The 128,754-nt window shown below is 33.1% G+C and overlaps 10 protein-coding genes across 24 annotated transcripts; 6 read left to right on the top strand and 4 right to left on the bottom strand.

Moving 5' to 3' along the window:
* Window positions 1-17,838: 17,838 nt before the first annotated feature.
* LOC122536607 (neuronal acetylcholine receptor subunit alpha-2-like) lies at window positions 17,839-18,801 on the bottom strand. Its single transcript, XM_043669091.1, has 3 exons — window positions 18,509-18,801; window positions 18,044-18,088; window positions 17,839-17,952 (listed from the first exon to the last, which is right to left on the bottom strand). Exons 1-3 carry the CDS (start codon window positions 18,764-18,766, stop codon window positions 17,839-17,841), a joined length of 417 nt encoding a protein of 138 aa, XP_043525026.1. The 5' UTR covers window positions 18,767-18,801.
* Window positions 18,802-19,381: 580 nt separating this feature from the next.
* On the bottom strand, window positions 19,382-25,279 carry LOC122536595 (neuronal acetylcholine receptor subunit alpha-3-like). Of its 2 annotated transcripts, none has more exons than XM_043669073.1 (7): window positions 25,168-25,279; window positions 24,590-24,801; window positions 24,112-24,156; window positions 23,918-24,027; window positions 23,224-23,437; window positions 22,093-22,423; window positions 19,382-19,819 (listed from the first exon to the last, which is right to left on the bottom strand). In XM_043669073.1, exons 1-7 carry the CDS (start codon window positions 25,217-25,219, stop codon window positions 19,464-19,466), a joined length of 1,320 nt encoding a protein of 439 aa, XP_043525008.1. In that variant the 5' UTR covers window positions 25,220-25,279; the 3' UTR covers window positions 19,382-19,463. The 2 variants fall into 2 exon arrangements, with proteins under 2 accessions (XP_043525008.1, XP_043525015.1); XM_043669080.1 differs by having other exon boundaries at window positions 24,590-24,768; window positions 25,168-25,275.
* Window positions 25,280-31,929: 6,650 nt separating this feature from the next.
* On the top strand, window positions 31,930-43,001 carry LOC122536587 (putative glycerol kinase 5). The gene is made up of 12 exons (XM_043669062.1): window positions 31,930-32,136; window positions 36,453-36,546; window positions 36,623-36,722; window positions 37,578-37,737; window positions 38,963-39,077; window positions 39,606-39,799; window positions 39,908-40,034; window positions 40,694-40,798; window positions 40,949-41,043; window positions 41,147-41,310; window positions 41,741-41,874; window positions 42,803-43,001. The coding sequence occupies exons 1-12, from the start codon at window positions 32,032-32,034 to the stop codon at window positions 42,955-42,957; spliced, it is 1,548 nt and encodes a 515-aa protein (XP_043524997.1). The 5' UTR covers window positions 31,930-32,031; the 3' UTR covers window positions 42,958-43,001.
* Window positions 43,002-45,663: 2,662 nt separating this feature from the next.
* On the top strand, window positions 45,664-61,516 carry LOC122536627 (aldehyde dehydrogenase, dimeric NADP-preferring). Of its 8 annotated transcripts, none has more exons than XM_043669129.1 (13): window positions 45,664-45,869; window positions 50,357-50,477; window positions 57,174-57,208; window positions 57,272-57,415; window positions 57,486-57,581; window positions 57,665-57,886; window positions 57,977-58,140; window positions 58,223-58,453; window positions 58,533-58,730; window positions 59,632-59,747; window positions 60,268-60,403; window positions 60,494-60,647; window positions 61,130-61,516. In XM_043669129.1, exons 1-13 carry the CDS (start codon window positions 45,840-45,842, stop codon window positions 61,148-61,150), a joined length of 1,668 nt encoding a protein of 555 aa, XP_043525064.1. In that variant the 5' UTR covers window positions 45,664-45,839; the 3' UTR covers window positions 61,151-61,516. The 8 variants fall into 8 exon arrangements, 7 of the variants coding, with proteins under 7 accessions (XP_043525064.1, XP_043525057.1, XP_043525068.1 ...); XM_043669122.1 differs by lacking the exon at window positions 59,632-59,747 and adding an exon at window positions 58,934-59,049 and having other exon boundaries at window positions 45,665-45,869; XM_043669133.1 differs by lacking the exons at window positions 45,664-45,869; window positions 59,632-59,747 and adding exons at window positions 49,508-49,920; window positions 58,934-59,049.
* Window positions 59,740-65,390, bottom strand: LOC122536665 (COP9 signalosome complex subunit 1). 3 transcript variants are annotated; one of them, XM_043669191.1, is made up of 6 exons: window positions 64,234-64,296; window positions 63,895-63,987; window positions 62,680-63,801; window positions 62,471-62,605; window positions 62,341-62,404; window positions 59,740-61,347 (listed from the first exon to the last, which is right to left on the bottom strand). In XM_043669191.1, the coding sequence occupies exons 1-5, from the start codon at window positions 64,258-64,260 to the stop codon at window positions 62,348-62,350; spliced, it is 1,434 nt and encodes a 477-aa protein (XP_043525126.1). In that variant the 5' UTR covers window positions 64,261-64,296; the 3' UTR covers window positions 59,740-61,347; window positions 62,341-62,347. The 3 variants fall into 3 exon arrangements, with proteins under 3 accessions (XP_043525126.1, XP_043525115.1, XP_043525135.1); XM_043669180.1 differs by lacking the exon at window positions 59,740-61,347 and adding an exon at window positions 64,363-64,465 and having other exon boundaries at window positions 62,030-62,404; XM_043669200.1 differs by lacking the exons at window positions 59,740-61,347; window positions 64,234-64,296 and adding an exon at window positions 65,317-65,390 and having other exon boundaries at window positions 62,030-62,404.
* Window positions 65,285-79,911, top strand: LOC122536614 (uncharacterized protein PF11_0213-like). 2 transcript variants are annotated; one of them, XM_043669110.1, is made up of 5 exons: window positions 65,285-65,398; window positions 66,348-71,198; window positions 71,232-76,290; window positions 76,348-76,587; window positions 76,677-79,911. In XM_043669110.1, exons 2-5 carry the CDS (start codon window positions 66,430-66,432, stop codon window positions 76,728-76,730), a joined length of 10,122 nt encoding a protein of 3,373 aa, XP_043525045.1. In that variant the 5' UTR covers window positions 65,285-65,398; window positions 66,348-66,429; the 3' UTR covers window positions 76,731-79,911. The 2 variants fall into 2 exon arrangements, with proteins under 2 accessions (XP_043525045.1, XP_043525038.1); XM_043669103.1 differs by having other exon boundaries at window positions 66,348-76,290.
* Window positions 79,912-80,473: 562 nt separating this feature from the next.
* LOC122536687 lies at window positions 80,474-83,481 on the top strand. Of its 3 annotated transcripts, none has more exons than XM_043669245.1 (9): window positions 80,474-80,819; window positions 80,938-81,113; window positions 81,180-81,292; window positions 81,360-81,776; window positions 81,857-81,920; window positions 82,020-82,197; window positions 82,259-82,427; window positions 82,498-82,760; window positions 83,288-83,481. In XM_043669245.1, the coding sequence occupies exons 1-8, from the start codon at window positions 80,502-80,504 to the stop codon at window positions 82,758-82,760; spliced, it is 1,698 nt and encodes a 565-aa protein (XP_043525180.1). In that variant the 5' UTR covers window positions 80,474-80,501; the 3' UTR covers window positions 83,288-83,481. The 3 variants fall into 3 exon arrangements, with proteins under 3 accessions (XP_043525180.1, XP_043525170.1, XP_043525191.1); XM_043669235.1 differs by having other exon boundaries at window positions 83,234-83,481; XM_043669256.1 differs by having other exon boundaries at window positions 81,860-81,920; window positions 82,498-83,481.
* On the bottom strand, window positions 83,307-85,474 carry LOC122536702 (multiple coagulation factor deficiency protein 2 homolog). Its single transcript, XM_043669281.1, has 6 exons — window positions 85,456-85,474; window positions 85,277-85,395; window positions 85,061-85,099; window positions 84,714-84,880; window positions 84,491-84,639; window positions 83,307-84,415 (listed from the first exon to the last, which is right to left on the bottom strand). The coding sequence occupies exons 2-6, from the start codon at window positions 85,382-85,384 to the stop codon at window positions 84,234-84,236; spliced, it is 645 nt and encodes a 214-aa protein (XP_043525216.1). The 5' UTR covers window positions 85,385-85,395; window positions 85,456-85,474; the 3' UTR covers window positions 83,307-84,233.
* Window positions 85,475-85,572: 98 nt separating this feature from the next.
* Window positions 85,573-90,236, top strand: LOC122536676 (GATA zinc finger domain-containing protein 15-like). 2 transcript variants are annotated; one of them, XM_043669213.1, is made up of 11 exons: window positions 85,573-85,653; window positions 86,097-86,209; window positions 86,957-87,087; window positions 87,178-87,320; window positions 87,387-87,537; window positions 87,613-87,845; window positions 87,943-88,003; window positions 88,091-88,323; window positions 88,398-89,521; window positions 89,590-89,721; window positions 89,810-90,236. In XM_043669213.1, the coding sequence occupies exons 2-11, from the start codon at window positions 86,181-86,183 to the stop codon at window positions 89,829-89,831; spliced, it is 2,259 nt and encodes a 752-aa protein (XP_043525148.1). In that variant the 5' UTR covers window positions 85,573-85,653; window positions 86,097-86,180; the 3' UTR covers window positions 89,832-90,236. The 2 variants fall into 2 exon arrangements, with proteins under 2 accessions (XP_043525148.1, XP_043525157.1); XM_043669222.1 differs by lacking the exons at window positions 85,573-85,653; window positions 86,097-86,209 and adding an exon at window positions 86,231-86,549.
* Window positions 90,237-101,282: 11,046 nt separating this feature from the next.
* On the top strand, window positions 101,283-103,009 carry LOC122536692 (transcription factor AP-1). The gene has a single exon (XM_043669268.1). It carries the CDS (start codon window positions 101,919-101,921, stop codon window positions 102,732-102,734), a length of 816 nt encoding a protein of 271 aa, XP_043525203.1. The 5' UTR covers window positions 101,283-101,918; the 3' UTR covers window positions 102,735-103,009.
* Window positions 103,010-128,754: the final 25,745 nt, after the last annotated feature.

Raw genomic sequence — 128,754 nt, 5'->3', positions numbered from 1 at the left:
TAAACGTCTCGTTCTTTTTGCCGCGCATACGCTTAAAAGGGGAAACTGTTGGCAACGTTCGGCGAAGTTTAATGAAGAACGCGGGCTATAAATTGCCCGATAAAACGATGCTTTATTGTTAATGCCGGTCTGTTGCAACAAAGTTTGACCAGGGAACGAGCTGAATAAATTATCCGGTCTTCGGGAGCGCCCGGGGAACGGGAGAGTTTAATCCTGAATATTCCACGAGCTTCTTACACGCGGTATTTCATTTTACAAAAGATACAGCCCACCGGCTCTCGGTGTTGTCCCGTTCTCTTCCCAACGCCGAAGCGCGAAGCTTTTTCGCAGCTTTCGTTTTCCCATCGAGCCTGGACAGCAAAGCGCGCAACATGTTGAAATATAATTGCCATACATTGGATACATCTATCAGCGTACGACCTGGCATCATCGCACTGTATTTATCCTTTCAGGAAAAATTATCTTTGTATAATCAACGAATAATCTACAATTAGATATCAAACATTTGAGTCATTTTTCTTTCTTTGAAAGTGGTATAAGTCCACTTTTAGAAAAAAAAAAAAAAAAATGAGTTGATGATAGTTTTAATGAGGCATAGATGTCCTCTTTTTATATTTATAATAACAAAGTCAACGGTGTACAATATCCTTGTAAATTAATCAAAAGAAATTTAACTGTAAAATGTTATCGCAAGAAAAATTCGCCTTCCATTCGCACACGAAAGATCGCAGTTACTTTCTGGCCAATATCAAATCCAGAATCGTATAAATCGTACAATTCTTTATGTATTTGGTACAAGTGTTCGATCCACAATCTATTAACACAATAATATTTACTAGATCCGTAAATTATCAATGAAACCTTATATATTTACTAGATTTGTCTTAAACTAACCATTCGTTTCAACAACAAATACCTTGCAAACATCCGCGCACATTCTCAAACAGGTTTCGAATTTTATCAATAAAAAATTTTACAGTATTCGTGTCTTTGGAAATATTTACAATTCTCGAGCCATAACACATCAGCGTATTGACAAAAAGAAAAAAAAAAGAAAATCAAATTATAACCTATTTTCCTAATTAGACAGCCGTTTGAACAGTGCGTCGCCGCGTTGCTAAAGAGCATGCAGTTCGTTTAAAACATCGTTCAGGCCGTAGCAGGCTCCGAGTGTCGGAATTTCGAGCGGATAAAAATTCAGCGACTTCGTTTAATATCCAGCGACGTTTCAACCATCTTTGGGAGGACAGTCTCTTTCCTCGTGGACCGTGAAACGGCGAGCAAGTCCCTGCGGGATTGGTAGTTTATCGCTTCGGCATGGCAAAAGTGGAAACGTGGTTCTCGAAAAATTTCCACCGGCCGAGAAGATGGCCGTCACGTACTGGAATTTCTTTCGCCGGCCTTCGAACCGCCACCGCCGTTTGAAATTCACGAGATCCGGCTAACTTCTTCGCGATTTTTATCCCGCCGTCGCGCAACTTCTTCCCTCTCGAAAGTTTCCCGCGCAGTTTCTTCTTCTTTCCTCGCGGGAAACCATAACAAAAGTGAAGAAACACCATCGCTCTCGGCGAACGTGGCAGCGAAGGTCTTTCTCTCTTTCGATTTTTAAAACCGTTATTTGCAAAAAAGGAAAGAGTGGTTTGTGATCCCGGAGCATGTGAAATTTGCTTGCTGTCTGGAATACAATGGAGAGTACAATACAATACATTTTGTGTTGTAGAAAATTGCGTTACGTTAGGTATCGCAGTCACTCGCGTATTTTCTAAAATTCGATTTTTGTTAGATCACAGGGAACAATTTTTCCTTGTATCAACTGTAAATGATAGAAATATGCTGTTGCGAACATAACGAATGGATATCTGGGATCAGTTTTACAAAGAACAGATATTTTGTCAATCATTAGCTTATTAAAGTGTACTGTACGAATTCCTTCTTACCGCGTTCTTCATAACGTATGAATTTAATTTACAATATTAACAATTTACAACAATGAAGATATTTAATACAACCTTCTAAACGTACGAAAATCGATGATTGAAACAATCGACTGATAGGTCGCGTATCCAATCAAATCCACTCGTCTCTCTCTTTCTCAATATACGTATACATTAATTTTACATGTATACTCATGCAGTCGACAAAGTAAGTGTTACTGATCCGAAATTTCTGTAATTGTAACTGTTCTGCGGACCATAACGAGTGACCAAAGACCGTATACAATAAATCGTCGCTTTCTTTTTCATTTGAATCTCGTCGGTATGATATCACTGGATAGAAATTATTAAGAGGTAATAAACTTATCGTTTGTTTCGTCTGGGTTACATTTAAGTATACTTAAAACTGAGAAAATGTTGCAATGTAGGACAAAAAAAAAATTGTCGACGTGCATGGTTAGAGGTTAACGCGTCGTTGTTTAATTTTTCGTCGCGTTGTTGCAAAATCTTATGCGAGGCTGCATCAATTATGAACGACACTGTACGCCGTGGAAATATAGCATCGACAAGGTTAATCCGAGCGAGAGCACGCTTTCCTGCCGACAGCGGCCACCGTGAACGCAATCAGGACAATTGACCCGAGCTAGTCACTCGACTGAATAATTGCCCCGCTTCCGGTTCCGCTTTTATCCGCTGCTATCGTATTGGCCGACCCTCGACATTAGCCGACATGAGGCGATACCTCGAGACTCGAGATCGTGATGCCCCATCGCCTGGGAAGATGTTCTCGAGAAAAGGATCCCCATCGTCGTCGTCGTTCGAACGAAACGAAGAGAAAAACCGAGGAAGGCGGCCAATGGAAACGAACTTGTCTCGATCGAGGAGAAACGGGTCCTGAGACGAGATTGTTACAAAGAACATGCGTCGAAGGGAAGATCGGTGGATCTGGTTCGTTCGTTAAGTGAAAGTTTCGACGAATATTTTAAAAGTTTCCAAAAGCTTATGACACACGGTCGACGTAAACGTTGATTCCTTCTTTCTCTCTTTTCTCGTCGTTTCGCTGAGCAACGATTCACCTTGCTGACTAATACGTCGAGGACCGAGCAGGTTAAACGACGTGTAAAACGAGCAAATGCAAATAAGATGAGTTAATACGAGAAATGTGTTGGAACAATGGAAGAATTGCTGCAGTTCGTGGAGGAAAACGTTCGTTTCTCACGTGCGTTATAAATGTGATTCGTAAAATTTTACAAGTTCAAATTACGTTGAACAACCTAGGAAACTAATTATGATATTATTAGCAGATATAATTGTAAAAGTATAACGTTGATTGTGATTACGGTAGATGAAATTTAATTATTTACGAAATAAAAAAATTATTGATATTTATTATCAATAATTTCTACAAAAAGAGCACAATTTTTTGTATTATCTATAGCAATAATAGCTCCTACTCCAGTTTCATCTTTAGTTCATTCATCTACATTAGTCACTGCAGGAATTTATTTAATAATTTGATATGAAAATTTATTTGATATAAAATATAAAAATTTTATTAATTTCTAGTATAACTGTATCCAAGATCGTGATAAACACTCGACAATATTCGAAGTACATTTATATCAAGAACAGATTCAATTTGCAGCTTGCAATGAAAGAAAATTGTATCATCTTGAGAAACGTGGCAGAAACTCAACCGTGAAATTTTTAAATATAGTATTTAAAAATAACCTAGTTCAATTTGGATGTCGTGCAGAGAAAAAAATAGATCGAGAGATCACTTCAACAATTGATTAATTGATTGACGATCGCGATTACATTTAATCAATAACAAACTGACTGATCACTGGGCAAACTTTGCCAAGAATGCCTTCTCTCTCTGTCTAACCTTGGAGACTCTAACGTTCGAGTTCTTCCGGACTTCAACTGCAAGTCTCTCCGAACGAGTCGATCGATCGGAAAGTAAACGCAGCTACCGCTACTCTAATAGCCGGACCTCGGGCAACTCGCAGAAAAAGAGAAATCAAGGTCGGCCTCTATGATCGACCGGCTGCCATCATTACGTCACGTGTACCATGGAAGCGGGCGCAACGTGTTACGCTGCACGAGGCACCGGAATTCACCGAGAATCCCGCAAACTGGTTCCCACGGCCAGGTCTAATCCCGAAGGATGAACGATCGAACAACGCGTATCGCGTCAAGGACAAAGAACCGTAGTGACATCGTCGCATTAACATGCACGAGAGCTGCAGGCCGACCCAGGCCGGGAATAAAGTACCGTTTCCAATCTTGATAATCCGTTACATCCCCGCGCTCGCTGGAATCCCGTCCATCGAGGACTTTCTTCTCGCGGGTGAGAGGACGTTTCAAATGAACGTCTTCGTTAAACTTCGTTTCCGGAACCCGAGCGACCATCTAGGAACTCGAACTCCGCTACCTTGCCGCAGACGTAATCCTGGGATTAATCTTTCATTATTTGGGGGACAGGGCTACGAGGTAGCTTAACTGTTCCGACCAACTTGGAAATATTTTAGGAAAATTGGGTTTTATTGCCTTCTTTCTGGAATTGGTTGCCTATTGTTTTTTGTTTTCTTTTTTTTTTTTTTGGTTGTTCGTTAAATTTTTATTCTCTTGCTCAGCCAACACGCTCAAACATTTTCTTGTTCTATTTATTTTCATCGCTATGTAAACTGTAGTACAGTACGATTATTTTCATCTTTATATTCTAGTTTTTTTTTGGGGGGTGATATTCAGTTGATTAATTTCAAGTTTAGTCGATCGATTTCTAAAAATTAATTCAAAAATGGGTGTAGTGGAAATAATACAATTATTTTTATCGTTACATTCTTTAGTGATTATTAGAGGATATTTAGCTGATTAATTTCAAGTCAGTCAATTTCTGAAAATTAATTACAATGATATAATGAAAATAGTACAATATTTTTAAAATAGTACATTGATTTTTATCATTATATCCTAATAATTGTTAGACGATATTTAGTGTCTAAAAATTAATTTCAAGACAGATATAATTTTTATAATTCATATTTTTTGTATGTAAAGACTTTTTATAAAACGAAGGTTAGACTGTTTTATAACAAGGCTGTATTTATCAATTGCCTGGACATAGGGGCAGAAAATATGTTATTAATGTGAATTAATTCAAGAAAGTAACACATGACACTGATGCGGGATACGGGTGAAATTTAACTCTCACTTTTCAGTGTATAATTCATAATTAAATGCGGCTAAAAATGTTAAAATTTCAAATGTTAACTTAGGAATATTCAACATCGTCGAATGACACGCAGGATGCTAACATAAACTAGTGAACTCTGAATATCGTTTAAGACAAATAAATTAAACTTCCCACGTTCTTAGAAAGAGACGTAACGACGTTACAAGTTTCTCCGAAATTCCAAAATATTCCAAAGCATCTCGAGAGATGAAAGAAAATATTTTAAGAAGAGAACTTTATTCTAGAAAAAAATAAAATTCGCACGAATAGAATTGAAAGAAAAAAAAAAAAAGAAAAAGCACGAAACGTAAAATATTTCCACAACCAATCAAACTGGATGCAGTCTAAAGAAATCTCAAGAAAAAAATTTCACTTCGAGAGGAAAAAGTCGGAGACAGAAGGTTCCATCGTCTAAAACGACCGATGTATCATAATCTGAAGGCGAGTTTCCATTCCGAAAGAAAGAACACCGACTGATTTATACGACAGTGTCCGTGAAATATTTCAAGATCGTCCGGATCCTAAGCTGGTTTTTTCATCGACGACGATAAACTTCAACGCAGAATGCAAAGAAAGACCGAAGATTTAACAAGCTTGAAATCGTAACACTCACTCGCTCGATCAATTTCAAGGAAATTTTTGCTCCATTTCTTTGCTCGTGGGTGCTGCATCTGCCACGATGCCTCGAAGAAAAATTAAGGATGACGGGAACAGGGAACGCGATCAGAATTATCCTCTCGCTGAACCGATCGACTAGAACAGTTCCGTTGCCACGAAGCAACGCCTGTCAGTTGCAACGAATTAATGACGCATGCACGAGCCTGTTCCTCTCAAGATCACGTTCAAGATCGAGACGTGTTCCGCCGACGCGACACCACGCTCCTTGGATCCTGTCTGGATATAATCCGGCCGCTTGAACCGCTTGAACAACGATGGCGCAACTCGCTTTTTCTGCTTGGCGAAATGACACGAAGTCTAATGACGTCCTGATTGACCAACTGATTGACCTCTCGTCGAAGATAATTCTGCGGATAATTGAGGATAATTTGCTTGAGGGAATGAAATCATACAACCACGTTTGAGAAAGAATAAAGTCAATTTGAAAATCTTACGATCTTGCTTTAGCCGCCGATGGAGGAAAAGACTATTTAAGAAAATGGGAAACGAGGGACTCGTGCGCGGATCAGGAATTTTTTCGTCGGTTTTTTTTCTCGCAAAAGTATTTTAATAATGTAAGAATTTTAATAACACGATAATCAATGATGGAATAATATATAAAGGATCATGATGATTTACTACAGTTTAGATATCTAATTTAATTGACTGTGGAATTGAGTAAATTTAAAATTTGAAGAATTTTAATAATTTTAATAATAAAGTAATGAGAAATTTTAATAATAACATGATAATCAATGATGGAATAATATATGGAGGATCATGATGATTTACTACAGTTTACATGATGATCTTACTATAGTTTAGATATCTAATTTAATTGACTGTGGAACTGATTAAATTTAAATTTGAAGAATTTTAATAATTTTAATAATAACATGATAATCAGTGATGCAATAATATATAAAGGATCATGATGATTTACTACAGTTTACATGACGATCTTACTACAATTTAGATATCTAATTTTTAGATTAATTTTTAATTAGATATTTAATTAACTGTGAAACTGAAAAAATTAATACTTGCAAAAACTGGAATACGTGGCGAATCAATTAATTCTTAATTAAGGAATCTTGCTTTCTTGAATTTCTTCAAAATTCAACAAATTCATTGTTACTTTGTACCTCAAGAAATTGGTATTTAAATTGCATTATGCCGACGATTAAAAGAATTTGTGTCACAAGTTGCGATCAATATCCGACCGAGAAATCAGGGCTGATAAAACCGTAGAAGATATAGTGTTGTCGAACTACCACGTAGTAAATAGTCTCTTAGATTCCTCATGAAGGAAAAGGAACAAGAGGTCGAAATGGAAACTGGTAGAGACAACAATGACAAATAAGAGAGTATAACGTCGGACTTTTTGGAACGTTGGAATCCAGAGGAACTCTTTCGCGGTGCCCCGTGTAACGAGGCCTCTCACGGCGTGGCCCGTAAACAGGTTCGTGAATCGATCTCTTCACGGGCTCTATCCTCGCCGGGTTGAACCGGTCGTCGACCTTCCCGAGCCAAAATCATTTCAAATTCTTGGCGAGCTACTTGCGCCACGCGATGAGCCACGTTCATTGCCACGCCGCCAACTATAGAACGAAATGCCGAAGCGGGGACGAAGCTCGAATTTGCAAACAAAAACCGCTATCGTCATCCTCGTGTCTATCTATTATGCATGAAGAAAGGCGAATTCTTTCGATCAGGTGCGCGATTCGTCGTCTCTCGCATGCTCCTCGCTCCTTGCGCTCGATTCGGTGCTGATCCGATTATGCGAAAGTATCCTGCTGAATCTCGCGATGATTCTATTCATACGTATCATGGCGTAGCGAAATCGAAAGAGGATTCAAGTTGCTGATTGTTAGTGGAAACACAATCAAGGGACATTCGGGATTTAAAAAGAATAACATCGGCTATGACGCGATAACTTTTCATAAATTTTCAATAGAATACTGATAAATTCCATAGGTGTTTTTTTTTTTTTTTTTTTTTTTTTTTTCAATGCAGCTCAAAAGTCACAGCACAAAATTCACATGTGCCGGTAATTATGAAAGTCAAGAATTTAAAAAAAAAAAATAAGCTTGTCAGTTATTTCGTGTCAATTTTTCGTCCCAATTTTTTTGAAATATTGTTTTTTTATTGTTGTAAATCAGTTTTGAGATGCTCAGTTAATTTTGAAAATATGTATGAGTCATTTCAAGCTTGAAAAAAATCATATCTCCTTACAAGCTGCACACGAAATTTCGCAGTCATAATAAATTTTGATCTCGGTACAAAGACCAGAAATATTTTGTTTCGTAGTGTAAAAATATTTTTTTAATTCATTCAAACGCAAACCTTTGAATATCTCGAAACAAGAAATACACGACACAATCACCGGCATGTGTAATTCCTCTGTGTTTAATAAAATCCTAAACATTTCACTATTATTCCAATTCCTCGAATTACAATTCCAAACGCGAAGATCGTCGATGTAGATTCAAAGAAACCACGAATCAGACGAAATTTCATCAAGATCTTATCTTTATCTGTAACGGTTTCCTCGAACGGTTTCGAGGCTGCTTAAACCTCGGAGATTCGTAAACTCCCAACTTTGACAAAATGAAGCGCACGTCGAACATCGCCAGCGCGTCACATTCAAACGGCGTAAACATGGGAAAAACTTCAATAAAAGATAGAAAATGTAAAAAAAAAAAAATATTCGCGTGCAGCGGGTCCCGTATCTCGATGCTATTCAGGGAAATCGCGGAAAGAAGCGACTCGCAACGAGGCCAGAATGGTAAACACTACGGGTGGATCGCGTCGGATGCACGTGAATACGCAGATACAGCTATCTCTCGTTTGTAAAACTTCACGCTTCCGTACTTTGACCAGGGCATGATTTACGAAGCCAGAGCCCCTCTTCACTACTTTGATGTCTGCAGACGATGCTCTTCGTTCGTTTCACGAGCGTTCCAACTCCGTCTCTTCGTCGTGGGCACAAAGTCGGAAAGGGGGACCTTGCCGAGAGACATTCCACAAAGGTGACGCGGCCTCAACAGCAGCCATGAAAACGAAGCCGATCGACGTCGTCGATTGTTATATTGTTTCGAGCCATCTCCGACGAAAATTGTCAATTGTACGATCAACGTCACTGGCGCACTGTCATTTCTCTAACTTTCCAAAAATTTCCATTGCAAATTTATGTCGGCTCATTAAAGTACAATGCTGCGTTTAACTATGCACTCGTAATTTTTCTCGCTCAATTTTCGTCATTGATTTCTCTTATATGTACATGTATGTACAATCTGTGACGTGTGTGTACGATCTTTCTAAATCCTTGAAAATAGAATTCCTAGATCCTTGAAAAATTTCGATTCGAAATTTATGTCGGCTCATTGTGGCACAATGTTGCGTTCAATATTTTACTTACAATTCGTTTTTTTTGTTTTTTCGCTCAATTTTCATCGTTGAATCTTGTTGTATGTTATAAAATCTGTGCAACACATGTGCAATCCTTTTAACTTTCGATTCACAAAGCACGAATTTATATCGATTCATCAAGGCACGATATTGGGTTCAATATTTTGCTTGCAATTTTTTTTTTTTTTTTTTTTTGCTCAATTTTTATCATGGGAATTCTATTATATGTGCACAATTTTTCCAACTTTCAAAACTTTCGATTCCAAATTTATATCGACTCATTAAAGTACAATGTTGCGCTTAATATTTCACTTATAATATTTTTTCGCTCAATTTTTATTTTCATTGGATTTCGTTATATGTGCAAAATCTGCGACAATCTTTTTTTCTAACCTTCAAAAATTTCGATTTCAAATATATACCGACTCATTAAGGCGCAATGTGTCGCCTTAAAATTCAATATTTCGTTCACAATCTTCTTCGGTCAGTATTCATCGTTAAATTCTGTCTTCTAACAGTGTAATTGCAAAAGGAAGAATTTTTAAATATTTTTTCGTCGTCGTTGTTTCTTCTTTAATCCAGACAGAATTTTACGAAATTTAGAGAAATTGGAATTCGTTCTGCCAGTGAAAGTTTCGTTTGCATCTCTGACACGTGTGATACGGGCTTCTGTGTACTATCATTTTTAATAGACTTTTTGTGCCTTGACAAAGAAACATCTTCATCATTTACGCTTGCTTTTGTGCATCACTTCTTCTGTTTAGTCATCACTGAGCTGATAGAATTATTGAATGGCTCGTTAGATTCAAGCATTAGGCTCGAGTGAAACACTTAACTTTTGACTAAAGGGTAGTTTATTCCTGTGAGCGCGCTGTATAATTATATCTTTCGTATATGCGAACGCGTATGCAAATGCATATAGTGCTCGATTATCGTCGTCGAATATTAAGGCACGACGAAATTATCTTTAAAAACGTGACAGTAGATGGAATAAAATAAAAAAGATTCCTTTGAAAAGTTGCTCAAGCGACAAAGCTTAGACTTTTGAAAAGCCGGATAATCAGGGAACAGAGTACGAGATATTTAATCAACAACCAAGAGTTGCTAAGTTGGCATCCAGCTTGGTAATCTCGCTAGAACAGAAACCGTAGAATCGTCGTCGATTTCGTTGTTTCGGGATTAATTGGATTATTCGTGAGAAACGTGGCGTGACTCACGCGAACGTTCGTGAAATTCGAGCGAAAGAAAAAGCGTACGTGGAAAGCAGCTAGGCGATCAATTTTGCGGAACGACGGAACGGAGTGGTGGCGAGTGTTATCGCGGTTTCATGGGAGTCACGCCCAAACAGTGCTTCCCTTCTCACGACAATAAGGGTCCGCATGGCGGCGCGTCGAGACAAAACAAATTATTGTTCGCGCCATCGGCTAACAGCTCTCCCGTTCGTTCGTTCGTTCGTTCGTTCGTTCGTTCGTTCGTTCGTTCCTTTTCGTGACAATGGAGAATAGGCTCGACGTTGCGTACCGTTTTTAAAAAGATCGTTTGCGAAAACTCATCTTGAACAATTGTGACTTCATGTCATCGTGAAACAGCAAGGTGTTAATTTCCAAGCGTTAATTTCCAAGGTGTTGGATCGTGCGTCGTGTCAGAATCGGAACATTGTTATACAGAGAAACTGCTCATGCCCATTTTTCATTCATTTCTTAATTTCATTATGCAAGCAACGTGATTAATATTGAATTTTCGTGAAGCAACGGACATAACTTTAGAAATTTGTACGTCGGCCGGTTCCAAGACAAATTTAAAAAAGATGTCACTGTGTTCGATATCACATTCTGATATTTAATTAAAAATTGGATAAATGTTATTAAATTTCAACGGTTTAAAAGGGGAAAGTAATATTGTCAAGTAAAACTGAACGAAGTCTGAAATTTCTTATTGAAAGGATCGATCCTATATGGAATTTGTTTAAAAAGACGTACGAAGAAATGAGAAACGTATACAAAGTGTCACCACATGTGACAAAGCGAATAAAACTCGTTTTAATGATAATTACGATAATAAATAGCACGATCACGATTTTTTATGAAACGTTTCACTTTTCCATTTACTTTTATTTCTACAGCAAACGAAGCATAAGTGACGTCGTCGTTCTTTCTGCGCCGTTAGCCAATAAATAAACGTGTTCCTTCAAGTGTTTGAAATTTGACGGATGCACGTAGACCTCTCGGCGATTAATCGAGAAAAAGCGCGCGTATTTGTTAAACGCTCGAGCATGCGCGAGAGGAATAAGCCGCAGGTACAGTTACCAGCGTGTCATCATTAGCAACACGCCACGAAGGGGATCAAGTGTTAACGTTCCATTAATTACGAGGCGCGTCGGAAAGAAACTTTCGAGTTTAATACGAGCCTGGAAATCCCGCTGTAATAATCTTCGCTGTAATTATTATGAGCCTGCCTCACCGGTTAATATCATTAGGCTCGCCCGTAGCTTAGCTCGCACATTCATTCTCTTCGCCACTTTGCGAATCGTCGAGCAAACGGTAACGAGACGTTTCCGATATCCATCGAGCTAAGCTAAAAATCCTTAGAACGTTGCAGGTATCGATTCTTTCCATAGAATTCTACGCTGTCCATTGTTTTCTGATCGCGTGATTAAATGTTCATGCTTAGACAAAGTGGACCGTGAATTTTTATGCATTTGTAAGAAATTTGAGGATACAGAGCATGCACGCGATGTGCAAATGAATATAAAACACATACAAAGTGCAATACTTTGTATGATAGAGAAAATAATATTCTATCTGGTTTCTCTTTTCTAAATTTTATTTATAAAAGTCCGCAGTCTACCGATGATTGATGTTGAATTTTATACAAATAAATATATAGAGTTCTACTGAACCTATGATTTCTTTTCTAAAGTTTGTTTAGAAAAATCTACAGTCTACTGACGATGGAATTTTAAAACCAATAAATATATAGGTTCTACTGAATCTATGATCTCTTTTCTAAATTTTATAAAAATCTACAGTCCACCGATGATTGATGTTGAATTTTATACAAATAAATATATAGAGTTCTACTGAACCTATGATCTCTTTTCTAAATTTTATTTATAAAAATCTATAGTCCACCGATGATTGATGTTGAATTTTATACAAATAAATATATAGAGTTCTACTGAACTTATAATTTCTTTTCTAAATTTTGTTTAGAAAAATCTACAGTCTATTGACGATGGAATTTTATANCAATAAATATATAGGTTCTACTGAACTTATGATTTTTCTAAATTTTATTTATAAAAATCTACAGTCTATCGATGATTGATGTTGAATTTTATACAAATAAATATATAGAATTCTACTGAACCTATGAATCAAACTTATGATATCAGTTGAAGAGCTCTCTGAGAGAAAGAAGCTCGTAAATTTACGCATGACAGATATATGAGCATCAAATGTATTTTCCGTGATATTTTCTTTAGATATTCTGTAACTTTCTTTACATATTTTATCATCGATTTATTGCAAACTTTTTTCATATATTTTGTAAAAATGAGGAAAGAAACAGATAAAAATAAAAGCAGATAAAATTAAAATCAGATGACACCCTTTTTCCGAGAAAACTCGTCAAATTGACGCTCTCGCGACCAAACTTGGAAAATTACCTCGCTCCGGTCGATCATTCAGCGATTTTCTAGAGTCACCAGAGGCACCGACGTCTCCGAATCTACGCACGACGCGAAATATATTGCCGGCTCGTCGCGCCAGCGTCCCAATTAAAGAATCCTCGAGACGACGGGAACTCGACGAACGCCTAAATCGATTTACCCGTCGGTTTCCTCGATTGCGGACGTTAATACCGTCCCGGCCGTGACGTCGTAAGAACGTTTGGGAATTGGCGAGCAACAACGACACAAGAGAAAACACACACACACACACACACGCACACAGACATACGTAGGTGTAGAAGAGAGATTCTTGGGCGCGAAAGCGGCGAGACTGGCGTCTGGTGGCGCGTTGGCTGATTTAAAGTGCACGATACGGTGATTCCATACGAGCGAACGAGTCCCCGGCTGCAAACTTATTAGCCATTTCGGATTCGCCGCGGTTCCACGAGATCGGCCGGTGATCTCGAACGCTCGGACGGATTTATCGCGCGACCGTGGCGCCGCTCCTGCGGGAGCAAGAAGCGACGAAGATTTATTCCGGCCCCGGGTCGAGGAGACGAGGAAAAAAAAAAAAAAGAAGAATCCCAGTCTCGGGCGTGTTCCTCGAATCGAGACGGGCCAAAGAGTTCCCTTGTGAAACGTCGAACGGTTACCTGTTTAGAATAGGATATTCTGGAGTCTGTGATATCGACGAGGATTCGAGTTCGTTCGTTCGTATTTTTCTTTTCTTTCTTTTCTTTTTTTTTTTTTTTTTTTTTTTTTTTTTTTTTTTTTTTTTTTCTTCTGGACCTCGATGTTTTATTTTATCTCGGGGACATGAATTTTCGACCGATCCATTTTCTGCTCGTTAGCAGTAATCTCGTTTTACGGATTGAGGATTAAACGCGACTCGGACAGCAGCACAAAGGATGCTTGGACTTTGATTCTGGTTTGGTGTTATTGGATATCGAAGACCATGACAGTTTGGAGTTTTCAATTTCTCAGTTCTAAAAGTTTTAGGTTAATTGCATTTTATTGCCGACCTCTGTCACGGAGAATGTAAAACGCAAACGCTCAGATGAAGTAATTTTAAGCGTGTACAATTTTTACAATTTTAATGTATCGGTAACTTGAAAATTAACTATCTACGCGCTACGTGATTTATGAAATGCGAGTGTTGATACTTCCTTTCCACCTATTTTTTTTTTCTTTTTTTAATAAACCGTCTAATTAATTTATTAATTAATTCTATTAATTTTAAATTAAATTTAAGTTCAAACATGATTTTTCCATTATGCTTTAAAAATTATTTCTTTCGAACGTCGACCGCCAGAGTGTTCGCAAATTGATAAAAAAAGTAATTAAAAAATTACAAATTTATATTTTAGTTGAAAGTAATTTTTGGCCCACTCAGCAGAACAGTACGCTCGCGAAGAGTCGAATATTGGATGAACGTTTCTCGCAAGTTTTTAAGAACTTCGTAGAAATTAGACGAAACACTTAATTGCAACGCTGCTGCAAAAAAGACTCTGAAGACTTGAGAAAACGCGATGGAATCTGTAAAGATGGCAAGAATTTTAAACGATTCTCGAATCCTTGAACCGAGCGCGCGGACTTTTAGATCTTTGGTATTTCGAATTTTGTACTTTAAAACTTCATATTTATGCTCGTTCACTTTCTCGCGAAAATTCAGAAATTCTCCAACACGAATGTACGAATATTCGCGAATATTCGTTGGGCAAGAGAGAAATTTAATTTAAATTTCCACGTTTATTTTAATTCCAGTGTTTTAAAAGAGAGGTGCAAACCATCGTCGCTACAACCATTTCTCTTGTTCGAGGGGACGATCGAATGAAAAATTGCTCACGACAATTACAGTCTTGTCCCTAGAGTAATTAGCGTTAATTAGTCAGTCGCGAATAAATAAATTCTCGTTCGTTCGTTATGAACAGCCCGAGGCCTGTTGTGAACCGCGTGGCGAGCCTTAACATTGCTTATTCTACTCGATCAAGGACACTCTCGGGCCGAGTGGCGATTCGCCGAGCGGTGAATGGAAACCGCGAAACCTTGGCACACTCGAATGGTCAATTCAGCGCGAAATTAAAACGTCGTTGTTTCGACGGAGTTCAAATTCAATGGGAGAGCGAAAGGAGAAAGAGAAAGAAAAAGAAAAAGAAAGGGAAACAGCATGGAGGAATAATTGTGTCTCGAGTGGAAACGAAAAAAGTTCGCTCGTTTCTCTCACACTGCCGGCTTTCAATCAGAAATCGGCAAAAAATTCGATAGAAACCAAAAATTTGTTTGCAGAATCAATCGAATGGTATCCGGCGAAAACGCTTGGCGAACGCTGCGGGGGAAATTATATGGACGACCAATCGGTTTCCACATCCGTTTTCGAACTCGTTGCCGATAAAATTAAAATACAAAACGCGCGCGCGGAACTTTCGCCGCGTCCCGATTGATTACGCCCGATTAATTACCGATACGTGCCGCACCGGGTCCGGGAGTTTTTAGTTAAAAAATACCACGGCCGCGGCCGGACGAGAACGGAAAAGCGGATCGACGCGGAACACAGAGAGAATTATCTCTTCCATCCTATGCAATTAACGAGACCATTTCCCTTATCGAGCTGTCAAACGCGGCCGCTCTTCAACGCGCGGACAAAGAGCCTCGCGATAGAGCCACGTTGTTTCATTTCTGTATTTACGATTGCGACACGTTTGCTTAGAAACCGCTGGATTCCACCAACGTATCGTCGTGCGGATAATTCACGCCTAATCCGCGGATTATTTACCCGTCCGTAAGTAAAGTTTACAGGTAGAAGTTAAGGATCAAACTTGGGAACTTTGACATTGTTATTTCGTTGATAGTCTGGAATTTTTAGTTTCGCGTTAATTTGAAAATTTCCAAGTCCAAAGTCGTTCGAAGGTCATGTCACGAACATATCTGAATGTATTTTTTCACTTTTTTTTTTTTTTTTTTACATAGAAAATGTCAATGATCTTGAAAGAAACCTTAAAGAATCATAGTTTTAAGAAACTAGTTCTTCTTCGTTCAATTCTTCGCTTCATCCAGTTTAAGCTACGTCAGGAACAATTTTTGTACTATCGCTAGATAGAGAAGGTGGAATATATTCAGATGGCCTGGTTTTTGTGAACACTCTGTACATTGTGATGAAAGATCATGTCAGTTACGAGAGATCGTCTTCTCTTGTCGTTGATAAATTTTAGAATTTTATATTATTGAATTTTCTTTGAGCAGATTTGATCTTTTTCGTTGAATTAATCTGTCTCATCAACCTCAATGAGATTTGAATTAAAACGAACGTTAGTTAATATTTAATATTTAATATTTAATATTTTCTGTTAATATTTAATATTTTCTGTGACCCTTGCAAATAATTTTGACAAGTATTTTTTTTAATATTCAGAATCTCATAGACACCATTTTGAGCATCATATATAGATAAACTAAGGTCACTTATGTTTTATAAATTATTGCAGTTTTCATCCTCGAGATAAATTATCTTCTTCTAAAATATTTTCTTAATTATTATGTGTCTTTGATACTTTTTCACTTGAAGTTTAATATTTAAAAAAATAAAAGATAACCTTGAAAATTTCGAAATACCTCAATACCGAAAAAAGAGTGATACACCATATTTTGCATCCCTTAAAATCATGCAACTTTTCTATTAAACAATTTTTCAGTAGACGTGTAATTTAAAAGTTATTTCAGGTGTGCAAGTTACGTGAATCGCCCTGTATAAGCAATTAATTGTTTTCTGATAATCTGTGTCAAACACGTCACATTTTCACGAGAGTATCAAGCGTTCTGGAATGTGTTCGTAGGTGTGATAGAATTCGCGTGGATGGCAACAATTTCGTCAACAGCAGATTTTCATCATTCATTGGATATTCATAAAGAATAATGCGAAGAATGCGCGATATTTGAAATGCGTGTATGAGATCTGTAAACTTTGAGACGATTCACACGATATTCGATGCACTTCTTCGCAGTGCAATTCCTTGAAATCAAAAGTTCCATTTTGAAAGTAAAAAAAAAAAAAAAAAAAAAAAAAAGAAAGAAAGAAAACTGTAAACGTTTATAAATTTATTTATAAAACAGCTTTGACAGTTATAATTATTATAACGAAATGCTAACGAGTTGAACGTGCAATAAGTCACGAAGGAATTATAATTATATACGCTATCTCTCTCTATTTATAGAATAATATTAAATTTTCATATATTTAATATATAAATTTATATTATACAAATAATTTAAATTAATTTTATATAAAATTTTTAAATTATTTATATAATATAAATTTATATATTAAATATATGAAAATTTAACATTATTCTATAAATAGAAAGAAATAGCGTATTATAATAAATATTATTAAAATAATAATTTAATATTATATTATATATATTATTATAAATATAAATATTATTATTTATTGCAAAAGATAATATCATTAAAAAACTGTGGATGCTTACAGAAAATTAAAATTAAATTGCATGGAATATACGCACAATACGCGATAAAAATGTACGGGATATGGACACGTTAAGATGAAATATGGTAAAATATGAGGAGTAATATTGAACTATAGCATGTAAAATGTCCGATTTCATTGTTTCAATTTGACAAGCATTTTATTTCAACAAATATTTTTTTTCATCCCCCTGCACATCATTTTACATGCCGTTTCAAAGCCAACAATTTATACGCGATTTTAATTGTGTTCGCGAAAACATGAATTTACATGAACATCAGCAATCTATCCATTACAATTCGCTGTGAAACACACCGGTATATCGACAAAGTGCGACCCATTAAAGACAAAGACAATTCCTTTGACGCGCAAATGAACAATTCAGCCCGTTAACACGTTCGACGTGTCACACTTTTTTTTTTTTTTTTTTTTTTTAATTAATTGCTCACGTGCTATGCATCACGATATCCGGAACCCAGATCTGATAGCTTTTCACTCGAAGAGAGGTGATAGAGTCAAACTGCGACTTGTCCCAAGTGAAATGAGGCTCCGTCCAAACCTGTTATTTGTCAGAAGAAAATACGAAAAATTTCAATCCTTTCCGAATCACTCGATAAGAATCGAGGATACGCCAAAGTGATTTTACTCACCATTTGTACCCAAACGCTGAATTCAACGGTGTTCGTCAACTCATCCTGACAAAGGTGAAAGGAATAAAGTGCAAAGGAATCAAAGATTTAAGAATTACGTTTCTATTAATCTATCGATCTTGCCTTTAAATATATTATATTTTGATATTTTATTCAATTATTTATAGAGACGTTCAATCAATTCATAATAAAGGTACGAGTCTAAATCATTTACGCAACGATAATATATTTTACTATTTCACTTACTACGAACATTCGTTATTTAAGTATCACTGGCTATCACATCTATCACTTTGAATGATTCTTCTTTATCCGATTTAATAACTAAAAAATTATACAATCTAAAGATACTCTTATGATATTCGACAATTGCAACTATCGATCTTGTCGTAATATATAATTTTTGAAAATCGGTCCCCTGAACCACCGAGAAACAGAAAGCCTCGCTTCACAAACGTTACTTACAACTTGGAACTGGTGTAGATTTAACCCGAAATTAACAACGATGGCGTTGTTTTTCGCGAGCACGCGATCCTTAGGATTATAGTCGCAGAACAAATACTCCTTCAGCCGCGAAAGCGCGGAATTATCCACGATGTCTTTGCAGCGTAGCTTTATGCATGCCGCCTGTTTGTTTAGCAGGATATTGACGATCACGAGCAAAGCAGGAAATAAATTCTTCATGTTTGAACGATGAGAGCACGGAACAAAGTGACTGTACATGGATAGATCGAGAAGAGCAGCACACCCAATGAAACACTAAACCGAGACCGTGGAAAACCGCCCCCTTTTCCACGTTATCATCTCCACTTTTATCAATTTCGACTATGACTGCGACTATCGGGTACAAATGAAAATAGACGACTTTCTATTTATTCCGAGTTGAAGAAGTTGCTTCGGAGCGATAGTTGAGATTGCCTTCGTGTTCAATAATTGTTGACAGAAGGTAATGTCGCGATGTTTTTCCAACAGTTTCGTTTAAGAAGAGAAGAAATTTTGGTTTGGAATTATATTCTCTGCAGCCAGAGACGATATTCAACTAAATTTTATATTTAGCACATTATCCTAACTGCGTAGAATGGAACAGTATATAAATAATCAGTTTCGTTTTGCAATTGTATAGTGACATATTCATCGACTTTACTTTTACATGTCAAATCTGTCCACTATCAAAATGTCTATTAATAAAACCTATCGAACCAATCAAAGTACTGAAAAACATTCGCATAATTTATTTGAGACGCTGTATAAAATCGTCGATCGTTTGTCTACAATTTAACACACTCAAGCAGAAAGGAACAATCTGAATCTTTTGTCAATATAATAAGAAAGAAGAGGTATGGTCATAAATGATCGTTTATTGTATAAATGAGAATCTACAGTTGATATCTGAATGAAAGATAAGACGGGGTACGACTTTTCACGTGGATGGTACAAGAGTGATTAAAATGATGACGTAGGTGAAAATAACGACGAAGAAGGAGAGCCATTCGATGATGGCCGCAAAATGTCTCCACGACGATTCCCTCGGCTCGGTCGCTGACTTTGGCAAGTCCGAATTATCCTCGCCCTCTCCGCCCAATATTCCCCTGCTGGACGATTTGGAATCGTCGTCGGTCAGAATGAGAAAACGTCCAGCCCTGTTACTTAAGATGAACGACGTGGTCGTCGAGATCCAATATGGCACTTCGATACTCATCTCTTGCATCTTGCGTAGGACAGCGGTGAGAACCAAGGCGAACACGGCTATAGCCAGCGAATCTCGGTAGTAGAGTACTGGAAGAACAAGTATCTCGACTGTAAAGAGCATGTTTTTTTATTGTACATACAACGCGTTTGCAGTGCACTCGCGATAGTGATGAAAAATGAAGTGTAGTATTTGCACATCGAATAAAATATTCTACTTGACATTCGTATCGGTTATGTTCGTGAATAATAGAACTGGAAAATTTTGCTTGGTAATGTTACTAATCGTTCGAAGTTTAATAATTTAACATTTAATTATAAAAGTATTTTTATATTAATATTATAATATCTCTCTCTCTCTCTCTCTCTCTAGTTATAGTTTAATATTAAATTTTCATATATTTAATATATAAATTTATATTATACAAATAATTTAAATTTCATTTTATTAATTTTTATATAAAATTATTTTATCTTAATAAAGCTTAATTAACTCATAATTTAAGTTTAACCGCTGCTGCTGGCACTTTAATTTATATTATTAATTTTAATTTCCCTTATTTAATTTTCATTAATTAATAATGAAGAATTTTTTATTAATTTTATTTTACTAATAAATTTAATATTTTTAATAATTTTTGTATATTTAAATATAAATTTGTTTTATGTAGATTATATGAAATTTTATTTAATTATTTTTAAAATAATAAATAATATAATGTAATAATAAAATATAATTATGGTTGAATTGTTAGTTAAATTAATATTTTATATATAATTTATTAAAATTAAATATTAAATTGTACGACCACTAACTATTGAAAATGATACGTCACTGTTGCGTCACTGTGGCGTTATGGTATAATAGTTGGATAAATTTATACTTGTATAGAATAATATAGACATAAAGTAGAATTAGATTTTATTACTAGATATATTCAAATTTGGAAAGTTCATAGCGTTTTCGACGAGATGAACAAAAATATTTATGCTCTTCCAACTGCTGACTTCGAACGACTGATATTGTTTAACAAAATAAATCACCAGATTTCTATCAATGACGGTGCATTTCAGTAGGAATTAATTAATTAATTAGTTTTAAAACTTTTAACTTAAAAACAAATACGAACAATTGAAGGATCGTGATAAGAATACCTCTCGCGACACACTATTCTGTTCTGTTCTATTTTTACTCTACATCATAAGGCACGTGTATAATTTCAATTTTCATAATAATGTGTTTGTACCAAATCATGCTTCTACGATACTACGTTCATATGTGATTACGTTTCTACAGTACTGCATAGAGTTACGTTGGTACTATTTATATCTTCGCATGGAAATTATAGTTCCATGATACAACGTTTAATTACGCACGTATTATTGTTCATTAACATAACTCATTAATACTTCGAACGAAACTCGTTAATCTATCTTATTCTCTCATCTTATTTTACAAGGAAAGTTTAGCAATTTAGTAGTAGAAACAATTTCTTTCTCCTGATGAAAAATGATCTTAGAAATAATAATAATAGGACTTTTCCTAAAAGAAATTTCGAATTTTGAAACGATTTGGACAACTGGACGAATATGCTTCGTTCTAATTTGTAATACCAAAAATCATTCGTCTGTAACATTTGAAGATTCTCTGAAATGAAGAAAATGTACTGTCAATCGCTCTTCACTCTCGTCATCTTTATTAATTGTCAGATTAAACTCTGGGACATGTTTGAAACGATTTTAGAAAACTAGAAATTAGAGAAAAGCAATAATAAACAGAAAATTGTAATATTTCATTCTAATCAGAAAAAACAAAGATAGTAAGTAAAAGTCTTTCTTCAGAGAGGTGCCCCTTTCAGTAGAAAGAAAAGATTGTTCCATTATTAGAATCACGTGAATTATGTACTTATATACTATATAAATTTATAGTATTTATGATATAGTATTATAGATTGTTCCATTATTAGAATCACGTGAACTATGTACTTATATACTATATAAATTTATAGTATTTATGCACATTTTTATATATATACTATTATAGTATTTATAATTATATAATTGTAATTAAATTATACAATTTATAGTATTTATATAAATTTTTGTTTTGAATTTTCTGATTATAAGTACTATATTATACTATTTTATACTTACATAATATATAAATTTATAGTATTTATACACATTTTTATATATATACAATTATAGTATTTATAATTATATAATTGTAAATAAATTATGCAATTTATAATATTTATATACATACGTATTTGTATAAATTTTTTCTTTTTTTAATTTTCTACTTGCCAAATTTTCCTTGTCAAGCTTGTTTATAATACTTGGTGTATTTAAAATATACTTACGTATATTAGGAGGATTGATACCATTGTGAGGTAATTGCCAGTGTAAATCGAATATGCATATCATATGGCAGATCAAGTTCACACCGGCGATGGCCATTCTCTCAGTCGATCTCGAGTCCAACCAAAGTACAATTAGCGTGAGCAACATCATTGCTATTGCAGGTGTTATGTACGTAGTGTGCATTATACCATAATGTCGACTTATAGTGAACTCGTACACGATCATCGGGTAAGTATCGTTCGGGCAGCATTTGTACTTCTTTAGCACTTTGTACACGTTCACCACTTTGAAATCCCATTCGGTGTTGTTCGTGAATCCGTCCATTTGGAACTATCCAATCACGCAAAATTACATATTACACGTTATAATTAGGATTAGCGTAAATTCATATTTTTGTAAATGCATAATTGTATGATTATAAATATATAAGTGATATATAATTATACGTGATATATAATTATACAAATACAAGTACAATATAATATGATTATGCGTTTAAATAAGTATAGATATAATTATATGATTATAAAAATGAAACGCAAGTAAAGAATTGTTGTAGCTATTAGGTATACTAATAAATACTGTGTTGTATATTTTTACATGCATTTCATGTATCTTCAAATTTTTTATAAATATTACAACACATCAAATAGCTATTAAATATACTAATGATATAATTATAATCATACTATAAATATACTAATGATATAATTATAATCATACTATAAATATACTAATGATATAATTATAATTATACTATAAATATTATACTATAAATATATACTAATGATATAATTATAATTATAATTATAAATATACTAAAAATAGTAGCTAATAAATACTGCGTTGTATATTTTTATATGCATTTCATGTATCTTCAAATTTTTCATAAATATTACAACACATCAAATATCCTTCACATTCAAAATCTTCTCTGTGAAAATTCTGAAATATTTATTAAAGTCTCCACTATGTTGTACGATCAGCTTTCAAGTGGAATAACTAAGAGATTAAGAACTCACAAATTAATATCAATTATAAAGATGTTGTATCCTCGATCTATCAATTTGCTGAGATTGTTGATGAATATTTATGAAAATTAAGATTCACTTCGGCTCACTGCCAATTACCCCTTTCTTGTCCAGATGAAAATTCACTTCCTCCCCGGAATGTGACCACGAACCAAAAATAATCCGACACCGATGCGTGTCATAGGGCCACGAAGAAAAGTCTGTGGAGCATTTAGCAACGTGTTTCACCGATGGCACGCAGCTAACCGATCCTGTGCTGAAGATCAAACACGTTGTCGGCGGTATGCCGGTCTGATCGAACGTCATATCGCCGCTATTTAAAAAGAAAAAAAAAAAAAAAAATGACAATTATGTCAGCAATTTGTAGACGACACTTAGCTTTTCATTCATTCAATATAACACTTGTCTCTTGTTATTGTCAACGAGAGAAAAGAAAAGGGGTCAAGCTGAAACAAAATTAATATTCTAGCACGTCTGATGTGAAACAAAAATTAAAACTCTGAAATTAACACCTGACAAAAATTGATTGAAAAAAGGATCTGTTTCTTGGAAGGAGTAATAACTAGACCTCAAGTTTTTATGTGTTTATAGTTCCTTAAGATCAGATTCAAACATAAAATCGTGGAAAATACTGATAAAATTTTTTCTCCACACACCATTTGTTTCCAACAAAATATTTTTAGATGCTACATTGTTGATTTTCAATAAGCTCATCAATTCGATTTCTATAATCACGTTCATGAAAGTATGAACGTGCAGCCGAATAATAACAATCGTGTGGTCGTCTGCTTACGAATTATAAACGGAGAGATCAGGAACCCAAATCTCGTCGCTTCTTATATGAATGAAATTGACTCCGTCGTAGTCGCTGGGTTTCCAAGTTAAATGGGCGTCGTTCCATACCTACAAAATCGGGAGATGCTCGAATTTCTCGGTGAAGAGACACGATCAAACAAAGAGATAAAGCAGAGAATCATGTTCACTCACGAGTGTCATCCAACTGTGCAACGTCATTCTGCCGTTCCAATCATCCTAGAGGCAGATTCCAACAAATAAAGGCAGAGAAATGAAATCGTGATCTTTAGATTGGTGCCTCCCGCGAATTTTAGGACAATTGCTCGTATTAGCAATATTGATATGAAAATGAATTATTAAAATTAACTTCTTCTTTTTATAGTTTACAGGTTTCTTTCATATAAATCGTTTCGATTTCAGCACGAGAATGAAGACGCTAATATCGTCCGAATACGTTCACTAAATTCTGTTTATTACTTCGACTAAGTTTAAATTGAAATTATTTTAATTAAATTAATTACTTTAACTAAGTTCTGTTATTCGAAAGCCTCAATTGTGAAATATACATATTGAAGGAAGAAAGTACGAGTGTAAGAATGCGGTGCGACTTAAATGACACGAAAATCGATTATTGTCTCGTTAGTCGAAAGTAATCTGAACGAAAGCTTACGAATTCCAATAATTTCGGCAGCAATTGCATGGTGACGTTGTTGGCGATTTGATGAGAGAGAGTCGGTCGAACGGTGTGATCGTACTCGCAGAAAAGGAACCTCTTCAACCTCAGCATCGGCGACGTGGTGTAAGTTTTGCAGTTGAACGCAAGATCGACTTCCTCCATGAAAGTAGTTGCTGAGAGAGCATTATGAATTTGCAGCGTACTTTCTAAGTGGGGATTAGCGGAGAAAAAAAAAAAAAAGAAATTCAACCAATGACACACTGCAAGGCTTAATTATCGAGGAAATTTATTTCAAATATAAAACAGAATCGAGCTTCGGTAAGCTTGAAACAACATTTCTATCTTCGAATAAGACGCGAATTTTCTATGCATTTGTGAGAAAAGAAGGATTTAAAAAACAGAGAAAGCAAAAATGTGTAAAATACTCGAAAAGTAATTGTTACAATACGGGAAAGATTTTTCTTTCTCTTCTTCTTTAATCGTGAATTACAAAAGTATGAAATAAAATAACTCTGTTTATTAATCACTCTCGATTGTGTATGTGAATGAAATGACACACGATGACACTTTACCCGAATCATGGCCAAAAAGAAGGAAACATCCGAGCACCGTTAGTATCCTCATTTTGATTGAAATGAGCCAACAGCCACTAGTCGACTGAACAACTTCTCGTTCGCGGCGAAACGATTATCAGACGCCCCGTGAAATTCGAAACGACAGATGGACGAGACGCCCCCAGGGTGGTTCAATGCTTTTTAAATATTTTTCCGATAGAGCAATAATAACTAAACGATTCATCGTGCATAAACAGTCTGAACAACAGATTGACTAGCAGAATTTTTGACGGGTTTGTTCAACCGTGGTTACCGCAAACCTATTTACGGTTTTCACTGCGAAATTATCTGAAGAAAGACCAAAAAAAGAAAGAAAAAAAAAATTTTCTTAAATATTCTCGCGATACACTTTCTAGGCCGAAATTTCGGAATAAAATTCACCTTTCCTTCTTGTCTCTTACTAAAGTGAATCTTCGAAAATCGTGTCGCACTTTAGATAATCATTAATTACGATTAATAAACGATATAACAATACAAAGATAGTATTCCTTCATTTTTGAAAATAAGTCGACATATTATATCAAGTTTTTCGATAATGTCAATTATCAATTATATTAAAGAGAAAGAAATCTGCTCTAAATCATAAATATTCAGTATCAAGAATTACATTATGAACCAGCATTCAATATTTCTCACATGAAATCAAAATGAAAAGTGATTACTTCGAATGAGACGAGAAAGAAGTTCATTTTAAAATAAGAGTAAATGCAAATAAATTGCATTAATACCTTTGACATACAAAACGATTATTTCAAATAATAATACAACATAAAATTTCATTCGAGTAAAAACATTCATTTTACTTTTGTTACTTGTTCCGTTGCTTTATCATCAATGATTTTATTTAAATAATAATACATCTGAAAAATAAATTCCTCCAACATTATGTAATAAAGTTCCAACTCCATATACCTGAATAAAAAATATTTATTTTTTATTCTGCAAGGATTAATTGTTCCAATCGCGAAATCTAGCGAAACAACAAGCTCCCTCGATCTATTCGAACGAGCTCATTGCTTCAGTACCTTTTCGATGTAGTATCATTGTCTAACTAGCATAGACTTAATATCCAATGCATTTTAACGTCTACGTTACAGTCGAGGTATACGAAAAGACCTAGCATATAATATATTTTCTCAGCCAACGAAAAGTCTCATGACCATTTCCCAGTCACATTCTATAATATACAATTCAATTTACGAAGGCTTTGCACAATAGCGCCACAAGCATCGACAAGATATATAAATAGACCGTGCAACTTACGGGGTTTCGTGACAGGGACTCTGAAATACCGACATAGTACAAGAATCACAGGTTCTTTAGCGCACTCTACATATAAAGACGGTGAACTGGAAAATTGCATCAGGTAAAACGATCAAGATAGGACAAGTAGTCTGTGATGTCTCATACGCCAAGCACCCGCGCATTGAAACCAGTGTTTTTTCACAATCCAAAATCCGCGGGTATCGGGGTGTGATTTTCCATACCAAAGTCATCAAAAATAAATGGAATAAATTTTCAATTGCAAAGGAATCTAAATGAAATATTCATCATATCATTGCCTTACTTAGATTCACAGCTTTTCTAGTAACCCAATTGAACGGAACAATACACGAATCAATATTTTCAGAAATAGTCAGCATTAACATAGACAAAGAATACCCTGTGGATAAGAAGAAATTTCTGGCGGTAAATTCGAATTTTGTATCAGGAGAACATGAGACTCGAGAAGGTGGCACATCATGGCACGCCATTGAGCTGATCTCCTGATAAAGAGATTTCACGAAGAGTTTTCAAGATAGAAAATGTGAACGAGATGGAATATTTGGGTAAGTATTCGAAATTTGTATCAGGAGAACATGATACTCGAGGAAGTGGCACGAAATTGGCCGCCGACGAGCGCTACTCCTGATACAAATGACTATTCGAAAAATATTCTAGATAGAACATCTAGCGAACGAGGTGGAAATCCTGGGTAAGTATTCGAAATTTGTATCAGGAGAACATGATACTCGAGGAAGTGGCACGAAATTAGCCGCCGACGAGCGCTACTCCTGACACAAGTGGCAATCCGAAAAATATTCCAGCTAGAACAATTCGAGAACGAGGGGTAAATCCCGGGTGAGTATTCAAAATCTGTATCAGGAGAACATGATACTCGAGGAAGTGGCACGAAATTAGCCGCCGACGAGCGCTACTCCTGACACAAGTGGCAATCCGAAAAATATTCCAGCTAGAACAATTCGAGAACGAGGGGTAAATCCCGGGTGAGTATTCAAAATCTGTATCAGGAGAACATGATACTCGAGGAAGTGGCACGAAATTAGCCGCCGACGAGCGCTACTCCTGACACAAGTGGCAATCCGAAAAATATTCCAGCTAGAACAATTCGAGAACGAGGGGGATATCCTGGGTGAGTATTCGAAATTTGTATCAGGAGAACATGATACTCGAGGAAGTGGCACGAAATTGGCCACCGACGAGCTCTACTCCTGATACAAATGGCAATCCGAAAAATATTCTAGCNTAGAACATCTCGAGAACGAGGTGGAAATCCTGGGTAAGTATTCGAAATTTGTATCAGGAGAACATGATACTCGAGGAAGTGGCACGAAATTGGCCGCCGACGAGCGTTACTCCTAATACAAATGGCTATTCGAAAAATACATTAGCTAGAACATCTCGAGAACATGGTTGATATTCTGAGTGAGTATTCCAAATTTGTATCAGGAGAACATGATACTCGAGGAAGTGACACGAAATTGGCCACCGACGAGCGCAACTCCTGATACAAATGGCAATTCGAAAAATACTCTAGTTGGAACAACTCGAGAACGAGATGAATATTCTGGGTGAGTACTCGAAATTTGTATCAGGAGAACATGATACTCGAGGAGGTGGTGCGAAATCGTCCGCCGACAGGCAGCTCTCCTGATACAGAAGTTTTTCGAAAAATTTTGAAACTGGAATATCTCGCGAAAGGGAAGGGACGAATGGCTGAAATATCGTTCTTTGTATCAGGAGAGCATTACAATCGAGGAGGTAGCACTGCGTCTCCCGCCGACAAGCGATTCTCCTGATACGGAGGTTTTTTCGAAAAACTATTGATGCTGGAATATCTCGTGAAGGAGAAGGAGCAGCTCGCTGAAAATTAGTTCCTAGTATCAGGAGGACATGGCAATCGAGAAGGTGGCACGAAATCGCCGGCCGACAAGCAGATCTCCTGATACAAAAATTACTGAAAAAATTTTAAATCTGTAATATCTCGTGAAAGAGGAAGTACAGATTGCTGAAACTCAGTTCTTTGTATCAGGAGAACATGGCAATCGAGGAGGTGGCACGAAATTGCCCGCCGAGAAGCGGTTCTCCTGATACGGAGGTGTTTCGAAAAATTATTGAAGCTGTAATATCTCGTGAAAGACAAGGAGCAGCTCGCTGAAAATCAGTTCTTTGTATCAGCAGAGCATTACAATCGAGGATTTAGCACTACATCTCCCGCCGCCAAGCGATTCTCCTGATACGGAGATTTTTGGAAGAATTATTGGTGCTGGAATATCTCGTGAAAGAGAAGGAGCAGCTCGCTGAAAATTAGTTCTTTGTATCAGGAGGACATGGCAATCGAGAAGGTGGCACAAAATAGCCCGCCGACAAGCGGTTCTCCAGAAAACGAAGTTTTTTGAAAAATTTTGAACTGGAATATCTCGTGAAAAAGAAAGAGCAGATGGCTGAAAATTCGTTCATTGTATCAGGAGAACATGGTAATCGAGGAGGTTGCACAAAATCGCCCGCCGACAAGCGGTTCTCTTGATACGGAGGTTTTTCCAAAAATTATTAATGCTGGAATATCTCGTGAAAGAGAAGGAGCAGCTCGCTGAAAATTAGTTCTTTGTATCAGGAGAAACATGGCAATCGAGGAGGTGGCACGAAATCGACCGCCGAAAAGCGGTTCTCCTGATGCAGAACTTTTTTGAAAATTCTTGAAACTGGAATATCTCGCGAAAGGGAAGGAACAGATGACTGAAAATTCGTTCTTTGTATCAGGAGAGCATGCCAATCGAGGAGGTAGCACGACATCTCCCGCCGACAAGCGATTCTCCTGATACGGAGGTTTTTCGAAAAATTATTAAACCTGGAATATCTCGTGAAAGACAAGGAGCAGCTCGCGGAAAATCAGTTCTTTGTATCAGGAGAACATGGCAATCGAGGCACGAAATCGCCCGCCGACAAGCGGTTCTCCTGAATCAAAAATTATTGAAAAAATTTTAAATCTGGAATATCTCGTGAAAGAGTAGGAACAGATGACTGAAAATTCGTTCTTTGTATCAGGAGAGCATGACAATCGGGGAGGTAGCACTACGACTCCCGCAGACAAGAGATTTTCCTGATACGGAGGTTTCTTGAAAAATTATTAATGCTGGAATATCTCGTGAAAGGGAAGGAACAGATGGCTGAAAATTCGTTCTTTGTATCAGGAGAGAATGACAATTGAGGAGGTGGCACGACATCGCCTGCCGACTAGCAGTTCTCCTGATACAGACGTTTTTTGAAAAATTTTGAACCTGGAATATCTCGTGAAAGAGAAGTAGTAGTTAGCTGAAAATTCATATTTTGTATCAGGAGAGCATAGCAATCGAGAAGGTTGCACGACGTCGTCCTCCAATAAACGGTTCTCCTGATACGGAGGTTTTTCGAAAAATTATTGAAGCTGGAATATCTCGTGAAAGAGAATGAGCAGTTCGCTGAAAATTAGTTCTTTGTATCAGGAGAGCATGGCAATCGAGGAGGTAGCACGAGATCTTCCGCCGACAGGCGATTCTCCTTTTACGGAGGTTTTTTCAAAAAATTATTGACGCTGGAATATCTCGTGAAAGAGATGGAGCAGCTAGCTGAAAATTAGTTCTTTGTATTAGAAGAACACCGCAATCGAGGAGGTGGCACGAAATCGCCCGGCGACAAGCGGTTCTTCTGATACGGAGGTTTTTCGAAAAATTATTGAAGCTGGAATATCTCGTGAAAGAGAAGGAACAGATGGCTGAAAATTCGTTCTTTGTATCAGGAGAGCATGATAATCGAGGTGGTAGCACGAAATCGCCCGGCGACAAGTGGTTCTCCTGATACAGAAGTTTTTTGAAAAATTTTGAAACTGGAATATCTCGTGAAGGAGAAGGAACAGATGGCTGAAAATTCGTTCTTTGTATCAGGAGAGAATGACAATTGAGGAGGTGGCACGACATCGCCCGCCGACTAGCAGTTCTCCTGATACAGACGTTTTTTGAAAAATTTTGAACCTGGAATATCTCGTGAAAGAGAAGTAGTAGTTAGCTGAAAATTCATATTTTGTATCAGGAGAGCATAGCAATCGAGAAGGTTGCACGACGTCGTCCTCCAATAAACGGTTCTCCTGATACGGAGGTTTTTCGAAAAATTATTGAAGCTGGAATATCTCGTGAAAGAGAATGAGCAGTTCGCTGAAAATTAGTTCTTTGTATCAGGAGAGCATGGCAATCGAGGAGGTAGCACGAGATCTTCCGCCGACAGGCGATTCTCCTTTTACGGAGGTTTTTTCAAAAAATTATTGACGCTGGAATATCTCGTGAAAGAGATGGAGCAGCTAGCTGAAAATTAGTTCTTTGTATTAGAAGAACACCGCAATCGAGGAGGTGGCACGAAATCGCCCGGCGACAAGCGGTTCTTCTGATACGGAGGTTTTTCGAAAAATTATTGAAGCTGGAATATCTCGTGAAAGAGAAGGAACAGATGGCTGAAAATTCGTTCTTTGTATCAGGAGAGCATGATAATCGAGGTGGTAGCACGAAATCGCCCGGCGACAAGTGGTTCTCCTGATACAGAAGTTTTTTGAAAAATTTTGAAACTGGAATATCTCGTGAAGGAGAAGGAACAGATGGCTGAAAATTCGTTCTTTGTATCAGGAGAGAATGACAATTGAGGAGGTGGCACGACATCGCCCGCCGACTAGCAGTTCTCCTGATACAGACGTTTTTTGAAAAATTTTGAACCTGGAATATCTCGTGAAAGAGAAGGAGTAGTTAGCTGAAAATTCATATTTTGTATCAGGAGAGCATAACAATCGAGAAGGTTGCACGACGTCGCCCGCCAATAAACGGTTCTCCTAATACACTGGTTTTTCGAAAAATTTTGAACCTGGATTATCTCGTGAACGAGAAGGATCAAATGACTGAAAATATGTATTTTGTATCAGGAGAACATGACACTCGATGTGGTGGCACGTCATAGCCAGCCGGTCAGTGGTTCTCCTGACACAGAGATTTTTTCAGAATTTTAAAGCTGGCATATCTCGTTAACGAGATGAAATTTCTCGTAGAAAAGTCGGATTTTATATCAGGAGGACATGATATGCTGGGGTGTTGCACATAATATCATATAATATGCAGGTAGAACAATCTTTCTTTTAAATCATTATATTCATTATTGACAAAGTGCTATCACGTTCAGTAAATAGTTTTCGAAATAGATCTGGTAACACTGTCCATATTTTGTAATTTCGATTTTCATCACGTGTAGTTCTGCATTGTAAACCTTGCTTGTATCGGTACAACAGGATGTGTCATGAAAATGGTAAGTGGCCCTGAGATCCACCCATTCGTTGGGCGAAAATGATACATTGTATGCGTGATCTATACATATACCTCGTCTGTGGTTAAGCATGCGTACTACGTTCGTTCTTTACGCTGCAATCAAGTTACGATAAGCGTCAGTCTGCCGCGCGCCTTCGCGTGGTAATGAATCGTTCGTAAGTTGTGTAATCATTTTCTTTCACTGGACATTAAAGTACTTGATATAATGAGCAATATGAAATACATTGGGGCCCTTGACGTGGGAACTACTACCGTGCGTTTTCACATAATCGACCAACAAGGGTATACCGTTGCCTATTCCGCTGAAAAGGTTCGATATTTACGAATTTATCATTTGCAGTTTTTTAATTCTTAGGAGATCTTTAAAACTCAATAAAATAGTGAATACAAATATGAATGTTTACAGAACGTTTAGAAATTTAAGCCTGCTAGTATTTTGTTTTTATATTTTTTTATTTTTTTAAGAATTTTATAGTTTTTAATGAGCAAATAAAATTCTATAATGTTTTGTGGTATTTTTCCTACGAGAATTCATTAGCAGATCTAACCTTGCTACCTTCTTTGTGTTTTTTTCGTACTTGTTTTAAAAAATTCGTAGCTCGAAAAGAGCAGAAAATCAGTTTTTGAACTTAGAAGTTTACAGTTCACAATGTTTGCAGCATTGTGCGAACGAAACTTGAAGGTTTAGAATATTTTTATTTTAGGCGAACTCTTTTGGAGTACTTAGAGTGTAACTTAATATTCTCCAAAGAACGTATGTCTTCAAATTATTATGAATATACTTATTTACTTCTAACTCCTTAATATGCATGGTATTGATACTCTTTGCAGAAACAAAAAATTCTTAAAGAAATAAAAACAAGAGAGATACTCCAAGTATATAGCAAGTATTATAAACTAAGTATTATAGACAGTTACTGAGAAAGTGGGGACGGACAGGCATAATTTTAAGAATCCGTTTAAATATTTTATATTGCCAGAATTAGTATAGATCAAATTTTTGAAAGTTTAAATATTATAAATTATAATTTTTTAATTTCTAAAGTTTAAATTATTATATAATTTTCCTAGAGGAACTCTTTTGAACATTTATGCCAAGTATAACAAATAATTAATTATTTATAAAATTGGGGAAGAACGAAGAGAATTGTAAGAATTAGTTTGGAAGATTTTAGATAGGATTTTCTTTAACGTTTTCAAGGTCCGTGCGACCTTACTGAAGTGCTTGAATGAATCATTTCTCTTTCTCTTTTGATTAAAATCTGCATCTTCTAATAAATTAGAAATTACAATTAGAATCGGAAATTAATATTGCAGAAAATTTCCTATAAGTTTGCGTCTACGAATGTAAAGAATGATATCTGCATGCTGTTGAAATAACAGCAGTCTACATTTAATATTCGCTTTCGTATAAAACTATGAACGAATCGATAACAGTAAAGTTGTGGGAAAGTACTTAAGAAACTCGTAAGAATTTACAATTTAATCGATACGACGTATTGATACTGCATGACTTTCTTTTTTATATTGTGATATTTTTGCGATTTGAATTATAGTCACCGCCGGAATGCTAGAAAATGTAGTGCCAAACAAATTGCTTGGCTTTTTCAAACTGATATCACTCTAGATATTTTTATCAAAAAGGAAATACAGATTAAGATTGAATTACGCAAGATAGGATACTGATTGAATTAAATATTTTCAGAATACGCAATACTATTTACAGTTAATGGCAATAATATCTCAATCGTACATACAGTAATATTACATAATTATATAAAACATTATAGTTCAACAACCAATAAATCTATTCATATTCAATTTATATTCACTTCTATGAATAATTCGATCACGAGTTTGTCATAAATTATTATCGAATTTTGTAAAAGAAAATGTTCGATTGAAATGAATCTATCAAACACGATTCTACGATCGTTAAATGTTATCGTTAATGTGCTTCTCGGAATATATAAATGATGAAAATCAATTATTAGACTGCGATTAGATTTTGTGCTAATGGATACAATTTAAATTTGTTTTGCCGGTATAGTATATTACAAAAAGCATCGCAATTTGAATATTTGACACATTTTTACATTTTATGTGCATTTTGTTGGTTTTTTATATTTTTACGTAACGTAACATAAGCGTAACAATCAATATTAATTATCGAAGAGCTGCATGTATAATTATAAAACTACAGAAGTAATTATCTATCTATACTTGCAGAATGTAGACGATAATTGTAGGTTGTAACATCTATTATTTATGTAAAAATAAGGAACGTATTTATATGGAACGTACGTAATTGTAAAATTAAAAATAATTGTGAGATTTTGATATTTCGTTTGTTTATAAATGACAGAGAAACTTATGAACTGTAAACTATTAATTTAACAGTCTCTCATCTAGTCCCAACATATCAGTTTACTGACAAAATACGACACTATATACAAGTAATAAACAATATATAAAATAAATATAATAATATATAATAATATATAATAAATATAATATAATAATAAATAATAATAAAAAATAAATATAATAATAAATAATATATAAATATATATTAAAATAAATATATAAATATATAATAAATAACATATGTAAATAATAAAATGAAATGCAAGAAAAAAAGGATTCAAAATTCCGAGAACTAAAAGAATTAAAAATTACGATCTTTAGAGATAAAAGTTTTATCAATTCCTTTTAAGTTGATCTACATTTTAACTAGTCACGCAACGAGGACAACTGCAGAGGCTATACAATCAATAATAAATTTATCGTCGATCCTCTTAACTCGATCTTACACGTGTCTACGTAGCAACATACGATCGTGGAAAAAATGTTTTCCTAAATCACCTTCCCGATCTATCAAAGCAGCATTCACTTTCGCGGTGACATTGTCGTTTCAACGTTCAAAAGTCCAAACTGGTTTCGATGGTATTACCTTCTGCCTATGTTCGTTCTGTTGTCATATGTAGGTCGAGGCAAAACGTTATCAATAACAACTAAACGGCCTAACGATTTAAACGGTCTTTCATCGACGTTTATTCATCCCTGACTAGATATCAGGACGCGCAAAAGTTTCAATTCCACATTAATTTTATTTCAAAATTTAAATATTTTGTTTATTAAAATTTCTAACTTTATTTCATTGTTCAATTGTACATTTAATTTAATTCTATTTACAGCAATTATCTCTATCAGAGAGAATATAAAATACAAAAAAGATCAAATTAAATTAAATCTTAAGCATTTGTAATGTAACACAAATTTCGTCGAAACTAATATGGAGACAAAAGTTAATGGAATAAAATTTTTTGATAATAGAACAACCACGTTTCTGATATTAAATTGCTCATATCGAAGAAAATTGACAGCTCACTTTTATACTTTGAACCATTTTTTTTTTTTTAACGATAAACGTTTCAGGATAAAAAAATACATTCCCGTTATTTTCATTCGCTGAATTATGTATGTTCACGATCTTTATCACTCATAAACGAAAGGTTAATTTTTCACGGAATGACGTGACAAATATAATCTCTTACGCAATTATTCGTTGTGAACTCTTATCTCGGACTGATTTTTTAGTAATACCTTGTATCTTGTGTTTTAGTAAGTGATTATGGAAAATAGGAGCAATAATTTGATACAAATAATACGTAGAAAATACTCTCTTGAGATAATCTTCAAACAATAAACGATTCGAATATTGGAGTTCATTAATATTATGATCTATTTATAACAAACATTTGCTTTCAATAATAATTTTCATCGCGAGTTCTATTAAGAAATTACAGAATTCTTGCTAATGTATAAAATAACAATCAGTAAGGAAATAGAAGTACTGAATAAATAAATAAGTGTATATATATATATATCCAAACTCGTAATACATTTTTCAATGGTCAATGACCGGAGAGAATCACGCGATGCATGCTACAGTACGTTGACCATTATATTATAGTGTTAAGCTAATTATTGTCTGAATTTGTAACGATAATATACCAACAGAGAGAAAGATGCGAGGAAACGTAGAAAATGTTTGACATGTTCAAGTTGAAAGGCAAGTTTATTAGTTGGTGAAGAGAAGAAGAGGGAAAGAGAACGAGGAGAAGGGAGAGAGCTGTTCTACTGAGCTAGTAATCTAGATTCTGGATTAACACGGAACGAAGATCTAGAGGAATAATTTCATTATTATCAAGAGGTTTCTAGATCGCATAGATTATACGTAGAATGTATGTATGTAGTTCATTGTCAATTACGCTCTTCTCTCTACGCAGGCACGTGTGACAACACTGTCCACAGCAAAAATATTTTTCCCTCGGTGAATAATAATTATTTTATATCACTGTGCACTGATTATAAATCTGAAATCCTTTCTCCTCCAATAACCTAATAATTTTCGTGAAATTCAATTTTCAGTAAAAATTTTTACACATTATAGAATATACATTATAGAATTTACACTTGCATTTGTTACAAACGAATTTATTGTACGTGTGATCGTATGTAATTTATTATACGTATAAAAGCATAAAATTGTGCAGTATCCTGTTTACTGTACAATCTAATTTGAATTAAAACTAACCCTTTCGATCCTTCGAATGAATTCAGCTCCAGCTTTTGTACCCACAACCAGGCTACGTAGAAATAGATCCAGACTATCTATGGGAACTAATCATAAAGATGATGAAGAACACCTTCAGAGGTAGGTTCCAATAATTAAATAAAATTGTCATATGAAAAAAAGTTCAAATCACTTCCTTTTTTTTTTATTATTGCAGAAAGCCAATTGAGTCCAGACATGATCACTGGCCTCGGTATTTCCACGCAACGATGCAGTTTCACGACGTGGAACCCGTATGATGGAACATATTATCACAAGTCAGTATAATCACGTTTCTTATTCGCTTCGTATAAATTTCAATGACAAAAGTCGATGTGTCAATGTTTTAAATATCTGAAAGGAAAACAGTTTGGACATTTTTACAAATCTTAATTAATTTATTAGTTAAAATTAAATGAAACATCGATTCTTAAATTTATATTTAGAATGATATATAAATAAGCCGAAAGCACGATCTTACGAAAATTTATATACAATCACCGTGTGTATAGTAGAGTGAATAAAACTTATTCTGATTACAATCACTACACTACGGATATATATATATATTTTTTTTATACTTTTGTAATTATTAGACTATGGATTTTTATGTATTTTAAAATTTTTGTATTATATATATATATACAATTTTGTATTATATATATATATTATAAGACCTGAGACATGAAATTTTTTTTTAGATTTCATTTCTTTAGATATATTTACAAAAATTTTAAAATACATAAAAATCCATAGTTTCATAATTACAAAAGTATAAAAATACATTTTGCACACCTTGCCACGTGTGCAAATATAATAACGTGACTATGACAAAACAATTCTTAACAAATTCTTAACAAAAATCAACTCTTTATAAAAGTCTAGTTCCTAAAAGTAACTCGATCGTTATTGCGTTGATGTAATTGTATGCTTCGTGATTTTCTGTTTCAATTTATTTCTGTCTTCTTATCTATGATAAACGAATAGAAAACATGGCATTTCTCTCAGAATTTATACGTAACTTCAATTAACAGATAAATTAACGTTTATAAAACGATTAAAATCCTTTGCTTTCATTTTAAATATTTGAGACTCTACAATTGTTTTGTGACTGGCTTTATCTTGCGTTTCAGCTTCATCACGTGGAAAGATCTACGAGCTAACAGCATGGTGAAGGAATGGAATTCGTCAATGACAACAAAAGGATTACGCGTGGGATCGCGGATTATGTACACGTTCCTCAGGGAGAGCCGATATTTGTTGATGAGTGCTTTTAAATTCATGAACACGCAGGTTCTTGTCTCCTTTCTTTCTTTTTTCGAATTTTCATAACGTGTGTTTTTTATCTTTTTTTTTTTTTTTAATCTTTGTATCCTTCTTATGACAGCTTGATTAGCTAAGAACGAGAGATGAAAAATGAAAATTGTAATGTTCTACTTTTAGACAATCGATTTTCATTTTCAATCGATCTTGAATCCTACTGATTTTTTTAAAATTCGAATTAATCCTCTATAATTAAATTTTGCTTGATTACGAATATATATAAATATTATATATATATATGGTAGGACCTCCGTACCCACGAATTTGTTATTCATATATTCGGTTTCACATGTCCGCGATTGACCGTGACTTACAAAGGATTTATTCCTATAATATTTATTCATTACAGGAGGCAATAGATAGTCGTGAATTTGAAAGTAAATAACGATTTTATAATTCCGAATTTTTTCAGTTTATGAAGTTGATTACCATGGCTTCCCGGTGATATACATATGGAGGCTAATCTGAATAATATTATAAATTATTTTCTATAAAAAAAATGACACGTCATCATACAAACGTACTTTCCTGGTCGAAACCTTCAGTTGATGGAACAGTTTACTTATGACTATTGTAATAATTGACTAAGTGCGGATATTTATCAATTTATGGGAAACTTAAATATGCAAAACGCAACAATATATAAAATATTCAAAACAGAGAATTTATTACGATATATATATATATATATATATATATATATATATATATAATATATATTTATATAAATATATATATTTTATAATAGATAAAATTTCTACTTAAATTCCATTTCTTTAGCTGTGGTCATAAATATTTGAAAATGCATTAAAAAACACAATCTAATAATATCCAAACTATTCTGTCAACCGATAATTTTAATTGTCTTCTGAACACATATACCCTCCATGTAAAACATAACATTTTCGATTGAGAATATTATAATTGAGAACTTTAAAGCATATTCGTGCAATTCGATAATGTCCTCAATTAATATTGAAATGATATTGTAACAAGACAGATATAAACGTATATGTCAGAGTTGGAAAGATACGGAGGTTCTACAATATTTAGTAATTGTAGAGTGATATACAGTGATAAATAAAATAATAACAATGAATGAAAATGAAATAATATTTGAAGTATATGGAGGATTATGAAGTTTTGATTTAAATATTGTTTATTTTTTCCTACTTGTTTTTACGACGCAACTTAGATAACACTAAGGTTATTGTGGGCTCTGCAAAACGTGCCAGGTTTGCTGGACGAGGCGAAGAAAGGAAATGCCTTATTCGGATGCATTGATAGTTGGCTTTTGTATAAATTTACTGGTATTCATTTCAATATTTATACTTTAACAATACGTATTTATTTCAAACGAGTAAAAGAGACAAAGACTTTGTTATTTCAACTGTTTCGATATATATCAAGTTCATTTCGAATCCGGATGACAGTTCAGTTCGTGGATATATTTCATTATCTCGGTTCAATAATTAGTAATCCAATTATTACCAAGACAGTAGTGAAGTAAAAAGATTGATCAGAACGAATATACTCTCTTATACAGAATGTCCAGAAGTTTGATGCGCAAATTTAGCCAGTGTATTCAATAAATAAAGACGTGATTAGAATGTTCACGTAACAAGAGGTCCGTAAATGCTTCATTAAAAGGTTGAAACAAATATATGAGATGCTCCAATCACGTTAATGCTCTTCCTCTTAGTTTGACAAAAGATAAGACAATTATATAAGATTTCGGTCTTCAGCTACGGGACTGGCAAACTTTGAACACACTGAACTTCCGGAATTCCGTATACTCACAGTCGGATCCCCCGAAATAATGTATTCTCTTTCCACAGGAAGGCACGTGACAGACGTTTCAAACGCGGCAGCGACTGGAATGTTCGACCCGTTTCTTATGAATTGGTCCACTATAATGATGAACATGCTGAAAATTCCGCGCGCCATATTCCCGGAAGTAGTGGACACCAGCGGTGATTTCGGTGTCACGCACAAAGAAATATTCGGCGTTGAGATTCCCATATATTGCTCAGTAAGTCTTGCAATTCCCCTTGAAAATCCGTGACGATTCGAACGACGCTCCCCATTCCAACGAATCGACGAATCGTCATTTACTGATTGACAATGTGATTTAAAGTAGATGGCTGATCAATCGGCCTCGCTGTTTGGCTCAGGGTGCCTGAAAAAGGGAGATCTGAAGATTACTCTGGGAACTGGCACCTTTGTAAATGTGAATTCAGGGACTAAAGTGCACGCTTCGGTTTCGGGTAATTTTTAGCAATTTTTAATAAACAGGGAAGGGAAGCAAGTCATTAATGTCGGTGTTGGTTAATGAAAGTATTATATTGAAAGAACCGAGATAAATTTGAAACAGCCACGACTTGAAACTTAGAACGAGGTGAAAAATTAATAAACTTACGAGTACTACAGTTTAGATCTGTATTGAGGTGAAAAAGTCATAAACTTACGAGTGCTACAGTTTAGATCTGTATTGAGGTGAAAAAGTCATAAACTTACGAGTGCTACAATTTAGGTCTGTATTGAGGTGAAAAAGTCATAAATTTACGAGCACTACAGTTTAGGTTTGTATTGAGGTGAAAAAGTCATAAACTTACGAGTACTACAATTTAGGTCTGTATTGAGTTTAGCACTCGCATTTTACGGCATTATCTAGTTATTTATGTTATTTAAGATTGCCGATGACGTTCATCTCATTTTCAAAATATAAAACATTTGTAATTTTTCTTTTGTGACAATATAATAATGTCACTTTTGAATTGAAGGTATTACAATGAAACAGTATTGTTCAGAAGTCGCAAGAAAGAGATACAGAAATATTTTTTTTTTTTTAGAAAGGCAATAAATCTAATTGCAAGCACTAGTTTTAAAGATGATTAACTATGATTCTTAATTTTTTTTCCAACAGGATTGTACCCTCTCATTGCGTGGCGAATCGGTAGAGAATTAGTATACATGATAGAAGGTGCATGGAACGACACTGGAAGTCTTGTCGAATGGGCCAAAAAAATAGGTACATAATTTTTCCTCCAACTTTTACCATCGTAACTTCATAAATTATTCGGGCAGTTTGGTAATATCATGTCCAGTCTAATCAAATCTAATCAAAGTGTACAAATTAATGATGCATTGATCTACAAAATCTTCAATTTTGCGATTTCAGGCTTACTCGACGGAATTCCCGAGATAGAGAACCTGGCACAGTTAGTGAACGACTCTAACGGAGTGTTTTTTGTTCCTGCATTTAGCGGATTACACGTACGTTCGATATTTCCAAGATCGTGTAATATATCTTGTATCATCGATTTACGTAATGATTTAATTTGATTAAGAAAACTTCTCATCGTTCGTTTTTTCACAGACTCCGGTAAACGATTACACAGCAGCAGCAGGTTTTATAGGCGTGAAACCTACCACAGAAAGAGCTCACATTCTTCGATCGATATTAGAAAGTATCGTTTTTGGGATAATCCTGGTTTTCGAAGTGTTAGAGAACGAAACTAATCAGATTTACGATAAAATACGGTAAAACATGATAAAAAATTCTCTGCGAACATTTTACTAGAAACGCAGAAAGAATGATCCGAGGTGAAAAGAAATATTAGAGAATGCTATTAAAAAATATTAGAGAATAGTAATCAAAATAGAATCAACCTATGGCCATTCGTCATGTTTCAATTTTCTCACCTTTTCAAACTCAATACATCGATTTTTAAATTTTTCGTTTTTTTTCAAAAGTTTTTTCTTTTCATTTTTTCTACCCCCCCCCCCCCAACTGTTAGATTTAATTTACAAAACTTAGCAGCAGAGTTATGCTCTCAGCTTCCAGTTTTTTCGTATCGTGATTGTGATTCTTCGATTTATGCGTGATTTCTGTACGAAAATTCGTTTCAATTTCAATTTCAATGTAACGACCCAATGTTAATTTTCATATGAATTGCTATTCTTCTGGCAGGGTCGACGGCGGAGTGTCAGCAAACAACTTTGTGTTACAATTGTTAGCCGATCTTTCAGGTCTCAAGGTTGAACGAGCGACAACTACGGATATATCTATTTTGGGAGTGGCATTTCTTGCTGGTTTACAATGCGGTACGTAAATTGCTAAACACCCTGTTGACCTGTTAACGACACGGTATTACAAATAGCCTTGCACGTATGTACACGCTCGAATTCGATTGTTATAATTTTTGTTATTTTCCTCTTACACCTAGCCGAAGAGAACTTTTTAACAAAAATGTTTCCTTCTATAAATTGTGACTCGGTATAAAACATCGTGAGATTAATTTTCGACCTTTAAAAGTGATATTTTATAAAAATTAATTCATACTTTTCATAAGCTTCTAAAAGTAGGTTTGCTAAAATTTTAGCCTATTTACACGATTATATTTTATATAATTCAAAACATTTGGAACATTTTCAAAAGAATCTTTACATCTCACATGTAATTTTTTAAACGAAAATTGTAACACATACAAACGAGTGTTATTATACAAACGAGCAAGTTGTACGTATCTACGTACCTATTATATTTCTCATTCTACTTTCTCTCTCTAATAACGGAGAAAGTTCGAAACATTGCGCTTATTTAACCGCTTTCTCGCGTAATACAAGATATTGAGGAACTAATAATGCGAAACTACGATATTCCTTTCCACTCCTACATTTTGCAACGACTCTTTTGCTCACTATTTTAATAAATCGAAGACCATCTTGATAAATCGAAGAGTAAAAGAAATTAAAACAGTTCTTTAGACTAATAATCGGAAAATCGATATAGCGTAAATACAATAAATGAAATACATTCTAATTTTAATAATAATCTTCAGTACGCGGAGATGACATTGTCATATTTCAATCACAATTGAAACAATAAGCTATAATATTTAAAAATTAAATGGAACGCCATGTACATGCATTCGCAATCGATATAAATATTTCATCGAACATGAAACTACTGACAACGATTTTTATCCGACGTAGCGTCTTTACTTAAAAATTTCTTTATCTGTTTGTTCAGGTGTATGGAAGAGCAAGGAGGATATATACAAACTTCGAAAAATACAGAAGATATTTAAGCCAAACGTAGAGAACATGTTGCGATATCGACTGATGATGATTCAATGGAAACAGGCACTTCAAAGATTCGGTCGATGGTACACTGATTATTCATAAATTGCCAGTATCTGCCATTTAAAAAAAAGAGAGAGAAAGACAGAGACGAAAAAGTTTCGTTCGTGTATAAAATACAATGAGATGAAAGTACGTTAAGAAAGTACGTCGTCTAGTTTGATAGCGATGATTTATAAATACATTTTTGTACAATATTGTGTATACGCATTGCAATAAAGTTGTTTGTAAATATTGTTGTTAAAAAAAAAAGGAGATAATGTTCCTCTTTCGAAGATAATGAATATTAATAAAGAATCTGATCTCCAGAGTAATTTCGTTGTCTTTTCCTTTTAATCCACTTTCATGCTACTTTGTACGAATCTCATTATAAATTTCTCTGTCAGAAGTCGAGGTCACGAAGGTCAAAATAAATATTACACATTAAGGATTGCAGTGTCCTGAGTGTATAAGAAAATTATACATTACACTATGAAATAAAAGGCATTTTACACGTGAAGAACTTTACTCATCAATCATATTATAGATCCTCTGATTAGCCATCTTAAATTTTTCATGTTTCTGACGTGGTGAACTTGGCGATATGTTTCGTAGAAATATAAAATGAAGAAAAAAGGAAGAGTCGTGAGGATTTAGTAAAAAAATTTTTAAAAATTGAAGAATACTCAGAACGCTACAACATGGAAAAGAAAATCAATAGTCCAATTTAGGAAATCAGTATATTTGAACGAAACATCTCTGAAACTTAATCTAATGATCTATGAATATTGTATAATTTTTCGACTGATACCCTGCTCTTTAAAAAAACAAATTTGCACGGAGATCCGCGGTCTAATTAAAGATTTGCTTCACCAACTAGATATAGAACGTTGTACAAAGAGTTCTGACTCCATTGTGAATGTCTTGTTATTGTATACTAATTTATTTCATTGATTTTGCCATTTCTATATTCATCTATTTCCATTATACGTAAGTCATTATCGTGGTATTCATTATACGTAAATCATTATCAAGGTATTTCGCAATTTATAACTTAAAAACGCGACAAGCGTATCTAAATTAGTATAATTTAAGCAAATTTCGCAGAAAAATGTATCACTGGATTATCCTCATTTTTATTGCTAGTTTTTTATCAGCATTCTTTGTCAGACAGAATTATCATCGGCTTTTTTAACAGCGCTGCGGTACACCGATTTTCTAAGGTTATTGTACAAACTTCACTCGGAGATTACATGGCAGACTTTCTCAATTACACGAAGCGAGATTGCCCACGCAAGAGTCAGATACGTCTGACAGTGAGTCCGAGTAGAGAAAGTTCGAAGGAAAGTGAATGGTTTCACCCATTTCAGGAACGATCCAAGGAAGGAGGAAGCAGAAGCGTAACAAACTCGTCGAATGTATAATGGAAATTCTGCGTTCTGCGTTACGACCGTCTATAATTCGAACGGTAGCATTCAATCGAATTATCTAAATTCATTCTCGCCAGTAAAGTGGGAATTTTATGCAACTTTATGCGGTGGAAGAATCGAGAGTTGCGCCTTGATTCGTAACTATCGTGTAACTTGAAATTTGTTTGTCCATACACAGGATGTATCGATTAGTACAACAGGCCAGTGAGTGGATTCCTTGTGAGACAAACAAATCGAAATCGATCTTCCATTCGAGGCTCCGTTTACGAGAAAAAATTCGTCGCACGTGTGCGCTCCTGTCACACTTTTCAGTCTAGTAGATCACTTTCTTGTCTTTTTGATTACGCCAATAAATATTTATTAATATTTCATACATATTTATATATTTATTAATATATTTATTAATATATTAATTTATATATTTATTAATATTTATTAATATTTTATACATATTTATATATTTATTAATATTTTGTACATATTTTATATATATTTATATAATTATTAATATTTTATACGTATTTTATACATATTTATATATTTATTAATATTTTATACGTATTTTATACATATTTATATATTTATTAATATTTTATACATATTTTATACGTATTTATATATTTATTAATATTTTATACATATTTTATACATATTTATATATTTATTAATATTTTATACATATTTTATACATATTTTATATACATTTATATATTTTATACATATTTATTAATATTTATATTAAATTTTAAGTTTCTAAGTGAGATAGCTGCAACTAGCTGCAATAGCTCCAAACACTTGGAATTTTGTTATTAGAGAATATTAATAGAAATGCGTTTAGTGTTTTATCACAAAAATACCAAATTAATCGTTTGTGACAATTGGAAAATTGGTTAAAATTGACTGGAATAAAATTTTGGTTTCAAAGAATATTACAGAGGTATACTTATTGCTCACCGATAATACCAAGTTCCATCACACATTCATTACAGCCATTCGTTCAAATTCAAATTGCGAACGAAACGAAATTCTACTTAAAAAAGAATTGAAGTTAACTTCGTTCGTTTCGAATAACTTTAAACAACTCGGTACTCGAACATCTCGATTGTTTAATTACACACTTTCATCTGTCATTCTCACTATATAAACGTTGCTTCTGAAATTCCGATATTCAGCGAAACAAATTTCCAAAGGAAAGATCGTCGATGAATTTTCAAACCGTTGCCTACGTAAAAAGCGTTGTGTGTCAGATCATGGAATCGTCAGCGATTGAATGCAGATAGGCATGACCCCTGACATTTTCACTCGATAAAATGAATTCCTAATGAATTTCAACTCTGTATACGAGACCAGTCTTTCGTATAAAGATCGACGGAATCAGTTCTGTACGAACGATTTTCCTCGTTTTTCTTTATAGTGTTTCGAGTGTAATTAAAGCGAGATATTAAAATCTCTGGAGAATTACTTCGCGAGAGCGAAACGTACTTCTGACAGCGAGCCTGAACTTCGAACAGCAAAAAAATGACTGAGCAACAGGTATCAAGTGTACCGGTAAGTGCGAATCTTATTGTACATTGTAACTTTCTTTTCAGTTTCTTTCATTTCAGTTTGATTTTTGACCAAGAGACGGATTAGCAACAAATGTTTCTCAGTAGATACTGCTCGAAATGATTGGTCATGCAATTGATTTCTTTTTTTTCGCAGAGTCATGAGATTTGTATAAGTTAGAGTTGAATGATTGCTGTCAGTCTTCGCTCGAAAAAAAGATCGAAAAATACGACACTTCGTTAATTTATAAAATTAGAATGTAGCGAGTGCGGATGTAAATCTGCAGGTAATGTAAAAAAAAAAACAAGAGCAATAGTTCGCGAGTTCTTGTTGAGAGCTAAAAAAAATCAAGACGAAACAAGAGAGAAAAAAACACAAAACGATTTTTGATCGTTGACGACGAAAATTAAACTCAAATTTTCGAAGTTCTTCGAAATGACAAGAACATGGTTGATACAGCGTTACTCAGCAAATACGTGTTATTTAATTATCGGACTGTGTATACAATGTAATTTCAGACTTAAGTGTGTAATAACTGTAAAATATTGCTTGCAGAGACTTAGAAAGAATTATTATTAATAATTATTGCCACTCGTAATTATTATTCTATTTTCTACGTTCGTATATTTAATGTATATTAATGAATACTGATAATGGCTATTTTGACCTTTTACATTTCGTAGTTAAGATTTTGGAAAAGTGATATAATTCATATATCATAATTTATCATCCAGCATGAAATTTAATTCTAAAATATTTTTGTAATCGCGCTTTCGTTAATATTAATAGGAGTGGATTAGGTTTGTGTTAGGTTTGGGTTATGGATTTTAAAGTGCGCAAAATTTAAAAGCGTAAAAATATACGTAATATATTTAAATACATGTAAAATAACTAATTACAATTTTTAATCAAGAAATTCAACTCTCATTCACGTAAAGATATAAATTTGCATGAAAATCTGCGATCTATTTATTAAATTTTTTAACTGTAAGAATATACGTTATATTAACACAATCAGTGAGGCTATAGTTAAAATTTCAGATAGATTATTCATGCTATATACTAACTTTTTATCGAATAAGTACGTTTGCATTGTTCAAGATTCAAAATCAAAGAGACAGAGATAAAATTATTGCGTAAAAACAAGATCTTTTCAAGCTACACTTCTTTTCGACGATGGAAAAATTTTATTACTAGAATATGGATTTATGCATTTTTGAAAAACTAAGAGTTTCAAAAATGTATACATATAATATACCTGTATAAAATATCCAAAGTGCATAGTAGATAAAAATAGAGTATATAGTATAGTATATAGTAAATAAAATTTTTCTATTTCTTTAGTGATGTTCATGAAAATTTTCAAACGCCCAAAAACTTAATTTATTGCTTAAACTAACAAGTCATAAAATTAAAAAGAAAAAACAGTTAAAAAATAAAACGAAGCAAATAGAATAACATATTCAAAGAGATTAACATATTACGATATATTATTTGATTTCTCGTTGGACTTTTGTCTCTCTTATTATAATTTAATATAATTATAAATATTATATTAGCCATTCCTTTTATCAATATCTACCAACTGTCGAGATTAAATTAAAGAGACTCGTTTGAATAATTTATGCATATTATGTTGCAACAAACCTGGCGCGGTGTTCAATTATCGTTTCTTAAACAAAGATAATCTACAATTTATATGTACGTTGGCGAGTTACGATATTTCCATTCTTGTTTTTCCTTGCATAATTTTTCAAATCTCGTGATAATTTTACAAATCTGCTCGCCAAGAAAGCAAATGTAAACAGGAATTTATCGTTGAATACTGCGTTGCAACGTGAAATGAAGTCAGCGAGAGAAAATGGAAATAAGGAACTTTGTAGAAGAAACGTGAGACGAAGACATTTTCTTTTGAAATAAAGATCAACGATACTTGATGATATAACAAAATAATCACATTATAGGAACGATAAAGATTGAAGAACCGATAGAAACGATTGCAAGTGGTAGAATTGATTATAGAATTCGTAGTCTAGTCTAGATCGATTAATTTTAATATATCGCGTAATATTTTTAATATTTTTAACAACTGTAGGCAAATAATTTTACACAGGAATTTCCGTTAACAACAAAGCGTATATTTTCGTGATAAAACTGAGGACTGGTTCGGACGTGCGATCTCGGCGACGTTCTCCCGACAGAGTGTCGCCTGGCTTCGTGTCCTCGTTCGGGTATCCTCCTCGGTCCAACCCTCGTCCGGATACCCTAGCTCGGTTTACAGGCGTCGGTCATAAACATTGGAATCGGCCCATGGTCCTTAATCTCGAGTGGCCTCTTCTACCGAATAGCCAAGGAAGTTTTCCCACGCCGACGGGCGGCGTGGCTAACATTTGCTTACACAACGTAGTTTAAGTCGAGACTACGAACATACGTTCCTGTTACGTTTGAATTTATGAGACACAAATCTGTTTCAAATATTCGCTTCAGAGGAAAGAAATACGAAAATATGCATAATTTGCATCTTAATATTTTAAAGACGTCAATCATATCAGAGACATTAAACACATTCTTATCTCAAGACATTTCGTACTTTGAACTGTATTTTTTATCTTCTCGTCTCTTAATTTTCCAATTATGTATTTTACCTTTTCAATCCTTAGGATTTTTCTTTATTTTAACAATAATTTCATTTGATTTGATTCTATAGATTCAAATCTCAATAATCTGAAATTGGGTAAATCTAGATTGAAGACATTAATTTAAGAAGAGAAAGGATCTTTGCTTCTATATTTTATTTCTTGTTATAAACAACAGAGTATAAATTATAATAGTACGGTAACTAGATAAGATTTATGACCTGGCAGTTTTAGTAATTTAAGTCTGTGAGCCTGTAAATTGGTCGTTTTTGCAAAATGAAGATTGCAAAATTATGGAATGTCTGTGGGAACTGTGTTTTAGCATATATGGCATTATATAAATTATATATGTACAAACATTTAAGGTATTTAATTTTATTTTACACTTTGTGTATTCTCTCTGATAGAAAATAGTAATAAAATTAAATCAAATTAAAACTGAAGCGAAACCTAAATATTTATAGCTACCAACATGCAATGATACCAGCTAAGAATTAAATAGAAATTTTTAACTCTAGTGCCATCCTGAGATGAGATAAATTTTCAATTTTGAACGTGTTTCACACTCTGATAACAATTAATTCGAAGCCTCGTAATATTCAATTATGCAAAGACAAATAAGTCAAAATAGAAGACAAACACAAAGTAGAAATTTTCTCCGTTTGTATTTCACATATTATTCCTCAAACATTTCGCAAGTGCTCGTCCAATTAGTCAAAAAATATTCCTCTGACGCTTCGAAACGCGATTCGAAACCTCGTGATATTCAACTCTACGAAAAGAAAAGAAATATTGAACTAAAGGACAAACATTTACGAGTAGACAATTTGAAAATTCCTGGTTCTTGATTCATCGTGCTCACGTTTAACTGATTTTCTCTGTATATCGGTCCTTCCTGGAACTGTCATCACTGTCAACACAAAGTTTCACTGCGTAGCCTGTATTCTTTATATGTTTGCATCCAGTGTACGATTGAATAAGGATATCTCTCTGTTCAGTCGTGATACAGCTGTGCGAAAGGCAACATCGTCTTTTCTATGTTACTAAAGTGAAATTGTGAGATAAGACTCTAAACACATAACTCTTTCACAAGTGGAATCACGTTTCCTTTATTCCGAGCATCATTTCTCAATTGTCGGAATGAACTGAGTCGACGAGATTTCGGGTTGAACGAACTGACCACGATGTGATTTAACGCTGACAAGCATAACAGGATTAAATTAAAAGGGAAAATATATAATTGTGTTTATACGAGCAAGGATTAACAGTAATTGGAAGAGCAGATGGTTATTATTAATCATCGAAAAATCTTTCTTTTAGAAAGAGAACAATTTTTTTTTTTAACTTGGAATGTGTTTCATGTTTGAACAGTAAAAGATAAACAATTTCTTTTTACAGGAATTAATTCAACAGACAGTGTAAGAATATTATATAACTTGAGCTCCTTTGGACTTGGCAATGAAATTTGAAATTTTAATTAACAAAGTAGAAAAAAAACAAAAACTATTAAAATTATAAAATACGGTAGATATAGAATCAACCATAATTTTAGTAAATTCAATTATTGCGTACAAATCTCATTTAGAAATCTAATTAACGATTATCTACGAGATAATTACACAATACTTGGGAATCTTGAATTTGAACTATCTCTAGTGGTTCTCCAAATTTCTTAAACTAGGTAACATCATTACAGAAAGACAGAAAATCAAAATTGAAGTTTGATAGCAATTAACAATTTGAATTCATAGCCTTAACATTGAAAGGAAAATCGATTTTGCAGTTATATTGTTGCGCGCACAATTTTTTTTTTCTTTTTTGCTGAGATGCTAATTCCGTCAATTATGTTTGCAGTCGGGAGTGGTGCTCGAAATAGACGAAGAACTTATCTACGCCGGAGCACAGAATATGTTGCCAGTCGTGGACGAGTGTCGAATCGCTGTGGATTCAGATTTATCAAACGACACCCAGGCCAGTGAGTAGCCATCTTATTTTTTTTATTTCTATTTTCGCTGTAATTTATCATATAACGATAGGTTGATTGTGTTATGCGTAAATACACGTAAGAAAAAATGATGTGATTATGCATTTTGTTGGAAAAGAGAAAGATTTCAAACATGAAAATGATTAGTTTCTGAGACCACGAAGTGATGATTGTACTATTGTATCAGTGACAAAAGTTACATTTAGTTACATTTAAAAGTAAAAATATTGTTTACATACGGTGAAATTATTGCAAGGTTATATTCAATATTTAATATTTTTTCAACAGTTTCGTTAACACGATCTGAATTACGTTAAGGTGTCATTTAAGATTCTAAGAAAATTGAGTTTGAAAATTTACCGTGTATTGAATATTTAGCTAATTCTGAACTGTGTGGACAAGAATGGAAATTTTCTCTCTTTTTGTTTTTGCATACATAAAATCCTCTGATTCCACGTAAAAATAAATTAGATTAACGTGGTCGAAAATTAGTGAATTTAAAAAAAATATTTCAGCTTTAATTTTGCAAGTTTTGTCGCATAAAAAAGAAGGAAAATAAACTCGTGAATCCTGCGTGAATCTTCATCATCGTACTTTGTTTTCCACAAAATGAATTTTACAAAATTAAAATTAAAATATCTTTCAAGTTTAGTCATTTTTCGATCACGTTCCTCTGATGTCATTTTTACGTAGAGTAATGAAAAGATTGAATGCATGCAAAAAGAAAAAAGTATAAGTTCCTATTTAAAAAAGATGATGCGGCTTGTTATAGTTGTGTGAATCATCCTACGTGCTCAAAAACTATAGCGTTCGACAATATGATTTTGAAAATATGATTAATATAATAAGAAACCTTTCTTCGATCTTTGTTTCATTAAATTTACATTGCTTTTTCTTGCCTTTCCTTTCTGTTAATTCAATTGCATGAAAAGATTGTTACATTACGCAATGAGTACTCGTTATCGCAATAGTTTTTATTACGCAAATAGATGAATGTCAATTAATATCTTCATATTTAATTCAGAATTCAGTAGAAAGTTAAAGCAATCAATTGGCAATCGACAAAATTAAAGTTAAAGCATACTATCAATTGGCAATCGATAAAATTATTTCTTATCTTTTCTGCTTGAAATGACCTAGAGAAAATTATCATTTTATCAGAAAATAACAATGTCGAATGTAGATTATCAGGATATTGAAATGTCGAAAAACAAAGTAATGCAACTATCATTATTTAATATCAACTTCAATTTTTTTCAATTATAATCTTTATTCATAGAATAAAATTAAGGTGTGCGTGAAGTTTGAAAACGAATTCATAACAAAATTCCACAAATAAATACGAATACTTGTACGTGACTTTTTTTTATCTCTTCCAGTCGTTCAATCGTTTCTTAGACTTCTTACTTCTAGTGAAATCGCGTATCTGCGCTGCTTATCAGTGCAACATATTCGTGGTACATTGCATCAGCACTAGCAGAATTACAGATATCTGTAACCAGCCAGAAGTTTTTATTTTCATTCTATTATCAATGCACTTATACTAAGTCAACTCGTAGAAAGAATGTCATTTAAAACAGAGTAGAGTGTCATTTAGAATGGAATGTCGAGTTTCAACAGTTCACTTTAAGGACATATAAATTGTTCTGTAAATCGACATTAATCGCATGTCTAAAGAACTTTCTAAAGAACTTTCAAAGCTCTAAACTGTATATATATGTATTATCTATAATAATTACCTATATAATCTCGGCGGAGCCTAGCTAAGACTTGTCAGAACTCTCTTATTAAATGAATCACGATTGCACGTTGTATATATGTACAACGCAGAGTTTACAGCGTTGTTTTATTAAAAGAGATAGCAACGTTGAATGAAATTCGCATGAAAAACGAACAGACTGCTAATTTTTATGCAAATTCGTATTTTTATAAACCTAGTTACATAGAAAATAGAATTTAAATAGAAATGTGAAATTTCATCTATTGCAATAAATAAATATATGTGCAATATCATTGTAATAAATAAACTTCGTACATTTCGTATATTTTTGCATTAATAGCATTATGTGCACCTCGTGCAATTCTAACACTATGTAACAAAACGAAATAAGCGCAATGATGAGCAAAAACAAATTTTTCTGTCATTTTCGTCGCAACACTTGCTTCATCGATAGAAAACACAGAACAGGCCAATGATTAGGTTAAAATATAGTCATGGAACAATAAGGATGGAAAAGTGAGTTACTTTCATTTGAGTGTATCAGACCAAACTCAAAATCCATGGACAAAGGTATTACAGCGTGTATTTCATTTCTTAGTAAAAGGGAATCGTAATTTTAATTAGAAAAGATAACGCACAAGTTTGTTTGAAAATTACTACAAGAAATCAAGATACCGATAAGACTCCTATTCACGTGACAAAGGTTATTGGAAATTATTTAAGATAAAACTCTACTAATATTTGGAGTAGTCCTCCTATTGAGAACATGTGGTCTATATCTAAATGAAAAATAGTTGAAAGTAGATCAAACAACATTATTTCTCGATTTCAAACGATTAATCAAGAAAAAATGGCAATTATTTACCATCGACGGATTGCAGGAAGTCATTAACATTTTTCTGCTAGATTGATGAGCGAGAATTAAACAATTATGACGGCCATTTTGGTTATTAAATAATTAGATAAAGTAAGTGTTCACTTACTTTTGTAATTTAACTTTATGTAATAATAATTATTTATATTTGTTTATACCAGTTCGTTGTTAATTAACATTCTATTTGCTAACACTCACACAATAAATGAGTGTATATTATCTTACGTAGAACTAAATCTTCATAAACGTCGCTGTCATTTTATCACTGATCGTTTACTTTTTTTTCTTTTTGTTACATAGTGTATGTATGAATTGACGAGTATATGTTTATTTTATCAACGACATTGAGCTTCTTCGCAGGCGCGAGTACCAACGCGCCTGCGAAGAAGCTCAACTAGCAAAGGAGAATTTATAAAAAGCTATCTCGAAGGCTTATTCAAACGAGTATGTCATAAAGTTGCACTCGCAGATTTATTAGTTCATCGGTTACTCGCGCACAATCAGTCTCGCATAGTTACAGTCTGAATATAGTTGATTGAAAAATAAATAAATAAATAAATTCAATTCTGTTGAAATAAATAAATAAATTCAACTCTGTTGTAACAAATAAATAGATATATAAATAAATAAATTCAATTCTCTTGAGCAAAGTGTGTGTATCGACTGTACAGTATATATCCAATAACAATAGCTATTTTATAATTCGTTTAATTATTTTATAAATAGGAGGTGAGTGACAAAAATTTATTTTCTTTTTATCTTAGAACAACTAGAAGGCTATTCTATAAATGTAGAATATGTATTCTATAAGTTTTTTAAAGAGTTTAATTCCTAAATATAAATTGTTAATATAATTAACTATTGATATAAATTAAATTATTAAATATAATATAATAATTATTAAATTAAATTATTAAATATAATATAATAATTATTAAATTACATTATTAAATATGCGTGTAAATATAAATTATACTTATTATTAAAAATTTAACTTTAAATATTATTGTATTCATGGTCTCAAGGAAATATAGTATTCACTTTTTTTTTGTTCTCCTTACGTGAATAGCGTGTTGCGCAAGAACTTTTAATAAATTAATAAATTAAACGTTTCCAGTCGTAATATATGAAAATATTATAAAATTATCACAATAGAACTTTGTATGAAGCTTATTTATGCAAAACCAAATTTTAGCCGGTGCTCAATTGTAAATAAAACTCTTGTTATATATATATATAAATCCGCTTTTGAACGTGATTTCTACTATACATGTAAAATATCTATATAAATAAAAAATTACTGGGGTATTATGTGAACTCCAATTATAATTATCATTTTTCTAGGTTTCTCCAAGGTCGTTGTTATTTCTCATGTAGAAAACCTACATTTCTTTCTATTTTTCATAATAGACGAAAAAGTATGTTTAAAGATGATCTTGATCACCAGAGATATAATGGAATTTTACGACGCTGTTAAAATAATACGTGAATTTATTACAATGTTATTCAAAGTTTACCGACGATGCATTTTCTAAAATGAATAATATATCTACTGTGATTATTTTCTGATGAAATAGCAGAACAAACGTTAATTATGCGATTCATTGTATCTCTGGAGCAACTTAGTAATTTTTTATTCAATACTTAACAAGCTACCCGTGAATAAAAAAACTGAACTATCATGTCGACATTGTACCACATGCATTCATATACATATATTACACATTTAATGATTCAATCCGTTCGCATCACGGCATAAAAATGTTGCGTATTTTTCTCCGTCTTCTTTTCATTAATACTTGTAAAATTTATTAATAAAGAGTAAATTCATTTATCGTAATTTTGGTGATCATCTGGAAATCATGATTCAGGGATATTTAAATGTATTTCTGCGTCTGTTACAAGATGGAAGAATAGAAAGAAATACAAGTTTTTTCCTACATAAAAATTAACGACGACTCCAAAAAGAGAAACGGGAGAAAATGAACGAAATAAAACTTCTTTTTCCACGATACTCAGTTTTAAAAACTATTTAAATTATGTTAAAAATCTTTTCTCATGACATTGAAAACAAGAAAAAATATGTATATTTGAGTGGCCTCTTTCACGCACTTCGTATAATTAGATTTTATATGGAATATATAATATAATATATAATAATAATAATAATATATATATATAAAATATAGGCTTTCAAGGAAAAAACCGGTAATCATCAGGAATTGGAAAACAAAGCGACGATAAAATATGAGCGTAAAAATTACCGTGGAACCATCAACAAAGTTTTACAATAATATTGATGGTAGGAATTTCGTGAAAAAATATAGTGCACCACTGCATATTTTAACGCATCACATACATTGATTCAATATATGTTTCGATATTTATTATATTTTCAACATAAATCTCACTGTAATAATATTTGGAATCTTTCAGACACCGAAGTATGCATTTGAATTTCGCGCGGGGTAACAGAATCATAATCCTACATACATACTTCGATAATTTTGTCGCAACTACTAAAATTTGTTCCATACTGATATAAAATAATACATTCTCAATACTCACGTGCATTGAAAAGAAATTGACAACGATCAGGATTTATCTTCAACTAACACGAATCTGAAAGTAAAATTTAAAAAGTGTTGAGTCCTTCGTTTAACTGATCAGAGAATTATATTATCATTCAGTAGTAGTAAACTCAAGTTCTTTAATTTTTAAATAAAACAAATGCCAGCTTAAAAATACAGTTTATAAAAATTGCATATACGTAGATTGCTATGACACATTTATCTATACAAAATATTTATATAATTTGTTGCGAACAATTTTGTAAAATTACCTAATTGCACTTGTCACTGAACACAAGCACTATGCATGATAATAACATGTCTAACTGTTTTTCTTTAACTATTTGAAACATTTTTGACACATTTCGCGTTACCTGCACGTAAAATTATCAAAATAATAAGATAGCACAAAACAAGTATTGAGTACTCGCCATCATAGACTAACAGATCATTTCAAATCTATCATTTCTCTTCCAAACTGTGCTGACATCTACAAAAAAATACCTCATATATGTATGGTGAAATATTGAAATGTTTTCTTTATCGATACTGTACCACGTAGAGAGTAAATTGTTCTATGGAATTTTGATAAACGTGTGCTCAAAGTTCAGTTTATTGTTCTTCAAGAAATGAAGTACGTATATCTACAGATGTGATGAAAGCAATTTTTAATTTTTTATTTCCAATTTATTCTTGCTGTTTTTATTGTTTTTCTTTTTTTGATTTTATTATTTTGAATTTAGAAGAAAAATATACATATTACTTCCAAGAATTTTTATCAAAAATTACATAATTTCAAATTTTATAATTAACTTATTAAATGCAATCAATATAGTTTCGTCTGTAACTTTTATGTAGTAGTATGCAATAAATTCATTTAAAATATTACTCAAAAGTTAAGAATGTCACACAAATTTATTAACTAATATCATTCATTTCTCAGTAATATAGTGGATATGTATAAATATATATATAATTTCTTTTTTAAATAATTTATCGCTTTATTAATCAATTTTATTGCAAAATAGCTAAATTAAATTTTATTGTTTTATTCATTGGTTTAATTGCTTTCTTCTTATGCTATCATCCGAACAAACATTTTTATTATGGATAGTTTTTTAAATACATTTATATGTTAGTTTCTTTTTTTTAAAAAAGTACTTTCACACAATTGCATTTCAAAATTGCTTTTATATATGTACATTTAATTCTGGATGTTTATAAATTATAATATTGAATGTAATAATAGATTATATAATATAATATAAATAATATAGAATTGTATAGTATTATAATAAATATTTAAATTTTTTATATGTTATTGTACTTTAATATACTTACAGGAATGAAATAATTTGAATATATCTTTTATCAAGTACATTTACAAAAATATAAAAGTTTATTTTATATTTAATCATCATAATTATTATTTATGTAACTATTTGTGGTACTATTTATAATATTTAATATTCATAGATATTAATAATACTATTATATTGATCATTTATGTTCTCTTATTCTAGCACAAACTAACGGGAAAATGACAGATTATGCAAGTGTAAGTACACTAATTTTTAAATATAAAAACTTTTTATTATGCAAATAAAGTTTTTCTTTATAGCTAGTAGATCGCACACGAACTGTATTTCTTAGTGGTAAAACAAGATCACTAGAATGGAGAAAAAAACAATTAAAACAAGCATTACTTATGTTAGAAGAATGCGAACAAGAAATTATATCAGCTCTTGCTACTGATCTGCATAAGGTTGTGTAAAAATTATAATTATTATTTCACTTTATATTCATGTAACATAAATAATGCATTTCTTTTTTAGTGTAAATTTGAAACTGTTACAACAGAAATAAAATTTACAGAAGGAGAAGTTATAGAACTGCTTCGACATCTTAAGGAATGGTCAGCTGATGAAAAAGTATTGATATTTTATAATTTTTTATATATAACTAACTGATTTGAATAGATAAATATAAAATTCAATTTATTTGTATATTTCAGCCTTCAAAAGCAATAGTCAACATATTGGACAAAGTTGAAATTAAGAAAGAGCCATATGGTGTAGTTCTTGTTATAGGACCATGGAATTATCCTTTCCAACTATGTGCAGTTCCTCTAATAGGAGCAATAGCTGCTGGTAATTGTGTTATTCTTAAACCATCAGAATTATCTTCTGCCACATCAGCAGTTTTGGCAAAAATTATTCCAAAATATTTAGATCAAGTATGTACCCCAAGCAAACTTTAACGAGAAGACGAAAATAATTTAGAAAACGCATAGGCATTTCTTATTTTAAAATATTATACATTCTAGGAATGCATTCATGTTGTGCTAGGAGGTGTTTCTGAAACAACAGAATTACTTAAACAAAGATTCGATTACATCTTTTACACAGGATCTACTACAGTCGGAAAAATTATAAGAAATGCAGCAAATAAATTTTTAACGCCTGTTACGCTAGAACTTGGCGGTAAAAGGTAAGAAATGTATATTTCTTATTATTTTATTCTCTACATTTGATGATATATAAAAATGATCAGTAAATGTAATATTTTACAGTCCTGTGTATATAGATAATACAGCAGATTTAGAAATAAGTGTGAAAAGAGTACTTTGGGGTAAATGCATTAATGGTGGACAAACTTGTGTCGCACCCGATTATATACTTTGCACAGAAGAAATTCAAAATAAATTTATAGAAAAGGCAAAACAAATATTAAAAGAATGGTATGCCGATAATCCCAAGGAAAGTCCAGATTTTACACGTATAATTAACGAAAATCATTATCAGTAAGAAATTTTTTTTTTTATTATATATCTTTTAATTTCATATATCTTTTAATTTCACATAATCTTATACTTTTAAAAGGCGTCTTGTAAAATATTTAAACAATGGTAAAGTGGCAATAGGAGGTGTTTGCGATGCTAGTGAGAGATATATCTCGCCAACTATACTCATTGATGTTAAGCCTACGGATCCTGTGATGCAAGATGAAATATTCGGTCCAATATTACCATTTATAAACATAAATAACGCCTATGAAGCAATTAACTTCATAAATAGTCGGTAAGTCCTTTATATATCAATTTTTTTTTTAATAAAAATGCCAAAAAGTATTCAATAATAATTATGAACTTCAAAAATGATCTTCATGTAGGAAATTTATAATAACATAAAATATCACTGATGCAATTTCGTAGATTTAATTAGGAAAATTAATAAAATAAATAAAAAAATATAATATATAACAATTAATTTTTTACGTTTAGTGAATCCCCACTCGTATTGTATATATTTTCCAAGGACAGAAAAGTTCAGGATTTATTAATAAGTCAAACTCGTAGCGGAAGTATAGGAGTAAATGAAACACTAATGCAATATTGTGGTGAGTCAAGATATTAGGTGATGAATGCTTGATTGCTTAATAGTAATATGATTTAGCTATGAAGCAGATATGATTTAGCTTGGTTGTTCTAACAAATTAACTTTTTACTGGAGGTTAGATTAAGATACTGGTTGCGACTATGATATTGCATATTTTGATATGAATCCATATTGGTATTGGTATTGGGTATATTTTATATCATATCATACTCGTTTTTAAAGTGTTAAGATCTGTTAAGAATTTCAATAGACGTACATCAATTTTCATTAAATGAGCAAATGCAAAAAGTTATTCTTTCTCCTTTTATAAATATTAATTGTAGGGAAGGAAATGATTTACGCTGTTTTAAGCCAAATTTTAAACATACTTAAATTCTTCCTATATTTATTCTGTCCTATATAAGAATGTACATACATATATTGGTAATAATATATAGCAATATTTTAATATTAATATGTATAATACTTTATCATTATAATTTTTTGCAACTACAATCATTATTATAATATACAAATAATTTCATTTCTCCATAAATCTTTACATTTGAAGTGTTAATTCATATATATTACATATTCTATACAGGAAGAAGCCATTAAGTTTGTACATATTTTGCACCGACGAAAAAACTATATCATTATTTCTCAAAAATACAAGCAGCGGTAATGCATGTGTAAATGATATAATGATGAATTTAGCAGGTATTGAAGTTGTCATTTATTCTTTGTTTTTTGTTAATGGATACAATTTAATAAAATGTACATATAGTAACACACAAAACTTCTTTTTTGCACATATGTACATATAAATATTTGAGCCTTGTATATTTTGTTGGATGAAACATAGTGATTTACTTATCAATAAACGTATCATTGCATTAAACCAATCTGTCCACAAAATTATTTTCTTACAAAACTGCTAATATATAAAATCTAACAGCTTTTTTTTGTATATTTTCATGCTTCTTACTCAATTTTCAATAGTCTGCATACAGTAACATGTCGCACAGTATCGTATGGCATTTGCATAATTATTTGTACTCTATTATTATATTATAGAATTCTATATAGTGATATTCTTAAATTATATATATAGAATATAAAATATTACATAGGATATTATAGAATATTACTACATAGAATATTTGTGTTCTAAATCTATGTATATGTAATATTATAATATATTTTATATTTAATCACATGTTAAATATCTGTTTTTCAGTTGACACTTTGCCATTTGGTGGTGTTGGTAATTCTGGTATAGGAGCTTATCATGGAAAGTATACATATGATACTTTCGTGCACAAGAAAGGATGCCTTATTAAAGATTTCAATAAATTAGGAGAAATATTAGGATCGTAAGCAATGCTTCATAAAATTATATTGCATAATATTTAACGTAAGAATGAATTCATGAAAGAATAATTATTGTTTGTAATTTATTCCAGATGCCGTTATCCACCATATTCTGACAAAAAGTTGTCTTTCATAAAACTTTTATTGACAAAAGAGCCTAGCATACCAGGAATCAAATACATTCCACATCTTTTAGCATTTGGTTTAGGAGTTCTTGTTACATATGGTGTTTCAACTGCCTTAAAGGTATACAAACTGAAACGTATTTAATGCATTTACTAATCTGTGTTTGTAACAATTTGAACTATTATATACCGCACAAAATATTGCCGCACAATACTTGCAAATTTTTATAGTCTCAATATTAATTAATTCGTTGAAAGTTAAATATTGTAAGAATAAAAATATGATCTGAACGCTTAATTCGTATTTTAAGTCAAGAGATTTATCTTTAAATTAAAATATTTGACAGTTTAAAAAGTAGTTTATGCTGAGAATGGTATATAATAGTTGAATTTCAAAATCATATATTGTTAAATTTTTGTATATTTTATTTATATAATTTTTTTGTGCTTTTACATCATTTAACATTTAATGAATATTATCATTTATCATGTTAACATAACTATTGGAGGCTGAATAAAGGCAATAAGTGTTGCTTACTATAAATCGCAATTATGTTATTCTCTCCTTGACACTTAATTAACACATGAAAATATTTTTTTCAGGTTCAAGAAGAAAATTATTAATGGATTCCTCACAATATTATTGTAAAATTTTGTTATCAATTACAAATTTTAAAACATTGTTTATATTATAATTTTTATGTAATTGATTCTTTTTTATTTTTTATATATTATATGATTTTATAAAATATGTTATTTTAGTTTTTAGTCTACTAAATCGATTATTTTGTTGCCATGTAAGTCATCGATTATTTAAATAACTGGAAATACAGATTGTATTAATCTGACTAATTCGTACCTTTTTGCAATAATATAAGTCAAATGTATTTTTGCAAAAATTTAACTTTAAAACTTCTATTATATATGTATATACTACAGTTAAATAATCGTTGTAATATTATTATTACTATTGATGGAAGATAAATTATCTAAAAAGAACTGATTTTAAAAAGTTCGCACTTTTTAAAATATTCCATAATTAACTGGAGCTTTTATAATTGCATATTGTATTTTTTTAAGATTACAATAAAATTTACTATAGTATATAAAATGTACAACATGTAAAATTGTTGTTGCTATGTTAATCAAATGTATGAAGAGCACAAACGTTTCACTTTTACAAAAATTGTGTACAATTTCATGAATAATAATTTTTATATATTGTTTTTAACACGTTACACATAAATGTAATAATTGTTATATATTTATAACATGTTACACATAAATATAAATAAATTACATATAAAATAGTTGGCATTTGATAAGTATTAACATAAAAAATTTCTTTAGAAAAAGTACTTTTTTCTAGTTTTAATTATTATTATTATTGTTATTATTATCATATGTGATAATTAACATACGTATATTAATTTTATAATATAATATAATATAACATAATTATAATACAGAACGCGATCGATGCAGAAAAGAAAACATTCATGCATGAAAAAAAGTGTTGATATATTTATTGATAGTAAAATTTTAGTTTTTACATTATGTATATCAAAGATTCGTTCATACATGTAATTAACACATTTTTAAAAATACTAGTTTTGTTTCCACTTACACTATAACGTGTTATATACATATTCTATAATTTTATCGAAAATTTAGTATCAGCATCTTAAATATTTATTAATATATCCAATATAGCATCGAAATACTTTTTCATATTTTACTGACCGTAGCAATTTGTCTGCATAAATACATTTATCAACCAAAAAGTTAACATAAATCACAGTTCATTTTCTTACCATTGAACTATTGCTTCCAAGTAACAGACATTTCTCCTCCTTGAGTACTATCGCGCTGTGGACTCTGTAACATTAAAAAAAATGGACTCTGTAAAATTAAAAAATATTTTTTTAATTTTGATTCAATTACCTTAACTTGAATTTGTTGCTTCAACATTGCAGCCCTTAAAATTAACATGCGCGTACGTCTTTGATACTCTTTCCCAACGCTCATAGACTTCTCGAAAGTTGTGCTACGTTGATCAACATCCTTTGCATATAGAATCTAGATTCATAAGATTCATTAAATAAAAAAAAAATGACTCTACAAAAATATTAAGTAATGATAACAATAATTACTTTATTATGAGAATCTATACGAGCTTGTATCTGACCATCCAGAATTAATAACATCAGTTCATCTTCCAATTCTGAAACTGTCCTATTAAAAGCGGTTGCCATACGTCTCATGTCTGCGCTCAAGTATGGACTAAAATATTGTATCAATGCTCTATTTCGAATTTGCGTGTATAATACATTAACGTGTGGCGCTATGTACATGTCCAAAAGGATATTATCCTTAATTTCGTCCAGCAATTTTAAGCAGGACGCATACTTTGATTCGTAAAATTTGAAAATAATATCTCTTAACTGTGGTTCCAATTCTAGAAACAATTTAAACGAACTGCTAAAGATAACTTGCTTTTGTAATTCATGTCTATCAAATGTGGCCAAAGCACAGAGTCCTCCATAGAGAGCAACATTTCCAGGAGACAACAATTCAGGGCAATCACAATGATCCAACGATGCCTGTAAAAAGTGTCTTGCAGCCATTTTGTATTTTCTAGTTGCTAGTTCTGCTAGACCAGCTGCAACTTTTAATTTTGTAACTATAGACTGATTGTTGTCTTTGCCATGAACATCAGAAAAATCTGGTGTACTTTCTGCCTTTGTTACATAGCTCAGTACATGAGTCCAATTTTGCAAATAAACAGAAACTTTAATAACATTCAGACACATGTTAACAATATGTTTTCCACTAGTGCAATAATCCCTTGCTCTGGAATAACACTTCAAGGCATGGACAAGATCACCACAATCTAGATAATGATCTCCTAAATCGTCATGACCTCTTCTGATACTTTCCTTAATTGAATTACTTCTATAGTTTTTAAGATCTGTATCAAATTTCTCTAGTTTCAGAGCAGCCTTTTTAGAACGCGTTTCAACCCAAGCTTGATCTAAAGTCAACATATCCTGGGACGTTGACTGCGCTGCAACATCTGGCAATCCAGGCGTACCTACAGCTTGCACTAATTTTTTGTGTAATATGATGTACAAAGAAACATTGTATGTTGTCATCACATAAGATATAGCCATTTTTAGTGCCTCTATCCTTAACATTGGACAATGGTCAGCTATGTATATGAGCCTATATAATTTAGCAAGCCCAGTGTAGCTATTGGCGTAGACTTCCAAGTCCTGAAAAGAAAGCAGCGTTGCAGCAAGTTTATCAGGACAAATTTCTAAAAATTGTTATCAGAAACCAAAGATTCAAAAGGAAATAACATTTACCAATGTTGGATTTTCCACAATGTACGGTTCTTCCTCTGCGTTATCATTATCTTCTGCAGGAGCATCAACTTGCATAGGCTCCACAACATTTTGCTATGTATAAAAAAACGTCATATATATGCCATCATATTATATAAAAATAGAAATTCATGGTTCACCATGCTTCAAACAATAAAAATATGAAGCGTGAAAGTAACACAATCAAAACTGACATAACAACTGTAATACAGGAAGGAAATATAATATACACGAATATATACAAAGGCGACAATTCGAATTTGCCCGTGAAATATTCTATTCGCGTAAACAAATTACTGCATAATTGTGTTAATAAATTACCTGAACATCGTGAACTTGTAACGGCATGACAAACGTTCTTCTTTATGTTAAATAGCCGAGGAACTACGAAAGAAAACAAAACTTTACAAGAATAAATATGTAATAGAGAACTATGAACTACATACATACATGTATACTCGACACAATGCTGGCAACCTAGAGCGATTAAATACTGTCGTGATCCTGTTTAGAGGGATTTTGATTTGCCCAAAATTATTCGTCGATGCAAATTATTGTTTCAAACAAAGAAATCAGTAATACACTAATTTACATTTCAATGAACTTTAACCTAAGATATTTTTCTCCGATTTTGAAGCGATTTGAAGTAGTATGTTATCTGTCATATACATAATAATTTCCAACGGTGCCAAAATAAATTCCTCTTTTTTTCTCTTTCTCTCGAAAAAAGGCATGCGATATTTTCGAAGCGTTGAGGATACTTTCATACGTAGAGATATCTCGCGGTCTGAACTTTTGAATGCTCATTTACGTATTGATCAATCGTGACAGGGAAACTCTGTCCTCTACTAGATTGGATCGAACATTTTCCAGGAAATGAAAAAACGAACGAAAAATTTCCAAAATGAAAAACGTATTCAATTCGTTTCGTGATAACCTTGATACTTTGATATTTCATACACATCCCAAAATCGACATACGTTCACTTCAAATATTCGTAGTTTGCGCATTACGAAGAACTTACGAAGAGAGCACGCAAATTTTAACTGACGTGCATTGCTTAAAATAATATTATTAACAATTAGTTAAAACAATTTATTTATATAATAAGCAACATTCTCTTCCATTTTACGGAATTGTAATCCCCCCTTCTCGCCGAAAGCAAAATGTTTACGCAACGCTAATCGCGCGAACGAAAAGTAACAATCGTCACGAAAGTGGTTAAACTCGTGCGATTCGCGCCTCTTTGAAAGAAATACGTACGCGCACGTTTCCCGATGGCCAATAAGTTTGGCAACGTAAAAGCACACGCTTCGAACGTGCCGAGTGTTTTCTAGGGAATGCAGAGGAGTGCGGTCGATACGATCGAATGGTAACGATTAACATGAAACGTAGCTAGGCTACCTGGTTCCAGAAACGCGTGATGTCCGTCTAGCAGTCGTGTCCAATATGGCGTGTACACTGTGCGAATTGTATTAACGTGCAGGTAAGACTCGGTTGAATTTTTTTTCCCTTAGCTCACGTCGCCCGGACAAACGTGTAAACCGAGACATCGCGATCTTCGTCCTTCGAAATATTTTGCGTGTTATCGTTCGCGTGACGATCGAACAGCTATCGGTGGAGTTGTTTCCCTAAAATATGTGAATCTCGTCAACCTTTGCACCCTCAAGGTCTGTTCGCTCGAAATGCATTTATGATGACAGATGTGTGTGGAAAACGTGTATCCTCGGTCGAGCCGAAGCGATTTCGCGTGAAGCGAAACGATCCCGAAAGAAAGGGAAAACGGAATCGACTAGTTCTTTTTTTTTTAACGAGAACTCGGCGCGTGATAACATTCGCCGTCTGGCAGCTGCCAGTTGGATCCTCTGAAAGTAAAAACACCTCCGAATCAGAAGAATCGGAGCAAAAGTTATCAGTGAATGAATCGTGGCACGTCGACGAGGTTCCCATCGTTGGTCGCATCGGCTGTGAAATGTTGACATTTTCCAATAAAACTTGGACTGCTGTTTCGTCGCAACGCGTGACAGATATTTTGACATATTGGCAAACGTGTTGTGAAAATGGAGCAGATGCGACGAAACTTTGTTTTCGAAACGTTCAGGGATACGACCTTACGCATTTTTTTTGTAACGAGAGCTACGTAAAATAGATAGATGTTAAAAAGTATACAAAGTAAATGTAAGAAATATATATAAATAATATAAAATTAAGCGTAGCACTGTATCAAAACAAGTGTCTTCAGCTGATTGATAAGTTAATCATTTTACAGAACGTTTTCTTTTTATTATCAGCGTCAATTTTGTTTTTTTATTTTTTTTTAAAAAAAATGAAGTTTAAAATAATTCAAAGTATATCGAATATTATATTATCCATGAATGAATAAGCAAAGTAATAAAGATTAAAAAAAAAAGTATAATTGTTTTTTGTCTCTACAGGTACTGTTCCTGCCTCTGGTGTGACTGTCTTTTGTGAATAAAGGAGGATAAATACTGTAAATTTGTAATAAAACAATGTACAATGAACTACGGTGGGAATATGCCAGATTGGCATCAGTATAACACCTCACAGACAAATGAAGTTACACCTTCCACGCAAAATGTTAATTCTGGTCACCTTGCATACATTCCTGGTGTCAGTCCATCGACACTGAATGCCATTAGCCTTAATTCAGAGGGTTTGAACAAACATCAGAACAATGCTAATTACAATCCAAGAAATTATCAATCTTTCAACAATGTATCAAGTAACTCAGCCATACCGAATAACAGTCCCCTTGCATCTATGGTGCAAATGCAGAATTGCATTGGCCATTATGGCTCTCCAAATACAAGGAATCCTATGTTGGATAATATAAATACTTCTGTGGATCCTAGGAACACCACGATCGGAACTGTAAATGATGATATAGGATATAGAAGCAATCAGGGGCCTTTCAATGGACCTATTGGTCATCTAAATGGACCAAACTGCAATTTGAATGTATCAACTGGACCTAGAACTGGACCTGGGCCTGTTCATGGATCTAGAACTAATTCCGGACCAGGACTGGGAACCAATCCTAATAATGCAACTGGCCCTGGCCCTATGTACGGACCTAATTCTAGACATGGACCTGCATCGGTATCTGGTTCAGGTTCTGGACCTGGAAATATGGGGCCAAGAAGCACTAATGTCGGTCCACTACCTTCTGGGAAACCTGGACCATCTTCTTCGTGCATTCCTTGTAAAGGAATGTGTTGCAATTCAGATTCAAACATTAATTATCAACAATGGGAGAAATTTGGATCCTATCAGAACAATGGTTCATACAGAGATAATGTGCACCCATCGAATTATCAAATTGAAAATAGACATTTTGGAAATAACTGTAATTTTAGGAAAGATAATTTAGATGGTAAAGAAGTAATGGGTCCTGTAATACCCAATGCATCCACCATAGATCATAGAAGAAACTTTGCAGATTACAAGTATCATAAAGATCATTTAGTGCATAGAAACTACTCAACATCTTCAGGAATTTTTCACAATTACTCCATGCAAGGTTACAATTATTCTGCAGAACACCAGAAGTATCCTTATCCTGTGAAAGAACACACAAAAACGAACAACATGAACGTGCAGAATTCAGGCATGCTTAAGCATCAAGAACAAAATTTCATAGCCCAGCAAAAGTTTAATAATAAACAATTCCAATATCAAAACGGGAACATGATACCCAAAGGGATTTCTACTTTAAATGTAAACGCCAATATGGCGTCGTCTTCTCAAAATCCATACTTTAATTCGCAATACCCGAGGAACATTTCCACAGAAATTTCTCACGAATGTCAAGAAACCACCGATAATACTTCAATGGTGAATAGAATGCAAGGCTTTGCACACAATTCTCCTTCACAGCATCAAGTGTATCAACAGAAAATAGCAATGCAAAAATTTTCAATAGAAAATCACCTTCGAGAACTGGGCAGGATACCTGGTTATCAATCACATCCCAAATACAAAGAATGTATTCTCAGATACAGAGAAATATTAAAATTACAACAATCTTCTGGCTACCAAAGTTCAGTTCAACAAATTCCGCGTGTAGCAACACCGGCAAATACCTCAATGCCGCCTATTAATTTGCAGTTTGACCAAAATGGTATGTTAATAAATTCCAGTTATCTACCAGATAACTTTTCTAAGTTACAGCACGTGTCAGCTGTAGAACAAACACCAGAAAATATGGACAGGCAAAATAAAGACCAGGATATTGTCATGGCTAACGAAAAATGCCAGCAGTCGCAGCAGTCAGAGCAATTAATGATTCCTCAACAAAATGAACATGTTCCTTCCTCTTGTGCAGAGACATTTCAAAAGCAGAGTCAGTTCTCTATACACAAGGACTATAATCAAAATCAACCGAAAGTACAAACAAGCGAGAGTCACAGCTTTAATATTTTAAGTACTAATAGTAGCAACGAAGCGATGATGCAACAGAAAGCCTCGAAAGAGTTTGCCAATAAACCGGATCTAGACGTAAGACAATTTCTGGCTAATTGGGATGAAACTGACGACGAAGAGGGAACGACGAACCTACCGGACACGATTCTGAGTGAAACAACTCCAGTTGTTGTGGTAAGCTATGAAAATATAGATCTTTCGTCAAAAACACAGCAAGGCACAGAGGTTCCAAGAAAAAATAGTTTCTGCTCGGACGAAACTTTAGAAAGTGGTAAAGATGGCGAAACGAATATAATAACAGCCCAAGATTGCTTGACAATATCGTATTCTGCGTCTGACAGTTCTGAGATTCCTAAAACTTCTGAAAGGACGATCGGAGAAGGTGTGGTAAAACCTGGAAGTATCATACACTGCATCAGCAATGGCCCTGACGAAATACCCACGATTCACATAGTGGACAATTTAGAAATAAGTAATATTTTAGGAACACCTAATGATCAAGTTATACAGACTTTGGAGAAGCAAAAGGCAATACCATTTTTCAGAGAATCGAGCAACAGTGAAACGATGGCTCTCGAAAATACAGAACAACAGGACAAGGACAATGTTCATGTATTGTCTGCTAATTACACCACATCTTTGGATAATGTGGATAAGGATACAAGTATAGAAGATTCCAATATTTCTGAAACAGCTACAATTTCAATGAACAATCAGGAATTAAGAGTTTTGTCAACTTCACAAAAAGATAATCTGGGCGTTGGTGATAATATAGTGGAATTGAAGAAACAGCATAGTTTTGAAGAATCTCATAATCCTGATGATATTAGTTTACCAGATTTACCAGAATGTACACCAATATCTACTACACTAAACACTCCTATTCATTCAGACACTGAAGAATCTTCACAGAACATGGAAGAAGACTTATCGATATCCACAAATCCGATAGAAGTGATGCAAAACAGTCCAGTAATCAGTTTTACACAGCTGAACAGTGAGAATAAAGTAAAAAACATGTCTCTCGGTACTATAGAGTTGGAATTTCAAAAGGAGAATCGTTATAAGAATAATGAGACCAGTAGTGAACATATACAGGAGGTAGACAATTTCGAGTTGTCTGGCAACTTGAAGGCAAAATCGAGTGAAGCGATTAAAAATAAACAACTGAAAAGTCTTGGGATCAATGCTGTAAGAAAAAAGGTGTGTTTGATAGATGGCAAGGAGAATGATACCAAAATTCCTGATACTTGTACTGTTTTAACATCCATGGAGTATGAGCTGGATATTCGGCAAAAAGTTGTTGATAGGGAGAAGAATTCAGATCGTGATTCTTCTGATTATACACATAATAAAGAACAGAAAAGCATTAGTAGATCGACGGAAGCGATAAAACACAGAGTACAAAGAAGTGAGTCTGATGATAACATCAGTTCTAACCCGAATTTAAGCCCAACGGTGTCTGATAATGAGTCACAAGCTTCAAAAAGCGACAAAGAAATGTTTAGAAGGAGAAAGATAAAGACTTCAACTGTATCTACAAACACCAACTGTCTGATACCCTCTGAACTTGATCAAAATATTAGGAAAAGAGCAAAAGAAGCAACAACCTGGGAAGATAAGTGCATAAACAAATACGTAGATAGAAATTTAAGTCAGAAAAGAGATGCTGATCATTTGAAACAATCAAAAGTTTCTGACACGAGAAAGTTCGATGATTCGAGCTCATCCCAAGGCGGAGAGCACTCTGTGTGCCATATGATTTCTCAATATAAACACTATTCTGCTGCTGTGATAAAGGATAACGTTATATTAAGTGATAAAAGAACGCACAGCATCACAGATAGGATCATGAATGAAAAATCACCCGAGTTCCCAAGTAAGATGAACAATACAAATACCAAAGATCTTCCTAAAGAGGCAGAAATTAGAAAACAGGCAACTAGCAAGGCAATGTCGACGTTGCACGAAAGTATTCAGTCTCAGACTTCTAGGTTGTTGCAAAAAGATTTGAAAGGTGTCGATGGAGACGTTAGATACACTGCAGAGGAAATGCGTTTGCTGAAAGAGTACAGAAAGAAGAAAGAAAAGTTGTATCAGGCTTATAATACGCACGACGACAATAAGAATGAGAAAACAAAATCTAAGAGCCACAAGTTAGGGGACAAGATATGCTTGGAGCAAAACTCTATCTCTTCAATAGTTAGCCGAAATTCAGAAAATTTGGTGACGCAGGAAGAAGCAAAAAGCCACTCGTGCTCGAAAAGTTTAATAAAAAATACCGACTTCGGTATTCAAGTTGCCAATGTAAACTTAAAAATTAAAGACAATGATATTGGCAAGGAGTTAATTCTGGGAGACAAGAACCAGGAACACGCAAAAGATCCTCTGGAAGGAATTAAAATCGAAATCAATGTATCGTGCACAGACAGAAACGTGAAAGGGCAGGAGCAAAATAAACGATTACTGTACGATGATCGTAGCCTGTACGAGATCGACGATTCACTGTCTTACTCAAATGCATTGGACAGTCAACGTAAATCAGACGCCAAGGAACAATCCAACAACTCGAAGCTACCCGAAAGAGCTCACAAAAATGTGTTTGAAAAATCCGATGCGATGATTGATGTTATCGAAACGAATCAGGGTAAAAGAGAGGCGGAGAAGAATTTGAGAATAACATTCAAAAAAGATAGGAGAACTTCGTCAGAGGTAAACGAGGAAATGAACTCCATCGTCCCTAAAGAAGCATGTAGTTTAATTTCAGAAAGTCAGTCTTTCAGCAAGACCTCGCGCAGCAACATATTCTGCAAAGATATGTCGAAGACCGAAGTGATTAAGGATACTAATTACGCCATCGATCAGCTGGATGTAATTAAATCGAAAAGTGCAATATCAAATACTGCCACAGTCGACGCAAATAATAAAGTTAAAGGGAAGAATAAACTTGAGGACGATAAGGAAGATAATCGTGCGCGTGAAGATGAGGATCGAGTGGCAAGGATGCGAAAGCAAAGTTCCACGAGCTTCATGAACGTTTCAGGTGTAATAGAAAAGGAGATAGCGAGTGTGCCTCATTCGAAAGCTTCTGTAAAACTGCCAGAAAGCAACTTTACTGAACTAAGAAAAAAATTGTTGACTAATCTGAATAATTTGGACTTCAAGTTTGGCAAGTATTCCGAATTAGATTTAGATCGTGATTGTCGTGTGGTTGAGGAATTAGACGAAGAAGAAAGTTACACGGGTAAATGGAAGAAGCCAAAGATAGATGACATTTTAGAAGACTGCGATATGTTCCAAAGTAGCAGCGGCTATGTAAATCCGATATTCTCAAGCATAGATAAGCTGGAGAATCCGCACACAGTTCCTGTATACACTACCAAAGACGGAAAGATATCCTATAGCCCTAATCGAAGATTCACCTATCATGAACTAATGATGGAGGCTCGTAGGCGAGAGTCTTATTCCTCTGTAAAGAAGTCTCATTACGCGGATACTTGGAACAGCTATTACAGCTCGAAATTCCGCAAAATGAACAAGAGAAAACGACATCATGATCTTAGCGACAAGAAGAAGTACGAATACAAGAATACCAAGTGTCTTTACGATAGGAAAAAAAATTATTCTGATGAATTTTATGGAAAAAATCATGTTAAATATAAAGATTATATACACAGTATTAGAAATGATAATGCCATTTGGTCTGATCATTATAAAATGGATAAAATGTATAGTAGCAGTGATTCTGATGATCAGATTATAGATCGTAGCAAATATCGCACTACCGAGGTAAATAATAGTAAGAAAGATCCGACTATAGAAAATAAAGGCATAACTATCTCTAAATTACAGAAAGATGATATTTTTATCAATGAATTAGACCTAGAATCTAAGAGCAAAGAAAATGAAGCTGATGATTCTTTGAATAAAGACAAAAGTATGGATTTAGAGGAAACACAGATGATTCAGTTTCAAATCCTTGATATGGAAGAAAATAATGAAAATGTTAATTGTAAAAATGCTAATAATAATTGTGTAGATAATTATACATCTAGTGGACAGTCGGATATTCCATCAACATCTTTGCAATTGAGTCAAGAAAAACAAACTGTGGAATATAGTGTAAATGAATCTTCGATGTTAAATGAGTCAGAAATCACGTCGGAAAATGTTCAAAGAGTTGAAGGTAAGAATTCGAGTAATGAATGTAGTACCGATCAAACTATTGATAAAGTTGAAACTCTTGAAAGTGAAGAGAAAAATGTAGTTACAAAGATTGAATTGCTCAATAAAGCATCTTTATTGGATGAGCAAGTTAGTTTATGTGATCTTGAAAAGAAAAAAGATGATGAAAAAATTATTTCAGGGGCAGTTATTAAAGAGCAAGAAGCAGATACTGAAGAACAGAAAAAAGAAATTGACATAAATGTATCTAATAGTCAAACTTTTCTAGAACCCGAAAATAATTTTGAAAATGTAGAAGATACAGAAAGTAATAATAAATCAGAAATTAATCAAGTTGGCATTGTTGGCATATTAGAGTTTGAAAATGACATAACAAAAAAGGTTTTAGATCCTCAAACAGATTCTGATAATATATTTGACCAAGTTTCGCAAGAATCTTTGGACTTAGAAAGACCAGTGGATGCATTTAATGAAATTGTTGAAGAATCTGAAGAGAATATTATTGAAGAAAATATTTTAGAGTGTGAAGAAGAAATTGTGCAATTTAGTGAAGAAGTTGAAATTTCAAATGAAGAAGCTGTAAACAAAGTAGAAGAAGAAGATAATGAGTATTTAGAGAATTCAAATAATAATTTGTCGAGAGACACTTTTGCAATGAATCAAGAGGTATCTGAGTCTCGGGCAATATTAACAGAGGAAACAATTAATCAAGAAGATAATTCAAAACACATTTCTGTTGAGCTTATTCATCATCAAGATAATATTGATACAAACTCTGACCAAATAAATAATGCAATTACCGAAGAAAAAAATCTTAATGATTTTTCAAAAACTGAAATTTATCCTGAAAATGAAAATGTTACGGACATTATATCAAACAAAAATGAAATAGAAATTATTCTATCAAACATAGAAGAAATTTCAGTGAAACAAGTAATAACTGATAATTTAAAAGATGAAGGTGAACCAAATGATTTGCCGACTGTCCTTGAACATGAAACAAAGTTCAATCAAGAATCTTTTGAAGATAAAGAAATGCATATTCTCAATACATGTTGCTCCATTAAAAACTCTCCAGTTACAGATGTCGAAAGTTGTAAAGATAAAACTAAAGTGGATGAACAGAAAGAAGAGCAAATTCCTCTTGAACAAGTTACTTGCAAAAGTTTGGCTCATTGTTCAGATAGCAATATCGACATGAAAGCAATACCTAAACTGATTATAAAGAAAACTGATACACCAAATTCAAAATCGGCCTGCTCATTGGATTACACAGAAACTTCTGAAAACTGGGATAAATACGATGCAAAATTATTTTCTGAATTACATCCAAAAATACCAAAAGTGATTATCACTAAGAACAGATCACGTTCAGCAACTCCAGTTGAAATTTTCCAGAAGACTAAATCTGATAAAACGCAATCTTTTCTTCCAGAACAGAACGATGAAAGCATGGATGTGGATAATAGTGATTTTGAATCATATACTTTAAAGTACAATAATTGTGAGAATAAAGTACCTAAGGTGAGGATAAAGTTAGAGGATATATCATCTAAGGATTTAAAAGTGTACTTGAAACGCAAAGCTACTAAGAGGAGCATTCCAAAGGTGAGAATCAAAAAACTTAAAACGCAAGAAAGTAAGCGAATTGAAACGAAGGACAGTTCAGAAACAGAAGACACCGATTCTGATGAAGATAAGAATTTACACGAATTAATGTCCAGTGATACAGAAATTGAAAGAACACCGAAATCAAAATTAAAAAGACAAGAAGACAGATCTTGGTCACCTGAAAAAAATAAAGGGAAAAATTCTAATATTTCTAAAGTCTTTCCAAAAAAGACTAAAAGAACAAAAGAAGAGGATTCAAAATGCACTGCCAAGTATGATACGGCAATTAGTGATGAATTAAAGAAGAAGTTTCCCCAGTGTATCATCGAAAAGATTCCCAAGGTTATAATAAAAAGAACTCAAATTGGTGCAGAATTTAAGTGTGAAATCAGCAAAAGTAAAAAGACTTCGATCATTGAAACAGCCAAATGGCAACCAAAAGTAAAATTACAAAGATTAGATGTTCTGGATAATATGGTGAAAGATCTAAAGCAATCAAAAATCACATTAAGCGATAAATTTGATTTTTCTGCAAGAATGAAAAATATTAACAATGAGGATACAATTGATAATAGTAAGGTAAAATTATCGAGATCTAATTCGGTGTCTAATTTGTCTCCTACTAAATACAAACGAAGAAGATTTTCAGACTCTAGTTACATGAAAGTTAACACAAAGTCAAACATTGAATTCAAGAGTAATTTAGATGGTAATGTAGCTATTTTTAAATCAGATGATAGTGAAAGTAAAATTATTAGGAAAAAAGAGAACAGAAAAATATCCTCTGAGAGTGAGCAACTATATCATAGTCAGAATAATGAAAGCGAAAGAGAAATGGAAGAAATTATAACGAAACATTCCTTTCGAAATATTCTGACGAACGAAGACAACGATATGATGGTTGTGAAGGAAGAATACTTGTCTTTTGATACCAAGGAGAGCACACCTCTTATAGAAGACAAATTTTTAGATGCTGCCACCCGTTCGCATAATTATAACGATAATGATAGTTCGATAATTAAAGTCGATTCCTCAGATGAAAGTCAAACTACAATAGAAATTTTGCCAGCATCACCAAACAATAGCGATGATGAAGCTAAGAATTCTGAATTTGAGAGTATCAATAGAATGGATATGACAGACGCAATGCCAACTCAATTGGAATTAGAATTGGAACTTATTGACAATAATAACACATGTTCTGAGGTATTTATGTCGGACATAGATTATGCATCGCATTCTAAAAGCAAGTACAGTAATGAAGGATCAACTAAGACGTTCTTCAATGAATTTCAACGTTCTTCACAAAGTACCTTTGATCAAAATAAATATACCTTTTTAATGAAGAAGCAACATTTTGAACGAAACACAAATGATAATTTTTATTGTAATGACTTGTTAATTAAAGAGGTATTAGCTGCTAAAGAAACATTAAAAAAGTGTTTGACAAGATCTGAGACCGAAGATGTGGAAAGAACGTCACGACCTAAGACTGTAGCTGAAAAGAAACAAGGCTTAAGTTTCAGTTTTAAGGATCTTGGCAAATCCTCAGACAAATCTGAAGAAATATGTTTCACTAGTCAGAACAATAAAATGAAAATAAGTGATTCTCCTTGCGATATAGAGACGGAGGAGGTTGAAGAAAATTGTTTCAAGCAGCATGAAATTTATTCTGTGGACTGCCCTACAGTTTCTACGCATAGAAATAGCAATGTACCAGAGCCAACTACAATTTCTTTGAAGTCCTCTAAGACATCCATAAATAATTCTGATTTATCAAACAGACGCAATAGCAATGCAGAAAAATTGCTAGAGATCAAGTCTGTGAAAAAAACTAATAGTGACAGTCAGAAAAATAATGACAATTCAAACAACACAAAGGTGAAAGAAGACAATATGCCATTATTAGTGCCAGAGTTTGTTTTAAATTTTGATTCCAGCTCAGATAGAGATAGCTCTAGATCTCCGCCTGTTATAACAAATCAAGAAGAAGTTGAACATGTAGCAGAAAATACAAAATTGGTGGAAAATAAAGTGATAAGTCAAATTGAGAAGATAGAAGAGAATAAGAAACATTCCTATAATAATTGTGAAATGACTATTGCTGATATTATAACGCAATTAGCTTATCATGAAAAGGTAAAGATCACTATTTTTATTTGTCAAGATGAAATTAATTTTAATCGTTTGTTACAGGCAACAATAAAACATAAAAAATACTGCAATTTGTGTGAAAGATGGTTTCCTACAACTTCGCGACATCGTCGGCATTTAGCTGGATACCAGCATCGTTATATAGAATTAACACAGCGTAAAAGTATTCATGCGCTTTTTATTCTGTTTACTGGAAAACCTTGTCCAAGACTTTTGCCAGCAAACGTAATTCGCAATGACTGTTCCATAGGAGAATTGACGCCTCTGCAAATTGCTGTTCAGGTAGGATTATGCTTATATACTATTTCTTTATCATAAATTTCGAATTTCGAATTCCATGCATTTCATTTTATCAATTATACATTTTATAGGATGTTGCAAAATGCGTTGAATACATACAACAGAATCAAAAAACGAAAGAATGACAGTAACAAATTATTATAAGTTACATCGGTGCATAGACGCATTTCCTGTGATTACCTATATTGGAATGTGGTGTAATGTGAGTATCTTTAAAAAATGTACTATAATGATAAACACAAAATGAATTCTATAATTCTTTTATTCTCAATGGAATTGTACTTTAGTATGATTACCATTGAAATTAATCATTATACTGTATATTATTATGAATATTAATATATATATACATATATAAAGGCAATGAAATTAACATCTATGAACTTTGCAAAAAACAAGCTTTGTTGATTGATGTTAATTGTTAAAAGTTACTTGAAAGAAAAGAAATTACTTTAAGTGGTTAAATATTTAGCCAAAGATCGTAAAAAAAAAATATATATAAATATATATGTTAGATTATTTATAGTTTTTGAAGACTATGCAGTCTTTTATTTGTACAAATGAAGATATGAATAATATCGTAAATGAATGTGCTCGTTATAAATTTTTATTTATATCGTGAAAAGACTTATATATACAATGTATAAATACACACACACACACACACGCATATATATATATATATATATTTATTCTTGTTTAAAAAAAAATATGGACCTTTGCAATGTTACACAGACCTAAATCTATATATAGTTATATTTATATAAAATTATATATTTGAAACAAATATTTAGCCAAAGGAAAAAAATGATTATACATGTTACAAGATAAAATGAACTATGAAATGTTAGAATGTCTGTAATTTATACGATAGGAATTAATGGACGATAAACAATGTAATTTTCAAAACAGATAGAATAGACAGAGAAAATGTGTAAATTTTTCAAAAATATGATTATACCAATTACTGTGATTTTAGATCAAATTTCTCTATTCTAATTACGTTTAATAAGTATAAATTAATTCTTTATAATTGAAATTCTTAAAAAAAATATGATTTGTTTAATTGAAATAAATAGCAACATCTCATAGTTCAATAAAAAATCTATACATAATATAAATAATGTTCACTCTCCTGTCATGTGTTTGATTCAAACTGTCTAGGTGTGCCTAATAAGTTATTGTTTATACAAATAACAAATTTTTAATTGTTTTAAATGTTATAAATGTTTCTCTTATTATTCTATTGATCTATTATTCTATTGATATTGGGAGTAGGAAAGATCCTTAATGAACAAGTTCCTGATTATAAAGCAGAATGGAATAAATATATTTCTTGTTAAGAGGCTAAAAAACAGCTCCTATGCTACTACAGGGTTAACAGACTATATCTACGATTGTTTTATAATTTTTGTTTTCCTACTTTACATTCCAAAGAATAAAAATACAATGAAAGTCATTTTATTAAAAAATCTAGTTTAATCATTAAATGCAACCAAATAAAAGAAATATAGAATATATTTATATATATATAAATCTATCGATTGTTATTCCACTTAATGTTTTATTTCTCATCAATTTGTTTTAACTATTTCATATTTTATTTGCACGAGTGCCTTAAAATACACCTAACAGTATTTGTCGTATCGTGTTATACAAGATTAAATGAAGCTATATATTTGTAATATTCTTGTATAATATATGCATAATATATGCTGCAATTATGAGAACATTAAAAGAAATATACCATTGCATAATAACTATTATATAAATAATTTTTTTATAAATATGTACATCATGTTTGTTTTATAACTTTTACTGTAATTTTAATAAAAAAAATTATCTAAAGAGTTGCATCTCTTAAAATAAGAGATCAATATATAATTAGAGAGAGATTATAATATAATCGCAGACAAAATGTAAAATAAGCTTTTATATAGTGGTATAAATTAAAAAAATATGTTCTCATGATTGAAGTTGTTATGCAAATATTTTATATCATTGTGTGTTCTATGTGCCTAAATTTTAAGAAATTTATTATATGCATCTAAAGTTCAAATATGCATAATATTACTTATATACATTTAATATAATACAAATATGCATCACTTGTACATTGTATGAAGAAAACAGGTTTAAAAGTTTTTATAAAAAATTGTATCAGTTTGACTTGTATGCTGTGCTTTATAGAAATTGTTTTGAATGTTTAATTGTGGCTATAAGATATCTAAACAAATTACGTACATCAAAAATATCAATTTACATCATATGATATTAGAATTCATTAGATTTGAATATTATAGTTTCTTCATCTAAATTTAATTATTTTGTTATATAAATTAAAGAACGAGGATATTCTTAAGGAATAGAATTACATATGCTTCATTTAGATGAGCTATGGTTTTTTTTTTTTTAGAAAAATTCTATTGTTGACTTCCAATAATGTAAATTATTATAAGAATGCACTGATTTCAAAATTTTCATTTAAAAGAAAAAATTCTATTATTATATTAAGTCATAAAAAAATTGTTTCATTTTTTTAATATAGATTATTTAGTTTAAAAATTAAAGATTTTTATGTACACAAAAGTTAAGAATCAATTTGTAAATTAAATTAATTATAGAGGTGGGTCCATACAAACATTTATGAATTAATGAAAAATATTTTCATAAGTCAATATTATATATATATATATACCCATCTACTTATGATTCATAATTTTTTTATACATTTAATCGCATATAATGACACAATTCAAATGGGCAGATCTGTATAGAAAGATAAGTGCAATTGTATATTTTTACAAAGTTTACAACTGATAATTCCATAAAAAAATATTAATTTTTAAAATGATTGTTAGCTGTGCAATTCTAAATCAGATAAATCATTTATACAGTTCTGCTAATTTTATACACAATGTGTGATTAATATAGAATAATTGTTTGGGATACATTACAATTAGTTCTAAGTGTGTTTTAGATTTGTAGCACTTTTTTCAATTTTAAAATCTTAAAAAAATGATGATTTAATATTTCCAAAAATTTGAATAAAAGTTTAAATGAAATTTACTAAAATGTCTTAGACATTACATGAATAAATTTCGGAATATTTTGAAAAGTACTACAAAGATGTTACATATCTAAACACTAAAAACATTCCATAGTTAGGTTAAAAAGTTTAATTAATAGAAATAAGAATTGTACGAAACAATAGATTATTTTCTGTTATTGTACTTAGGCTACAGAAATGTATGCAAAATTCTAGTTGACATTAAAGAAACAATAAACAATAAAAATTACCATGTATGTACTGTGTCTGTCTTTTAATCATACATATATATATAACTTCTTTAACTTCTTTTTACTCCTATATATCCCTGTTTTTTCACTGACGCAACTATAGTATAGTTATAGAAATTATAATGAAATATTTATAAGTTTACACTATACAATTAACACTTGAAAATTATTCAAAAATGCGTACATTAAATATGCACAGCAGGAATATTTATTTTCACTGCGTTATTAGTTGCATAATTGTTGTCAAATATAAATATATAAATAAATAATAAATATAATATAAATACGAATAAGTAAATTCAGCAAAATTTACATATCTTTATATTTAACTTATTGAATTCATTTATTTTATGAACATTCCAGCTATTTATTGTAGAATTGAATATAATTGTTACACACAGTTTGAAGCATAATTCCAAATTTCGTTTAAAAAATATTAATATAGTTTACATTATTTCGCTTGAACTTTTAATTTTTATTAGAAATTTTTTTAATATTTTTGTTACATATTTAATTTTACCGTCATCCTCGGACAGTTGACTAATTTAATCAGATAACATATAAAGTTATTGATCAAATTCGAAAGGTGGACAGGCATGCGCGTTTTTCTTGTAAATGGCAAGAGGATGATGTTTTACAAAAATTTGCAAGTGCTTTTCCATTTTTTTACGGTCTTGTTATACGTGTACGGTGAAACGTCAATGAGGAAAAATGAAAAACGCATTAGCCTCAGAAACAATTATCAGATGTGCCTCGACGCTTTTAAGATTCACGAAGATAAAATTATTCGAACGCAGGAGTCCCTAGACATGGGTGCTAAGTATTTAAAGGAATTTGATGTTAATTCTAGAGAAGAATGTTTGAAATTTTGCTGTGATACAGAAAGTTGTGACGTGTTTATTTTCGAAGAAAAGGTACAGATAATTTAATATGAAATAAATAAATGACTAATTATTAAAAATGATTATATTTTGTCTTAACAAATAAATCTTTTATATTCCACTAATGATAAAATAAATTAATATCACACAGAAGCCTGGAAGTTGTTACCTTTTTCAATGTGGCCCATTGCATGACTTCAAATGTAAATTCACAAGTCATGCTAATTATAGTAGTGCAGTACGTAGTAACTACAATACACATAGCAATTCACAATTGGAGAAGGAAAGTAGGATTTCTCAACAAGAGCATGAATTGAAATCTCTTAGGTATGTAATTATTATTTTGCTATTCATACTGTTTGGATAATAAAACGATATATTCTTTATGTGTAGAAAATTGGTGGACCCAGCACCAGTAGAATATTCTTTCACAGAATCTCCTATGAAATTAATTGCAACATTGGCACCAAAATTACCATTAACAACCTCTTCACCTATTAAACAAGGTATGTGCAAATTTAAGTTTAGATTTATGATTTGATAAAGCAAAAGAATAATAATGTACATGTTTAGTTTGCACTAGGAATCAGTATGAATGTCGTTCATCAGGAGATTGTATAGCAGTATATAATGTATGTGATGGTATACCACAATGTGCTGATGGATCTGATGAAGCAGCAGATGCATGTCCTACAGAAAAACCAACAATTTTCCCTTCTGTGATTCAAGGAGCTCAACCACCTCTATCACCATATCAACAGATGATTGATCGACATAAATCCTATGCTCCACTGTATCCTCATATTCCAGAAATTAATTCTTGGAAACTGCCTAGTTTAGCTCAGCAAATGATTCCACCTCACCTCCTATATCCAGCTCGGCAAATGGAAGGTGCTCCAGGGTATCAATGGGATTATCAACCCATGTATGATCAAAATAAAGGCATTTATAATTCTTATCGCGAGCAGGGCAATTTAAATCCTTCTGAACGTGAGTAGTATAGTAGTATAGTTAAAAACGTTTGTTTCATGAATGAAATGAAAGTATTTCAATTGTTTCATTATTTTCAGAAGATCAGCTACATATTTTTAATCATAAGGGACCTAGTGTAATAGGGGAAAAAGAATCTGATGGGTAAGACATCAAATTGTGATTTTTAAGAAAGATATCAAGTGAGTATATTTAAAATATTAAGTAATTATATTTAATCTCAAATTATTTCAAATTATGCAGTGGTACATATTTAGATGTAAAACATCCATATACATCGTATTTTCTATCATCGAACAGAGGCCTATGGCCTAACAACCAATTTTATCCATCTCCATCTCCATCTCCAATATCGAACGTACAACAAAAACAAATAATTGAAACAGAAAAGAATGTTATTACAACAACACCTCCTTGTGATGTAAGTAATCTCCTATAATTTTCAATTTCATCGTGATATTAGCATTGCATTACTTTCTCAGACTTCACATGAACAAAAAGATGTTCCATTAAAAAGTCAAGAAATTGGAAAAGTCGGTCAGCAAAGGGACGAACGTACACACGAAAAAGAAATTAGTCAGAATAATGAGCAAAATGTACTAAAAAATGAAACTCTGAAATTTAATCATGTTCAAGCAAAGGAAACAAAAGGTATGCTATTAATGAATATTATTTTTAGTTCAAAGTTTTATTATAATTAATTTAAATATATTCATTTCAGAACATAAAAGTGTGATAGTTATAAAACATCATAGCAGAGAGCACGGAAGAAATACCATAATTGCGGAGCATTTGAAACAAGCAAATGAAAATGAAGTTTTAAAGCCCAGAGGAGCTGTCATATCGCTGGCTTTAGGACTTACAATAACAGCTATTACAGCTACATTAATTGCTTGCCGATTGCGAGTTGTCCAAAGACGCGGAAGACGGCACGGACCGTATGCTCATGATGCAGATTATTTAGTAAATGGAATGTATCTTTAAGTAAGTATACAAATTTCTTTAGTCAAACGAATCTAGTCATATTTTCATACTATTGTAAATGACAACGTAATAAAAACTATTTTGTCTTAGTTGTTTTATTTTTAAACTAATTGAAAAATGAACATGTTTTGAGACATTCGTATTTGCTTTGTATCTATAAAATTTGTTTTATCATTTTATGTGTGATAGATATTATGTAAAAACAATCGTACTGAATTTGCGAATGTGCTGTAAAATTTATTTGTTTTCATGATGAGTATTAAAGCGTTTCGTAAAATAAATTTTTGTTCGAGTAATTTATATTTATCAGATCATTGTAGAATATCTAATTCGTATTCGATCATCTAACTTATAAAATAATATTTGGTTTTTGAAAAATATTGACAATACAAAAAGAGATTAAAAATTTTTGAATAGAATGAGTTCTAAGATAAAGCGCAATACGAAAATTTACTTTGAAAAGATTTTAATAGATTTAACGTTGCAAGCGAACGCAATAATTCTAATTCATGCAATTCTTGTTTAAGAAGAGAGAGAACTACCAGCTTATAACAAAATTATATTTATATATCACTTTTACAACCATACAATACAAAGGTATATATGATTCTTGATAATAGAATCATTGTTTTCAAGATTATAGTAATTAACTATTCCAAGAAAAATTGTTACTATGTCGTTTTTATACCTTAACGAAGAAGCTAAATATCAAAGTATTTCTTCAAAGTATTTCTAAAAAAGAATTATTCTTATTTCATACGAACATACGTTTCTAGACAAAGAATACATGTAGCACGTACATTTCCAATTAGACTAATCTATACTATTGGATACAGTGGAAATATATAAAAATTGTTACATCATTACAATTGTGTTGTATATAAAACATTTTCTGTACTTAATTTTTTTTCTAAATAGTATGTTACTATTGATTTAACCAAACCCAACAACTTGTATAAAATATTAACAAAATAATGGAAGCATTTAAATGCTTTTTATTAACATTTCTCCTATGTAACTATTTTCAATAATACTAAAACATTAAGTTAGCTAGAACTTTAAAAAAGTTTATTTATCAAAGGAATAGTCTTTAAAATTTTTTTATATTTTATAGATAACTGAACTCTTAATATAATTTTCACCTAAATAAATAATTATATTTTATTTAAAAAATCAAGTATTTGTTTAAATTATACGTAACGCTTTTCTCCAATATTATCAATTGCATATCGAAAGAATTATTTCATTTTATTACATTTTTGTCAAAATCTGTATATATTTATTTTAAAAAATCGTATCTTGTTTTTTATTTGAAAAAATATTAACAAAATGAAAATAATTTTAATTATACGCAAAGTAGTGCCATTATTGCAATACTAATAAATAAAAATTATTATGATCAATGGAACTGTACTTATGTTCAAATGAAATAAAAGTACCACTTAATAATATTGAACATTGTATTGTGTGCAACTACTGTCTGCCGGTAGCTGCTGCATTTTGTTGTGCTTGTATGAATTCAGGATAATCAATATATCCATCACTATTAATATCATCCAAAGAAAGTATTGGATCTATTAAAGTAACCAACTCCTCATCCCTAAATAATTTCTGTCCAGGATTGGTTCCACCTATCTCTTTGTTGTTTTCTTGTTCTAAATACAAATAATTTGTTACATTCTTCATACCAATTAATAATTAAATTTAATAATTAATTTATTAATACATACCATGCCAATGAATTAAAGATTTTATGAGCTCAGAACCATCTAGTTTGTTATTATTGTCTGCATCATGCATTTTAAAATAATGGAACTGTAATTCTTGCTCTGTCATTTTAGTAGTATCTATTGGAACTTCCATGTGCTCTGCAATATGACTGCAAAAAGTTTTTTAATAACTATAAACTTTAAGTGAATAATATTGATAATTTTAGATCTCTGTATAACATACGCTTTTTCATGAACTATATTGGCAGCATTAAGTATTGGTTGTGAATGTTCATGTCCATGTCCTCCTTGTTGGTGAATTGGTACTTGATGAGTTGGCATATGTTGCTGTACAGGTACTTGTTGAACTGGAATTTGCTGGATTGGTACTTGTCCTGGTACTTGCTGGAACTTCATATAAATTTTGATTATCATAACAGAATTATTTTATAAAAAATTTGGATTTGTTTCAAACATGCATGACATAATACAAATATAACATAATACATTGTGTTGTGAATTATATTTATTAATGATTGATGATTAAAAACTAAGAGATACTAGATCTCTGATATTTTTATGTAAATCTACCTGTGGTTGTGGAATTTGCTGATGTACTTGTTGAACAGGCTGAAACAAATGAAATATAAACTATCTGTGAATGAAACAGTAATTAAAAGTAATACTTCCATACAATGTATGACTATTGTTACAATTTCCTAATAATAACAAAATGATAGACAGAAACCTATAATGAAATTTTAATGTAGCAACCATATGTTTGATTGTTTTAAGAGGAACATTTACTTGTTGATAATGTTGGGGTGATACACCTGGTGGAATTCTTTGTTGTTGAGCGTGTATATATTTACAAGCAAAAGATCCGAATATAAAAAGCCACAAAGTCCAAATCATATTGCAATATTCTGTAACAAATACATATGTTTAATTACATACTTGATGCACACCACGGAAATAATACGCACGTATTATTATTATATTTGACACTATTGATTTAATCTCTTAACTACGAAAATGACAAGAAACAAAGAAATACCTTATTTATGTTATTCAATATATACAAAAATTGACATGTACGCAAGTGTCTTGTTCATTGGCGAGATTGTGTACCGGAATACGAATTTCAAGGTTATGTTAGAAAAGTCACAGACTGACGTGGACAGGTATGTTACTTTCTGCCATATTTGTAAACTAAAGTATGATAGATTAAGGAGATAATCGTTAGTAAATATTTTCTATTATAGTTTACGCTAATTTGAAATAAACATCATAACACAAAAATAAATGGAGTTTTAATTTTTAATTCTACGATATCTTAATTTGTGATAAAATTATGGATTAAGATATGAATTATAAACTTTATTTGAAATTTTAGATTTTTTTCTTTTTACGCAATTTTTTCTTTTTTAGAAAAAAGTACAAAAAAATATAACAAAAGATATCGCTTGACTCTAATTTTTAAAAAACTAATCAAATAGTAATGTAGAAATCATTCGCAGCCATGGCTCGTATAGCACTTCAAACTGTAACTTCGAAACTTACTGGCCAATCCACATTAAATATTGGATATGCACATATGAATCTAAATTTATTTTATTTTACGTAGGTATTACTTTGGAACAGCGACAAAAAAAAGTATGTTTTTCATACTTGGGTACTGAACTTCTGAGGAATATTCGAATATCTACAAATGGGCATTAAAACATTTTTTATTCATGCGTGCTAAACACTACATTTCGATAAATATGAGCGTTGATCATTCGAATGTGTAATAAAATTGAAATAAACTTTTGTAACATATGCATATTTTATTGTAATTCAAACTTTAGAATGAACAATGTTCCATTTCCAGTCAGTGAATTTATCCCGCCGTTGTGAGGTTCGTACTTTCACAATGGCGGAGAAGTATTACACTACTCAGTATCAAATTTGTGATGTGATTTTAATATTTTAAACAATTCTGGAATAATTCATTGTTGTGTCAAGCTGAAAAGAATTCGTATGATTAAAAAACTATCCGCAAATTGAGTAGTTTAAAAAGGTTTAATCGTCTTAGCGGGTATGTATCAAAATTATACGATTTCGTTAATTTTAGCACTAATTTTTGTTTTATACGATTTCAGAATTCAAAAATTTATTCTCCTATACTTTTTTAATTTGTCTCATGTTATTACTTGTATTAAAATAAATATGTTAGCATATAAAATATTGCGTGTTTAATAACCCATAATTTGAGATACATTTTTGATATCTTCATTTTACTCCAAGTACTTTTTTTTTTTTATATTTTCTGTATGTTCAATTTTAAACAATTAAAAAAGTACACGTCCTGATGTTTTTTTATACTTTTATGTAAATAAATAAACTAAACTATATGTATGATAATTTCATGACGTATTGTTTCTCTCAGTTGTCATTACTTTTTTGTGAGTTTTGTATTTTTTCGGTATTTCTTTCATATTTTAGAAACTCAAATAATAAATGGAAAATGCCTCAGATACTAAGACGAAAAAAAGCTAAAAGATCACAAAAGAGGGTATTAGTTAAAAGAAGACATTTTTTAACAAGTTTTCATGAAACTAAATCTTACAAACCATGTGAGTTTTGTGAAAAGTATATGTTTGCAATATGTGTAAGTATATATTTTTAATATATTTAGAATTAATAATACAATTTTATTGTTACAGTATGTAAACAGTTACAAAATAATAACAACTTATTGGCAAAAGCACTATCTAAAGAGAGACATGAAAGTCAACTATTATTTTCTCAGAATGTTGCTTTAATTGCTGAAGTGCAGGATTTAGGTTTGGCCTGTAATAAACGTGATGTAAGCAAACACAAAGATGTTTCGTCAACTTATTAAAATTAAATTTATAAAAATATATTTTTTCAGGCTATTATATCAAATGTTTTAAAGAATGCTAAAGAAATGCTTAAAATGTTAGTAACAATGAGTGGTTACTTGACAAATACAATTGCATCATGTCAAGAATTTGCAGAATCTGTTACTACAAACATGCAGATGACCTATAACTCTAATGGACGTAAGTTTCTTAATATATTATTTTTTATATTATATAAATTTAAAGATAGGTATGTGGAAAAGAAAATTCTTTCAGAAAAGGAATCATTGAAAAGACTGTCAATAAAATCTCCAACTAGAGGAGTAGTGAAACCTATGGTGAGCGGTTACACCATTACAAAACCCACCATTAATTTAAGTAGATTAAATATGCAACATATTAATAATTCATCAAACTTAAGTATAATACCAGAAATAAGAACACCCCCTAGAAATCAAGAATTGGACAATTCGATTTCTCCTAATGGTGTCTCTGTAAGACGTACGTGTGTAAGTATTTTGTAAAAAAGTTTTAGATAAAATAAAAGTTTTTGATAAAATTTGTTTGAAAAATTATATTAACGTTCTAACGAATTAAATACTGCAGAAAAATGGTCGCACATACAGAATGCCTGAAAGATTAACTGCTACTTCACCAAGAGATAGTGGTATGTTCTTTTAATATCTCACAGCATATTTCTTACAAATTGATTATGATTTCGAAGTTGATATTAGTTATTCATACTCATTTCTAGATGAAAGTGAAAGAAGATTCAGTGAGAGGAATAATAGGCATTCTACTGGAAAAATGTCAGGAAGAATGTCAGGGAAGCTTTCAAAATCAAAGTCAAGATTGTCGAGAAATAGTAACTCTAGTAACTCAAGTAACTCTAGTATTGAAAATTTCGAATATATAGGAAGTCCTAGAGTAAAACTTAATGATGTATCGAAATTATTGCAAAATTCTCATACTATTAATATTCGAACGGTTTGTATCATCAGTAAACATTTTCTTTTCACATGATGTTAATTTTCATGTTAATTAATTATTACTTTTTATAGTTAACTGAGAATCAGAATAATCAAGAGGTCGATGGTTCGAAATGTAATAATGTAGTAAACTCTGAGGATTCTCAGGCAGAAATTATACCAACAACATCACCTTCCAATGATTCCATAGATAGTAATGATAAAACGACCGAGAGCAAAAATGAACAGAGTAATAATGAATTGAATACTACGAATGAACATTGTTCGTCAAATTGGGAAGATCCTCTTGAAGGACCAAGTTGGTTATTTAATAATTCCCAAGTCGTGCCTTCCTTTAGAAGTAAAGACAAAAAGACTGATGATATGAATGTTTCTAATGGTGATAGTATGAGTTTGGTATTAACAGAAAAAGAATCAAATAATGTATTTGATAATGATAAAACTATGCAAGAAATGTCAAACACACATGCAAATCATGCGAATAACTTTGAGAATAGTGAACAAGTGAATAATGAAGATGAATCTAACGTGCATCAGCATAATGAGAACAACGAAATATGTAACGAAATTGTAGTGGCAGATACAAATGACAATGAATGCAAGAGTGCCCCTCTAAATTTCATTACACAAAGACGAGGCTGTTTCGAAAATGAGGATGAAGATGATTTTACATTGATATATACAAAGCAACCACGAAACATGCATTTCGATATAAATGATTTAAGGTTGCCAGTTCTAGAACAGTCTGCTTTGAAACCGACAACTCCAGCTGAACCAGAACCAGAAATAACGACTACCCTTCGAAAAATATCCGAAATTTGTCCAATACCGTCGGTTTCGCATAACTTGGTTCGTAACACTTTGGACGAATCTGCATTTAATCAGTCTACCGTGAAATTACCACTACTTCTGAATGATGATTGTGAGGATGTAGAGTCGACGTCAGTAAAAAAGAAATCGAAAATGTCGCAGCAAAAGAGCAAAAAGAAGAAGGAAACTGCAGCACAATCTAATGATGATTTTGTTGCTAATACACCACCGTTCAAGAAAAATAATTTGTACAAAAGAAAAAAGAATAAACCCGTGAAAGATCCAAGTACTGTCAAGGTAGTGTTGCAAAAGTTGAATGAATCTGATGTTAAATCTAGAACACCTTCTCCGAATGAAACAGTTTCTCACAATTCTAATCAGAATTTGTAAGTATGTTAACACGTGCTGATGCATTCAGTATATATAATAATAACTTAAGTTAACTTATATACAGAAGTGTTATATCTTCCCGTGCGGATAATTCAAGTGATTCAGAAAGTAGTACAAGTACCAATAGTTTGTTTGCTTGTAATCGACCAAGACGAAAACGTACTCCGGTTGCTTATCATGAGCCTAATTTGATAAAGTGAGTAGTTTATTCTAGTTTCACTTATATAAGTTGCTTACGTACTTTGTGAAATTATGCTGAGTTGTCATTGTTTCTTATATTTTAGGAAATTACGAAGGAATCAGTAATTATGTTACAACATTTGTCAATACTCGAGAAAGAATTAATAAAATACAGTAATGTATTTCTGAAACACTGATATTCCTTTTGATGTAAATAAGTTATTAGTGTGTATGAAAAATTTGGGACAGATCTTCTCGAAAAAGAAAAGAAACAAGGAAAACAGAAATTAAATTAATTTCATTAAACATTTAATAATTATAAAGCAAGTTTACATTTTGAACAGTTTTGCTTCCATTGTTGCGCACATTTTTATTGAACTAGCAATTGTTAATTATTTACAGGAAATCGGCTTGCTTTGACGTCGTCATAGCTTCGATGAGTTTGGCTTCCTCTCGTAGTATTGTTTGTATGTTGTACCATTTGTATTCTTAACTATGTTTCAATGAATAAACAAATATTTGAGAACATTACGTTTCTCTTTGTTTCATTAATTTGAATTTCAGTTCAAACAATTTTAATCTGAAGTTAGCAATAGGCGATAAACGAACAAACTTCTCTATCGATTCATCGTTCCTAATCGATTATCCTAAAATCAATGGAAGAATCGAAATAAGCCGTTAGTTGATCGCGAATGGCCGCAAAAGGAAGATGCGATGAAATTGTAAAAGGTAAATTAAATTCCTTGAATAATTGTATTCTTCTTTAAATTTTAAGTATTGATTTGTGTTAATGAAATATTTAAAATATAATATAAAATTTAATATATGAATAATAAATATGATATTTAGCAAATTATATTCTTGAATTTGTAAAACATATATACATACGTATGTGCGTACGCTACTGCAAAATTTTGTAATATTTCTAAATTCGTATGAAAATAGACGTAATGACAGATACTACTACTGATCTAATCGCATAATTATGAAAAAGAAATAAAAATGGTATGATTATGAGAGTAGATATTTAACGGTCGGTTGAACGATTTAAAAATCGATCGATCTTATTGCCAATGTTCAAAGAGGTCGCATCGGTGCATAAATAAAAATGTTAGGACTTGAGTAAGAAGTATAATGGATTTAACCTTTCCTAACCTAGGCTGACACGACCTATAGAAATGACCAGTGTAAAGGCGGAAATTATTTATGTTTGTTTAATTTCTAAATGAAAAAAAACAACTGATATTACCTCGTCTCTCTCTATATAGTAGATGTTACTGATTTTATTGGGTAATTTGCTGACTTGAATGAAATCAATTAGTGAAGACAGAACGATCGTGAATTCCGAGCTTCCTTTAGAAGATACACAAAATATATTTTTTAACAAATCAAAAAGGCTTAAAAGTAAATCAATAATTTCTTAAAATTTGAAACAGCATATTGCAGTTTTTATGTATATATGTTATATTGATATAATAGATGATGATAAATAAAGATATACAGCTATAAAAACTGTGATAATTCGCTGTAACATAATTGTCGCTAACATAATTGATCTGCAACCTGGTAGCAATTGCGGAGCGTGGGCGTACATACGCGGAACTTTCTGTTGCTAAAAGTCTAAACTTGAGGTCGATGCTTAATTTGCATAGCCGACATAGGCATAAAACTGTTTTGTAGTTTCGTGCTACCAAAAAGTGCTAAGAAAAATAATTATATATTCGCACGATAACGTGATTTTTTTATTGCGTGACTAAATAAAATAAATAAAATAAAATAATTGTGTTACACAACGTGACAATAATTTATATTTTATTGTTACGTTTATTATTTCTATAAATAAATTATTTAAGGTTAAGAAATATTTTTTTCTATATTTAATTGTTTTATTTTTTCATTTCCAGTCGAGTTTTTAATTGACGAAAAAAGTTATTCGAGTGATATGATGAGACTCTGTGGGCATAAACATTTTACTTGCTCTGATTCTCGGTCAGACAATAAACAGACAAGAGTTGTTCTTGCAGTTTCGTAAACAAACGGTCAGGAAAAGTCTACCTCTGGTAAGTTGTTTTACAACAGTAGTTTTTAACAATAAGTAAGAAAGTACTGTATATCCAATGTATCATCATATCGTTCAATTTGTAATCCTATTTGAGAAAACCAATGCCAACATAATGCGTTGTCTGTATGTTATTTTACAAAAATTATAATATCCACGTTCGACAATCATATACATATTTAGGAAAGGAAGTGTTCAAACATCGAACTTGAATTGCGAAATTCCAATGAATTAACACTAATTAAGATCGCAGAACATACTCCTCAATATGCGGATAATCAATCATAAGCAGTGTATGTAAGATAGTACGAAACAATTGCGAGTGGTATATCGACTTGTAGCTCGCTTGATACGAGATTATGCAACGGATGGTTACCATTAACGCGTTTCCATGTAAGTATAATTATGCGCAGCCGGTACATCAAAACGTAGAACAACAAGGTTACCGATTTTCTCATAAACGTCCAATGGTCTTTTATAAAATTTGTCTGCTTTCATTCTAAATGAAAGCTCGTCGTTTGAAAAACAAGGAGGCATTATTAAATCTTCAATGTAATTCTTGGATGTTTTCGAAGACGCGCTGTTTTCGGAGACAGACTGATCTCGCAACACGCGCAGCGAAAACGTATAAACACCTACTCGTAGAATAGGAGTGGAATAGCAAAGTTGAAAGAAAAAAAAAAAAAAAAAAGAAAAAGCAAAGAAACGGAGAAACGAATCTCGCGAAGGCACGAAAGAAAGTGGAGTCGAAAAAAGGAGAAAAAGTAAAAAAAAATAAAAAAATAAAAAAAATAAAAAAATAAAAGAAAATAAAAAATAAAAAAAAACGCGAACCTAACTGTGATCGGTGTTGCCGTGGCCGTCGATCGCGTACCCGCGGCTCCATCGACTCGCTGCGATTGTCTTCGATCCAATCACGGTCGCCGCTCGGTTGAAAATGTGCCAGCCAGTCCCAAGCCACAGCCAGGACACATTTGTTTACATTTATATGAATACCGCGTATGTATGAATGTATGTATGTATGTATGTGCGCGTGTGCGTGTGCGTGTGTGTGTATGTATGTGTGTATGTATGTACATTATTATAAATAGGCATAAAACACGGGGAACCGCGACGAGATCTAGGGAGCTCAGCCGATAAGCGTAGATTCAAACGAGAACCAAATCAGTTCCTTCTCTCGCGCGCTCGCGAAACTCGACGGCCCGAGAGAGAAAGAGAGAGAGAGAGAGAGAGAGAGAATGGTTGCCGATTGCCATTTTTGATGAAAGGGGGAAGAAGGAGGAGGGAATTTGTCGTAACAAGCGAATCGAGATCGGTGATTTTCTTTTTCTTCTTTTTTTTTTTTTCCTTTCATTTCGTTCTCTATGCCTTTCTTTGACAAGTTGAACATGTTTAGAAATGCGAAACGAAACGAGGAGAATGGAGGAGAAGGAAGCTCGTCGTAGCAAGCGACACGAGATCAGTGAATTATTTCGACGAAGGCGATTCTTATTATTCGTCTGTCTGACGTCTTCGCGTGAGCGCGAGTTTACGACTCGAAAATTTGGAAACACATAGAACGAAACGAAAACGAGAAGAATGAAGAATCGATCGTCGTTCGAAGAAGAAAGGAGAAAGAAGGAAAAGAAAGTTTATTGTAAAAAAAAAAGTGACTCAAATGAGGAAAAATCTTCTCCGCCTTGTTAACACGAACTTCGTTCCCCTTTCTCCTCTCGCAGCTTAGAAACTGAGAGATACAGGCTGAAGCGAGAACATGAAGAGTGGACGACGCGATTCTCTCTGTTCCCCCTTTCTGCGTTTCGATCGTTGTAAAAAAAAAAAAAAAAAAAAAAAAAAACGGAGAGAGAAGGGAAACGAAGCTTCCGATAAGTAGAAGATCGAAATCGGTGATTTTTCGAAATGAAAAGAAAGAAAATATATAGAACCGTGCTTTGTCCTCGTTTTGTACGCCCGCGTTGCTCCAATCCTGTCACACGAACTTCGTTTCCCTTCGTTTCTCCTTGCGAGATGATCCCGAGACTTTTGGAAAACGCGAAACGAGAGACGATCGAGAGAGAGAAAGACGCGAGAGCCACTGGTCTCGGTCTGAGTTCAGCGCGATTCATCGACACTCACCGATCATTTGTCACGCCGATCATTCGAAACGACACGCAACAACGACGACGATGATGTCGTTGCGATTATTCGGGGATTTGCGATTATTCGGGGATAATCAAGAGAGAGAAGATAAAAATGAGAAAAAGGAAAGAAAAGAAGAAAACGCCGCATCTCGTGCATCTATCGACCATTGTATATATATATATATCTCTGTACGTACAAAAGGTACACACGCGTCGAGCATATGTATGTATATCACGTACTCACATACTCGCGCGAGAAAAGGCCGCAATCGCGATGCGAAATGGCACGTCGAATGATAATTACCGAGCCGATGGAGATAGCTACGTCCTCTGTGAATCTGTCTTTTTTTTTTTCTCTCTGTTTTTTTTTTTTTTTTTTTTTGCCGTTCATTTTGCTAAAAATAAATAATCGACGATCGACAGACTTTCGAATTTCCCTGATTTTTCTACCGTGCGAACGAGAACGGGACGTACAGTTATCTCTCGGGAGGTGATTTCGGTATTTATTATTCGAAACGCTGCTCAGCTCTCTGATAGACTAGCCGTTGAATCGATCCACATCGACACACACAAACAAACACACACACACACACACACACACACACACACACACACACACACACACATAGGCGTAAACCTGGTTTTAGATATTATTACGATACCTATTAATGAAATATTGCTGGTTCAAGCAGAACGTATCGTCTGCACAAAAGAAAAAAAAAAAAAGTAAAAAGGAGGGAAATCCAAGGATACACGATAAAAATAAAATAAAATAAAATAAAATAAAATAAAATAAAATAAAATAAAATATATATATATATCGTATATTTATATATACATACATATATATATATATTTATACATATGTATATATATAAATATATACGATGAAAAGTAAGAGATAAGGGAGAAAGAAAAAAAATGAAAATAAAAATAAAAAATAAAGCCGCGCGGTATGCTCAAAACGTAGAGGAAAGTTTTATCTCTGTACATGCGCTTAAGAGAATCCTTACCTAGAAAATTATATTACAGACTATTGCGATGTTTAAATTGAACGCGTGAGAAGAAAGAAATGAACGGCGAGGGGGGGCAAGGGGGAGGGGAGAGAGAGAAAAGAGTAATTTAGAAAAAAAAAAAAATAGAAAAGAAGAGATGCGTTGCGAATGAAAATTGCGACGTTCGATGCGAACAAATCACGACTCGTCATGTTTTTTTTTCTTTTCTTTTCTTTCCTTTTTTTTCTTTTTTTTTTTTTTCCTTTTTAAGATTAAGTCACTAACGAAGACGAGAATACACGCGAGGCGAGGGCTGGGTCCGGGGATGTTCGATCAGGATCGCGTTCGCGTTGGCACAATAATATCACGTTTATATATGTTTGACGCGGAGGTTGCGTGACAATGTAAAATAAAGAAATAAACATTGAAGAGAAGAAGGGAAAGGAAAAAGAGAACCAGTGTTTAGCAGACAATTTAATGCCATAGTGGATAGTACGGATGTTCGTTTCCTCTTTCGCTGTACGGTTTGCTGGCGTTTCGTTTCACTTTCAGTCAGACTCTCCAAAGAAAAATCCTCGAGAAAAATTTGGGCGACCCTGAGTTGAAACGAACGATTCCCGAGAAATCACGTGCACGATCAGTTTTCCTTCCTTGTACCTTGAGTCAAGTAATCAACTAAGCCGAGACGTCGACGTAACTTCTGATCACGGATCAGAAAATATCGAGCGATCATTGCCAGAATCTCCTGATACTTCTCCGAGATATTTTGCTACGTTGCTCGAGAGAGAGAGAGAGACGGAGAAACGAATGTGAAAAAGAATATATCGGAAAAGTCCTATCAGCTCCGCTCTTGTTTTTTTTTCTTTTTTTATTTTCCCCCGCCCGAAAGAACGGGGAAAATCCGAGTATGTGCGTGGAACGATGAAAATAAACATCCGTATTATCTGTCGTACGAAGAATTTATGGATAACGCTGACGACTGACGATGCGTGTTAAATAAAACGAGACGGGGGAGGGGAAGATACAAAATGGCCAAGCAAGAGGATTGCGCGCAGGATTGACTCGTCGTTTGAAGCTTCGTGAAATTGAATAACCAATCGCGTTATCGCGGTTTCGTTAGTTCATTCAACAATACTTATAGCTCGTTTAACCCATTGATTGCTATTATTTTCACAATTAATGTAAGTCTCATATACGCCGACGATCGTATCGTGATCTTGAGAATGTGGTTAATGCAGGGTTAATAATAAAAGATTCCAAAAATAATACATGTATTTGTTCTTTTTTTAATGTACGATGATTATATTGATTGTGATATATACATATATATTTAGCATACTATATTTTCATTATATCAGCACCATCCATTGTTGTACTCTGTCACGGTGGTTTCTCTTCAGTATAAATTTTGTTGCAGCAATCATAGTGTTTATGTTGCAAAGTTGACGCGGAGTTAATTGGAGAGAGATTTTTCTTTAATATTGGAAATGTTTAAATTCATTTGCACACGATATCGACATTTTGATTGTATTTGCACCACGTTACGATGGTTGTTATTTAGGATGAATTTCGTATCAGCAAACGAGTAAACGCAAATGAGATTAATACAGGGTTAATAAAGAATTTTTCTTCAATACACATCCAGGAAAATGTTCAGTTTTGTTTGTTTCTTTAAATACGATATGATATTTTGTATATATTATATCGTGTAAATTTCACAGCGACCATAATCTTCAAACGAGGCAAATACAGGATATTAATAAAGAATATTTCTGCAACATCTCCAGAATAGTATATATTTATTTTATTACGTCGGATTGATATTTTGATTTTATTAACGCAGTATCGCGATACTTAAGAGAGAATCATATTATTAATATCACATTTGTAATAATTAATATTTCTGACATGAAGAACTTTAATATTCTAATAATTTTTATCGGTATTTTAACAAAATGTAAAATTAACATTATTAACATCGTATTTATCGTAATTAATATTTCTAACATCAAGAGTATTTTAATAATTTACATTTTTATCGGTGTCTTAACAAAATGTAAAATGTAACATTTTTACCGAACTCACGAACGATGAACAGAATCTTGTAATTTCATTCAAAAAAAAAAAAAAAAAAAAAAAAAAAAGAAGAAAAGAGTAGCAACTAATGGGTTAAAGAAATCCTTTCTCCCTTCCGGAAGTTATTCCTATCTAATTATTCCATCATTCTTTTTATTTACGTTCGTCGCAAAACGCGAGGCAAAGTGAAGTTGATTTCCTCGTTTTTAAACCGAAGATCACGATCCAAACAGCGTTGCCAACGATCGATCCTGCGCACGAGAAACGTACACCTAATTTGTGATATTCGAATTTTTTTACACGCAGGTTTGTCCGATGAATTTACTTCTCTTTTCATTTGGAGTTTGAGGTCACGTCCACCTACCACCTAGGTTACTAGGTGGATCGCGAATTTACTTTTTATTCTACGATCTGTAGATCACGATTTAACGAGCCACCGCCGGGTCACGATGGCCCCACGAGTGGCGTCGGGGCGCGGCTGTACGCCTGCAAACATACAATTATCGACGATAAAATATGTATACACACACACACACACAAGACTAGACTCATTTTTACCGTATCAACGACGAAGGCAGTCGATATCGTTTCTGAGGATTCTGGCTTGTCAGATAGTCCGGTTATCGACAGGCGTAGCCGTTAAAACGAATCATTTCGACGCAGAGAATCATTTTACGCGCGAATTTTTTCCAACGATCTAACCCTAGTTAGGAGAAACAATGCCGCGACACTAATGAAATAAGACAGCTACGATTTTGTTTCGCCGTGTTCGATCGTTGCAGGGGGGGAAGGTGGGGCTTACTTGTTTCCGAATGATTTGAAATTCATCAGAGGTGTCGTTCATCGCGGGGAATCATGGTTTTTGATACTATACGAATGTGTTTATACACACACACACACACACACACACACACACACTATTACAGATAAGAGTCGTTAAACGATAAATGTAAAATATACGCATCTCGAGTGTTAATAAAAAAATAGAGGAAAAGATTCGTCACGGGATTTGATTTGAACATTGAATTTTCAATTTGATTGTCGAGTGTTTTCCGTTGATCGAACGAATTTCTTTCGTTACTGCATTTTTGTATCTGAACGCGACGAGCAGACTGCGGATTTTTTTGTCCCGCGTGAAGCTGCGAAACTCAATGGCGCGAAATATTTAAAAAGTTAATATTATTGGTATTATAAATATAAATAATACTTATGTATATAATGATATTTATATTTAAAATAATATTAATATTAATGTGACGTTGATATTACAGGTATTTACGACGTTAAGACGATGACACGAGTCTCATTTGTTTGTTTGTATTTGCGAAAAACGTAAGATCGCATGAGAATCCGCAGTCCACTGAGACAGAGAGAGTATTAATAATAGAAATTATAATAGGAAATTTGTGAAAACAAAGAAAAAAAAAAGAGAGAAAAGAAGAGATCGTTGTTGGCAACGGATGCATTGTAAATATATACCTTCAAATATGAAAATATAATTGTTAGTTGTACTGTTGTTACGATAACAACTATCCGCACAAATTAAACGATTTCGAGATAGTTTCAAAGAGCGTATTTTTCCTAAAAGTGAAACGTTTGTTTTCTCGATGAAGCTTAATTTTAAGGTGATCGATTTCTTTTACCTTTTTCTTCTTTCTATGAATTTACGACTATCTCATCCGAAATACGACACGAACATTATATTATACCTCATTTCATTCGTTGAAACGTATTCGCTTCGTTTATTTTATAAAACAAACTTCGAGAGTATTATTCGATTAGTCAATTGTTCGTCTGAGACATTTCGATTGCATACAAACCTCCGTTCCCTTAATTTACACATTCCGACAGTTGAATTCCTTGAGACAATATTAGCAATCATTCATTGAATTTTACGATCATTGAAAATGAAGTCGTACCATTACTACAAGAAACAAATGCTTTTTAAGATTTTGTAACACTTGTAACAGACACGAAGATTTTAAATATAAATATATTGCGTAAGAACAATTGCAGAATCTGTTTCTATCAACCCTGAAAATTTTATCCTACAATTCCGCTGGTGATTATTTTAATTTGCATGGACTCCTCGACATCACGAATGCTTCCAGATTGTTGTTGCCGATGTTAAATAACATCGTTTAAACTCAATTTTGTAATTTAATTATTATTGAATGCACCATTATAAAAATTCCAGTCTACGTAAGATCTTCGAAGAATCATTCTGCGAAGAAACAGTTCATTATTTAACATTTATTCAATTTTTATTCAATTTCTAAATAATATATCTGAGCATTGCGCAATTACACTCTGACAAACTGTCAAATTTATTTAATATTTGTTACATTATTACGACAACGGTGATCAAAAATTCAGTTACTCGAGTTTCATATATTGATAATAAAGAAACACACGGCGATGTACGGGTGATGAATCGACCCATTCCCTGGACGACTATCTGCAGGGACGATTCTCGAAATCTGCATCGAATCATCGAACACATGGCGTTCATTTTTTCAATGGGTATTTTTTCATCGCCGAAGCAAGGAATTCTGGAAAAATTCTGCGTTTAACGTTCAGCTCGCATCCCGTATTACGAACAGAGGGTGTCGTTCGACTGCGTCGCAAGGACGACCTTATTTATACTTCGTATGTAGGACATCCGGTGGAACGTGTACCATTAAATTACAACCGAGCTATTGGATTATTCGATGCATAATCGAGCCGGCGCATTGCCTTTGAACATTCACTTTGAAGGACTAATTGTAATATCGATCGCCGCGAATTAATAAACTACGTTCAGGGAAATAGTTTCAACGTAGCTATTGTTAGGCGCGGTGAAAACCAGAGGAAAAGAGAAAAACACGTTTCCTATTCATTCTAATGCTCGCTTTTTTTTCTTTCTTTTTTTTCTTTTAAGGGAAACGACAAGAATTCACAGCGTTCTCCAAATTCATTCGAATCGCGTAGCGTGTAAAATTAAGGTATTTCTACGATATTAGTTTCACCGTGTTGCGTCACCAGGCGTTGTTCATACATCGACCTGACAATCCTGTACATAAAAGAGCAAGAACGACCACACGTGCGCTACACAGTTGTGTTAAACGATAGATAAAATAAAACGTAACATTGAAATTCAATCAGTCTAAATCATTTCGAACTATTGAATGGAAGGGTAATTTTTTTTTTTCACTATGTTTCTCCACGAAATATAAACCTAGAGTAGGGTGTCTCAAAAGGCTGGCGGTCAACGAGAGCAAGAATCATTAACTCGACATCCAGGAATGGATGTCCAAAACTATACAATAAATACATTCGGGAGAGTCGAGATCTAGGATTCGAAACTCACATTCGGCCGGACAGCTACAGAGAAAAACACAGTGACACGCAGGGACGACGATATTGTATTAAGAAAACCCGAGATTCGAGGAGGTGGAACGACACAGAATGCAGATGAACGGCACACATGTTCTCCTGATACATTGTACGAATATTCAGCCAGATATTCCTTTTCAGTCATAAGAAATTAGAGTTCGAAAATTTTTCGAAAAACCTCTGTATTAGGAAAACCGCTCAACAGCGGGCAATTCTGCGCCACATCCACGAGTCTCATGTCCTCCTGATACATTGTGCGAATATTCAGCCAGATACTACTTTTCTGGTCATGAGAAATTACAGCTAGAATTATTTTTCGAAAAACTACTGTATCAGGAAAATCGCTCCGCGGCCGGCAATGCCGTGCTACCTCCTCGAGTCTCATGTTCTCCTGATACATTGAACGAATATTCAGCCAGATATTCTTTCTCGGTCACGAGAAATTACAGCTAGAATTTTTTTTTCGAAAAACCTCTGTATCAGGAAAGTCGCTCTGCGGCGGGCAATGCNAGAACGAAAGGACAGCTGAAAAGCACCTCGAAGAAATCATAAGAAGGAAAGATAAGAAATTGTTGAAAAAAAAAAAAAAAAAAAAAAAGAAAAGATGTATGTTACTGTAACAGCACGCACAGCAAATCCTCTTGAGGGATACATAAGTGCGATATTTTTGCTGTTCAATAGCGCTTGCATTATTTATGCAACATCATGGAGCTATTATCGGTCCTCGAAAATAACACGAATTTCTGTGGGTAAAAGTCGTGTCTTTGACGCGCGTACCGGCGTTCAAACTCTCCCTCCAATAATACGCGACTGCGCATGCACCAGCCATTTCTTAGTAGCGCCGATTGACCAACCAATGGTGAACGGCAAATGACCTCAGAAGCCACCAATGGCTGCGTGTTCAGATGACGACCGAGCTATTTTTAGTACACGTGAGTCACGGGATATAAGGCTGTACATTTAGTTGGGTGTTCACAAGTTGTCGAGACATCGTGCCGTGCAGCGGACTGACGCTCGCATTCGGTGTACTATTGCCTTAGAGATGCACACGCGCAGAACATCACGTTCATCGGATTGCGTGTCGTGAGTCACTGTTGTGTTGACAGTTGAACGAAATCGGTCCTCGTGTCGCTGGTTGATCACTGAGGCCTGAGACAGGTCAGGACAGGTACGAAGCTCGTACGTGTGTGTGACGCGTTAGATACCGCACGAAGCACCACTCACCTTTTGCGTCTCAACTTCGACTTGATATCGCGGCTCGTTGAAACACGTCGCGTGGTTATGTAACGTCGGGCGAAAACCAACCAACCAGACGGGAATGCTCGGACAGAAAACGTATGCGTCAGCGACGCGTGTTGGTGAGTAAAAAACAGTCAAGTGGTCGGATAGACAGAAAGGACCGATCGATCATCGAACGCGACCGATCGCTCTTTTCCAAGCGTCGGTGGAAATCTTTACACGTGTGTTGAACGACGGAGTCGGCGATACGCTCGACTTCGTTTCGTACGTGCAGTATCGCGCGTAGCTCGTTCAACAGAGTTGCGGACTTTCGATTGACACGTAGTCCAGAGCCCTTTATCTGGCATCGATGGTGCGAAGTTCGACGATGGAGCAAACGTTCTACGAGGACACGAGCGTCTACGTCGCCGTGAATCGCGAGAACAACGTGGGTCAGTTGAAGCGTAATCTCACGCTCGACTTGAATGGATGCCAGCGACAGGGGCCCCAGGCGAAGAGGCCGCGGCTCGGACCTCTGCCGCCCGCGTTGAACAACGTAACGCCGATATTAAGCTCGCCGGACTTGAACATGCTGAAGCTGGGCTCGCCGGAATTGGAGAAGCTGATTATCGCCCAGCAGGATAGCTTGGTAACGAATTTGCCGACGCCTACGCAGATTCTCTTCCCAAAAGCGGTCACCGAGGCCCAAGAGTTGTACGCCCGAGGTTTCGTCGACGCTCTGAACGAGCTACATCATTCGGACAGCTCGCAGGAGCCTGGCAGTCTTCATGGTGCTACATACACGACCTTGGAACCGCCGAACAGCGTGCAGAGCACGGAATCGTCGGTGAGTCAACAAGGTTTGGTTCAGATCAAGGACGAGCCTCAAACTGTGCCGAGCGTGTCGAGTTCACCGCCGATGTCGCCTATTGACATGGAGAATCAAGAAAGGATCAAACTGGAGAGGAAACGTCAGAGGAACCGTGTGGCCGCGTCTAAGTGCCGCAGACGCAAGCTCGAGCGCATCTCCAGGCTGGAGGACAAGGTTAAGCTGTTGAAGGGCGAGAACACCGAGTTGAGCGCGGTGGTGCACAGGCTGAAGGAGCACGTGTGCCGGTTGAAGGAGCAGGTGATGGACCACGTGCACTCTGGTTGCCAGATCATGGCAGTCTCGGGTCAGTTCTGAGCCAACCTTATCGGACGGGACTCACCGGCATGTATTGTTTCGTCTGACAGTAGCTTCGACTACCTTTGCAAACGCGGCGATATTGTCCTCATTTGTTGGAGCCAGGAGCTTCTGCCACGGGACACCGATGTCGTCGCCGATACTCGTTCACGTTGGATTACGTCGTTTACAATTTCTCGTTTGCTTCGTTGTTTTCGGGAAAAGGGGACACGGTGATGATCGTGCGCGACGGCGTGCGTGAATGGAACTGAGCAAAAAAAAGAGAAAAGGAAGAGGAAGAAGGGAGTGCCTTGACGTGCCGGATGTAAAATAGAGACGCTGTTTTTTTTTCTTTTTTCTTTTTTTGAAGCGAGACAAGAAGAATAGGAAGATGGTAACCATTCGTATACGCGCGTCTCTCTTTGTGCCTGTGTGTGCGTGCGTGCGTGCGTGCGTGCGTGCGTGCGTGCGTGTGTGCCTGCCTGCTTCGAGGAACGCGTCACGTGCATGTGTGCGAGGAGGAGAGACGGAAGAAGGAGAGAGACAGACAGTTTTGAGCAGTATACGTCGATAAGAAGGAGAAGTGAGGAATGAGAAGGGAAGGAAAATAATGGAGAAAAAGGAGAGTGGGTGGGACTTGGCAGAGAGGAGTGAGAACTTGCGGCGCGGCCATTTTGGAGAACCGCGAGTACTGGCGGGAGATTCGAATCTCCCAGCTGTTCTTTTTAAACTGATTTTTCCTGATCGTATTACGCGCGTTCGCTCGGGGGAAAAATCGACGATGACGATCGATCGAGCACCTCTCGAGATTCTCTGTTGCCTTTTCCCGGACGCTCGATCGTCGTCTTTTATACTCTTTTTCAACCACTTCCTAACGATCGAATTTTCCCCCTGCTGGAGGGTAATAATACACCTTTGCATTCTTTGTAATCGACTCACGGAACATTTTTCTCCAGTAAAGATTTTATCGTTACCGCAAAAAAATCTTCCGAAGAACTCGACGTTTTTCATTGTTACTTCCTTGTCTTGAGAGTTTCCCCCCTTGTTTTGTCGAGAATCTAGGAAATTCTTCGTTTGGCCCGGGATTTCGTTGCAATCGGCGTGATCGCGAATTTTATCGTTTCGCATTAACGGGAACTGAAAGTTCGTCCGATCTTTGGCGCAGGAATAACGATACTTCGCTTTGCCACTCCTTCGAACGATGAATCGAAACTGCGCGATTCGTTTGAGGAGTTCATAGAGTATGTACATGAAAAACCGCCATTCACACACGTATTCCCGCCTATTCAGAGTGAACACAATCGTGAAAACAAAGAGCAAGTAGGCTAAGAGTGCTCGTGTCCTTTGGGAGAGACAACACGTGTCGAACGCGCTCAGTTAGAGCCTCGTTTCCATTAGGCAACTGTAAACTACGGTCAAGTCGTTCGATCGGGAACAGACGAACGTATTATCTTCGTTCGAGCAATTAGAAATCCGCTTCAACGTCGGCTAACGCTACATTTACGCAGCCGAATTTTGAGGAATCTCGAGCTCGACCGACTCGATCGTTCAGCCAAACACAAATGCCGAATCTAAACGAGGCTTGAAAAAACAAAAAGAGAAAAGGACAAGTGCTTTCTCAAATGTAAATGTTAATCGAAGTTTCTGGTGCGTGTTATACAGGAACCGACGAATCTTTCGTCGTTCGAAGGTGCTGTAGAGAAATTTATGACGTAGATACTACGTCAAGTTTGACTTTCCTTTTCTTCGTTCTCAAGTTAAACGTGAGCTTGCGGGAGTTCTTCATTCTTGCAATCGATCATATGGTTCCTACGTCACTTTGTGACGAGGGACCGACTATGGTTTCGTTACAGAGCGCCTGGAACCAATTGTTGACACCGCACTGTTCAACATTGGGACTGTAGCGGCCTATAAGTCCCTCGAGTACTAGTTTCGAACAGTGATTCGTACAAGCCGCAAGTGGCTGTGCGCCTGGCGTCTAGCGATCTTCTATGTTAAGCAGAGTGCGAAATACCGCTGGATGAAACCGTCCAGCCTAGCGAGTAGTTATAACAAGCGTCTGGGGTAAGGATCGCTGCCATCAGCCCCACTGATGAGTCTAGGCAGCGACTCTGAGACGAAACGCACAACCTTTTCCTCATCCTTGCACGTACCATCAACGTACCTCCTTCGCCCTTCAGGACCACCAAACACTCTCTAAACAGATTTCAGATTATTTTCAAAATTGTTAACATCAAAAGAATACAAATTATCACTACTTTTTCAAAGATTGGTAGTCGCATTTGTTGGTGATCTTCGTTTCAGTCACGTCTCGTTTGTTTTTTCAGCGAAAAATCTGCTCGAATTTTCTTTCTCTTCGGTGCAGTCGCGTCCTTGATTACTCTCCGTGAAAAGAAGCTCTGATTCTTTCCCTCTGTTTTCACTTGTGTTTTGCGTAACTTTTAAGCCGGAAACTACGTATTCCCGGTTTCACAGACAATTAACACTTTCGTCCTTTCATTCACGCACGCAAATATTTCAACGACTTTTTTCCCAGTTTTGATAGAACGCAACGATATATATCGAGTGTCGAACAGAATCAGGATATACACCGTGGAAATGACGAAAGTGTTAATCCCCGCGTCCGTGGAATCCTCGTTTCGTCATATGTGCATCTAGTCTTTTGTCCAGTATGCCCTCGTAGGTTACGCATGCTGCGTGATACTCGCAGATCCGTATGAAAACACGAACAACAGACACATGCAACACCAACGCGTACGTCGTAGGTTTTTCGATTGTGTTACCACGCGCGACGACGACGACTTGCATTTAGAAGGAACGCGTTTAACGGGAGAGAAATGTCTCCGTTTTCGTTTGCTGTACGCGAAACGGATATTGAAAATACGGACTCGCCCCTCTTTTTTTTTTTTTCTTTTTGTCTCTTTCGAATCGCAGAAGCAAGTGGTAACAAAATCGTACGGCATTACCGTTTTGTGCCATTACGCAAGGAATTGCTGCAGAGAAGTTTTCTCTCGCGGAGTGTCGCAACACACTTTTCACCATACGAATGGGTAGCAAGGATAACTCACGATTGAGGATCTACGACGTGTGCTCTAATATTAAAATAAATTCTAGGGGAGAAACTAGTAAAAATAAAGGGAAGCTTTCTTTTTTTGAACTCGGAGAAACGGATTAATAGTTGAACGTTTCCTTTCTACGAAGCCGAATTATCAATCTTTCTTTAACAAAGTTCTTCCGTATAATTTATTTTGGTGTTAGGAGTAAGAACAAAAATCGTACGTTGATCCGTTCTTCATTTCAACGACTCTATTTTGTTAAGCTTTTCGGTCGTTACTGCTCGTATTTGAAAGTTTGGAAAGTTTCGAAAATTCCACGACAGATACGGACCTCCAAACGTTTGGAGATTCCATTTTTTTTTTTTTTTTTTTCTTTATTCATCGAAGACGCGGATCGTTCAGTGCAATTTTTCGATTTGTTTCGCGATGAAACGAAGACGGAACGACGTAGAATAATTGAAGTTGAAGAGACGTGTTGCGATCCTCCGTCTTTGCGAGCTCGTTTAATTGCGATAGGTTTAATCGTAGTAGTGTAAAGGAACGATTCGAGCCGTTTGGGAGATTACAGTTCGATGATAGAACGGAAATTTATCCGATATTTTTAGATACGCGTACATATTGTAATAATTCGATTGCGGATTCTTATGCACTTTGAAAAAAAAAAAAAAAAACGTTTACGAACACGAAGGATCAAAGAGATGGAACCTAGATAGAAATTTATATTGTCATTGTGCTACGTATTATGACAAAATAGATGTTTTAGGTATTTTATATATTTTTATATATCGTACAAGCAATGCATTCTATGTATTTTTGCATCTTCTAATTTTCCATGAATGCATAAAAATCCGCATTTATTATTACCAATGATATATACATATATACATGGGGTAGAATTGGTACAGTCGGTTCAAACGAAGGGAAGGAATATTCGTCATTCATTGTAGATAACCATTTCTCTTTCTTAATTTCAATGTTGCCACTAGCTGGCCATTTTTCTAAATCTTTTCATCCCTCTCTCGAATCGATGGAAGATAAATTCTGGAAGAGGTTGTGCAAATGTTTACTCATTTCCGCACTTTTCTTCCTCTCCTTTGACGCGTGACTTTCGGCACAATTTTGTTTCTTTCTGACATATATTGTTACATATATATATATATTTTTTTATTTATTTCAGGCGTGGTGCTCTATTTTCTCTTCGCTTCGAAATATCGTTCGTTTCTCCCCCCCCTTTTCGTTCTTTTCTTTTTCCTTTTTCTTAATCTCTTAAGGGTCATCTTCATCATCTTTACGTTTGCCAATGTGCATAATTTCTTACACACACACACAGAGATAGAAGTTCTTTTTCGAGCAATGACGTTTCACACAAATTTATCTATGTTTATATAAAATAATAGCGCAGTTAGATACAGTTTCTCAAAATTCAGTGAACCTTCAAGAGGTTGACTCATTTCGCGAGAGATCAACGTTTCTCTAAAAATTGTCCTTCAAAGATATATATATATATATATATATATATATATATATATATATATCCATGCAGTAGGACTTGCACGACCGATCCATCTATTTGCAAGGTGTTGATTTAAAAATTGCCTTTAGCCACCCGGCTAAAATGCGGCAGGAATAATCGATAAATTTTTAATTGGACCTTTTTTCCTTGATGGGAAACCAACAGGCATACGAAGTACGTTGATTTTTTTGAGCACGCGTTTACACGAAATATTGGAGGAAGTTCCAGTCGATATTATTAGACTTCGTATGCGGTTTATGCATGGTGGAAATATACTCCGCCTGTATAGCATACGCCCTGTATGTATATATAAAAAGAAAAAAAAAAAAAAACGTGAGGAGGTAACGATGAAGTTGTCAGGAACTCTTTCGTTTCTAGCTTCTTCCTTTTTTCTACGAGGTCTTTTGTGATAGAATCACGAGGAAGTAGAAAGAAATTAGTCGGCCATCACCACTCACGGGCTTACGGCGTGCCTTTTTCTCAATGTAATTGGAAAAATTGAAAAGGAAAAAAAAACAAAGGAGAGGACATTAAATTAGCGATTAAATTGTTAGGGATTCTTCGACGCGATATTTTGATTCTTCCATCCTACGTACAATCTGTACGTGCTCTGCTATTCTGTGCAGCAAGTGCATGTAAATCCAAAAGTCTCATTTCTCGGTAATGCGAGACGAAGTAAATCGTAACAAAATGTCAGCGATCATTTTCTGCACGAAACGTGTAACGAGACTCGAGCTTTCGAAAATTTGCTGTTAAACTCGCGCTAGTTTCACGGAGAAAAAGAAACTGACATTTCTTTCTTGATGAGAAGACGGACACCATGTGAAATTAGACGGGGAATTATGTGATACGCAGAGACGATCTGATGACGAATACTGAACAGATACTGACGAAAATGATATAGTACATGATATTTTTCTTATTAGAAATTTTTGATCCACTTTAGCTTGGCTAGATAATTAACCAATTAATCGATTAGTCGACGGAACGTTTTTGTAAAGTTGAGGGACAAAAAGGGAAGAAGGGGAGAAGAACGAGGCGACATACGCTGGGATGATGTGTCAGGTTCTTTTCGAATTTAGAAATAGGCCGAGCGGAGAAATAAAGCGTTGGCACGAAGGAGAGAAAAACGTATGAAAGTAAGGATGAAACAACCACAATGTGATTTAGTATGTAAGCGAGAATAACCCCGTTAAAGAGGAAGTGTGTGTATGTATACATATAAAGACGATTTATATGTATATGTATGTATATATATATATATATATAAATAAATAAATAAATAAATGAATATAGTAGAGTATGGTGACGACAACGTGATGACGAAAAAGCACCGCATATATATATATATATATAGAGTTATGTATAACCCTATACACGAGAGTAAAATATTGCTACCTTAAAATGTAATAATAATTATTATATATATATATATATAAAGATTATATATATATACATATATATGTATAAATATATAGTCACGTATATATGTTTATACATATATCGATATGCATATGTATATGTTATATATATATTGTCTACCGATCGAGAAAGCGAAGAAATCTTTTTTTACAAATAATTTTATTTTTGAATGAAATACAATGAAAAAGAATAAAATTTCACTATATTAAAACAAAAAAAAAAAAAAAAAAAAAAAAAAACAAAACGTAACGTGTTTTCTTTCTCCGGAAGCCGCTCTTCCTCGCCCTCACTTCCCTCCGATTCGAATCGATTCTCGCAAATTGACATTTTCGTAATTTTCTTAACCCAATTTATTCCTTTTTCTTTTCTATTGTTAATGGAATTGAACATATTCCGAGGACGCTCGAATCATTAGAAACCAACGTTTCGTTTAGCAATTCCTTTTTCCCCAATCACTTTACATTGTTGAACCTTTCTTAATGTTTTGATTACGAAACGAAATCTACGAGAATCTTACGAATCTTAAAATCTTTACCATTATTCTATTATTTTACTTTTGTTCTATTATTTTACTATTATTACTATATTTACTATTATTTCTCTCTAACCAGAGTCTATTTTTTTTTATGTAGCGTACAACGGCGATTACGATGATTTATAAAATTTAAAGACACAATTGCGTACTTTTAATATTATGATGTTAATGAAATATTTTATTTATAAAATAAACTATTAATATGTTATTTTTAATAAAATATCAAATTACTGCTTGGTACGTTAATCTTACAAATACGAGGTAAAAAGGGACGTTTATAGATTTACGTTTTATAGATAAAGATTATCGTATCGAACAGCGACGAATTCTCGTCGATACGAAAGATTCGAATGTCTTGTTCGGTTCGCAGGACGAACTTTTCGAAAAGTGAAACCGGAATTCCAACCGGGATCCCCATCGTCCGCCGCGTTAATTATCGCAATTGGCTAATTGGCTCAATTGAGAAAGTTCTCGGTACGAATTAAGATCGTGAATTTCTGCAGCCTAATCGATTCGAGCGGAAGTATAAATTCTCGCTTCCAATAAAACTGCGTTATCAGGCTGAAAAAAAAAAAAATAAAGAAACGTTGGCGTTGGTTCTCTCGTTGCACATTGAACGTATATTAAAAGTCTAATTAAACCCTGTATTAAAAAGTCTTACATTTATATTAATATAAGTTGAATTTAATTTCATTGATCGAAGATAAATTTTATCGTACCATCATGCGAGTGGCTACAATTTGTATTGCGTTACAAAAATTCAAGTTATTTTATTTTATCTTGCATCTCGCATCTTTCGCCGATTAGATTAAATCGAAAATTCCAAAAATAAAAGGACACGAAGCGTAAATTTTTATGGCTTCGAATATTCAAGTTGGAATTATAATTTATTTTATAGTAGAATTGTATTCAAGTCAGAATTATAATTTATTTTATATTAGAATTATATTCAAGTCAGAATTATAATTTATTTTATATTAAAATTATATTCAAGTTAGAATTATATTCAAGTCAGAATTATAATTTATTTTATATTAGAATCATATTCAAGTCAGTAATTATAATTTATTTTATATTAAAATCATATTCAAGTCAGTAATNTATAATTTATTTTATATTAGAATCATATTCAAGTCAGTAATTATAATTTATTTTATATTAGAATCATATTCAAGTCAGTAATTATAATTTATTTTATATTAGAATCATATTCAAGTTAGAATTATAATTTATTTTATTAACTTGGTGATGGTCGGGACAAGTCGGGTTCCCGAAAATTTCGAGATTCCCGAAGGAATCGGGTTTCCCGAAAATTTCAAAACCTCGGCTACCGTTTCTCGAACTACTCTACAATACTGTATAGCAGCCTACAATATATGTAAATACACAGTTCAATATCTTCTGCCAGTAAAGTTATTGGAAACACGGATTCTAAGAATCGTGTGACCTGATGTAAACGAACGATGTGACTGGGACATTATGTACGCTGTTGAGCAGTATCGCTGAGAAATTCGGGACGTTCAGACGTATATTTCTCTGTGAATTTCATAAAGATTAGAAATCTTTCAAAAAAAATGTCGAGTGATAGTGAGAGTAAAGTTGTGGTAGCAGGAAACAGCGCGAAAGATGTCGTGCAAAGGAAGAAGGTAAAGAGTAGCTCTGTTTGGGAACATTTTTGGGGAAAAAAAAAAAATGATACAAAGGCGGAACGCCTTTAATTTAAAACTAAGTATGCATATGCTACTGGTTTATTACGCCATTTGAAGCATATGCATCCAAACATTAGTATGTGTAGACTAGAAAGGAAACTGAATCGATATAAAATTTGTCGCATGTACAAAATGATACGCGAGAGATTGTTAAACCAAAAGATATAAAACAGAAGGTGATTCTAGATTTGGCTTTAACGAATTATTTAAACTTGTTCCCAATGTTTTCCCAAACAAATTCCAACTCTTTCGAGAATCTCGAAATTTTCGGGGCCATTCTCGCACACCTCTATTATCATGTTAGCGTTAGAGCTACCAGAGTAATGAAAATGATATTTATAACATTTTTTTCATTGACGCTCGAATGCTTTTTTTGTATAAATAGAAGCTCGTACTTTTCACTCTGGATGTTATGAACTTTCTCCTATTTGAATTTTTCCAATGCAGATGTTTCATATTTTCACCATCGGTAGCTCTAGCGTCTAAATTGAAAATATCTGATGAAAAATAGACTGTAACTTGTAACGTCACAAGTTGAGAAAATTTTTAATTAATTGGAAATATTCCTGGAATATTGTATTCCTCGTTTCATACATGCATAGATATATAACATCGTCGATATACTTGTGAATCTGAAGATTCCGGAGTAGATAATCTCGAAGGCATCGTGGTAAACTTTCACTCTGCGTTTTATATTTTAATTGGATGAAAATCAGCTGCTCCGTTATTAACAGACGTAAACGGGCGTTTATGATGCTCGCGATAAACGAGCATTGTGCGAATGCGAGACGTGGGCGGAATTGGATGTAATTGAATTCGAGTCGAGGGAGTGTTGGATTTTTGAAAAATGTACCAAGTCGCGTCAAAGATCAACAAATATCCTCTCTCTTAAATTTCAATAAATTCTCGTTTTCAAATTCGACGAGATCTCAGAACGATAATCGAATTGGTTAATTATTCATAGAATTGTGTAGGATGTCGGACAAATGTGTTTAAATAGTTTGGATAATAATTTTACAAGCAATGGAAATTGACTTATTCGAAGTTTAATGTCCTTTTATGATTTTCCAACATTTATAGACTTTTCCTTTGTTTCTCTCGTTTCTAACGTTTTGTTTCAATCGTACTTCAACTTATTTAAACTAAATCTATTCTCCGAAAAACTGAAATTCAGCGAAACTATTGTAGAAACGACAGTAACTCGAGGTTCTTGCCATTTGAAAATTGCGATGAAGGAATTTTTCAATTCAACCGAATTCAATCATAATAGCTTACAGCTATATCCGTCACGATGAATGTTGTATCATTACGTGGTGTCCGATTTTCAAAATCGTTGAACATCGTCGAGCGCTCTATCGCGATAAATTCCACTTCCCCGTACGAATTTTGCAATATGAATCAGGCGCTTTTTACCGCGATTTTTTCGTGATAGTATTTCGACATGGAGGTTTCATCATACCTCGACTCGGTTGCCTCGATCACGGCCCGTAATTGCTTTTCCTACACATTCTATCCTCTACTCTTCTTTCGCGGAACCTTGCGTTATCCAGATTCGAACGGCTTTGTTTCGCGCGCTGGACGTCCTCGACGTGTAAAAATAACTTGATAGTTTAATGTAAACGTCACGATACATCGTACACGAGAATCCGAATTGCTTCTGCTCCACGGCGAGAGGTATTCCTTCATTTTTACTTGAAAATAATTGCCACTGAAATATCGACTGTTTTTTTTTTTTTTTTTTTTTTTTTTTTTCTTCTAGACTCGTGACTTAATGGAACTCGCAGCCTTGTATTCTTTTCTTTCCTTTTTTTGTACATAATTCAATTTAATACACGTGGCACATTTGATACAATATTTAGCTTACACAGGTTAATTGCAAAACGTTTTGGAAATTAAATTTGTCGTTATGAACATTTTAATCGGCGGTGATTAATAATTTATGCAATCGAATAACCGTGGTACTGGTTATAATATTAATATAAATATTAACATAAATAAAGTGTGTTAATATTGATGTAATATTATTACTGGCTATTGTCCAACACATTAAATTAAGGAATTAAATTGTGAGAAACAAAACAAGTAATTGTTCATCAGTTTTTGAATAGTTCTTTGTCTAACTGTTGAAATATAATTAAAACTGAAAGATAGATAATTAAGAAGCTGGCTTGAAGGTCTGATCTGTTCTAAATCTAAAACAAGAGTTATTTCGAATATTTCATATATTTCATGTTACGAGCATTAATCAATTAACATATTTATAATATTTAATACCACGTGCGTTCTGGGAATGTTCGCGTCTTGCAAATTTTCCATGAACTCGCAGTTCATAGCAGGAGACGCTACAATTAGTTCCCGAATTAATTATTAATGCCCGCTGACGTAATTAATAACCCGTTGAAAAACAACCTCGCGTTGTCGATTAAAAATCAATTCTTAACGTTTATCCTCGGACGAATCGTTCGTCTCGTTAGGCCTCCGTGGTGCAACGTAGCTGGCAAATAAACGTTTAGAATATGAAAAACGATTCGGTGCGGCTGTCCGTGGCTCATGAATAATTCACGGCAATCGGTCTTGCATTCGTATCTTTCGCTGGCGGTTTCTTGCCTTGATTGAAGTTAAATTCGCATCTAGCTGGAACTGTGCGCCGCGCGCACGCCTTCGTTTTATTTACGTTTCTTTATTTCGCGTTTCTTTATACCAGAATGTTCCAATTTTAGAGTCGAGTCGGTCATGCTGGAGAACGGTTGTAATTTTGTAATTGGAGAATAGTTGTAATATTTTTTTTTTTTTTTGTAAATTTCGCTCACGAGCGTTTTTTAAATGAAATAAAATCATCGGACGCGTAACGTGCGTTTGTGATTTTTTTCCCTTTTTATAAATTTCGTTCACGAGCGTTTTGTAAGTGAAATAAAATCATCGGGCTCGTATCCTTCAGCTCAACCCAAACTTCTTTTTTTTTATTTCCAGTTATTCACGTGCTTCAGACGCCATTGAAATGAAACCAATCTAATGAGGCTCGATTATTCTAGATTAAACACACGTGTTATAACGTTGCAACCTAACTAATATTATCAGTTGATAATGCTGTCGATTAGCAAGTCCAGATACAACAATTATCGATAATTAAGAGCTCTATTGATCTGAAATTGTTAGTAATAAATAGGAATTGCAAAGAAGGAAAAATACTTGATAGATTTACAAAAATGTTGATCCATCAAGATACATATCAAACATCAACAACGGTTTCGACAAAACGAATTTCTATTTAAATCCTCCTTTTACTTTGGAATTTTTTGAAAAAAAACTTCTAGAATTATTTCGCATAAGACTTTTCATCATAAATTACACACGTATCTTGAGTATTGTTACAACCAATTAAGCTTTATTGTCCGTGAAATTTTAAGAGTTTTGATGCCGGAGCTGCAAGAGATCTTGACGATAAAGAAATTACAGTTCCGAGCCGTTCGTTTCTTTGTTTCTCATGGTTTATTTATTGCACTTCGGGAAAAAGGGTTAATAGTTTTTAAAGTGGTATGTTGCAATAGAAAGACGCGTTATCGATATTATATCGGAGCGTTATCTTCGTGAAACATGCCTGTATCGGTTGCGGCTTATCAATCAGAAGAAAGGCAAACAGCCGTGTTGATCCTTTCAGTCTGTAACGTCAATAAGCGAATTTAATAAACACTCCTTACGTTTAATCTATAGATTTGCACGAGTAATCCGAATTACTTTTATTGCAGTGGAAATGAAACGATAGGAAATTTCATGGATATGAAAGAACGAAATACGAAATATATATAAATTGTACAGAAAAAAAAAAAAATAATAATTAATCTTTCATAAGTATAGCACTATGGGATAATCGAAAGATGGAAAATCTATTTCCTTCGATAATTTTTCGAGAAGTATAGTTGTTGGAAATCGTATGTTGAATTTCAATGGTCTTCGATAAGAATACATATCGCATGCTATGTATAGATAAAATAATAAAAACTATCGCAATGAAGAATGTAACGGGTGATTGTGATAAAAATATACTTACTCTGATATCAATTTATATTAATCTGTAAAGGATATTAATTTATAATAAATATAAATATAATTTATATTAATTTATTAATATAATTTATATTAATTTATTAATATAATTTATATTAATTTATTAATATAATTTATATTAATTTATAAACTATAAATATAATTTATAATTTAGAAATTAGGATTGCAGAAATCTGTGTCACGAGATTTGCTTAGAAAATAATACAGTTCGTGCTAATTATCATTTAACTTTTCACGGGATTCGAATTTGAAATTTATTTATTTTATTTTATTTTTGCGACAATAAAAATATTATGATTCCTGAAATGAAAGTCACGATTGCATTAGTTAATCTGCAGGATGAAGTGGGAATTTTATAAAATGTCAGGTTAAAAGAAATCAGCATTGCCATTTCATACTTACTAGACTGTTTTCAGTTATACGTGATGAAATATTACAGTCCCTGTCTAATAAATCTTCAAGTCTTTTCTCAAGGTTTCGAATCCGGGGGTGAGGCTCCTTAATCTTCGGTATCTTTTATGACGAATAACTCGCATGGCAATTTGACAATTCATCGATCAACCTATGTCTGCCTTTTCTCAAAATATTTCCTTTTCACTGCAAAGTCACACAAGGTTCTTTACTCTTGGTGTATTTCATTTTAATTCTATCATCTTTCATATAACACGCGTAATTCCTACGCATAATGTGATATTCTAAATGTTCATTTCAATTGTTTAGCAACCTATTTTTAAAACGTAGCACAGTCTCATTTGTTTACCTACACTTCGAACGAAAATTTATATCAGAAAATTAGAATCAGATTTTGCGAAAGAATTTGGAACCGAATCCTTCTACTGTTAATTCAATTATCTACCTTACGTTCTTCTTTTATAATTATACTCTGAAAAAATACTAGCTCTATCTAAAATGTTCTCGATGAAACGTAAATATGCTCGGAAGTATTTAAAATTATTCTCTCCTACTCGCGAATCGAACTGAAATTGCTAATTTTATTTTCTCGTTCATTGCAAACGAACGCAATTTTATTTTATAATTCGAAGGCTTTGGTGCTTATGTTTGATCAAAAAAAAAAAAAAAAAAAAAAAAAAGAGGAATGAAGTGAATGAATTGTGCATGAAAATATTCGTCGGTACAACAATGAACAGAGTCGAAATTGAATAGATTAGAAAGGCCGTGATCGCCGGCGGTGTCCTCGCATTTTTATTTAACCAGCCAGCAGGCAAATGAAATCGCGATGCTTGCCAGCGGGCATAATTTCCACGAACTCACTGGCTCGACCCCGTTCTCTAATTGATCGATCTCTAATTAACTCGCCGATCACAGTGTATCGCGATTTATCCTGATCGATCGAGAGGAAAACTTTCTTCTTTGTTTCTGTATCATACGCCTCAACTTTGGGAAATTTACGATTTAATTTTCTTTTTTTTTTTTTTTTTTTTGCGTGCAAATTGGAATCTCATGGAATATTTAGCAGAGAGAGAGAGAGAGAGAGTCAGAAAAGACTTTCTTCTTTTTCGTCTTTAACGAAGCCTGTCAGAATTAATAATTCTTTGACGAGCGGGTCAAATTTTGGCAACTGTTAGGTTTATCTACTAGCAATCATTGAGTCTTGAAGTGATCGATCTTGCGTGTGAAAGTTAATAACCAAGATCGTGTATTATTTTGTATTTATGGGAAGTTTGAAAGTACAATAATTTTCTACCTAGGTTCCTCTTTCTAAATTTCATTTACAAAATTGACGAATTTCCATAAATATCCGCAGTCAGTTACGTCAAATCACTTCTTCGAAGCAACAGACATGTCGAAAATATTTTAACTTCCAATCTTAGGTAACTTCACTACGTCACACACATACATTCTATTAGAAATTAATCCACAAATGTCAGAACAAAATAAAATATTTCAAATATTCACACCGATCTTATCTTCTTTTTAATAAAGTTTATTCCGCACAATCTCGGTAACCAACCATACTGTATCAGTGTTCCCATCGTGATTGATTGGAACAATTAGAAGACAGAAACAACCAGAATCTTCGATCGTTGTTCTAGAACCTTTTTGAGAAGTAGGTGCAAATTTTGTTCATTATTTTTTTTAGTACTAGCTCGTGGATCACTAAGTCAGTGGCGTCACTTGAAAAGGGGGAGGGCAGGATGGTTAAAAACTACTTTTACTTTTGGTTCTCACTTTTATAATCTTCTAAAAAGTTTACGTTTCCTTTTTGTTTTGCAACGTTTACTTTTGCAAGTGAAAATTAAATGTCGACGTCAAAAAATTGGTATAAAAGGGGTGACATGATACTCAGTCACCCCTGCACTATACATTATATATATATATATATATATTGCTTATATATACTTTATTATATTATAATACTTTATTTATATATATTATAATACTTTATACTTACTTATATACTTTATTTCTTAATATTTTTTATTGTCTGTTCTCTTTTATTATATAAAAAACTAGCAAAGCTAGTTCATTCATGAGAATGGGATCTAGTGTGTTTTTCAATGTTTGTTACATCTGTTTAATCGTAAACGCTATATAAAATTTTTTTGGACACAAGTGACTCGTATAACATTTAAGACTTGAAATACCTATATGTATACATAACCAAGTCCATACGTAAATCCTCCACAAAACATGCACACAATTATGCATTTATTTCTCACTTTTCGAAGTGAGTGCTCTAACCGAACATTTGTTGTAATTTTCTGAACATTTTTTGGAAAGACGGGTTCGAAAAATAATTCTTTTATACATACGATAAGTTTATAAAAATCAACGCGTGGGTCAGTGTCTGACCCGTGGGTCATAGGTTCGCCATCATTGCTCTAGAACGTGCAACAACGTTCTTCTTCTTTTTTTATTTTCTCTCTCTCTCTGTTTCTTCGTTTACCTTGGCTCTGGTGGAATGTAAAAGATAAGTCGAGCGTATGGAACAGAGGCAAGAGGTTTCTTTTTTAATGGACATGTCGTGTAGACACGCGGTGAAGAGACGCGTCCAGGTGCTGGAAAGAGCCGGCTGAAAGAAATGTCGTGTGATTATACACGACGTGTTTCCCGATGTCTATTGAAAACGACCGACGTATGCAAAGTTGGCCACCGGCTTCGGCTACGAATGCCTGCCAATGCACGTACGATAGATAGACACAAATTATGATCGTGCGAGACCATCATACTCGCGAACCGAGTCCTCGATGCTTTGTTAATCGCAAGTTTGGATCATGTCTTTTCTCGTGCCATTATTTCCGACGTGTTTTTAAAGTCCTTGTGTTAAAATGAACTTGAGAAATGAAAGATACGTTTATATTATATTTTATGTAATATATATATATTATATGAAATTATATTTTCATACTTGATAAATAAAAAAAAAAAAATTATACTTTTTTCTTGCAAAAATTATTAATAATAATTAAATATTAGTAATTTATTTATTTTATAAATAATTAATTAAATTTTACTTATTTGAATATTTAAAAAAAAATAAATAATTAATAAATTTTTATCATTTAATTAATTTTAAGTAATAATTATTATTTATAAATTGAATAAATCTGATTTATTATAATAAATAATTAAATAATATGAAATTTTAACTTATTTCATTTATCAATAAATATTAAATATTATAAATACATATTATATGGGTAATATTATTACCCAATGGTGTAAATCTCCCTCTCTCTCTTTCTTTCTTTCTTTTTTTTTTTATTAAATTTAAACGAATTTCGTCTTTTTTAGTCGCGTTCAGCAAATCTCACTGTTTCTCACTTTCTTCTTTTTGAACGTTGTTCCGGAAAACAAATGGTCTTCTTTTGAATTTCGTTTCTCGACACCTTGCACGCCTTCTCCGTGTCCTTTTTTTTTCTTTTTTTTTGGAAAATAATTAGATTTAAATCGACCTCGTCCTTTTTTTAATCCCAAGATTTTTAAAATCTTGCAAACTTTACCCGTTTCGTTTCTCTTCTCATTCTGTTAAAACTCTGCTCGTGTAATAATGAAATTCAATTAGATTTCGTTTCATTTGAAATGATCTTGCAATTAGATCGCGAATGCCTTCTCTGAGAAACAGTGATAAAATTAAATTTCACTCTTGAAATGCCAGCTCTTTTTTTTTCCAAGTATATACCTTTGGAAAATAATTTTGCAGACTTTGTCCTTTCTTTCCGTCTTTTCTCGAATGTTCCTCTTTCCTGCGGTTAAGACCGTCGGTATAAATAGTATGTACAGTATGTATAGCGATCGCGTAAATTGAACCATCGCTTTCAGCTAGGAATGCGGCGAGAATTGGCTTGACCTACAGTCCACTGTTTCATATTTATCGCCAATGTTCGCGGCAATCGTGCCGTAAAAGACTGCCGAGAAATGCCTGCTATTTAGCTCGTGGAATTAATGCCGGCTACGCGGCGAAAAAATACATTCAGTTTCACTTTGGAAAGGAGATTTAAGGGTGAGATTTGTGGAACGCGAGCCCGAATCCCGGAAAATGCTCTTTCGTCCTTAAAATTATTAATAGCAGATTACACAATGATTAACTGATGTTTCTCTCACTGTGTTTCTCCGAGTGTTCCCCATATTTACATTTTGCGAGATGTTTCAACAAACGCTTTCGCTATAATATCTTTGATATGTTTTTAGATTCGTTTGAAAGCGTATTAATAGCGTTTCAAATTTGTTTAGAAGTATTAATAGCGATGATTAACATGTTTCAAAGTGTGTTTTCCAACATTCACATTTCTGGAATTTCTTTTCCTAAGTTGATTTCTTTTTTTTTTGTTTGTCGAGGAAGATTTATTCAAATTGAAAAGTAATTATTGAAATTAATATAAATATATGTATGTATATGGTATAAATAAATTTTTTAATTGGAAGTTAAATGTAATATTTATGCTGTATATAAATATATATTTATTGTAAATTTACATTTCGTAAGAAGTTTCAATAAACGCTCGGATACTTTCGCTTAGTTCCCATTAAATATCTTTCGGTGTGTTTTTTAGATTTGTTTCGAACTGGACTGATACAATCGAAACATCAGAAAGTTTTGCATATTTATGTTTTCATAAAATGTTTATAACAAATTTCTACAAATGTTGTCAATAGTTGTTGATATCTGTAATTATCTTGTAACTTTTGTGCATATTTTTAGACTTGGCCAACACAATCGTGGTCGTGTTTAATTACAGTGCTAATGAAGTTTTCCGTGAAGATGTTTCACATATTTCTTTTCATAAGAAGTTTCTTCAAATGTTCGTATACTTTGGCGAGGTACTGCTAAATATACAATAGCAATCACGATACACAGTCGTCATTTAACGAAATATACGCCAACGAAAATATAAATGAAACGTTTTATTTTATAACATATTCGCAAAAAGTTTCTGCAAATGTTCACGAGCAATTGTACAGAGTGGTGTTCATATCGGTTGATCGTGACATCTCGATTTACATTATTATTATTATTATTACTCACAGTAAAAAAATGTTTCAGATGAAAGATTGAATGGTTTCGACGGGGGTCATATCTTGATGTCAGAGTTTTTTTTCGTCAAGGTTAGTGAAATGTGAAGGTTTCGATTTCGAAAGAGGTATAAATCGATGCTCTTGTTCCCTATAATAAAGAAGCGTATGTTGAAAAATTATTAGTTCAGGAAATTCAATTTTGCGTGACACATCGTGTGAAAGAGATAACATTGGCATTGACGAACAATATTATATATTTTATATTGTTTTATATTATATTATATTTTATTATATATATTGTTTTATATTATATTATATTTTATTATATATATTGTTTTATATTATATTATATTTTATTATAAAATATAATATATAACAAAATAAAATATAATATAATTTTTCAAAATATAATTAAAGAACTGTTTCACGTCGTAAAGCATCATTTACATCATAAATAGCATTATAAATCAGAAAATGTCACGATATAAAATTTAAATCATAATTATTATTGTATCACTATACTTTGACTATTTTGCACGTTATGTAAATTGTATCTTTTTACATTACGCGATATTATAATAATTTTGCACTCAAAAATTTCCTATACGTAGAAATTCAGTTTGCCAACAATTTAATACTTCTTTACAGAAAATATAGAATTGCATTTAAACATATATATATATATATATATATGTTTTTTAATACATTAATTAATGCAATTCTATATTTTCTGTAAAGAAGTATCAAATTTTTGGCAAACTGAATTTCTACGTAACGTATAGGAAATTTTTAAGTGCAAAATTATTATAATATATATATCACTCGGTTAAGAAAAAGAAAAGAATACAATTCACACGCTTCTCGAAATCATTCGACCTTCGTCTGAAACAATTTTTGCGCAGCGTGAATCAAGATTAGGCAAATCAATGTCTGTTTATTAAATTCAAATCGATGTCTTCTTGGATCGGCTCGCTGTAACGAGGCCCCGATTAATCCGCAACGAGTTCGATTACGCGGCGAACAGCTCCGAATGGATAATTCGACGCGAAGGTCGCTGGTGGCCCGCGAAGGTTGCGCGTCTAGATCTCCTTAACCGATGCAACACACTTTTCTAAGATGGTGAAAAATGCGAGGACGATCGCCGATACACCGTACACGCGTTATTATCGTTCTCGGGTGTCTCGTTATTCAACGTCGTGCTACTTCTATCCTTGAATCTGGCCGGCCTCTTGGTTTATTCGCTTCCGTCGCGATTATTGAAACCTTCTTCTTTTTGCTTCAACAGATGCTTTTAATGCTTTTAATTACTTTGTTTCTTTTCATTTCCATCACTTTCTTTTTATCTCTCTTGATGTCTGTATCGATGGCTAAGGCTATCAGTACTAATTACTATTGTATATTGGCGTTAATACATGCTATATAATATTAATAAATAAATAAATAAATAAATAAATATATATATATAATATTATATATAATGTTAATTATTATTACATACGTGTATAATTAATTATATTATTATATGTTATATTTTATATTATATTATTATATTTATTATATTAATAAAATAAAACCATAAAAATTAATATGTATATATATATATAATATTATATATAATGTTAATTATTATTACACACGTGTATAATTAATTATATTATATATTATATTTTATATTATATTATTATATTTATTATATTAATAAAATAAAACTATTAATATTATATTATTATACTTATTATATATTCTATTTATTGTAATTTATAGTTAACGATAACAAATTAATAGATACTAATATGACTATTATTAATTTAATATTATTGTTGATTCCCACAGTTTTAGGTATTTAGCTAATATTATTTAATATTTTGTTAAAATGAAAAAGAATTTCTTCCCATTTTTATTTATCTCCGATTCGTTAACATTTCGCGGTACACCCCGTTTTATTTTCAACATTCTTCACGATTCCTGTAGATATCAAGTAAACTTTTATGTCTAAATAAAGTATCGTAAGTTGTTTGTTCAGTAAAACAGTGTCTATACTGATAAAAATTTATCGATCTAATACATTATAGTTTGTGTAATAAACCTAATATAAAGAGCAACGTAGAAGTTCCACTATTCGTGAACAAGAATATGATTGATTCATCACAATTTCTCACGTTGTATTTCATCATTCATGTTATTTTATTTTGTTGTAAAATAAGGAAAATCTCGTATCTTGCATTTTGGAGAGTCCTTCTCGCAAAACACGTGCTACCTCTTGCCTTTTGCAACCTCGAAAGTTCGAAGATCACCGTTAATCACAAACACTCCGCACCTGTGGCTGAGAAATCGATCTGGTTTTAATATTTGTTCCGAGCCGTGTCTTCAGATTAGATTAGTCAAACATTAAACACGCTCGTGCTCGTGCAAATACTTTTCTTGTTTAAACGTGATTACTTAAACACGAGCACGTGTGCGATTCCGCTAGTGTATAGCAAAATCTCCTACGTTCGATGTATTTGGAGTAAAGTGAAACGATGAATTCATTTAATCATTAGACTGCGGATTTCATGGGAGAATATAACCCTAAATATTCGAAAATATGTATAAAATACGTAAATCGGTGCATTTATTATTATTATTTATTATTATTTATTTGTTTATATATAATCCTTGCCTAGGCGGCTTAGGATGGCTTCCGGTTTACAATGGGTCTGCATTTTTCTTATTTTCTACTCTTATAACTAATCCTTATCGTCTACGTCTGATGAATCTAGCATTTATTACTAATATTTAGCGAAAGATAATCGTAAGCTTTTGTTTAGGTCCCATTTCTTCAATTATGCTTTCGGCTATTCGAAAATGGCGTAGAAATTATTCTTACTTTTTAGAAAAACAATAATTTTATTTAGTGAAACGAATGGATGGTTAGTTTCTCTTATCAGACTCGAATATTCGAGTGAAATGGCAAAATTACCTGAAATTATAAATTTGTCACACACACCCACAGAATTATCAAGCATTCAAGGAATAAAAATTTGAATGAAAATTTCTTCGGATACAAACTGATAGGTAAAGTGAAAATTTTTGTGCAAGTAAGGAAATGATCCAGAGAAAAATCATCTTCGTGTTCAATCGAACTAGTGAGCCAGTCATCACTTCAAATGGCAATCAGCTAAATAAGATGATGTATTATTCGATCATATTTCGAAACATATTATAATGATTTTGTATACCTTTGTATACGAAAAGAAAATTATATGTGCGTCGTTTTGAAAACGAGGAGATAAGCTTTCCCACGCGATAAGAAGATAAATAATCGATTACCAATTTCCGAGGTCGTGGAGAAATGTTGTTATCTATCCGATTATGATAATAGGATATTGCGTTCGAGTAACTGGTGACACGGTTGGGATAAAAAAGAGGATAGATATTTGATAAATCGAGATTCATTGTGATGTTTGACTATTTGTTACTTTTCAATCATTCAATTGTTTAATTTAATTATTTAACTGTTTAATTATGAACACCTGTTTAATTATGAATATAACGTATTATGATAACTATTAATAACTACGTGTGTGTGGCTTAGAAATTGGCAATTTGGGCAGTTAGAACTTTCAGTCTTTTAACTCGAAAGTTGTTGGCGAATTGAAAATCGTTTAATAGCCCGAAGCAATTTGAAATACAGTTTAATTAGGAATTAATCGTTCAAAGATCGATGATTTGCGAAAATTAGAAATTTGACAGTCGATTGTTCACTAATCCTCTCTTAAGTAAAACTTGCAATTTGAAACCATGGAGGCAGTTAACAATTTGTGAATTGGCAATTTATAGTTACGCTGTCAAATTTCAAGTTTTTCGCTGATTTGAAACTGAGAACGTTGGTAATTGACGATTCGGGAATTTTTAAGTGGAAGTTTAGTTTAATCAGAAATTAATAACCCAAAAAGTCGTTGTTTCTCAACTTGGTTATTTTTACCGCGGTCATTATTAATATTTTTTAATTATTCTTCTCTACAGAGCAAAAGATACCTCTTTGAAAGATTTATTGAAAAAAAAAAAAGAAAACTATAATTTCCTATTTTTTTCGCGTGACATTTGAGAATGAATGAACCGAGAAGATTCGTTAATGAAAGCTAGAAGGAAAAGAAATGAGAGAAAAAGCGATACAAGCTTTCGGTTCGGTGCACGGAGCACCAGTTCTGCTTTAATCAGGAAGGAACTGCAGATTAGGCTACTCCACTTTCATCTCGTGAAACGGCGAAACCGTGCCACTTGCCGCGCCGTGGAAAATTAAGTGTAAAATCCGCAGTGAAACAACAGCCCGTTCTCGCCCGTTTTCTTATGGTAATCTCGCCCTACATTCCGATTATTCGAAGTTTACTTTGGCGCGAAACAGTGCAATTCAAACTTAATGAAGACGTCGAGATACGTAATATATCGTCGCACGCGCAACAGGCATCGTTCTTCGAACGAGAATGGCCGTAAATGATTAGATCCTAGAGTCTCGATGAAAACTTTTTTCTTTTTTATTTCATTAAGAACAATTACAAATCAATCCTCATTGAGGATTATAAATAAGTAGGCTGGCGTGAGTCAATGGCATAACTAGTAGTAGTTACTACTACTAGTGTCGATTAATTAATGAGATACATAGTTTCGGATGTTTATATAAACTTATACTGAAGATCCAGAGGGTGGTATCTTTTTTAGTCTTCGTGTGTGTCCTGTAGAATCCAACAGTTGAGTGACCAAAGGGTAAGAGTGGCTACTCACGCGCGAGTTATATCTGATATTTTGTTATTTTTTTAATTTAATTGTGGGGATCCTGAGATCACGGTGAATTCGTTTCGTTTGTTACGTACCAAGGTGCATTTATTCTTGCCATTTTGGATTGGAAGCGTTGGAGTATTTCGATGTTGGTGTTGCTCGCTGTATCCCAAAGTTGAATTCCATAGGTCCAGATGGGTTTCAAGATGATTTTATAGAGTGATAATTTATTTTAAGTGCTAGTAATATTGTTTAACTATTAACTTCATTTAGTATGTAACTAAATATGCTGTTTCCACGTTAATCTTCCGTGCAATCCCTAGGTATTTAACCGAATCTTTGGTCGGAATTGTTGAGTTATTATAAGTCAAAGGTGGACAATTTTGTCTTCGTAGAGTAAATGTGCGTTGTAAATTTATTTTCGTTTACTTTAAATCGTACGATTTTGGCTATTTTATCGACAGACTGCAAGTGTTTCTGCATTTTCTGGGAAATTAGATACAGAATACGCGCAGAGCGATCCGTTTAATTAGACTCGCTCGAATATCTTTGAAACTACGTTGATGATATACGAAAGAATTGTGTCGAAGGCGATTCGAGCGGGGACCGATTAAAAAATGTATGCCGCTCTGCATAACAAGCAAAAAAATACATGAAATTTCTGAAATAAGGTACTGGTTAATTTTTTTTAATCATTATATCCTCGTACTTACGATAGATTTCATAACTTTGTGAAATTTCAAAGAACTGAACTGAAATCATTTACTATAATCCGACACGAATAATAGGAATTTCAAGTGGATTCAATAATATGAGAATAATAAAAGTCAGATTAACTTGTATGCTCTGCAAATCATCAAGAAATCTTTCCTAATGCGAAGCATTATAAATAATCTGATGTTCGTGGATAGATTGAGTCTCAAGCATACTTCGATCATAGCAAATTGATTTCAATTTCAAATGTTCCCGCAACGTAACCATTTCTTCCAGTCAGTTTTCATCCGTTGTGTAATTCCAATTTTTCTTAAATCAGAAAACGCAGTCAATTTTTAACTGGAACGTGTCAAAAAGTAAAATTAGAACAACGAAAGCAGGTGTTACAATGGTTGTGATTCAACCTTTTTTGCGAATGTCTGGATTGTTCGTATTTCTCACTGGGAAAAATTTGATTACGTTTCAGAGCACGGTAAATACACGTATACGTAAAATAAGTAAATTTTCTCTCTAGCGCGCAACTTTACGATTATAAATTTTTATTTGTGCCGCTAGAAGCAGATAATGCAGTGATTGTGAGTCACGCTTCTCACGAACGTTAGATTTGTTTATATTTCTTAACAGCAAACTGCGAGTTTTCACGTACCATTCGTTGAAAGAAAATTCAACGACGGAAAAATGCAAGAAAATACGCACGAAATATATAAAACAATCGACTATTAAATATATAATACAAATAAATAATATCGGTAACTTATTACACTTGGAAGAATACTTATTATTATTAATATTTACTTGTTCTAACAAGAGAATACTTGTATAATACTTATATATATATATTATGTATATTAAAGTATAAGAGTATATAAAAATATATAATATATATAAATCTATGTATATTATATTATGAAATTAAAGAAACTGAATCTGATAAGTATTATATATATTATATATATAAATATTTAATATATATATTACATATATTAAATACTATTATTATATAAAAAATTATATATCATATATAATTGTATATAATGATAATTATTATTACGAACACTAAAATTATATATTATTATATGTTACATATTAAATATTATTATTATATAAATATTATATATATTATATATATTAAATACTATTATTATATAAAAAATATATAATTCTATATAATGATAGTTATTATTATCTACATTATTGAATATTATGAACACTAAAATTATATATTATTATATGTTATATATTAAATATTATTATTACATAAGTATTAAAATACTTATATATATATAATACTTATATGATATTTACTTATCACCTTCAGTTTCTTTAATTTCTCAATCGGATTACTTCTTAATTGAAGTATCGTTGACAGTTAGCAGTCACTAAACTGATCCCAATCAATTTCAGTCTTTGTAATCGTGATATAATTGTGAAATATATAATTTATTTTTATTTCAAATATTTTACCACGTCTCAATAAAAAAAAAAAAAAAAAAAAAATTAGAAGAATTAAATAAATAAATCTATAAACGAAGAAATCATTGCACTGAAAAAATTAGTATCGTGTAAAAATTCGCCGTCTGCTTTCACGCATATGTGTGAACTTAACAGTTAACCTCTCCGCGATCTAACACGTAGGTACAGCAAACGCGTGTAGCAAAGCTAAACAAATGAATGCCTGCCCAGCGTGCCACGTTTCGTTGCCTCGGCGTGCGTTTGAATACTTTCACTTTTCTGATCGTTCGTTATTAATTGACGAACAAAAAAAAAAAAAGAAAGAAAAAATGAAACGGAGGATGGTTGTTCGAAGCGACGGGAAGAACGGCGTGGCGGATGGCCGCGCGTCCGGATTACGGCGAGGCGTGACGCGTTATCTGGACGCTCCCCGGAGTTATTAAGCGTCGTGGCGCGGGATAAGTAGGCCAACTAAGCGGCGACGCTTTGTGATGTAGATAACTCGCGGCTAATGCAAATGCATTCGAAACGCATGCACGCGACGCCTCTGTATGCGTCGCGCGCGCGCCAAGTTGCGAGTTACGATGGAATGCGCGGGTAAACAAAAGAGCACGCGCGACTACAGCGCGTTCCACGAACGAATACCTTTTACACGGCTCTTTTTTTTTATTGCCGTCGAAATTCCTCTCCCTGAGAATTTTTTTTAATCTCTCGTCGGCTTACCATTGTCTCTTTCCTGGAAGTGATATACCAGTCAAATATTGTCAATAGTCAGCGTGGATACATTTTTTTTTGATCATTGCGGAGCAGAATAGAATCGAGCATTATCGGTGTTTAACCTTTTTCTCTGTATTTCAATCGGTATCGGTTTTTCAACGAAGAAATTCCTCGAACGAAATAAATGTAAATCGATGTCGGCAAAATTGATTGATGTAAATAATTACGTTGAACATAATAGTGGAACCTTGCATCTTAATGTTCAGATATTATATTGTTTCGGTAGTATAATATCGTTTGAATGTTAAGTACATTCGAATTGTACGTGGAATTATTTAAAAATTTACTTCCCTCCTCCTTGTGTTTACTGTATGTGTCAAAAGTTATCTAATTCGCGGGAATTTTAATAAAAGTCGTAGTTATCACAGTTGTTGATGATTGTGTGAGTGTGCTGTGTAGCTTCGAGCAACGATCATTCAGAGGAAATTGAGTCTGAACGAGCATTTCGCTACGCCAAATATTTTTTTCACTATTATTATATTGTACTATTTGCAGAGACGTTTATTTTGGATATTATGATGAATTTAGTAATTCCGTAGCCATCGTAAAAATTTCTCAGTTGCTT

The sequence above is a fragment of the Frieseomelitta varia genome, unplaced genomic scaffold, assembly GCF_011392965.1.
Source record: "Frieseomelitta varia isolate USP_RPSP 00005682 unplaced genomic scaffold, Fvar_1.2 scaffold_157, whole genome shotgun sequence".
NCBI lineage: Eukaryota > Metazoa > Arthropoda > Insecta > Hymenoptera > Apidae > Frieseomelitta > Frieseomelitta varia.
This window is presented reverse-complemented; position numbering and strand designations above follow the sequence as displayed.

Excerpts from the sequence above, each read along its gene's own strand:
- LOC122536607 (XM_043669091.1), bottom strand. The coding sequence starts at position 18,766 with ATGTACAGTCACTTTGTTCCGTGCTCTCATCGTTCAAACATGAAGAAT. Across the intron at positions 18,089-18,508 it reads ATCTACACCAGTTCCAAGTT|GATGAGTTGACGAACACCGT; the intron begins GTAAGTAACGTT and ends CACCTTTGTCAG. Across the intron at positions 17,953-18,043 it reads TCAGCGTTTGGGTACAAATG|GTTTGGACGGAGCCTCATTT; the intron begins GTGAGTAAAATC and ends GACAAATAACAG.
- LOC122536595 (XM_043669073.1), bottom strand. The coding sequence starts at position 25,219 with ATGAGGATACTAACGGTGCTCGGATGTTTCCTTCTTTTTGGCCATGAT. Across the intron at positions 24,028-24,111 it reads TGCACAGTTGGATGACACTC|GTATGGAACGACGCCCATTT; the intron begins GTGAGTGAACAT and ends CCGATTTTGTAG. Across the intron at positions 22,424-23,223 it reads TTCATCTGGACAAGAAAGGG|TTCCAAATGGACGGATTCAC; the intron begins GTAATTGGCAGT and ends GTGATTGGATAG.
- LOC122536587 (XM_043669062.1), top strand. The coding sequence starts at position 32,032 with ATGAGCAATATGAAATACATTGGGGCCCTTGACGTGGGAACTACTACC. Across the intron at positions 36,547-36,622 it reads GATGAAGAACACCTTCAGAG|AAAGCCAATTGAGTCCAGAC; the intron begins GTAGGTTCCAAT and ends TTATTATTGCAG. Across the intron at positions 39,078-39,605 it reads GCTTTTGTATAAATTTACTG|GAAGGCACGTGACAGACGTT; the intron begins GTATTCATTTCA and ends CTCTTTCCACAG.
- LOC122536627 (XM_043669129.1), top strand. The coding sequence starts at position 45,840 with ATGACTGAGCAACAGGTATCAAGTGTACCG. Across the intron at positions 58,454-58,532 it reads ATTAACGAAAATCATTATCA|GCGTCTTGTAAAATATTTAA; the intron begins GTAAGAAATTTT and ends TACTTTTAAAAG. Across the intron at positions 60,648-61,129 it reads GTGTTTCAACTGCCTTAAAG|GTTCAAGAAGAAAATTATTA; the intron begins GTATACAAACTG and ends TATTTTTTTCAG.
- LOC122536665 (XM_043669180.1), bottom strand. The coding sequence starts at position 64,260 with ATGCCGTTACAAGTTCACGATGTTCAG. Across the intron at positions 63,988-64,233 it reads TACAAGTTCACGATGTTCAG|CAAAATGTTGTGGAGCCTAT; the intron begins GTAATTTATTAA and ends TTTTATACATAG. Across the intron at positions 62,405-62,470 it reads AGCAACAAATTCAAGTTAAG|AGTCCACAGCGCGATAGTAC; the intron begins GTAATTGAATCA and ends TTAATGTTACAG.
- LOC122536614 (XM_043669103.1), top strand. The coding sequence starts at position 66,430 with ATGAACTACGGTGGGAATATGCCAGATTGGCATCAGTATAACACCTCA. Across the intron at positions 76,291-76,347 it reads AATTAGCTTATCATGAAAAG|GCAACAATAAAACATAAAAA; the intron begins GTAAAGATCACT and ends CGTTTGTTACAG. Across the intron at positions 76,588-76,676 it reads CTCTGCAAATTGCTGTTCAG|GATGTTGCAAAATGCGTTGA; the intron begins GTAGGATTATGC and ends TACATTTTATAG.
- LOC122536687 (XM_043669245.1), top strand. The coding sequence starts at position 80,502 with ATGCGCGTTTTTCTTGTAAATGGCAAGAGGATGATGTTTTACAAAAAT. Across the intron at positions 81,114-81,179 it reads CATGAATTGAAATCTCTTAG|AAAATTGGTGGACCCAGCAC; the intron begins GTATGTAATTAT and ends CTTTATGTGTAG. Across the intron at positions 81,777-81,856 it reads CAATTTAAATCCTTCTGAAC|AAGATCAGCTACATATTTTT; the intron begins GTGAGTAGTATA and ends CATTATTTTCAG.
- LOC122536702 (XM_043669281.1), bottom strand. The coding sequence starts at position 85,384 with ATGATTTGGACTTTGTGGCTTTTTATATTCGGATCTTTTGCTTGTAAA. Across the intron at positions 84,881-85,060 it reads AGCAAATTCCACAACCACAG|TTCCAGCAAGTACCAGGACA; the intron begins GTAGATTTACAT and ends ATTTATATGAAG. Across the intron at positions 84,416-84,490 it reads ATCTTTAATTCATTGGCATG|AACAAGAAAACAACAAAGAG; the intron begins GTATGTATTAAT and ends ATTTGTATTTAG.
- LOC122536676 (XM_043669213.1), top strand. The coding sequence starts at position 86,181 with ATGGGCATTAAAACATTTTTTATTCATGC. Across the intron at positions 87,088-87,177 it reads AACTAAATCTTACAAACCAT|TATGTAAACAGTTACAAAAT; the intron begins GTGAGTTTTGTG and ends TTATTGTTACAG. Across the intron at positions 87,846-87,942 it reads TCTCTGTAAGACGTACGTGT|AAAAATGGTCGCACATACAG; the intron begins GTAAGTATTTTG and ends TAAATACTGCAG.
- LOC122536692 (XM_043669268.1), top strand. The coding sequence starts at position 101,919 with ATGGTGCGAAGTTCGACGATGGAGCAAACGTTCTACGAGGACACGAGC.